This window comes from Eleutherodactylus coqui, chromosome 7 (assembly GCF_035609145.1).
Source record: "Eleutherodactylus coqui strain aEleCoq1 chromosome 7, aEleCoq1.hap1, whole genome shotgun sequence".
Classification (NCBI taxonomy): Eukaryota; Metazoa; Chordata; class Amphibia; order Anura; family Eleutherodactylidae; genus Eleutherodactylus; species Eleutherodactylus coqui.
The window spans coordinates 221171723-221315901 of record NC_089843.1 but is presented as its reverse complement, the minus strand read 5'-3'; the positions used below and the strand labels follow the sequence as shown (position 1 = coordinate 221315901).

General features: G+C 46.5%; 1 protein-coding gene across 1 annotated transcript; it reads left to right on the top strand.

Moving 5' to 3' along the window:
- Window positions 1-48209: 48209 nt before the first annotated feature.
- SEMA6B (semaphorin 6B) lies at window positions 48210-140048 on the top strand. The gene is made up of 16 exons (XM_066574944.1): window positions 48210-48333; window positions 50614-50734; window positions 54501-54558; window positions 60021-60083; window positions 68713-68811; window positions 78036-78126; window positions 79970-80089; window positions 82560-82648; window positions 107641-107858; window positions 109411-109542; window positions 110403-110552; window positions 124908-125096; window positions 125186-125323; window positions 134029-134109; window positions 135219-135277; window positions 138391-140048. The coding sequence occupies exons 1-16, from the start codon at window positions 48225-48227 to the stop codon at window positions 139479-139481; spliced, it is 2808 nt and encodes a 935-aa protein (XP_066431041.1). The 5' UTR covers window positions 48210-48224; the 3' UTR covers window positions 139482-140048.
- Window positions 140049-144179: the final 4131 nt, after the last annotated feature.

Below are 144179 nucleotides of genomic sequence, written 5' to 3'. Positions count from 1 at the left end.
TGTGGTAATCAAGCTGCTGTGTGTGTGATGTGCCACCAGAAATACTGGGACTATAATGTCCTAATAATTACTAGTCTTCCCATATCAGGGACTCAGATCACCTCTTAACAATAATTAAGAATTTTGAGTGGAAACCATTCTACTTATGGCCGCCTCTATACGTTATATACTTATTATATACATGAATAATCCACATGATGGAGGCCTACTCTCTGTCAGTAATTTCTTCACACTGACCCTTTTATGCGTGTTAGAGCTCAAACCCACTGGCAATAGATTTTTCTGCGATGCGAAAGTGAATGATTTTCAATCGTCTCATTCTCATTTGAGATGTCTTCCCTACGCCTCGCAGTGCTAAAAAAATCTGGGCTATTGCCCATTGTTATCAGCGCTAGCCCCATTGAAAACATAGGGAGTACATCACGCTCCCCTCACACAGCTGTGACTGCTGTGACAGCTATGGCAGGGGATTCCTTTATCCCTGTAGGGACCACGGGGATGAAGGAATGCCCTGTCACATCCGTGGCAGAGGTCTGCGATCCTATCCTATTGCTTTCAATGGGGCCAGTGATGCTATCCCATTGAAGTCAATGAATGGCTGAGCACTGCCTGTGATTCGCTGAGCGCTGTGACAAATCATAGGCAGCGCTTAGCTGTCATTTGATGACGGCTGGGCGCTGCCTCTAATTGGTTACAGTGCTCAGCCAATCAATCCCTGACCTCCAGAAGACAGAAGACAACTGCCGGAGGCCAGAGAGAAGAGCCGGACGGCTCTTCTAGGTGATTTAATTTTTTTTGCTTTACTTTTTTTACAGCTTGGGCCGATTTTCATGGAAGGGCTTCTATTTCAAGCCCTTCATTCCATTGCTTTCAATGGGGCTGCAGCAGCGCCAGCCTCATTGCAAGCAATAGGTTAGCAATAGCATCGCAGACCTCTGCCACAGCTGTGACCAGGAATCCCCTGCCATTGCTGTTACAGCGGTGTCAGGGTAGCGCAATGCACTCCCTATGTTTTCAATGGGGCTGCCGCTGCTGCCGCCAGGCCCATTGAATGCAATGGGCGATAGCGCTGATTTTTCTTAGCGCTGTGAGGCTTAGTGAAGACTTCGCAAATGAGAAAGAAACCATCGAAACTCATTGGTTTCATTATCATGTGATTTCACTTGCTCTCGCATCGCAGAAAAATCTATCACCAGTGGGTTTGCACCCTTAGTTTTATTCTTAATAACAATTATTTTAATTATGAATTTCCATTTTTATATCCAGTTCCAGTAAAAGATATGGCGATGGGCGCATTTCACACCCAGCTACGCTAACTTCTATATGGGAGACTTTGCAGAAAAATACATACTAGTCCCATATATTACATTTTATCGAAGCTTCAGTGGTTAGATTAACTTTATGAAGATAGTATTTTTGGATCTTCAGAACTTTGTGGAGTGAGAAAGGTTGTTTACAGAAATGTTTTGTAAAAAAGTGGAATCTAACAGCTGCCTCGGCTTTGGTAGTTGTCATCTTAAAGGCTGGAAGATTAATATTCCTTATGGTTAATTCAAAAGAATCCATACGAATTGCACAAGTGATACTAGCTTTAGGCTACAATCTGATATCCTGAAAGAGATTTTTAGAAAAAGGCTATAGAAAAAACTGATTAAATCCGCATATGAAATAGCTGGGGCTCTGAACCAGCCCGATCGTTTATCGAATAGCGAATAGCATCAAAAAAGGTTTATAGTTCTGACATTTATGTTTGATAAGTTTTTATTGAAAGTCTTGTTTTGCATAAATGAAGCAAATACAATAAAGTAAGAAATTGTACATTTTATCACATTGTCTCTTCATCTGTTTTATCAACTGTTCTTATAGCAACCACAAATAACATGGTCAGATGTCACCACCTTAAATGTTCATCTACGTCTAGATTGTATTCAAGGGAAATAACCAAATTAAACCAGGTGTTACATTTATATTGATGGAGGTGACACCTGTTCATAACACAAGAATCAAACCATTAGGAACCAAAAAACAAAGAACCATTGAGAATGAGTAGAGAGGGGAGGAGAGCAAGAAAGAAGACATATGGATAAAAATAGAAAAAGTGAAAGAAAAGAGACAGTGTGGTGTGCCCATTCGAGACAGACGGCGATCCTCACATAAAATCAGTCCTCGTTATGGTAAGGAACCATTTTATATCCAGTCAGAGAAAGAGGGTGAGCCCCTAAAATCTTTGCATACAGTCCAAGTAGATGAAAAAAAATGAAAAATACTCATGGAGTTTTGAACAGCTGAGTTCTTTGATATAGTTCAGATGATCTAAGGCCTTCACCTATGCTACTCACAACTTGACTATTCAATTCTAAGCACCAAATTAAATGACGCCCTATGTTATGTAACTAATAACACACATCTGTACTGCACAAATGTGAAATTTGGCATGACCATTCTTTAGGTCATAGATAAGAAAAGTAAGGGAGTGGCAACTTGATTATTCAATTCTCAGTGTGAAAAACTACAAAATTCCATGATACATGAGATCTAACTGAGCTCTATGTGTATATACGGAGGAGAATCTACCTCACCTCTATGTGTATATACGGAGGAGAATCTACCTCACCTCTATGTGTATATACGGAGGAGAATCTACCTCACCTCTATGTGTATATACTGAGGAGAATCTACCTCACCTCTGTGTGTATATACTGAGGAGAATCTACCTCACCTCTGTGTGTATATACTGAGGAGAATCTACCTCACCTCTGTGTGTATATACTGAGGAGAATCTACCTCACCTCTGTGTGTATATACTGAGGAGAATCTACCTCACCTCTGTGTGTATATACTGAGGAGAATCTACCTCACCTCTGTGTGTATATACTGAGGAGAATCTACCTCACCTCTGTGTGTATATACTGAGGAGAATCTACCTCACCTCTGTGTGTATATACTGAGGAGAATCTACCTCACCTCTGTGTGTATATACTGAGGAGAATCTACCTCACCTCTGTGTGTATATACTGAGGAGAATCTACCTCACCTCTGTGTGTATATACTGAGGAGAATCTACCTCACCTCTGTGTGTATATACTGAGGAGAATCTACCTCACCTCTATGTGTATATACTGAGGAGAATCTACCTAACCTCTATGTGTATATATACTGAGGAGAATCTACCTCCCCTCTATGTGTATATATACTGAGGAGAATCCACCTCACCTCTATGTGTATATACTGAGGAGAACCTACCTCACCTCTATGTGTATATACTGAGGGGAATCTACCTCACCTCTATGCTTATATACTGAGGGTAATCCACCTCACCTCTGTATGTATATACTGAGGAGAATCTACCTCACCTCTATGTGTATATACTGAGGAGAATCTACCTCACCTCTATGTGTATATACTCAGGAGAATCTACCACACCTCTATGTGTATATACTGAGGAGAATCTACCTCACCTCTGTGTATATACTGAGAAGAATCCACCTCACCTCTATGTGTATATACTGAGGAGAATCTACCTCACCTCTATGTGTATATACTAAGGAGAATCTACCTCACCTCTATGTGTATATATACTGAGGAGAATCTACCTCCCCTCTATGTGTATATATACTGAGGAGAATCTACCTCACCTCTATGTGTATATATACTGAGGAGAATCTACCTCACCTCTATGTGTATATACTCAGGAGAATCTACCACACCTCTATGTGTATATACTGAGGAGAATCTACCTCACCTCTGTGTATATACTAAGGAGAATCTACCTCACCTTAATGTGTATATACTGAGGAGAATCTACCTCACCACTATGTGTATATACTGAGGAGAATCTACCTCACCTCTATGTGTATATACTATGGAGAACCTACCTCACCTCTATGTGTATATACTGAGGAGAATCTACCTCACCTCTATGTGTATATACTAAGGAGAATCTACCTCACCTCTATGTGTATATATGCTGAGGAGAATCTACCTCCCCTCTATGTGTATATACTGAGGAGAATCTACCTTACCTCTATGTGTATATACTGAGGAGAATCTACCTCACCTCTATGTGTATATACTAAGGAGAATCTACCTCACCTTAATGTGTATATACTGAGGAGAATCTACCTCACCACTATGTGTATATACTGAGGAGAATCTACCTCACCTCTATGTGTATATACTATGGAGAACCTACCTCACCTCTATGTGTATATACTGAGGAGAATCTACCTCACCTCTATGTGTATATACTAAGGAGAATCTACCTCACCTCTCTGTGTATATACTGAGGAGAATCTACCTCACCTCTATGTTTATATACTGAGGAAAATCTACCTCCCCTCTGTGTGTATTTACGGAGGAGAATCTACCTCACCTCTATGTGTATATATTGAGGAGAATCTACCTCACCTCTATGTGTATATACTGAGGAAAATCTACCTCACCTCTGTGTGTATATAATGAGGGGAATCTACCTCACCTCTATACATATATACTGAGGAGAATATTTCCTGGGCCACTGCAAACTATTTCAGTTATATCGTTCTATGTCTGCAGTGCATTAGACAGAGGTCTCACCGCTAAACAGTACTCTAATATTTACTAGGCCACTGCAAAGTATTTCAGCTCTGCCGCTGTGCAGAGCGTCTCACAATACCCTTTCCTTGGTGGGGTTAAAGGGGTTGTCCCGCGCCGAAACGGGTTTTTTTTTTTTCAACAGCCCCCCCGTTCGGCGCGAGACAACCCCGATGCAGGGGTTAAACAAGAACACCGGACAGCGCTTACCTGAATCCCCGCGCTCCGGTGACTTCTTACTTACCTGCTGAAGATGGCCGCCGGGATCTTCTCCCTCGGTGGACCGCAGGGCTTCTGTGCGGTCCATTGCCGATTCCAGCCTCCTGATTGGCTGGAATCGGCACGTGACGGGGCGGAGCTACACGGAGCTACACGGAGCCCCATTGAGAAAAGAAGAAGACCCGGACTGCGCAAGCGCGTCTAATTTGGCCATTAGACGCTGAAAATTAGACGGCTCCATGGAAACGAGGACACTAGCAACGGAACAGGTAAGTGAAAAATTTCTGATAACTTCTGTATGGCTCATAATTAATGCACAATGTACATTACAAAGTGCATTAATATGGCCATACAGAAGTGCATAGACCCACTTTGTTTCGCGGGACAACCCCTTTAAGATCGCCGCAGTTACCAGCACTATCCACTGGCTTTAGAGTCTTCTGCTCCATACAGCCTCTCTTATCTACAAGTCTCTGTGAGCGGTAAATTACCCCTAGGTATCAGTGCAAGACAGCGGGTTAATGTTTTCAAGTCACAGCATAGAACCTCCGCTATCTACAAGTCTCTGTGTGCGGTGAATTAGCCACAGTTGTCAGCGGTGTATAGTGGGGTAATTTATTTGGGCCCTGCTCTATTCCTAATCCGCCATGATGAGGAGTAGGGGTAAGGGTCGAGGACGTGGACGTGGGCGTCCAAGTGAGGGTGTGGGCACAGGCCGAGTTCCTGGGCATGGTGAATCACAGCCGGCTGCTGAGGGATTAGGAGAGAGACAAGTTTCTGGGCTCCCCAGCTTCATATCACAATTTGCGGGTCCGCGTGGTAGACCCTTATTACGAACAGAGCAGTGCGAGCAGGTCCTGTCGTGGATGTCAGAAAACACGTCCAGCAATGTATCGACCACCCAGTCTTCTACACAGTCCACTACTCCCGGCCTTGGGACTACAACTCTGAATCCTCTGGCAGCTCCTCCTTCCTCCCAGCCTCCTCACTTCATTAAAATGACATATTCTGATGAGCAGGCAGACTCCCAGGAACTGTTCTCGGGTCCCCGCCATAAGTGGGAAAAAACGGTTCCTCTCCCACCTGAGTAGTTTGTCGTGACCGATGCCCAACCTTTGGAAAGTTCCCAGAGTCCGGGTGATGAGGCTGTGGACTTCCGGCAACTGTCTCAAGAGCTTTTTGTGGATGACGATGATGAGACACTGTTGTCTGTCAGTGAGGTAGTAGTAAGGGCAGTAAGTCCGAGGGAGGAGCGCACAGAGGATTCCGAGGAAGAGCTGCTGGACGATGAGGTGACTGACCCCCACCTGGTTTGCTAAGCTTACTGAGGACAGGGCTTCAGAGGGGGAGGCAAGTGCAGCAGCAGGACAGTTTGGAAGAGGCAGTGGGGTGGCCATGGGTAGAGGCAGGGGCACAGTGAAGAATCCCCTAACTTGCAGCAAGCCTCCGTGCAGAGGGCTAGTTGTTTAAAGGTGTGAATGTTTTTTAGTGAGAGCGCAGATGACCGACGAACAGTGGTGTGCAACCTGTATCACACCAAGATCAGCCGGGGAGCCACCACTACCAGCCTCACCACCACCAGCATGTGCAGGTATATGATGGCCAAGCACCCCACAAGGTGGGAGCAAGGCCATTCACCGCCTCCAGGTCACACCACTGCCTCTTACCCTGTGCCACAACCTGGCACAGAGATCCAATCCCCCTCCCAGGACACAGGCATGAGTACCTCCCGGCCTGCACCCACACCCTCACCCTAACCATCCGCCACTCCATCCAGCAATGTCTCTCAGCGCAGTGTTCAGCTGACGCTAACACAAGCGTTGGAGCGAAAGCAGAAATACGCCGCCACCCACCCCTATGCACAAGCTTTAAACGTGCACATTGCCAAATTAATCAGCCTGGAGATGCTGCCGTACAGGCTTGTGGAATTGGAGGCTGTCAAAAACATGATGGCAGTGGCGGTCCCGCGCTACTCGGTCCCCAGTCGCCACTATTTTTCCCGGTGTGCCATCCCCGCCTTACACCAGCACGTCTCCCGCAACATAAATCGTGCCCCAACGCGGTTACTGGGAAGGTCCACTTAACCACAGACACGTGGACAAGTACTGGTGGGCAGGGCCACTATATCTCCCTGACGGCACATTGGGTGAACTTGGTAGAGCCTAGGACCGCTCACGTCCTACCCACACCAAGAATAGCGGGTCCTACCTCGGTGCTAGTATCTGCGGCGATTTATGCCCCCTCCTCCAAACCCTCCTCCACCACATCTACCTCTCAATTAAGAAGTGTAAGCACGTCGCCAGCAGTCTGTAGCACGCGATGCGGCAGCACAGTGGTGGGCAAGCCGTGCTGAAACTAATCAGCTTAGGTGACAAGAGGCATATGGCCCACCGAGCTGTTGCAGGGTCCGACAAAGCAGACCGACCTCTGGCTTTCACCGCTGAGCCTCCAACCGGGCATGGTCGTGTGTGACAACGGCCGTAACCTTGTGGCAGCACTGCAGCTCAGCAGCCTCACACACATGCCATGCCTGGCCCACGTCTTCAATCTGGTGGTTCAGTGGTTTCTGAAAAACTACCCCCACTTGTCTGTACTTCTCGGCAAGGTGTGCCGAGTCTGCGCACATTTCCGCAAGTCCACCATGGACGCTGCCACCCTGCGGACCCTGCAACGTCGGTTTCAGTTGCCAGAGCACCGACTGCTGTGCGACGTGCCCACACGCTGGAATTCTATGCTGCACATGTTGGCCAGGCTGTATGAGCAGCGTAGAGCAATAGTGAAATACCAGCTGCAACATGGGCGGCAGAGTGGTAGTCAGCCTCCCCAATTCTTTACTGAGGAGTGTGCATGGATGGCAGATATCTGCCAGGTCCTCGGAAACTTTGAGGAGTCTACCCAGATGGCGATGTGGCCATCATTAGCGTTACCATCCCACTGCTTTGCCTGCTGAGAAGTTCGCTGCTAAGCATAAAAGCCTGACTCTTTGTGGTTGGAACAGGAGACGAGGGATGACAGCATGTCGCTTGATAGCCAGACCACCCACATGTCTATATCTCAGCGTGTTTTGAAAGACGAGGAGAGGGGGAGGGGGAGGAGGAGAAGGAGGGGGAAGAGGCAGCTGGCCACACTGCAGAAGGTACCCATGCTGCTTGCCTCTCATCTGTTCAGCGTGTATGGGCTGTGGAGGAGGATCCTGAAAGTCATCTTCCTAGTGAGGACAGCAATGTGTTGCGTACTGGGACCCTGGCACACATGGCTAACTTCATGTAAGGCTGCCTTTCCCATGACCCTCACATTAGACGCATTCTGGCCAACACGGAATACTGGGTGTACACCCATCTAGACCCACGGTATAAGGAGAACCTTTCCACTCTCATTCCCAAAGAGGAAAGGGGTACAAGAGTGATGCAATACCACAGGGCCCTGGTGGAAAAAGTGATGCTAAAGTTCCCCTCTGACAGCGCTAGTGGCAGAAGACGCAGTTCCGAGGGCCAAGTAGCAGGGGAGGCAAGGGGATCAGGCAGCATGTCCAGCGCAGGCAGGGGAACACTCTCCAAGGCCTTTGCCAGCTTTATGGCTCCCCAGTAAGACTGTGTCACCACTCCCCAGTCAAGGCTGAGTCGGAGGGAGCAGTGTAAAAAGATGGTGAGGGAGTGTGTAGCTGATCGTACCACTGTCCTCCGTGATGCCTCTGCTCCATACAACTATTGGGTGTCAAAGCTAGACACATGGCACGAACTTGCGCTGAACGCCCTGGAGGTGCTGGCCTGCCCTGCCGCTAGCGTCTTGTCAGAAAGGGTGTTTATTGCAGCTGGGGGAATCATCACGGATAAGCGTACCCACCTGTCAACTGCCAGTGCCGACATGCTTACACTCATAAAGATGAACAAAGGCTGGATTTCCCCAGACTTCTCTTCTCCACCGGCGGAAAGCAACGGAACCTAATGATTCTTTTTGCTGCAACAGGAGAAAAATGCATCTTCTATCACCACAAAAAAAAGGGTGAATTAGCTTTGTCAATCACTCTCCTCCAGGCTCCAGGCTCTGTTACAAATTAAGCAACAGCGAGCTGTATCTTTAAAAAATGTTTATGGGTTTCACGTGCCCTCGCAGTTGAGCAATTTTTCAGGGGTACACTTGTACTCTTGGTACACCAATTTTTCAGGCCCTTGCCTATACTGTTATCTAACTAATTTTTCCATCCTTCGCCTACACTCTTGGTAACCAAATTTTTTTCAGGTGTTCGTCTATACTCTTGGTACACCAATATTTCAGGGGTTCGCCTACACTCTTGCTACAGAAATGTTACAGGGGTCCGCCTATACACTTGGTACAGAAATGTTACAGGGGTCCGCCTGTACACTTGGTACAGAAATGTTACAGGGGTCCGCCTATACACTTGGTACAGAAATGTTACAGGGGTCCGCCTATACACTTGGTACTGAAAGGTTTGAGTGGTTCACCTATACTCTTGCTACAGAAATGTTACTGGGGTCCGCCTATACTCTTGCTACATAAATGTTACTGGGGTCCTCCTATACTCTTGCTACAGACATGTTACAGGGGTCTGCCTATACTCTTGCTACAGAGATGTTATTAGGGTCCGCCTATACTCTTGGTACAGAAATGTTACAAGGGTCCGCCTATACTCTTGGTACAGAAATGTTACTGGGGTCCACCTATACACTTGATACTGAAAGGTTTGAGGGGTTCACCTATACTCTTGCTACAGAAATGTTACTGGGGTCCGCCTATACACTTGCTACTAAAAAGGTTTGAGGGGTTCCCCTATACTCTTGCTACAGAAACGTTACTGGGGTCCGCCTATACTGGGTGCACAAAGGTTTCCCATTGCGATGTTCAGCTGCCTGACACATACACAGAATTAAGTGTGTGGGATTTATGCCTACGATTACTGAGGGTGTGAGCCGAGGCCGAGGTCCTTGGCGGGGTGAAACTGCCTTGTTTGGGGGCTCTGATTTCTTTATGTGTAATACCGTCTTTGAGTTTCATGGGCTTGCCTATGCTGTGGTTGCACAAAGACTTCCCATTGCGTTGTTTTACCTGTCTGGCAGAAATACACTGACTGACTTGGCTAGGGTGCAGACAGCTTTCCCATTGCGGTGTTTTACCTATCTGGCACAAATACACTAAATGACTAGGGCAGAAGTGTGGGCCGAGGTCCTGGGCAGGGTGAAACTCTGCCATGTTTAGGCACTCTCTTTTCTTCATGTTTAATACGGTCTTTGAATTTCATGGGCTCGCCTATGCTGTAGGTGCACAAAGGCTTTCCCATTGCATTGTTCAGCTATCTGACACATACAAAGAATGAATTGGGCAGAAATGTGGGCCGAGGCAAAGGTCCTTGGCGGGGTGAAACTCTGCCATGTTTGGGCACTCTGATTTCTTTGTGTAATACTTTCCTTGGGTCCCAGGGGCTCGCCTATGCTGTGGGTGCACAAAGACTTCCCATTGCGTTGTTTTACCTGTCTGGCACAAATACACTGACTGACTAGGGCAGAAATGTGGGCTGAGGCCCTTGGCGGGGTGAAACTCTGCTATGTTTGGGCACTCTGATTTCGTCATCTGTAATACCATGTTTGAATTCCTTGGGCTCGCCTATGCTGTGGGTGCACAAAGACTTCCCATTGCGGTGTTTTACCTGTCTGGCACAAATTTACTGACTGACTAGGGTAGAAATGTGGGCCAAGGCCCTTAACAGGGTGAAACTCTGCCATGTTTGGGCACTCTTTTTTCTTCATGTGTAATACCATGTTTATGTTCCTTGGCCTCGCCTATACTGTGGGTTCACAAAGACTTCCCATGGCGGTGTTTTACCTGTCTGGCACAAATACACTGACTGACTAGGGTAGAAATGTGGGCTGAGGCCCTTGGCGGGGTGAAACTGTGCCATTTTTGGGCACTCTGATTTCTTCCTGCGTAATACCATCTTTGTGCACCGACAGCTTAGGCGAGCCCAAGGAACTCAAAGACTTTCCATTGCAGTGTTGAACTATCTGACACCTACACAGAATGAATTGTGTAGGGACACGTGGATTTCCCATTACTATGTAACTCGCGGGAGCTTGGGTCACACAAGGTGGAGGCTGGGACCGAGCCTGACCTTGGGCCCGCTCACGTGCTTCCCACACAGAGTATTGCTGCATTGTGGAGATGTGTAGAAGTGCTGGCACCTGAGTCCCATTTGTGCCCACGTTTGTGGCTCCTGACAATTTGGTGACGGAGGTGGCACGGGATTGGAATGATGATTGTACGTCAATTTATCATCAATTCTCAACAGCATAGTGGGCTATCGCCCACACTTTCAAAGAGGGTCGCTGCCTGGCCATGCCAACCCTCTGCAGTGTGTGCCTCCAGTTCCTCCTCATCCAGTATGCATTTATAAATAGACATGAGGGTGGTGTGGCTATGAAGCGAGCGCGTGGCATGAGGCCAGCTGAACGCTGCGCAGGGAAAATTTTGTGTGCGCTGTGGACGCAGGGTCGTGCAGAGGGTTGGACAGCAATGCCTGCATGTAACCCAGGAAAAGAGGCAGCGGTGTCATCCACAGGCAGTGATTGTCCTTGGTTGCAGGTAGTGTGATGCTTAGCTAAGATGTGCCAGCGCGTGTGCCTTGCTGCTAATGAGGGTCTGTCCCAAGTAAATAGTTAGGGGGGGGTGACCGCCAGGCTCTTGCCCCCATTTTGGCTTAATCGTGGGACCTGGGAGCCTCAGATGCAGCCATGCATGCTGTCCCTGCCCTTCTCTATCCGTTTCTGTGGTGTTTCCATGACTTTCTGATGTTTTCTGGTGTTTCACAAGTCATCACCTATGCGGAGCATCGGTCCCATACAAAAATGCTCGAGTCCCCTATTGACTTCAATGGGGTTCACTACTCGAAACGAGCTCTCGAGCATTACGAAAAGTTTGACTCGAGTACCGAGCACCCGAGCATTTTGGTGCTCGCACATCTCTAACACCACAGGAAGGAATAACAAGTGAGTGTGTGTGTGTGTGTGTATGGGAGGGGGGGGGGGGCATGTGTGGTTATTAAATGGCCCTGTCCACTAATTCTCTTCAATATGTGCAGTCGGGTGAATAAAAGGACTGAGGCTTCAAATTTTTCCCAGTCAACCTTGTGAGGAATCCAGAAAGCTCCCTGAATTTGGAAGGGATTCGAAGCCTGTTCTATTTCTACCCAAAGTTTTGTTGAAAGTGCTAAGAGTGGGAGTGGCAGCACGTTCTGCAGAGGGACATCGGTACATGCAGTCTGAGGAGAATCTAACGCTCCTCTATGTGTATACATATTTTATTCCTCAGTTTCTCTGGAGTAACCACGACTTCATAAAAGTTTCTGTGAGAACAACAGGTAAACACCCGTACCAATTTTAATTCAGGCGAAGCCGGGTATAATAGCTAGTTCTAAATATGCACAATAAGGGTAATCTTTTAGAACCATGCACCCTCAAGTAAGTACAATTTGACCTTGAAAAGGGAGGGAAAAAAAATGTGTGTGTGGTGGTGGTGGGGAGTTCCAGGGAGGTGGATCACCTCAAAGTCCAACAAACTGTAATAAAAGAGAGAATAATAATCTGGAATTTACAGAACCAATGAAGATCCAACCAACGCTAAACCAAAAGACGACAAACAAACTTGCATAACAATAGAAATGTGATATATCCAAAGATATTCAAAGTTAGGATTGACATAACAATTATCGCAGATTATGCAGACAGCTTTTAACTATGGCTATGGGAATAGTATCTTTGTTTAGGAAAAACAAGCCTAGAAAATATATATGTGAGCCGTCTCACTGGCATGGGCCAAAGGCTGTTAAGTGGACAGCGATGGAACTCTTTTAGTAATCCGCTGTGTAGTGGATCTTGTAAATTGCCATATCTCCCTAGATGGCATAGGAGGAGGAATAGATGGCTTTGGACATTCCAGGAGGGAGATCATGGGTAATTCATATGTAGCTAGGAACCTAAGAAGACCTCCCAAGACCTTAACCCCTTAACGACCAGCCCATAGTGTTTTTACGTCCTCCCGAAGTGGGCTTTATTCTCTGAGGACGTAAAAACATGTGTCCTGCAGAGAATAAAGCCCCTCGGGCTCTGGACGTGACAGCTCCATGCTGTCAGTGTCCGCAGGTAGCCGACAGCATGGAGCTGTCATCCCGGGCTGTTCGCCCCCCACCCCCCCCCCGACATTGCGTTCGGCGCTATCCAATGGATATCGCCGATCACAAAAAAGTAAATAAAACTGCAAAAAAAGTTAAAGATTCAGCTGCCCTGATGGATCGGATCCATCAGGGTAGCTGAAATTACTCACCGAGGTCCGCCGCACGACTCCCCGCTGTCCCGATGCTCCGGGCCCCGTAGCCGTCCTTCTGCGCATGCGCGCCAGGCGGCATTACGTCAGCTGCATGCGCAGAAGGCCCGGCGGCGCGGGAGACTTAAAATCTCCTGGCTCCCGGCTCCTGTAGGTAGCGCGATCGTCGTTATCCAATGGATAACGACGATCGCGGAAAAGTGAAAAAAAGTGTAAAAAAGAAAAGTTTCACCTCCCCTCATGGATCGGATCCATGAGGGAAGGTGAAAATACTCACCTCAGGTCCGCTGATGTCCTCCGGCCGGTGTCGGGACCCCCGTTGGCTTCTGCGTATGCGCCAATGTGGCGCGCATGCGCAGAAGGCTGGCGAGCCCGGCAAATTCAAAATCTCCCTGCACCCGGCTGTCACAGATAGCCGAGTGCAGGGAGATATGACTGGGGGTTTCCAGTCATATGATCACCGTTATCCATCGGATAACGGTGATCATATAAAGTAAAAAAAAAAAAAAGTTAAAAAAAAGTTGAAAAAGTTAAAGTTTCATCTCCCCTTACGGATTGTATCCATAAGGGGGGATGAAATTATGTACCCAAGGTCCTGGATTTGTTCCCTGATGGGATGTTGATCTGCGGACCTTACCCCAGCTTCGGCGCATGCGCCCGTCAGCATGATGGCGGACGCATGCGCAAAAGTGAAATATTGCCCAAGAAATGTAAAATCTCCCTGCTGCTGGCTACCAAAGGTAGCCAAGAGCCTGGAGATGTCACGGGGAGCCGCGGTATGCGGTTACTGGTCACGTGATCGCCGTTATTCAATGCATAATGGCGATCACGTAAAAGTTCTTTAAAAAGTGGCAGTTTCATCTCCCCTCACCGATGCGATCGGTGGGGGGAGATGAAACATCTTCTCGGAGGCTTCCGCATTTGAATCCAGATGCGATTATCCTCCATGGACCCTTCCGGCTGCTGCGCATGCGCCCGCCGGCAAAACTCCGGACACATTCGCAGGAGCCGGGGAGCCCAGGAAATTTTAAATGTCCTTGCTCCCAGCGACCAACGGTCGCTGAGTGCTTGGAGCAGTGACCGGAGACCTCGCTGAGCGGTCCCCAGTCACGTGATAAAGTAGCGATCTAACATTAGGCCAGTCACGCATGACCGGAGAGGAATTACAGGTTCTGCATGCGCTTGATCAGCGGTAATCCATGGATCAATCACATGCATTGGATTACACAATTCCCCCCAATTAGTGGGTCGGAATTACGTAATCCACTCACAGAAACAGAACACAGCATGCTATATTTTACCGCGAATATCTGCGACCTAGAGCCCATTGTGCTCTATGACCGCGGATATACTCGCAGCCCAAATGCAAATACATTGTGTACGGGCTGCGGGTACCCGGGTCATCTCTAAGCGACGGCGCGGGAAATGCAAACAAAAAAAAAAAGTACTGCGCATGACCGCCTGTGTGAATAGGCAGTTATGCGCAGTACATTACGCGGCCGTACGCAGGGTCACAGCCGGGCTCACAGATGAGATCCGCTGCGGGCCTCCGCAAGCGGATTCTGCATACGGTCGTGTAAGCCCGGCGTTATTCAGACCGCTACCTGTGATACGTAATTTACAAGAAGCCCCGGGAACGCTTGCCTTCATGCAGTTCCAGGAGCAGCTTGTTGAGCGCCTTCTGTGTGAGACCGCTGCAAGATTACAAAGCTTCACAGAGCGCCACTTTTTACACCCCATCCCCGCCGCTGAGGTCACGAAATACCCCCCAAAATACATGAGAGGAGGGGGGATACCCAGTTTTCTGCCCCATGTGCCCATCCCAAGCAGCCTCCGTAATTACCCCTGTCTTCGGACATAAAACGCAGTTTATATTATTACCTTTATCTAATATTTAGGGAATGCCAAAAAATGGGGATGGCGGGGGGTGGGGATTATTTTTAGGAAGTCAAATTTTTTCCGTATTAGTGGGCAATGGGGCCTGGAATTTATTCAGTTCTGCCCTGAAATCCAGCGGGCATTCCCTCCATTATGTGCCAAGCCATGTGTCCTGTAAGTAGATTAGGGCCACGAGGCGTATATTTCTGAACACGGGACAAACGGGGGTATCCATTTTGGGGTGAAAGTCTTCATTCCTATGTACACTGTACAAAAAAAACAGTTTTTAAATTGACAAAATTGCCAAAAAAATGAAAAGCGTAATTTTTTCTTTTTGCTTTGCTTAGATTTATTCAAATACTGTGGGGTCAAAATATGCAGTACACCCCTAGATGAATTTTTTAAGGGGTCTAGTTTTCAAAATGGGGTCATTTGTGGGGGTTCTCTATCGTTTTGTCTGCTCAATGGCTCTACAAGTGGGCAATGGGGACTGGAATTTATTCTGTTGTACCCTGAAATCCAACGGGTGCTCCTTCCATTATAAGCCTAGCCATGTCTCCTGTAAATAGATTAGGGCCACAATAAGTATGTTTCTGAACACGGGACAAATGGGGGTATCCATTTTGAGGTGAATGTCTTCATTCCTATGTACACTGTACAAAAAAACCTGTTTTTAAATTGACACAATTGCCAAAAAAATGAAAATCATAATTTTTTCCTTCTGCTTGGCTTAGATTCATTCAAAAACTGTGAAGTCAAAAAGTCATCGTACCCCTAGATAAATTCGTTAAGGGGTCTACTTCTCAAAATGGGGTCACTTGTGGGGGTTCTCCATCGTTTTGGTCACTCAATGGCTCTACAAGTAGGCAATGGGGACTAAATCACCTTCAGGCAAAATTTCTGTTCCGAAAGCCACCGGTTGCTCCTTTCATTTTGGGCCACATTGTGCATACAGACGTAATACTAGGGCCACAATGGGTATGTTTCTGAGCACAGGACAAACAGGGGTACCCATTTTGGGGTGCAAGTCTTCATTCATATATGTGCGGTACAAAAAAAAACTGCTTTTGAAATGACAGAATTACCAAAAAAATGAAAATCGTAATTTTTTTCCTCGGGCTTGGCTTATATTCATTCAAAAACTGTAAAGTCAAAAAAGTTATCGCACCCCTAGATAAATTCGTTAGGGGGTCTACTTTTCAAAATGGGGTCACTTGTGGGCGTTCTCCATCGTTTTGGTCACTCAATGGCTCTACAAGTGTGCAATAGGGCCTAAGCAAAATTTCTGTTCCGAAAGCCACCGGTTGCTTATTTCATTTTGGGCCCCATTGTGCATCCAGATGTAAGATTAGGGCCACAATGGGTATGTTTCTGAGCACGGGACAAACAGGGGTATCCATTCTGGGGTGCAAATCCTAATTTTTATGTGTACTATAGAAAAAAGTCCTGTCTTTAAAATGACATATTTGCAAAAATATAAAATATAAAATTTTAGTTTTTCTCTTCCAAATTGCATTGACTCCTAAAAAAAAACTGTGGGGTTAAAATCCTCCTGACCCACCTCAGTGAATACCTTAAAGGGTGTAGTTTTTAAAATTGGCTCACTTGTGGGGGTATCTATCATTTTGACTCCTATGAGCCTTTCCAATCTTGGTTTGGTGTAGGAAAACAAAGTGTTCCTCAAAATGCTGAAAAGTAATGTTAAATTTGTACGTCTCCTAAATGGTTAAAAAAAAACGAAAGTTTTTCCAATGTGCGCCAAAAATAAAGTAAACGGATGGAAATATATATCTTAGCAAAAATTTCTATATTATGTTTGCACATTTTTGAGATATTGCAGTTGGAAATGTGAAAAAATGACGATTTTTTCAAAATTTTCCCAATTTTGGCGCTTTTAATAAATATACACAAATTCCATCGGTCTTTTTTTTTCCGCCTAGATAAAGTACAACATGTGGCGAAAAAACAATGCCAGAATCGCTTGGATATGCAAAACCTTTCTGGTGTTTTTCCATGCTAAAGTGACACGTGTCAGATTTGCAAAATTTGGCCTGGTCATTAAGGCGCAAACAGGCTTGGTCACTAAGGGGTTAAAAGTAGTCGATTTTCCATCTCATCTGGCGATCAGTTGAAAGGGTACCCCCACTGACATGGAATCTCCTTTTCCTTTAGAGCAGTAAGTAATGGTCGAAGGGCCCTGCATAACTGAGGAGTCCTTCTAGCTAGATCAGGAAGGACGGCAAGTGTAGCACCTTTAAATTTAATAGGGACTTTTTCCTTAATCATTCTCAGTATCACTTCTTTTTCCTTATAAAAATGGATTTTAAAGATCACATCTCGGGGCCAGGCAGCTTTCCCAAATCTAGGACCTAGAGATCTGCGAATCCTGTCTATCTCCACTGGTTTATCCAAGGGGCACTGTAAAAGTTCACTAAAACAGTTTTGTGCCCAATCCTCTAGATGTGTAGATTCCATCTCCTTGTTCAGCCCCCTAATGCAAATTTTCAATTTTCAGTGTCGTCCAGATGTGTTAGTATATTAGAGATCTGGTTTGAATGCTGTCATAGGATAGTATGATGGACATTAATATGTTCAAAAATCTGGTCTTTAACATCCTCAGCCTCTGCCATACAATGCCCTATGGGTTGGATCTCCTTTTGTAAGGATGGCATTGCTGGTTTATGAGATGTTTCAAAAGTAGTGAATAAGCTGTTTAATTCTACTTTAGTAGGGATGGCTTTTAAATGAGCTTTCCAGTTCCAATCCTCCATATCCACTTGAGCTGAGTATATATAAGATTCCCTTTTACTGGGAAAAGTGTTGGTAAGTGGCTAGCTGAGGAGGAGTAAGGCAATGGGGACCACTGTAATGATGATGAGATTGGCTAGCATGTGAGTGTGTAGAGCATGTCTGGCTCCTGCTTACCTGATGTTGAAGTTCCCTGGTCTTCATGCCACCTCGAAGGAGAGGTCGAAGTGGCTGTAGCGGTCAGCTTCCTAATTACACCCAGGGGAGAATGGTGGGCATCTGATGGGATTATCCCCTGGTCCTCATGTTGCCCTGAAGGAGAAGCTGAAGGAGAGGCACCATCCAGCACAACCGTGAGCTCCCGCAGCGCACCAGAAATAGACAGGGGAGTGCTTAGTCTTGCGGGTTTTACACCACAAGACTAAGCACTCCCTTAGATCAAAGGAGAGGCCACGGTCTCTACAGCAGTCGGCTCGCGTGTCTCTCCAAGAGGAGATCTGGGGGTGCCCACCAAGCTTCTCTCCTGATCCGCATGCCACCCTGGAGGAGATCTTCAACCACTGTAGCCGCTGGGGCAGAGTGTCTCTTCCAACATCCCATCCACCAAGGTAGGGGATAAAATACCTGCTGCAGTATTTGTTAGCTGGTGTGTTCAGAAGAGCAAGGAGACTGCAACTTATCCCATCATTGGCCAAACCATGCCTATCTATAGCCTTGACATTTAATTCATTACATGATACAATATGCAACACAGGGAGATAAAGGGTGTTTTAGGAAACATTGGAATATACCAGAAAATGATTTTATCCTCAAGAAAACTTTGCTGAATAGATCCAAAACCAATTTCCATAAAAGTAGGTCTTTGAAAAATATTTGAACCCATTACTGCCCGAAGAGAAAGAGGATTAATCGAGGACAGGGGTGGCTTTTTTACTGTTAATGGGGATGGTGCCTTTAAATGTGGCAAGTCCAAATGTAAGTGCTGCATGGAAATTATGTAGAAAAGGAGAACTGTAGAAATCGGAGTGGATGAGGCCCCTTACGAAATTAAACGTTTGGACTGTGGTTCTCTTTATGTGATCTATATGCTTGACTTACATGCCACCTTAAATATATATGCTGCACTATAAACACATGAAGAGAAAGAATTAATAAACATAAGTTGAACAATGTTAGTAATTGTGAAAACGTAGAAGGAGTTGCTATTTTGCTGCAAACTTGGCAAGCAGTTACATCTCAGGCAGATATACAAATGAATTAAGTTGTCGGGTGATTAGATGAACGGTCTTGCCACTTGAGGCCCTAAAAGTGGTATTTTCCCCATGGCCTATGTGGCAACCTGAGCGAGTGGCCTGTCGTGACGGGGGAGACCACAGGGAAAGAAGATGGATGTCACGGGTGGCTCTGCGATTCCTCCCGCCAGCAGCGCCAGCTTGGTTTAGCTCAGTCGCTCCCAGTGAACAGAAAAGTAGCATTACAGAATATGAATGTCACGTGACGCCAGCACCTCTTCCAGGCCGCTATTCTCACAGCGCAAAATAAAGAGTCCACAGTCCAATAATGAGTTTTCCAGAAAAATAACCGGAGGTGCGCGGTTGTGCTTTACTCACAACTTTCCAGTTTTGATTCTTCAACAAGTAGTAAATTGTGCAGAAATAACAATCTTCTTTACAGATTGTCTCTTCTCTTCCACATTTTCAATATTACACGCTTACTAGGAGACACTCTTCCCTCTGAACCCCAGACGTCTTCAGTCTCAGTTATCTGATAGACCGTCCGTGGGGTCTGCACTCCCGACTCAGTAACAGCATTCACTCAAGTATCCTATTTGGTTCTCAGGCTTCTTAAGTTGCTTCCCTTTTTCTTTGTCATGGCAGAAGACCCGTTTCTCTAGAGATTTCTCTCTCCCCCCCCCCCCCCCGCCCCCCCTGAGCACACTCGGACAAGAATGCAGTTACTTGAGAAGAGCGAGGCTCACTCGAGTAACTGACTTATCAGAGCGTGCTCGCTCATCTCTAATGCTGAGTTATCCTCGTGATGCATTGGAACTAGTTCCGATTGTTGGAACACAAACCAGTTGCACACGGCTCAAGCTTCTGGTCTCCCCACCACTCCCGGTCTCGGTGCACGCCGTTTCATGGCTGTGGCACGTCCTTCAGCGTTCAATACCGTTGTCACCAATGAAGGTGAAGTTTCATTTTTATTTGGTATATATACTTGCAAGATTGCTGACATATTACCGGCTTGAGAAAATGGGTATTCTGGTCATTGTTGGCACTCTCAAAACGCATTGCAATACTGTTATGTATGGAATTACTATCATTTTCATTAACCTGGCAGTAAATCCCCTGGATGCCGGTTCTAGTGGATGTAATGTTTGTGTTCCTAATACTGGCCATTGAAGCAAACCTGGAATACAGGGGGTAGTGGGGATTCTTTGGGCTTCCATTTACCTTCCTGGTAAAGTAAGTGAATTTCACTAATTTCTCGCCATATGATAAATATGAGGTATTAGTTAATACTTTGGCCAAAATATATAACTTTGCAAGCCCACGACATGGGCCCTCATTATCTTGCGAGTCTCTTCACTAATATTTAGCAATATATCACTGCAAAAGAAAAAACTTACTAAAGTATCACTGCCGGCAGCTGTATTTACCTATATACTAATAAAAAGATATATATACTGTATATATACACACACACACGGGCAGGTATACAGCACTTCCCAACAGAATGCAGAGGCAGATAGCTACATAGGCAAACACTACATGAGTGCAAGACACTGACCAACAACCGCGCATACGCCTCCCACATATTGAGACGGAAGGGCTGCTTAGTATGATACTTACACATAGATAAGGCATACAAAGGGTGCAGATTCATTGATTGTTCAAAATTTTTTTGGAACCGCTGTTTGGACGCTGACCGCGGATTCCACAATGCAAATCCGTCCGTGCGCAGGAGCCCTTAGTGTCCAACGTGGCTACAATGGGCACCTGAGTATCAGAACTGGACCATGGAGCAATGGAAGGAGGAGGCCTGGTCTGATAAATAATGCCTTGTTTTACAACATGTGGAGAGTTTGGTGTGTGTGCATTACTTACGTGGCAAAGATATGGCACAAGGGCTTTCTATGGGAAGAAGTTGGCAGAGGCAGTGTGATGCTCTGGGCAGTGTTCTGCTGGGAAATCTTGGGTCCTGTACTTCAAGGGATGTTATTTTACCAAGTACCAGCTATCTAAACATTGCTGCAGACCAAGTACGTCCCTTCTATCACGTTGTGCTCCTGGAACCTGAAGTACTATGTACTTCCCGGAGCACACTGCCTCAGGTGTCGTTGATTTGTGTTAGGTGCACTGTTCAGACACAATCTTCTGCTTCTGTGTCTGCAAATATGGGCGTCAGCCCATGCTTTCTGTTCCCTGAGCTTATATTCACTCTCTTCCAGCACTCCTAGGGTTAATAGCTTTTGGTCTCCTGTTCAGCTGATGCTCCTTTTCTAATTACTGTCCTATGTAGCTGCCCTGGGTCTTTCAGACCTTGCTGCAGTGTTGATGAGAGTTTGTTCCTGTTACTTCATGTCCAGCTGCTGCTTTGGCAGTTACCTTGCGTTCTGTGTTCGTGTACTCTGTAGTTCCCGTTGTCCGCTTCTATGTTTATCCTTGTCTGTGTGAGGGGTTAATTCTAGATTTTCTCCTTTAAAAATTAAATAGAAGAAATACATTTAATTTCTCTACTTTCAACTTTACTTTATCTGACTATATGACCCTGAAGCTTGTTTCCATATGTTTTATCTGTACCTTCCCATGTCGTCCTGTTTTGAGAAACTTATTTTCTGAGAAACGTATCCAAGGACACATTTTTGCTTTGATACAGTTGTTACAGAGTGTTGATATATTGTTCTTGTAGGAGATGTCTTTGAAAGAAGCATTATTAATTATAAAACTCCAGATGTCCAGCAGCTTCGGACATGTGCAGTGATTAGATCTTACGCAAGCATTTCTGTTTCTATAAAGTTCTGTACTTTGCAAATAAATCTATTTCTTCTTTGGTAACTGCATACCGTGTGGTCATCCATCTAAGTCGTCAATGAGTACTCATATCTAAGACTAATTCGGAAGCAGACAGCATCAGCTGAATGGTCTGTTTGACCCCCTACATTACTTGGCGCTCCAATGTGGGACAGAAGCTAACTCCTTACCTGCAGCCCATACCTGACGACCCTACCTGCCGACCAGCCGGACCAGAGGCCACGGGACCCCAGATCTACAAAACACCGGTGTAAGGTAAGCCCTTGACTTACCACTCCAGCTCTGGGTTCCCCTGACCTCAGTCACATGTCGACAGGAGGTTAGTCGCTGCATGTTTATAGGACACTTCTGCCTGTTATTTATGGTGTTCTTAGTAACCGTGCTAGACGGAAGAACCCTTATGTGTATATTGCCATGCTGTCTGCTGTGTGCTGTAGAAATTATTGCTTTTTGCCGGACTCATAATGTTAGCTGTAATTTGTAATAAGATTACTAAAAGCCGCCCAGCAAGGCAAGCCGTGGTCCTTCCTCTATCCCCGTAAGAAGTAATATATTCGTAATATATTGCGAATAAATATCCTGCCCGTTGTGGACGTGGCAGAAGGGACTGAAAAGTCCATAAGTATTTCTGCCAGTTGCGGACTCGCAGAAGAGAAGTATCCTGCCAATACTTGGCAGGAGGGCCCTAAATAAATATCCTGCCCGTTGCGGACGTGGCAGAAGGAACTGAAAAGTCCATAAGTATCCTGCCAGTTGCGGACTCGGCAGTAGGGACAATAGTGGTAAATGGAGAGGTAAGTCCATAGTCAGAATGGGGTCCGACCAGTCTCAGACTTTCCTGACACCCATTGAAATAATAAGATTGGGGGAAGGGAAGAACATTTGTAGGCAAGCCTATAAAATATATAAACAGATAGGACTTAAAAAGGCGGGAACCTTTAACTATGAGTTCTGGCAACAGTACGAGGAAAAGCACATGCAGGATATCAAAGACGCCGGTTTAGATAAAGGGATAGAAGCCATAATAAGATATAGCAAAAAGGTAAATGTAGAACCATGGGATTGCGCAGCGAGGGATGACGGCATACTTGTGTACTCACCCCCGGTGCCAAACACGGCTAGGATGTACCCGGTCCTACCAACCGCGGACAGCTCCGACATTCTTCCTGACTATCAGAGTTGTATCGCCACAGTCCCACCAAAGAAGTCCCAAAAAGGGAAACCTTACTGGGATTGTCCCAGGTGCGGACAACAAAACCCTTTACGAAGACAAATGGCTTTAACTATGTGTAGACGGGAAAAGAATGAAACCATTGAATGTTATTTTGGTAGGCTGGAAACGAAGGCTAGGGACGCGTTCATGCAAGGCATTGGCCCATCATTGGCAGATAAAATAAAAGCATGTACCCCCGACTGGCGACAAGCCGAGCCCAGAGACTTGTATAAAAAGGCAGTAGGGTTTGCTATGGATGAGAAGCGCCCTGCAGTGGCGGTTAAATACTATAGCAACCAGGAAGGGAAGGTGCAGCTCCAGGACAGACCCAACAGAGGAACACGCAAGTGTTATAATTGCGGCAAGGTAGGCCACCTGGCCAAGAATTGCCGTTATCCCAAAGGATCCCGTGACCAGGAGACGGATCAGGGCGCCACTCCCAGTGACAACGCCGCGTCGCCCAAATCCGTCCCAATGAAGTCCTGGCAATCCCGCCCCAGTATCCCTACCGTGGAAGCAAAGGACAGAGGCACTCAGACCTTTGAGCCTGCTTCCATATGAGGTGGGGAAGTGCCCTTCCTTATAGACACTGGGGCTACAAAATCCTGTCTCAAAATTCACGGGAAATATGAGATTTTAATATCTATGTTTCCACAAATAACCATTATTGTTTGTCTTGTATGTCTTGACGTTATGTAATCTAATCTTTGTTGTACGTTTTAGTCCCCGTCATACAAGTGTAAGAAAGTTATACCCCACTCACGTTGGTGGGGGCTTTTAAGAATACAAGGGTTAAAAATGTTGCACTGTTAGAAGCGCTTAGCATGTTGTCTTTTCTATTTGTTTAACTATTCCCCTGCCGTCTGTGTTTGATAGTCTGTGCAGAGAAATATACCTCTTATAATTACTAATGATTAATGTTGTTAAAGTCTGAATGTTCTGGCCCGTTTCCAAAAATCTATTTCATAGAGAGATAAAATTCAAGGTCATAGAAGAAAGACAGACGTTGATAAAATAAGAAACTTGTAATGAATTACGTGAATTATACGGTTTTAAAACTAGAAAACATATAGGGATTTTAAGATATGTTTTTGCTTTTTGCGTAAATGTCAGTTCTGTGATTGGTTGGACGTCTGTATCACTGCTAAATGCTGTTAGTATTGTACTGTCTTTGAGAGAATGTTCTGTAGGAGAAACACGCAAACGGCCATACCTGTACTTACACCTGCTGCCAAACTCCGCACCTTTCTGGGCCTTGTTTCATACTGCCGCCCATGGATCCACTCTGTTTCCTCTCTTATGCAACTACTCTATGACTGTCTTTCAATCATTCTTTTCTCTCTCTCACCCCTGAAGCTCATTTCTCACCCTTTTACACTTTATCATTTACTCTTTTCTGTACTGAATTTTCTGGCCATATGACGACAGTATTGACACAAAAGCACAGGGAACAACCACGGCCACTTGGATACTACTCCATGAGGCTGGATCCAGTGGCTCGAGGAGCTCCCTCATGAGTTTGTGCGGTGGCAGCAGTACAGGCAATGGTTGTCAAATCTTCGGAGTTGGTATTGAACTACCCCTAGTGGTCCTCACCCCTCATGACATCCGGAGCATATACACGCAAGTGCAACCCAAGCACTTATTTCTGGCCCGTCAAATCCAGCTACAATGTGCTCTTGTCATTCTTTTCAATGTTACTACTACCTTGAACCCGGCTACTCTTCTTCCAATTAAGTATCCTAGTTCAAAGGGGGGGGGGGGAGAAGACATAGGTGATCTAGGTATTGCAGGTCAGCTATTTTAAAAAATTTTCTTTCTCTCTTTTTGCAACAAGGTTATGATCTATTTGAAATAGAATACCAGCCTGATTGTCTAGCGGTAATCGGTGCAAGGGGTTTCAGGAGTGCCAATTCAGCTGGCAGAAACTGAACCGCTTGAGGTAATGTTTAAAGGGTCACGATGCCTCACGCGCTTCCTTGTGCTGGAAGGTCCTGAAAGCATATTGGGAATTAACGTGATGGGACCCTTGGGATGTTGTATCAAACTTCACCCGTCCGGTGAGGCTCGTATACACCCCGGGTCTGAAAGTCACCCGACCTTCTGTCGGATGGCAGCAGACCAAGCGACACCTCTCCCTGTCCTCACTCTTACGCACACAGAGGAACAAGCTCTTAGCCCCTTGGTCCGTCAGTACCCCCTGGTACATGTCCAGGAAGATGCAATTGCAGACACTGTCTCTTCTTTATGTTAACTGAAAGCCCTTGTTAACAATGCATATTTTGAGTTGTTTTTTTATAGATGGTACCAGGGGTGATTGACGACTCCACACTGGATATGCAGTGGTCACACAACAAGATGTCCTAAAAGCAGAAGCTCTGCCTCCGCATGTCTCAGGACAAGAAGCGGAACTGAAGGCTCTCACTGAGGCATGTAGAGTGGTAGAAGGTAAGACGGCAAACATTTACACTGACTCCCGGTATGCATTTGGCATAGCTCATGATTACGGCCCAACATGGAAGGCCAGACCGTTTTTTACCTGAACAGGACAGCCAATTAAGAATGGTGCAGTGGTGCAGAGTCTTACGGAGGCCCTACTTCTACCTGACAAAGTGGAAAGCTCACACCAATTCCTACACCAGAGAAACAAGAGGCAATGCCATCACAGTCTATACAGCAAAGGCAGCGGCCCTCAAGCCGTGGAAGAAAAGAAGAATTTAACAATAACTTTGGACTTTGACTAAACTTTGGACTTTAATAAAAACTTTGGACTTTGATATAAACTTGGACTTTGATATATTAAAGACTTTACAGTTACAAGCCAGCAAGGAAGAAAAAGACAAATGGACTAAATATGGGAACAGCAGAAACGGGACGGCGTATGGCGAGCAGTCAACAGCACTTGCCTACCACAGTCCCTGTGCCCCATGATGGCCCAGCTGATGCACGGAAAGACGCACCTCTCAAAGCAGCAATGATGTTGACGCTTGAACAAGATGGGTGACACCTGGGTTCTCTGTAGCTGCTGCATCATTTGTCCAATTTTGCATGATCTTTGCCGTAAGCAACAGGGCAGAAGTAAATTTGCCACATAACACTTGCCTAGACCACTCTACCCATTTCAGGGATTGCAAATTGGCTACACTCAGCTCCCACTTGTTGGGAAGTATGAATATGTGCTTGTTGTTGTTGATTTCTTTTCAGGTCGGAGACCTACCCTGTTACCAAAGTAAATAAGCAGGTAATCGCACAGGAGCTGATGAATGAGGTAATCCGCAGATATGGGGCACCGGAAGTGATTGACTCAAACAAAGGTACACACTTTACAGTTGAAGTGATGCGAGAGGTGATGTCAGCCCTTGGGGTGGAACAAGCGTTTCACACCCCATACCACCCGCAGAGTTCTAACAAAGTTAAAAGACTAAAATGGTACGCTTACGTTAAAAGAAGTGTTGTTTGGCTCTATGCCAAGATTGGGGCTGTATCATCCACAGGCCCTACAGCAGGGCTATGACACAGTAGCCGGATATGTAGAACACCTGTGTGACCAACTAACAATAACACAGAATCTAGGCTTTTTCTTCCATTCCAGACCCAGACAACTTAAAGGGATCTCACTCCCTACAACCTGGAGACTGGGTGGTCGTAAAGAGGCGTGTCCGGAAATCCCTAGGGCCCAGATTCAAGGGGCCCTATCAAGTCCTGCTGATCACACCTACTTCGGTGAAAGTTGAAGGAACTGTTGCTTGTCTTGGGACTAATGGGACTTTTTATGCTCTGCTTCGCCCCCTATGAGAAGGAAAAATGAAGAACATTTTGTTTATTGATGGACTTTTTGGACTCCTCACTCCATGCTTCGCCCTTATGAGAGGGTGCAAAATGACAATGCCCAGAACCACTTTGTTAGACACCACCAAATACTGGTAGATGGACTGAACACCTCACAGGTGAAAGACTGTTGGACTTGTACACACACCTGGTGCCACTAGTTTTCCTTTCCTGGCTGTTCCTGTTCCGTCGAAAGAACTGCTTGCATGGACAAATGAAAACTCAGAAACCAGAGGTAGCCGGTGGGGTAACACATTTAGTTCTTTGAACCCTGCCAATTGGTTCTCTGGTTTAGGAGGGTGGTTCACGGGAATTTTACAAAGTATGCTTCAAGTAGTGATGATTTTGCTCGTCATATATACTGCTTTAAAGTTAATCATGTCTTGTATCACACGTTGTAGTGAAAAGGCTTTTGCTAAACTTTAACCCAGATGGACTTTGGGACCACCACATGACTCTAGGGAATCTGGCAGGAGCTGGCACCACTCGGGTGAAGTACCTAGCATGATGGTGGACCCTATGTCCAAATGGGGGAATGTGAGGGGTTAATTCTAGATTTTCTCCTTTAAAAATTAAATAGAAGAAATACATTTAATTTCTCTACTTTCAACTTTACTTTATCTGACTATATGACCATGAAGCTTGTTTCCATATGTCTTATCTGTACCTTCCCATGTCGTCCTGTTTTGAGAAACTTATTTTCCGAGAAACGTATCCAAGGACACATTTTTGCTTTGATACAGTTGTTACAGAGTGTTGATATATTGTTCTTGTAGGAGATGTCTTTGAAAGAAGCATTATTAATTATAAAACTCCAGATGTCCAGCAGCTTCGGACATGCGCAGTGATTAGATCTTACGCAAGCATTTCTGTTTCTATAAAGTTCTGTACTTTGCAAATAAATCTACTTCTTCTTTGGCTAACCGCATACCGTGTGGTCATCCATCTAAGTCGTCAATGAGTACTCATATCTAAGACTAATTCGGAAGCAGACAGCATCAGCTGAATGGTCTGTTTGACCCCCTACATCCGCTTCTTTCTCCTGTGTTTCTTTACTCCCCGATGTTCTGGACGCCCAGGGTAAGTCAGCGCCTAGAGGAAGACCGTGGAGTCGTTCTTATCGAGACGAGATCTCCGCTTGTAGACAAAGGTCTCCCTCTTCTGGTTATCAGTTCAGGGCAAGATACCTTCCCTAGTTTCCATCTATATATGGGGCTGTTCATCTGGTATCTTACCTCCCACGCTGGGGTCTGCTGTCAGCCATACTGCATCGGATCTTCACCTTCCCAGTAGGTTGACACAGTGGTTCCACATCCACAGTCCTTACAATTTGGCTGGCTGATGGTGTGGAGTTCTCCAACCAGCCAATCACCATGCATCTGTAGATATAAGTACCAGCCTCTCTTGCTAGAGCGGGCTGGTCATTATTCATTCTTTGTTTTCTCCTTGCAGAATCCAGGTGTGTGTGTAACCCCAGCTGTCCTTAGGTGAGGGCCTGTGTTTAAATGTGCACAATGACTTGTTCAGTGTCTGTCTGTAGGTGTGCCGACACCTGGTGGGAACAGTGACCTGTTCGGTGTCTGTAGGCGTGCCGACACCTGGTGGGAACAGTGACCTGTTCGGTGTCTGTAGGCGTGCCGACACCTGGTGGGAACAGTGACCTGTTCGGTGTCTGTAGGCGTGCCGACACCTGGTGGGAACAGTGACCTGTTCGGTGTCTGTAGGCGTGCCGACACCTGGTGGGAACAGTGACCTGTTCGGTGTCTGTAGGCGTGCCGACACCTGGTGGGAACAGTGACCTGTTCGGTGTCTGTAGGCGTGCCGACACCTGGTGGGAACAGTGACCTGTTCGGTGTCTGTAGGCGTGCCGACACCTGGTGGGAACAGTGACCTGTTCGGTGTCTGTCTGTAGGTAGGGTTCACTTTGGCGGTTTAGTTACTGTATCTTGTTAGTGTAGGGACTCACAGGATAACAAGGACCCTTGACGTGGGCTGGCGGAGTTTAGGTATTTGGCCAAAATACTAATATCTCGTACTTCTTTATATTCCCTTGTGCTTGTTGTATTAGTACATTTGGTAAATACTTTGCTGCACGGTGGGTGTTGAGGTGACCGCCTGTTGGGGTCATCTGTGTTATTGCTGGTTGCACGTTCGTTTCCACATTTGGTGTGTATGGAATCCATCCTTGAGTTACTTTCCCTATATCCCTCCCTTCCAGCCCTGAATATATTGCGTTCATGTAGGCTGCTGTTCATACGACCTGCACGAATGTAACGCATTCATAGCCAAAGTGCTCAGCAATGGCGGAGGCATCTTTCAGCAGCACACTGCACCTCGCCACACTGCAACAAAATTGTTCAGGAATGGTTTGAAGAACATGAAAAAAAAAAGTATTGACTTCCGGCTTCCGAATTCCAGGAGATCTTAATCTGATTGTTCACTCGTAAGGAGTGCTGGAGATACAGGACCCGTTCGCAGCGGCCGCACCTCGCAACTTTAGGACGCAAAGTATTTGTAGCTACCATCTTGATGTCCACTACTGTACCTTCAGAGGCCTACTAGGGACCAAGCCTGATCACGAGGGGCAGCTAGGTGCTAGACAGGGCCTTCTAGTGTCAGGGCTGATTGGTCTGTATTGTTTCGTTCTTTCCAATACACAGTACAATTAAAAGGTTGTCCAGGATTAGAAAAATTTGGTGCACCTGTCCATGTGATATCGCAGAGCAGTCGCATTCATGGTGGTGGAGCGGACAAGCGTGGCGCCGTTTCTGGAGGAAAGCAGCCATGATTTTTTGTACTCATGAATAACTGTTTTTTATAGACCTCCACTTAACGAGGGGTCATGGGTTTCGCCTGGTGGTTTGCTTCAAGGCGTCCGCCAACAGCTGGTGGTTACCACAGACCAAGCCTGTAATAATCCCCAGGGACGCCATGACTAGAGGTCCTATTGTGGTCCATCTGGGGCTGTGGGGCTACTGACTACACAGGGGCCGCTGGAGGATCGTGGGGCTGTCCTCCCCCCATAGACACATCTGCTCGTCTGGCTACTGACTACACAGGGGACACTGGAGGGTCATCAGGCTGTGCTACCCCCATAGATAAATTTGCTCGTGGGGCAACTGACTACACAGGGGCCACTGGAGTGTCGTCGGGCTGTCCTCCCCCCCCATACACACATCTGCTGGTGGAGTACTGACTACACAGGTACCACTGCAAGGTCGTCGTGCTGTCCTCCCCCATAGACACAAATGCTCGTGGGGCGACTGACTACACAGGGACCACTGGAGGGTCGTCGGGCTGTCCTCCCCCCCCCCATACACACATCTGCTGGTGGCGCTGACTACACAGGTACCACTGGAGGGTCGTTGGGCTGTCCTCTCCCTATAGACACATTTGCTTGTGAGACTACAGACTACACAGAGGCCACTGGAGGGTCGTCGGGCTGTCCTCCCCCCATACACACATCTGCTGGTGGGGCTACTAACTAAAAGAGGGCCACTGGAGGTTCGTCGGGCTAACCTCTCCCATAGACAAATCTACTCAGGGGGCTACTGACTACACAGGTACCACTGGAGGGTCGTCGGGCTGTCCTCTCCCCATAGACACATTTGCTCGTGGAGCTACTGACTACACAGAGGCTACTGGAGGGTCGTTGGGCTGTCCTCCCCCGTATACACATCTGCTGGTGGGGCTACTGATTACACAGAGGCCACTGGAGGGTCGTCGGTCTGTCCTCCCCCCATAGATACATCTGCTGGTGGGCCTACTGACTACCCAGGTACCACTGGAGGGTCGTCGGGCTGACCTCCCCCCATACACACATCTGCTGGTGGGGCTACTGATTACACAGAGGCCACTGGAGGGTCGTCGGTCTGTCCTCCCCCCATAGATACATCTGCTCGGGGGGATACTGACTACACAGGGACCACTGGAGGGTCGTCGGGCTGTCCTCCCTCCATAGACACATCTGCTCATGGGGCCACTTTCTACGCAGGGGCCACTGAAGGGTCATCGGGCTGTCTTCCCCCCACCATAGACACATCTGCTCGTGGGGCCACTGACTACATAGGGGCCACTGGAGGGCCATCGGGCTGTGCTACCCCCATAGATACATTTGCTCGTGGGGCGACTGACTACATGGGGGCCACTGGAGGGTCGTCGGGCTGTCCTCCCACCATAGACACATCTGCTCGGGGGGCTACTGACTACACCAGGACTACTGGAGGGTCGTCTGGCTGTCCTCCGCCCATAGACACATCTGCTCATGGGGCACTGACTACACAGAGGCCAGTGGAGGGTCATCGGGCTGTCCTTCCCCCATAGACACATCTGCTCGGGGGGCTACTGACTACACAGGGGCCAGTGGAGGGTCGTTGGGCTGTCCTTCCCCCATAGACACATTTGCTCGGGGGGCTACTGACTACACAGCGGCCAGTGGAGGGTCGTCGGGCTGTCCTCTCCCCATAGATACATCTGCTCGGGGGGTTACTGACTACACAGGGGCCAGTGGAGGGTCGTCGGGCTGTCCTCTCCCCCATAGACACATCTGCTCGGGGGGCTACTGACTACACAGCGGCCAGTGGAGGGTCGTCGGGCTGTCCTCTCCCCATAGATACATCTGCTCGGGGGGTTACTGACTACACAGAGGCCAGTGGAGGGTCGTCGGGCTGTCCTCTCCCCCATAGACACATCTGCTCGGGGGGCTACTGACTACACAGCGGCCAGTGGAGGGTCGTTGGGCTGTCCTCCCCCATAGATACATCTGCTCGGGGGACTACTGACTACACAGCGGCCAGTGGAGGGTCGTCGGGCTGTCCTCCCTCATCTCTCTGCCTGCAGGTGTCTGCTGGGCGGGAAGGTCAGTCAGCCCCATGATGGGCACTTACGGGGGCCACACATCACAGCGCCGCTGGAGGTGAGGGAGCCGGGGAATGGGAGGAGACAGCTCGGGATAGACAGTCCATGGCAGGAGTGAGGGGAGACGAGGGGCCGTGAGGAGACTGCAGGGCGCGGGTGTGAGGAGCAGGCAGCCGGGCTGCAGCATCACAGCACACGGGCGGCTCCGTGAGGGACAATGGGGCTGCGAGGCTGACGCCCACCGACATGCAGCAGCCGCGGCGGCGCGGTGTGACGGGAGGAGAGCCGGCGACATTGTGCGGCACCGCGGACATGGGGACCCGCAGAGTGTGACGAGGACACAAGGTGAGGCCGGGAGGTGACTCCATTGTTAGCGGCGCCGCCGACGCATGCGGTGTGTCAGGACTGTGTGATGTATGTGCGGGCATGGCGGGGCTGTGTACCGGCGGCTGCGGGGATGGGCTGACAGACCACAGGCATGTCCCCCTGCTGCAGGCTGGGCTCATGTATGACCACCCAGCTGCTGCACATGTATGACCACCCAGCTGCTGCACATGTATGATCACCCAGCTGCTGCCCATGTATGATCACCCAGCTGCTGCCCATGTATGATCACCCAGCTGCTGCCCATGTATGATCACCCTGCTGCTGCACATGTATGATCACCCAGCTGCTGCACATGTATGATCACCCAGCTGCTGCACATGTATGATCACCCTGCTGCTGCACATGTATGACCACCCTGCTGCTGCTCATGTATGACCACCCTGCTGCTGCACATGTATGATCACCCTGCTGCTGCACATGTATGGCCACCCTGCTGCTGCTCATGTATGACCACCCTGCTGCTGCACATGTATGATCACCCTGCTGCTGCACATGTATGACCACCCTGCTGCTGAACATGTATGACCACCCTGCTGCTGCACATGTATGACCACCCTGCTGCTGCTCATGTATGACCACCCTGCTGCTGCTCATGTATGACCACCCTGCTGCTGCTCATGTATGACCACCCTGCTGCTGCTCATGTATGATCACCCTGCTGCTGCTGCACATGTATGATCACCCTGCTGCTGCTGCACATGTATGATCACCCTGCTGCTGCTGCACATGTATGATCACCCTGCTGCTGCTGCACATGTATGATCACCCTGCTGCTGCTGCACATGTATGATCACCCTGCTGCTGCTGCACATGTATGATCACCCTGCTGCTGCTGCACATGTATGACCACCCTGCTGCTGCTGCACATGTATGACCACCCTGCTGCTGCTCATGTATGACCACCCTGCTGCTGCTCATGTATGACCACCCTGCTGCTGCTGCACATGTATGACCACCCTGCTGCTGCTGCACATGTATGACCACCCTGCTGCTGCTGCACATGTATGACCACCCTGCTGCTGCTGCACATGTATGACCACCCTGCTGTATGATTGCACTGCTGCACATGTATGACCACCCTGCTGCTGCACATGTATGACCACCGTGCTGTATGATCACCCTGCTGCTGCACATGTACGATCCCTCTGCTTCTCCATCCATCCCCAGGTCTCAGCCCCTGTATGTCAGGAATCCCCGCAGCTCTTTGTGGTTATTATCTCTGCAGACGAGGGGCGGTCGTCATACGTGACGGATTGGGGTGATTTGCTCTGATTTTACTATTTGATCCTGTAATAATACAAGTTTATACAGAGAAGCTTCCAGATAAAAAGCCTTTTGTGTAAAACGTGTCGGCGCCCCGGACAGCCCGCCGTGCTCCTGTTATACCGGCTGCAGTACCTAGAATGTGCGGAGACCCCCTGCCCAATCCGGGGGCTTCATCTCCCTCTTACCAGGCAGAATAAGAGAGGAGGATGAATCGGAGCGGCTGCCATGGAGTACCAGCCCCGCAGCTCCACTACAGCTAGCTACAAAGAGTCTGCAGCAGATCAACACAAACTGCAGCCGGGGAGAGGAGCAGGGTCGCCCGTAGCAACCAATCATTATTGAAAGGGTTTAGATAAGGAGAGCTGCAATCTGATTGGCAGATAAAACCAAATATCCGAACTGATTGACTAAATTGCAATAAGTGAATGCAGCCGCACCATGTGGTTATAGTTGCTTCCCGTCCTTTCAAGGCCACCGAATCTGGAGCCGCGCACTGGACACAAGACGGTAACGGCAGGCCTCTGGGGGATAGGATTGGCAAGCATCGGATGGGGGCATCTACATAGGGGCACATGTGGCAAGCACTCTAAGGGGGACCAACGCTTTGGGAGACATGTGAGACAGAACAGACACTTATGGCCCTCTTAGACAGAACAGGAATCTCACAATTCTCGTCCGCCCGTGCCGGTGACATCATCAGACGCCCGTCCGCACCCGGGTAGCCTGTTTAGACTGCATGACTCTTGTTGACAGTAGTGCAGATCTCAGGGACTAATCATTTGGTGTTTCGCATCATGCATGGCCTTATAAGTCTCCTCACTCACCTTCTAGGTGGGTCCTTGAGGAGTGATGTTACCCCTCCCGACCCACAGCTATACACCTCTCACTAGCCAAGCCATGATCCTACTGATGAGGGGCAAACACCCTGAAACAGCTGTCTGTGTATGGCTTCTGGCTTACAAATCCCAATCATTGTTACATAGACCTGTATAAAGGGTCAGACACTGATTTGCAGGAATGCTGCCTTCCAATAGGTGACGCTGCAGAGGTATTACTCCATCTTCCTTATTTGCATATATTTCCCAAAGGAGCTTGCATGGCCTTATTAGTCTCCTCACTCACTTTCTAGGTGTCTCCTTAAGGAGAGGTTATACCCCCCTCCCAACCCACGTTCCTTTGTGACACTCTGGCGATCAGAATTAAACAGCCCGACAAACCAATGGTCGGCGCCTGAAACTGAACGACGAAGGAGAACCTCATGATTCTCATTAGTCGTTGGCCCCCGTTTAAACAGAACGATTATCATTCATGTTTGAATGATTTTGTGAATGATAATTATCATTCCGTCTAAGCGCGCCATTGTGAGTGCTTGTGAAGAGGGGACACTGTTAAGAGAACCTCGGGGGTAGGTGAGGTTAGAACAGGACTACTTGCTGCCGAAGTAAAACACAATGTCTGGTCAGCAACTCTCTTTACAGCCCTTCTCTGCAAGTAACTTCAAAACCGTTGGGAGCATTGGGAAATATTTTTATGGCTTCCAGTGACCAATGCTATGAATTGGGCGCACGGTGGTGTAATAGTCTGCAATCAAGTGTGCGCACGGTGGTGGAATGGTGTGCAATCAAGTGTGCGCACGGTGGTGGGCTATTATTGTATCTTGTCACCACCCGGAAGCTAGGAGTTTGACAGGGCTTCCATGGAGGAATGCCCCTGTCACACCCCTAGCTCCCGATTGTTAGACATTTTTCAGGTCCTGGAAGGTCCTAACAATGTGGTGATCCTAACCCCGTTGCTCCGTAGCTCACACTCACCCCTTTCTGCAATTGGCGATGTGCTGTCCTGGTCCGTGGGGCAGGCCATCGCTGATGTGTTGCACTGGACTGCCTCCACCCCTGCTGTAGCGGCTGCTTATCGCTCCTCCTTCTCCTAGGCCATCATCAATGTGCTGCGCTATTGCCTAGCAGTGAATGAACGCCTCTGCCAGCACTCTACCTTGCTCCATAGTTAGAAGGGAGGCGGCTGCTGCCGACTACTCCACTCCCCTTCCTCCTCTCCCTTCAGCACGTGTCAGCGGCGCCGCTGCGGAGAAGCAGCTAGGGAGTGGAGTAGCCTTCAGTACCCACATCTCAGCGCTACAGCACGGGGTACAACAACAGGGTCGGGGTGTATGTTACCCGGGCGAAAACCTGTGTTCCCGGGCGGCCGGCCGTGCAACATTCTCTGTGCTACACCATGGGGGAGCACACCGTCAGTAGTGATTGTACCGTGTCCTGGAGGGTTAGGATTAGTATTCCAGTTTGGCTTAGATGATAAGCTGTAAATGCTCCCATGGTACAGCTGTAACCCTCACCCTCCAGCGGAACATGGAAGCATTTACAGCAAATAATTAAGCCAAACTGGAACACTAATCCCTAACCCTCCAGGGCACGGTACAATCAATACCGACGGTGGTAGGACCTTCCAGACCTGAAATATGTCTACCAATCAGGAGCTAGGGGTGTGACAGGGGCGTTCCTCCATGCAAGCCCTATCAAGCCCCGAGCTTCTGGTGGTGACAAGATACAATAATACCCGTGGTGAAATGGTCTGCAATTAAGTGTGCACATGATGGTGGAATGGTCTGCAATGAAGTGTGCACACGGTGGTGGAATGGTCTGCAGTCAAGTGTGCACACGGTGGTGGAATGGTCTGCAGTCAAGTGTGCACACGGTGGTGGAATGGTCTGCAGTCAAGTGTGCACACGGTGGTGGAATGGTCTGCAGTGAAGTGTGCACACGGTGGTGGAATGGTCTGCAGTGAAGTGTGCACACGGTGGTGGAATGGTCTGCAGTGAAGTGTGCACACGGTGGTGGAATGGTCTGCAGTGAAGTGTGCACACGCTGGTGGAATGGTCTGCAGTGAAGTGTGCACACGCTGGTGGAATGGTCTGCAGTGAAGTGTGCACACGCTGGTGGAATGGTCTGCAGTGAAGTGTGCACACGCTGGTGGAATGGTCTGCAGTGAAGTGTGCACACGCTGGTGGAATGGTCTGCAGTGAAGTGTGCACACGCTGGTGGAATGGTCTGCAGTGAAGTGTGCACACGCTGGTGGAATGGTCTGCAGTGAAGTGTGCACACGCTGGTGGAATGGTCTGCAGTGAAGTGTGCACACGCTGGTGGAATGGTCTGCAGTGAAGTGTGCACACGCTGGTGGAATGGTCTGCAGTGAAGTGTGCACACGCTGGTGGAATGGTCTGCAGTGAAGTGTGCACACGCTGGTGGAATGGTCTGCAGTGAAGTGTGCACACGCTGGTGGAATGGTCTGCAGTGAAGTGTGCACACGCTGGTGGAATGGTCTGCAGTCAAGTGTGCACACGCTGGTGGAATGGTCTGCAGTCAAGTGTGCACACGCTGGTGGAATGGTCTGCAGTCAAGTGTGCACACGCTGGTGGAATGGTCTGCAGTCAAGTGTGCACACGCTGGTGGAATGGTCTGCAGTCAAGTGTGCACACGCTGGTGGAATGGTCTGCAGTCAAGTGTGCACACGCTGGTGGAATGGTCTGCAGTCAAGTGTGCACACGCTGGTGGAATGGTCTGCAGTCAAGTGTGCACACGCTGGTGGAATGGTCTGCAGTCAAGTGTGCACACGCTGGTGGAATGGTCTGCAGTCAAGTGTGCACACGCTGGTGGAATGGTCTGCAGTCAAGTGTGCACATACTAGATATTGCCCAGAGGTATCACAAACCACAAATCACTGCATCAAATAAACCCCTATAAACAGACAATTTATTAATTAAGTTTAAAACCCAACTTGTCACAATCCAATGATTGCAAACGCTTTGTGACAATGACAAGAGGACAACAGCAAAGAGCAGCAGGAGCCAAGATGAGCTGCACTCAGTAGGCAGCATAATGGAATGCAACCATCATGATATAGCAAAGTCCTAGGGGGCTAGACTCCTAGTTTGTTGAAGCAAACCTGATATCCCATTGTGGGCCACTTGGTGCGGAATGAATACGCACTTCACATTGGGTACCATGCAGGATGGATATCTAAGTGACCAATAGGGTCAGACTATAATTCCCATACAGGAAGTGCCCAATGCATATCAAAGATGGTGCCATTATAGTCGGCACCTTATCCTGATCATCCCATTCAGGTGGGGGTAATACATGATACGGGGATTCTGCCAAATACAAGGAAGATATTTCACTTAGGTGTCACTAGATATAATTACTACAAGAAGATGCAAACCAGAGCTTTATTGAGGCCTAGAGGGTTAACGGTCTTCAGTTGCTGAATCCACTGTGACTCCTTTTGTAAAATGGACTGATCCCAATTACCACCACGAGATTGACCTTAATAACCACAAATCTTAGTATTCCACAGTCCCCACCATGGTCATTCCCTACATGACGTACCGGGAAAGTATCCCTTTTATTTCTGATATCCCCCAAATGATCCCCCCATTCATCTACATATTTGTCTCCTGGTTTTGCCTACTTATTCCTTATTACAGGAGCATAAGTACAGGAACCAGTACTGTTGTATCTTGTTTCCACCAGAAGAAGGGGTGGACACAAGCTGCACACCCACAACTAATGCCCACAACTTCATTGGCTGGGCCAGAGAATCCACTGGTCTGTGCTCCTAGCTCTGCTGTCATAATTCCCCCGGCGACCTTCTTCTTTCTTTTGATGTAAGTCGTGTCCCCCCACCCCCTTCCTCCTCCTCATCCATTGCACTCCCCCACTGTCAATTTTCCCGGGCGACAACCCCTCAAGCCGGCACCCCTGTGAGCTCGTAGGTCCGCAGTGATACTTCTCCCGACGACCTTCCCTGCCAGCGTCAGCGCTGTAATTCCTCCCCGCCCCATCCCCCTTCTTCCCCGCTGTCACTGCCCCCGTCGCTCTGCCTTCTCCTGTCCCTGCTCCGGCGAAGTCGGTCACCTGCTGTCATTGTCCTCGCCGGCGTCGCATAATGCTTGCAATATGTGACAGCACCAAGAGGACTGACAGCGCAGGAGCCGGGGACAAGGGAGAGCGGCGCAGTGTCACTGCTCTGGCACGGTCTAGTGCAGTTTAGTGCAGAAGCCAGTAAGGGCACAAGTGAGAGCGGCCGTGGGGTCAGTAGTACGATGAGGCGCGAAGGGACTTAATAGAAACCCATTCTCCGGCCCAGCCAATCAATTTGTGGGCGTTGCTTGTGGGCATGCAGCTCATCTCCACCCCTTCTTCTGGTGGAGACAAGATACAACAGTACCCAGGACCCCTTTAGTGGCGCAGTTACAAAAGTGCTTAATAATAAACTCCTTACCAGTGACTTGACTAACAAATTTCTAAAGGTGCGTTTAGATGCAATGATTATCATTTACAAAAATTGTTCAAACGAGCGATAAGCGTTTGGTCTAAACACGAGCCAATGACTGAGCAACAAATGACAATTGTCCGCTTCTCGTTTGTCACTCAGTTTCAGCTGGCATGAAGGTCATCGTTGGCTCGTTGACGTGTCGTAGCGTGTAAACCATTCTCATTCAGTGTATACTCAGAAAAGTGAAACTGAACGATTCTCAACAATGACCCTGCCTGCCTGAACGGGCGGCGTCATTGAAGCGTCGATGATGTCACCAGCTCCTTCACTCCTGCAAATGCTTCTTGTTCAGAATTGTTCAGTTTAAAGGGAGCATTAGTTAGATTAATGCATAGACAAACTGTACATGGTCCACATTTAATCATCCTCCATGGTTTGTGGTCCCATCAAGAGCCACCAACTCTCGATCTTCCAAAGTGGCTGTCACCCAGGGACCTATCTCGCCTAAACGTAACCGTTGGTTGCACTCCGATAACATCCGCGATTTCTTCATCACATTTCAGAATGGGCCAATATGTTTGTAAGATATTTAAGACGGTCCTATTTCTTTCATCAAATGTTCCTATAATCCAAATAGCTTCCGCCTTCCCCTGATTTCGTTCGAGGGCCAAAAAGCCAGACCTGAGAAGACAAGGCCTATGGAAATGTAGAGCTCAAGCTTTCCTTGGGATAGCCCCTCTGCAAAAAACACTGTCTGAGATCCCGAGATTGTTCTCTAAAATCCAAAACGTTGGTACAGTTGCATCTAGCGTGCGAATATTGGCCCTTAGTATCATTTTTTGCAAACTATAAGGATGATGACTATTCCGTTGTAGGAGGGCATTGTCAGAGGTGTATTATGCTCCATCTTTGCCCGGTCCATGCTTTAGAATCTCTAGATCAAGGAAGGTAAAAGTGTTTCTGTGCCGATTTCAAATGTAAGGCCATCATCCTAATTAGTCACATGTGCGACAAATAACCCAAATAACCCAAGAGGATAGAGACGTCAGGTACTTATCACCCCCAGTAGAGGATCTGGGAGGTCCACTGCAGATCATCATCATTAAATACCAGTGTCCTTCTACCAGCCCAGGAATAAATTGGGTAAGTGGGGACACTAGGAGTCCCCATGGTCAGTTTTTTTTCATGGCTCCTTGGGTTCAGTGCAATCAAGTGTGCACATAGTGATGTAATAGTCTCGTCTGTTTGAGGCAGCCTCCTCACAACGCTACTCCTCTGGAAACCTAGCTCTATGAAGCCAGAATTGTCCTCACATCAAATCAAAATTTATATTTTCTGGTCTGGAAAAAATGAGGCCAATACCTTTTCCCCAGTAAAGCCACACCTCTTCTTTGCAAAGCCACACCTCTTCTTTGCAAAGCCACACCTCTTCTTTGCAATGCCACACCTTTTTTTTGGACTTGACAAAAAAAGTATCTAAAGTCTCTTCAACACATAAATGTGATGCAGAGTAAATCTGTTACCATCCCTTACATTCAGTGCCAGCTTTAGGATAGATGATATATATATATATATAAAACATTGGGTTTTTCCACCCTTCATGTGAGCATTCCAGCAGACGGTGATACGTTGGGTGTAAGGCACAACCCTTTAGACAAGCAGGACCACGTGAACGTATTGGCTCAACACCTCTGTTTTATTATTATTATCCAGCATACATAAATGTGTTTTGAGGCTAAACCGCCCCTTCCTCTGTACTTGCTGGGGACATACTTTACAAAGAATTGTGTCAATAGCACAAATGGGAGGGGTTTTTACAAATAGAAGAACATTAATGCGATTTTTCATGTATGAGGTGAACATTTAAAAAATAGGAATTTAACAGAAGGAATAAGAACAACAAATATATTCAACTGTTAATTAATGACAGAAGGAGGAAGAATTACAATTCTCCAACAAACCTCAAATGAGCACGGTGTAGGTGACACTGCTATATAGTCAGTAATGTAGGTGTGGCTTCATATGGCCGGAACTGGATGGCTAAAATAACCGTTAAAACGTTTCCTTATTCACTGTATTGTTAAAAACAAGTCCATGTAAATACATATAAAATAAAAGACTATATTGTAACTATAATAAAGGCCCTTTTACATGCAGCGATTATCGCTTAAATGGCCGAACGACTGAACAAATTGATGACTTTTTTTTGCATAAAACGACATGCACAGATATTGGCCTGAAATAATCTCTATTTACTTCATTAGCTAAAGTAAACTTTAGTAAAAGTAGAACTAGTTGTTTACTCAGGTTGACGTGTGTTTATGCGAGGGATTATCTGGCCAGCAGGATTCTATTGTCTTCCCCAGACAGGAGTAAACAATGTACTCATTATGTATGCAAGACACGCACAAGGGGCACATTGTTTACTGCCCTGAAGTCATCAAGACGCTCAAAATACTGAACAATTTCCATTCAAATGGAACAACTTTTGGACGGCCTGATGATGATTTATTTAGCTATTTATATATAATAAAGTAATAAATAACTCCAAATAAATGTATCAATGAGCAGAAAATAAAAATAGAGTAGTCAATTGTTTCTAATTCATTATTTAGGTAAAGGTGCCTATAAAGACCAGTGAACAAAGAGCTGAATGTCTCAGAGTAGTCCGCCCGGGGTATGGGGCAGCGCTTGGCAGAGAAGTCAAGCAATGAGGGTCTCATAGTGCCGCTGGGGATTTAAAGCTGAGAATGGGCGGGAAAGTGAACGTGGGCCATGCGCATTGACAGAACGCTACGATAACAGCGCAGCACTTAGGCAGACGCAGTGGCTGGACCTGAGAATGCTGGTGATCCCGCTGTGGAATGCTGGGTTTACACGCGACGACTGTGGGCTAAACGACTGCGCGAGCGATTACATCACTGCTAGCTGTTCGCGTTCGTGCAGAGCGTTTACACAGGCAGATCGCCGTTTACTTCTCGCTCAGCACTTCAAATCTATGTGAAGCGCGAGAACATTTACACGCAGCGAGACGTCCGCCATCCAGGGATGATTTTACTGCTAGTGGAAAGTGAGCAATAACCGAAAGTAAATGAACAGAAAACAATCGCACATTCTCCTTCTTGTGTGCGATAATCGTCCCGTGTAAATGGCCCTTAGGAGGAGAATAGCATGGAAGCGGATTGAAAAGCTGGATATGGACAGGAGAAGAGCAGGAAGTGTGACTATTACAACATAGCTGCTCACAGATCCAAGTATAAGCTAAGGAGATGCTGGAGTCATAGATTGGATTTAGATGGATTTGTAGGAATCTCTTTAAAGGCAACCAAATGGATGGATGGTCAAAAAACCCAAAAATGTTACCCATCATGTACGGGTCACATCTGCATCACCATATCTGGAAATATACATAAATACATATTGGCAAATAAGTCATTAGTTAAACAAAACACCTTGGACTTTTGTACTGATTGATTAATTAATTTGGGGTTTCATTTTTATGGAATTATCTAAAAAGTGGATAATTCCCCCTCGTTGTGCGGCTGCTAAGGATTTAAGGGTCTCATGTTTTAATTAAATAGGCAAAATTTTATTCTAAACCAAATGAATAACCAAAGTTGTGATAATAAAAATACTGCTACCAGATTGCTATGATAGTTATGGTCAATGTTATTGGCACCCCTGAATACCACGTATACCATGTAGGCTGGCTTCACAGGAGCGTGACGGGCTCCGCCGCGTAATATTCCGCGGTGAAGCCCGTCACGGCGCGCCCCAGAGACCCCATACTTACCAGCGGAAGCTAGCGTGAAGACGCTTCCCCGCCCACCGCCGTCGCGTCATGTGACGCACGGCGGTAGGCGGGGAAGCGTTTTTTCACGCTATCTTCCGCTGGTTGCAGCGGGAGATAGCGTGAACGGACGGCTTCCATTGACTGCAATGGAAGCCGTCAGCGCGTACACCCGCAGCAAATAGAACATGCTGCAGGTGAGGACGGGAGATTTCACGGTGCGTAATTCCGCGGTGGAATTACGCATCGTGTGCATTGTGCTATTAGGTTCAATAGAACCTAATAGCAGGGGGCAACGCAGCGGATTTTTGCCGCGGATTTACGCGGCGTAAATCCGTTCGTGGGAAGGAGGCCGTAATGTATGCTGGAATAGAAACTATTGAAACTACTTGGATATACTGTATATAAACTCATGCGTTTGATGCAGAAAAAAACTGTATCATTGGGGGACAGAGCTCTGACCTTGGGTATAGCTTCTGCCACTAGGAGGCGACACTAAGCATAAGTGTTAACTCCTCCCACTAGCTATGCCCCCCTGCAAGCACCTTGCTAGCTCAGTTTTTTGCTTAGTGTCGTAGGAGGCAGGACTGTTTCTCCTACAGAGACTATTTTTTTCATCTCTTGACCTAATGGCTAGCTCCCCTGGGATAACCGCCTGCAGCTCCCAGCAGGCAACTTTAGGGCGATCTCCGATTTCAGGAGAGCCGTAGGCTGGAGCGTTGTACTATGTGCGCTCCCACCACAGCCGAGAGCGATGTGCAGCCAGAGAGCATTTCATTTTCTGCACAGTCCGGACTTGTGGGCACCGAGTGTTTTTTGTGGGCACCGAGTCCCAATTCCGACATGGAGCTGGGGGGCTATAGATACGTCTATGGGGGCGCCTCTCCAGTCAGCTCTTTGCCATGCCAACCCACTGTGAGTCCCCTCCCTCCCGGGCGGTCTCAGAACTACAAGGCATCTTGCGTTTTTCTAGGAACCTGGTCTGCTAGTTCTATCAGCCGTGTCCGTATGGACGGGGGTAGCTCAGGCCGTGTGGACTACAGGCAGGATACCGTTTGAGATAGAGCCCCTGGCTGACCCTGATGGGTGCAGAACAGGCAACATTTTTCCTAAATTGTGGATGGTGAGACTGTGGCCGTAGAAGCACTCTGTAATTCAGAGCAGTCTCTAATTGCGGATCAGATGTAGGGCGCTGATCCTCAGCAAAACCAGTTCATCCGATTCCCTTGCGACACAAATTGTAGAGGGAAGTTAACATGTTCAAGGGAGTCAAGGCGGGCGGATCAAGAAGTTCGCGGCGATCCTCCTGCATTGTTCTCCATGCATTATTGCTTGCAGGAGACGACTTGTACTGTCGGTAAAATCTTAGGGTTCGTCCCTCTCTACTGCTGTTTCCCCAAAAGGACCAGCGAGCGTCCTGTACCGGGGTACCCTTGCGGCCTTGCTGTGCAGCTAACCCTTTTGTGCCTAGTGGATTCGGGCGGTTGCAATGAATCCCAGTACAGGGCCAGCCCTAGTTGACTATCCAGTCAGTCGCCATGCCAGGGGATAGACTTCTTCGGAAGCCCATGGTTTCATGCAGCAGAAGTGGAGTGGACATTGCCTCAGGATCACTGAGCGGAAGGATCTGTTCAGATCAAACAGCCGACGTCACGGATGGGGGTTGTCGGGATACGCAGCATCAGGGTCATGCTGCACTTCAGCTAAGCGGCCTGGGGGGTCTAGATCCCACCCACATTCTGGTGGTAGTCAGCTGCATATACGACTTCTCCAAGAAATTGAACTGGAAACGTCCCGCCGCAGGCCTTCCAGCCTTAGGCAACACAGGGAAGCGTTTGTGAATCGCAACAAGTGGTTTCTCCATTGGTGTCTGGAATCTACCCGCTTCCATCCTCACCCTTTGGTTTGGATGACGATTTTGTACCGAAGGTTGTCATCCGGAGACGGTCAGTATCGCCCTGTTGTATATTCTCCCGCTGCCGCGGTTATCGGGATCCCTTCAGTGAAGTATTCGATGAACACCATTCTCGGTAGTGCCTCGCCCCGAGGAACGCTCTGGTGGGCTCGGTCTGACGAGTATCTCTCTCGGGTAGCATTCTTCAGTTGTGCTGGCTCGCTGCTGGTAATCCAGGCAACTCTGAGTGGATTCCTGCTTTTCCAAGATTCCTTGCACCGGCTTGCTACAGTACAAGATAACAGTGCCAGGAAAGTTATATTCTCAGGCCGTGTTATGGCTCATATTACTCGGACGGCGGGTGCCTCTTCGGAAGCTCTTCATCAGGAGCCCCCTTTTTTCCTCCCAGAGGATGGATGGGATTGTTACTCGGACCCCTTTATGCTCCGTCTCTGAGCATGCTGGATGCCTAGGCATCCATTAATGCTAGTCGCAGTTAAAGCGCTGATTGCTTCTTTACACATGCGGCTTCTTATATCTTCCCGCCCCCTTGGGTACTGCTCTAGAACGTCCCAAGGTCAGAGCTGTGTCCCCCAATGATACAGACGAGAAAACTAGATTTGTAAGAACTTACCATAAAATCTCTTTCTCGTCTTGTTCATTGGGGGACACAGCACCCACCCAGTGTGGTATTAGGACTGTTACGTATACTCCTTAGTTGGAGGGTCCTCGGTGCAGTCGCACACAGTGTTGGAAGGAGTTACACTTCGTGAGTATGGTTATTTATTATCTATTATTGTCATATCCTACTGCCTGCATACAAACTGAGCTAGCAAGGTGCTTGCAGGGGGAGTATAGCTAGTGGGAGGAGTTAACACTTTTATGCTTAGTGTCGCCTCCTAGTGGCAGAAGCTATACCCCAAGCTCAGAGCTGTGTCCCCCAATGAACAGGACGAGAAAGAGATTTTACGGTAAGTTCTTACAAAATCTAGTTATTTTACAGGATAAAAGGATACCAAATTGAAAACCGTGCCAGGACATAAATAATAGCATAAAAGACAAAATCACACTAACTTGTGATTAATGGGAAATCCCACTTGTGTTGTCCTGTGCTCACATGACTTTAATTAGCTGTCTGAAGGGTCCAAAGACCTTGACATCCGGGCTGCAACACCTCAAAATGTTATCCAGAGGTTTGCTACTCATGGAAGTGTCTAAAAAAACGATGACAGAACCCGGTGAAAATTGGTTGAAGATGTGGCAAAGAAACTGTAAGAGGTTAACCCAATGCGATGCCTGCTTCTACATGGGTATAGTGTATATATGTCTGCAGGACCTTGCAGGGAGGTCACATGATTTAATTGAGCTTTGTTGTGGTGCAGTGAGCTGTCAGGACCTTAAGCTCTATGCTGATTGGCTGATTGCCCATAAAGGGAGTTCTCAGAACTTTCCAGGACCAGCTGAAAATTGTTTGTGTAAATAGTGACCTTTTTAGTGCAAGGCTTAGCCTAGGGGTTCAGGCGAGAAGCAAGCGGATTACATAGTGGTTAGCGTGATCTGTAACTGGTCTTCTGTTTAGTAATGTTGCAGCAAGGTACGGGGCGGGAATCCAAGGAGGGGTGAATAGCAAGCAACGGGATTCGGTGTAGAATCTAAGATTTAGCCAGGGATGTGCTGAACACCTCTAAGCTCGGAATACGAGAGAAATATAAAGTGTATATAGGGCTGGTAACGGTCGGCGACAAGGCTGTCCATTTAATCAGTGATGCAGCGCGTCAAAATTGTCTCTCTCGCCTCGTTGCAGTTGGCTGGTATGTTAAATTTATTCTGGGAAGTAAGGCTATGGCTTTTTTTCCCACAAGCGCATATCGGCCGCCGTTTTCACAGCTGGCCAATATACGCTACGTTGGGGGAGAAAAAACTGGTGAACGGCCGCACAAATCAAACGTTTGTGTGCCCTTTCATACGGCCTAGTAAGGCTGGCACATATGCGCCGAGCTCACCAGGCCATTGCCCATTTTCCCTCCCTCCCCATCGCAGGCTCACCTCTCGTCTCCTCCTTGCTCGTTCTTTGCAATGGGAGGGGGCAGGACTGGGGCGGAGCTAAGCGCTGGTCCACCCCACCTCCTTTCATTGATGGCTATAGCCAAGGGGTGAGGAGAGGGCGGACGCTTAGCTCCGCCCTTTGTCCATAGCCATGAATGGGAGGGGTCGGCATGGAGCGGCACGTTAGCTCCGCCCAAGACCCGCCCCTTCTTTTGTACAGAACAAGTGGGGAGGAGACGAGAGGTGAGCTGCTAAACTCCCTCCCACCTACGGCCGCTGCTATGGGCTACCATAGGAGCCCATGCAGCGGCCGATGTACTCCGGCCCAAAAGATAGTTCCAGGACCATCCTTTGGGCCCGACGTAAAAACGCCTGGCACTATATCGGCTTGGCCAGGTGTTTTTACATCATGGGAATCATTGGAATCCAGTGCATCAGATCACAGCGCATATCGGCCGATATACGCTTGCGGGAAAGAGCCCTATGTCTGTAGCCTCAGTATTGACACTTGTAGCGGTAGCTTGGTGAAAGGCTTCTGTGCATGGATCGAGAGACTCCTTCAAGTGAGATAGGGAATGTATAGAGCCCTGTGTGATAGTAGTTAGTAGAGATGAGCGAGCATACTCCCTAAGGCAAACTACTCAAGCGAGTAGTGCCTTATTCGAGTACCTGCCTGCTCGTCTCTAAAGATTCGGCTGCCGGCGTGGGTGACAGGTGAGCAGGGGGAGACGGGGGGGGGGGGGGGGGGGGGGGAGAGAGAGAGATCTCCCCGCCGGCAGCCGAATCTTTAGAGACGTGCGGGCAGGTACTCGCATAAGACACTACTCGCTCGAGTAGTTTGCCTTAGCGAGTATGCTCGCTCATTTCTAGCAGATAGTGAGCTGACGCGTTTTGTATAGACCGGCTACATATGGTGAAGCCAATGTTGCTGTCACTTTGTGCAAATTGTGACAGAATGGAAATTTGTGTTCCTTTAAGAAGGATGTTATTAATGTAACAGTGAAGTATACATCCCCTCCTACGGAGGGCCGTGTATTGTGCTGTATGATCTATTATTTATGTTTCTGTACTACTACAACAAGCTGCCTCCGCCTGTCAGCTGCTGCGCGCTACCTACCATCCGCCTGTGACAGCGCCGCCGACAACCTCCTACCAACGTCACGCTAAGCCTGGGACTTCAGCAACGCTTGATTCAACTCGAAGCATATGCCCATATTAAACAAAACCATGGAGGAGCCCACTGCCCACAGGCAGACCTAAAATAGGGGCACTAAACTCTGCAAAGGTTACATAGGGAGACCACAATGGGGAAACGTTCTCTGGGGAGATGAAGCCAAACTAGAGCTCTTCATGAACGTGTTTTATGCACATTGAAATCAGAGAATTATCAGAAGATTTTAGAGTAAAATGTAAGAAAACTAAGTTTATGGCAAACCAAAGGGGTCCTACAGCAGAATCATGGCCCAAAGCACATCCAAAAGTAGACACAAAGGGTTCAGAAGGCAACGGGCCATCTCTGGAGAGCTTGGAAGAACAGACGGCTGCAAGGAGCTCACCGATGGCTGGAGGGATACGTGGGGATGGTTTGGAGACGCGACCAAGTATTAGAGAAGGTGCCTGTGATCCTGCCCCCTCGTAGACCATGGGCGGACTCTATGTTATTTAGTAATGGCTGCATGTGTGCTAACGAGTAAACTGCTTTGTTGGATCTATTTGGATGTGATCTTCAATTATTCTAATGATACAAAGTTAGTATATATATATACCCACAGATGGTAGGTAGGTGGACGGGGTAATATCTCCAGATTACATATCTGTCTCTGACGATGAATGTTTTCTTTGTTTTTGCAGACGATATTTGTTTTATATACCATGCTCCTCCACGCTGGGCTTTTGTGCTTTTGTTTCGTGATAACAAGAAATCTGGGGGTTTCTTCATTTCCAGAAGAGGCGGGACCAATTATTACAGTTGGGGTTGAAGGTAAGTTCATTCCCAAGCATGTATTTTTTAATTTTATTTCCCTTTATCAGTACAATGCTATGTATTATTTAAGAACTTAACCCCTTAGTGACCGCCAATACATTTTTTTAACAAAGGTCACCAAGGAGCCTAATTCCAATACAAACGCCTTTTTACGGCGCTTCATCGAAAGCCTATAGTGTGAGCTCAGCTAGAAACCTTAGATCCCAGTCTTTAACCTTTTAGTATTTAACCCCATAACGACCGTCGATACACCTTTTCGGCAGTCTAGGTATAAAGAGAGAACATGGAGCAATCTCTCTTCATACAGCGCGGGCGTCAGCCGTGTATCACAGCTGACACCTGCGGGCAATAGCTGTAATCAGCCGCGTAGCTGATCAGTACTATTAACCCTTTAAATGCCGCTGTCAATTTTTGAGATGAGATCACAAGGAGCCGTGCAGGTGTCATGGCAGCCGGGAGCCTTCTTAAAGGCCCCAGGGCTGTCTTGGTAGTATGCCTATCAAGCCATCCCCATGGGGTGGCCTGATAGACTGCCTGTTAGATTGCAGTATGATGTAATGCTATGGCATTACACCATACTGCAGCAGCGATCAAAGCATTGCTGGTTGTTCTTCCCTCTGGGGACTAAAAGAAAAAGTAAAAACAAGATCAATAAAGTTTTTTACGAATTATTAAAAAAAATTTAAAAGTAATAAACGTTTTTAAAAAAAAACCCTTTTGCCATATTTATAATCAAATTATCTAAATAATCAAAGAAAAATACATATTTGGTGTGGACATTGCGGATCGGTCGCGAATTCCACACGAAAAGCAGGAGTTTAAAAAAACAATGTTTACTGTGCATGTCCAACGGCGAGCCATGCGGACTGTCTGCAGTACAGAGGAAGAAACAGAATGGCAGGTACACGCGGACACCGTGGCAACCTCTCTTCATACAGTGCGGGCGTCAGCTGTTTATAACAGCTGACACCCGCAGGCAATAGCCACAACCGGCCCTTCGGCCGATCGCGGCTATTAACCATTTAAATGGCGCCGTCAATTCTGAGATCGGGGGAGCCGTGCAGGTGTCATGGCAGCTGGGGGCCTAATGAAAGGGGTGGCTTGATAGACTGCCTGTTAAATTGCAGTATGACGTAATGCTATAGCATTACGTCATACTGCAGGAGCGATCAAAGCATCCCCCGGGGGGACTTCAAAGTGAAGTAAAAAAAAAAAAAATCAATAAAGTTTTTTTAATTGTAAAAAAAAAAAGTTATAAAAGTTTAAATCACCCCCCCCTTTTGCCATATCTATTATTAAAAAATCAAAATCATAAAATAAAAATATGTATTTGGTATCGACGCGTCCGTAAAAGTCCGATCTATCAAAGTAGTGCATTATTTTTCCCGCACGGTGAACGTTGTACGAAAAAAAAATTAAGAACGCCAGAAATGCACTTTTTTAGTTACCCTGTCTCCCAGAAAAAAACGCAATAAAAAGTGATCAAAAAGTTGTATGTATTCCAAATTACATCCAAGATACTAGCGGAAACTACAGGACATCCCGCAAAAAATGAGCCCTCGCTCAACTACGTCGACGGAAAAATAAAAAAGTTATCGCGCGCACAAAATGACCGCAGAAAATAATTGAAAATTAAATGTCTTTGAAAAAAAAGAGTAGTATAGTAAGAAAAAACCTATACAAGTTTGGTATCATAGTAATCGTACCGATCCATAGAATAAAGTTATCATGTCGCTTTTGTTGCCGTTTGTGCGCCGTAGAAGCAAGACGCACTAAAAGGTGGCGAAATGTCGTTTTTTTTTCATTTTACACCACTTTTTAAAATTTTGCAGTACATTATATGGTACTTTAAATAGCACCATTGAAAAATACAACTCGTCCCACAAAAAACAACAAGCCCTCATACAGCGACGTCGATGGATAAATAAAGGAGCTACGATTTTTTTGAAGGGGGAGGAAAAAACGAAAATGGAAAAAGAAAAAGGGTCTGCGTCATTAAGGGGTTAAACAAAACTCAGAAACTCATAGAAAGTTACTAAATAAGTTATATGTAGCCAAAAATGATGCCATCAAAAATCCAATGTCCTGTAAAGACCAAACCCTTTTGGGGCTATAACAATGGGAAAATAATGGTCTGGCTCTTGAACTGTCATAATTACAAAAGCAAAAAAAAATTACTTGTCTTTAGGATCCAAAGTACGTGTGGCATTAAGGGGTTAAACATCCTAAACTATGTCAGTACAAATTGTGATTCTACAGTATTTGCTTATCTTTTAGAACTTCACACATACCCTGTGTTTATCGGGAGCGGTCCCAACAGAACTCCTTCAAAGAAAGGCAACCAACTGAACATTCAAAAAATTCTAAAAGTCAACAGGACGCTGTACATTGGGGACAGGTAAGAGGACAGTGTCAATGGCTGGCTTTAGACTTTTCATTTTCATAGGTGATGAAAATCCTTCTATACTTTCACTGAGGACCAGAGGTGGGAGTCCTACTACCGGACATCCTTTCCCTGCATCGTCATTCCTTAGATTTATGGTTTACGGGTTTGTTTCCGTCTTCCAAGATGGCCACGATCTTCTAAGTACCTAATGCTAACAGAGAGTCAGCATATCAGCGAGCAGAGGCAGTGCATCAGTAGTCTTAAGGCCCATTTACACGGAGCGATGATCGCTGAAACGACAGTTTGAGTGACAGCTTTGAGCGATTATTTGCATAAACTATTAAGTAGCTACTCAGTTACTTCATAGCTTATTAGTGTGCAAATGCAGCCTTAGCTGAACGCAGTTAATAGCCCGAGGCTCTTATCTGCTTTCAGCTCCTTTGTTCTCCGACGGGAAACAATTCTATCAGTACTACCCGCATAGAACTACTGATAAGGCCAAACAACGATTTTTAGGTTGGCCTGAATTTAACGATCAGCTAGCAGAGCCTGAAAAGTGTACGATGGGCGCGCGCTTTTGGACGCAACGATTATCGCTCAGGCGACCACTTTCCAGCAATTTTTGATCGACCATTGATCCATGTAAATGGGCCTCAACTACACTATGAATGCACATTTTACATTAAAAAGTCAGAAAATTGCAGAAGCCATCTTGGAAGATTAAAATGGAGCCGAAGGATCTGAGGAACAATGGTACAAAGAAAGGAAGGCCATTTATATCATTCCTCCCTCTGGTTCCTTGACAACATTTTGTCCTGGACCAGAGAGTTGACTAAAGATATATGTTATTTTATAATGTCACTGTTCTCTTTAAAGGGGTGCTTCAGGACTTTTACTATCCTCAAGATATGTCATCAATAGTTGATCGTCAGGAGTCCTTCACACGGGATTGTAGACAATCGGCTTATCTCTGGTCTCGCTATCAATGTGGACAGTACTAGAATCAGATAGCACTGTCAACTTTGCAACAATTTGGTTTGGTACTGCAGGCACAGCCCCCATTGAATTCAGTGGGAGCTGTGCCTGCACTACCAAAGCAAGCCACTGCAATGCAAACAGCGCTTTCTGCTTCCTGCGTTGTCCAATTCCGTGAATCAGCTGATTGGTGGGGATCCTGAGTAAGGGACCCCTGACTATTAACTATTGATGACCTATCCTGTGGATAAGGTCATCAGTAATGAAAGTTCTGGAGAACCCCTTAACGAGCTTCAGAGCTTCCATAGATGAAAATGTCACCAGAACTGAAGATATTATTTTGTTGAGCACCGGGACATTTTCTTTACATCCTATCATTAGTCCTTTATACGGGACGGATGTGCTGCGGATCATTCTGTAATGGATGTGCGTATTACTATAGTGGTAAAGTGCATGAGAGTCTAACAAATCTTATCCACACGCTGCGGAATCAACAGGGAGATTGACATGCGGTGCGGATCGCAAATCTGCAGTATATTGGTTTATGTTGAGGATATTCAATGCGGATTTCATCCTTTTCAATAAGTGGGTGAAATCCTCAGCACAATGTACATATAATACATGTGGGTTTTTCTGAGACTCATTGGTACTTATTAGGAAATTATATAGCACCAGTGTTTCTGCAATGCACCACACAGCTCTGCTACATGCATGTCACACATACAGCTCTATTACATACATATTACACACACACAGCACTGCTACATGTAAGGCCTCAGTCACACGGGCGTTTTTTCGCGCGATTTGCGGATCGCATAATGGATGCGCATCCGCAAATCGCGTGACCGAAGCCGACAATTCGCCGAAAAAACTGCACTTAGCAGCGTTTTCAGCGAAACGTCCCGATCAGACGAACACTGCCCGCTATCCTCTGCCACAGTTGTGGCAGAGGAGAACAATGTTCGTCCGTTGAATTCAATGGAGCCGGCAATAGAGCCGGCAAGCGCTGTATGAATTTTCGGGGAAGGGCTTAAAATATAATCCCTTCCCTGAAAAGCATCCTGAAAATGTGTAAAAAAAAACACGTATACTCACCTTTTTGCTGCAGCCGGAGTTCAGCCGCGTCCGGCCAGCAGTTCTCCTGAACTGCTTTGTGTAGTATTCAGCAGGTGGGGATTTAAATCCCCGCCTGCTGAATGGGCTGCCTCTGATTGGCTGCCCTCAGCCAATCAGAGGCAGCTCTCACTCACCCATTTATGAATGGGTGAGTGAGTGCTGCTTCTAATTGGCTGAGCGCAGGGACCAATCAGAGGCAGCTCTCAGCTTTTGAATGACGCATATATAGAACACCGATTTGTGCAGAACACAGATAGGTGTGTTCTGCGAATCGTTGTGTTTTATAATTTATCGCACATCCGCTTAAAAAACGGACATGTGCCTGCTGCCATTGGAATGCATTGGGTCTATATATCTGCAGATCGCAAGCGCGTCTGCAAATCAGACCAAATAACGCCCGTGTGACTGAGGCCTAAATCACATACAGCTCTGCTACATACATTCTTCATACAACAGGGATGAAAAACAGCATAGCAGAGTCCTGCACACACTGATCCCTCCCTGGTCATGTGACCCCAGACTGCTCCCACACAGGTAACTAATTACGTGACGGTGACATCATGACAGTGCCTGTAAGCATATGGCTGCTGTAGGTGTTCGTTAGTGTTCCATCCCCTACAAACTCCAGCGGCCTCAGTTGGTATGGAATACTAACCAACACCTAGCCGGACAGCAGGCATGTGCTTACAGGACCTTTGATGACGTCACCATCATGGGATCAGGGGCGAAGCATGTAACTCACTCACTCTTGCTCCACCCCTGATCATCTAGCGTGAGTCCGTTACATGCTGTGCCCCTAATCCCATGACGGTGACATCATCACAGGTCCTTCATCCGTAGGTCATCCCAAGTGAGTGAGTTATGCATCCCCTACAAACCCCTGTGGCCTCAGTTCTATGGAATAGAACTTGTAATGACGTCACCATCATGGGATCAGGGGCGAAGCATGTAACTCACTCACTCTTGCTCCACCCCTGATCATCTGGAGTGAGGTACATACTGTGCCCCTAATCCCATGACGGTGACGTCATCACTGGTCCTTCATCCGTAGGTCATCCCAAGTGAGTGAGTTATGCATCCCCTACAAACCCCTGTGGCCTCAGTTCTATGAAATAGAACTTGTAATGACGTCACTGTCATGTCATCGGGGCGGAGCATGTTACTCACTCACGGATAGACAAGTGGTCGTTAGTAGTTTCCTGATTGCTGCACTGTCTAGAAAATCCTGGGACAGTGTGTACCTGCAATATGGTGGCCTTCATGACAGGTTATAGGAATACGAAAGAAATAGCTGTAACTTATAAACATATTTGTTTTCTACATACTGAGAAGTCAGTCAGTGACTACATGATCTACGTGATACATTGCCTCTAAGGAAAATAGATTGCATGCAACCGCCCAGTACAGAAGATATACTTTACTTTGGGTGCCTTCACTTTTTGCGGATTTTATTGCAAATGTTGGTGCCGATCTGCAGCAGATTTCACCCTTTTAATTGAATTCAAATTAAGGGATGAAGTCTGCAGATCAGCACCAAAATCTGCAGCAAATCGGTGACGTGAGAGCGCACCCTTTCAGTGTCCATTCTGTGTTCCAAGTGAAAGTTTCTACTATAGTAATATAGTATATGGATATAGTAGCCCCCCCTCAGTAAATACCTTGTTAATAGGATAACCTCTACTTGCAGGGATGCTCTCTATCAGATGTTGCTGGACTCCAACACTTTAGATTTGAAGTACCAAAAGGTAAGTAGAAAACGTCACAACTAGAATGACTACAGAGTAACCGTGTAAGAGGACGTTCACACAGGGCGGAAATACTGCCGAAAGAGTGAATTTTAGTCTGATTTTAGTAGTCCCATCAGTCCCCCTCACCTGGCATACATGGCGCTGCCATGACCACCGAGCTGCTGATCAAGGGATGTTCAAGTGAAGTCCCCTGACCAGCGGCTCGGTGCTCTCGCTAGTGGCTGCAGAGGGGCCGGAGTCGGGGTGCACTGACAGCGCCATGTACCCCGAGGTAAGGGGGAGCCATGTGACTACTAAAATCTGCTGTGAATACGCAGCTGATTCCGGGTCAGGATCCACATGAGGTGCAGATTTTGACTGTATTTTTGATCCACACTTACTAGAGGCTGCCGAGGGGCGCAAAAATACCAGAAGATAAATAGATGTATGCAGCACTTTATTTTCCGGCAGAGTGTCGGGCAGCTGAGAGGAAAGCGAACGGACCCCATTATAGTCAGTAGGGATCATTCAGCGCTGCTCAGTTCCGTTCTAAGATGGGCCCGTTTGGCCAGGGGATTACCCTTTTCTGCTCCCCAAACAGGAATCTGGAAGCCCTGAGTGCAGATCTGGAAGCACCTTGGGATGGGTTTCATTTCCGATCCGAGTACATCTGTGTCTTAGCACTTTGCCACAGTTACGACACTTGTGCTCCCTGGTTCTACGTTTGGTTCTCCACATGTACTGTATGGGGTGACTGAATGTTGCCGTTGTAATATGCAGTTGGGTCCACAAACATTTGGACAGTGACAGAGTTTTCGTAATTTGCTTTAATTAAATGACTTTTATTAAGATATTTATAATTTTTAAACCAAACCACAGTAAACAATACAACCCCCCCCCCCCCCTCCTCAATTTGCTCTCACTTTCCCCTGGACAGTCCATGCAGAGCTATGAGAAGACAAGACAATAGTCCATAGAAGCTTCGTCTCCTGAAGTTGTGTTCGTATGAAGGGAGTATACAGTCCCCACAGTCCTTAAAGACAATCTTCTTAATGTTTGTAGAGGTTTAGGTAAGTACGGGATCATACCACACCTCGCTCATCACCAATACGTAGCTAGCAGTTGTACAATCTGAGTGCAATGCAGAGTAATTAGGGGAAATTCATAAATTACTGTCACACGGCCGGCTTCTCACGGGGGAGAAAATCACACAAAATGTTTGCATTCTTTTGAATGGGGTCATACACACAAGAATTGGTTCCTGCATCGCACAACAAAGGGAAGCGAGAAACAAATCGCAGCACGCTGTATCTTTGGGCGCACTCTCGCATCTCCCATTGTTCGCAATTGGGCCAGCTGCAGCATCGCACCACGTGGTAGGTGTATACGGTGTGATGCGAGGTCTCCCATTGAAAACAATGGCTGTCAGCCACGTCAGAGGATCGCTACTTCCCTGAAGTCATGCAAGGCAGTTTTAAGATGATCGCCTCACATTTGCAGTGAAATCGTATGTTGGCGAGCTTGAAATCGGGCCATGATTCACAGCCCAATATTGTACTAGCCGATGTGAAGTTAGCCTAGCAGAGTATAATTAATTAAGCATAGTATAGCCCATCTCACTGTTTTATTCACCTCTGGGGTAAGGTATGTTCTCTGCACCCATCATGACCCTCAACTCTAAATCCCCAATTCCCATATAACTGCACAAAAATCAACCAAGTGGAATATTGCTAAGTTCAGTGGTGCCGGACCAGCAGTACTCGAGCATTTCATCCATACCTTGCTGTACTTATATCATACAATCATAAAATGGTAGAGTTGGAAGGGACCTCCAGGATCATCTGGTCCGACCCCCTGCTCAGTGCAGGATCACTAAATCATCCCAGACAGATGTCTGTCCAGTCTTTGTTTGAAGACTTCCATTGAAGGAGAACTCCCCACCTCCTGTGGCAACCTGTTCCACTCATTGATCACCCTTACTGTCTAATATCTACTCTGTGTCTCCTCCCTTTCAGTTTCATCCCACTGCTTCTGGTCTTTCCTTGTGCAGATGAGAATAGGGCTGATCCCTCTGTACTGTAACAGCCCTTCAGATATTTGTAGACAGCTATTAAGTCTCCGCTCGGCCTTCTCTTCTGCAAGCTAAACATTCCCAGATCCTTTAACCGTTCCTCATAGGACATGATTTGCAGACCGCTCATCATCTTGGTGACTCTTCTCTGAACTTGCTCCCGTTTGTCTGTCTTTTTTAAAGTGAGGTGCCCAGAACTGGACCCAGTATTCCAGATAAGGTCTGACTAAGCAAGAGTAGAGGGGGTAATGACCTCACGTGATCTAGACTCTATGCTTTTCTTAATACATCCCAGAACTGTGTTTGCCTTTTTGGCTGCTGCATCACATTGTTGACTCATGTTCAGTCTATGATCTATTAGTACAGTTAGTCCCCGACTTGCGAACAGGTTCCGTTCCGGGAGCCCGTTCGCAAGTCCGTTTTGTTCGCAAGTCGAACAAATGGTTGTATGGAGGGGATCGCGGGTGGATCCCGCTCCATACAACATCGGGTGCCGGCTGTTTCTTACAGCGGGCACCCAGCGGCAGCAGTTCCGACGAGCCGTGGCGCTTGTCGGAACTGTTAACACTTTAAATACCCCTCTGACAGCGGTATTTAAAGTGTTAACAGCTCTGACGAGCGGCGCGGCTCGTCGGAACTGCAGCCGCCGGGTGCCCGCTGTAAGAAACAGCCTGCACCCGGCGTTCAGGGGGCCCGTACAGCGTCCCACGATGAGATCGCGGGACGCTGTGTGGTTGCTAGGCAGCCGGGGACCTCCTGAAAGGCCCCAGGGCTGCCTATGCAGAGTGCCCATCCAGCGCACGGTTTGATAGGCGCTCTGCATAGACAGCCCTGGGGCCTTTCAGAAGGCCCCCGGCTGCCCAGCAACCGCGATGTGACCGGACAGGCTTCTATCAGGCTTGATAGAAGCCTCTCCGGTCCCTGCACAGCATGATGTAATGCCATAGCATTACATCCTACTGTGCAGGACAGATAGTTCGTATCTAGCGAAATTCGTAAGTCGAATGTTCGCAAGTCGGGGACTATCTGTATACCCAAGTCTTTTTCACATGTGCTGCTGCTTAGCCCCATTCCTCCTATTCTGTATGTGCTTTTTTCATTTTTTCTTGCCCAGGTGTAGGACTTTGCATTTCTCCTTGTTAAATACTATTCTGTTATTTAATATCCCACTTTATGTTCAAGGTATGTCCGTTTTCTCAAAGTAGGAGTCAATTGACCTTTTTTTGAATTCTCCTGGTGTAGGGGGTCTCCTCTAACCAATGTTAAGTTATCAACTTCCTCGTGATCTATAGGAGCCTTGCTACTGCTACTTGTTCCTGCTCCTCCACTGGTAAATCACTTACATACCCAAGGAGTAGAGTGGCATCCAGGCTAACCTTATATACAGCATTAACCAAAGAATGTATCTGTCCAGTATCTGTCTCACTTTGGACCACGCCACATCATATATCTTAGCCCCGCAGTTTGGGTTTTACAGCGTCAACCGTGAGAATTATTTCTCACCCCTATATCATGTAAAACCGCAGGAGTGCGATATACTCTGTGTAATAATATAGTTGTGATAATCTGTGCCACTCGCTCAAGGATATTTGAGGAGTCTTCTGCAAAATTTCATCCCACTGTGAGTCCTCTATAGACCAGTGTTCCCCACTCCAGTCCTCAGGGATCCAACAGGTCGTGTTGTCAGGATGTCCCCAGTATCGCACAGGTGATGTAATCATTGTCGCTCCTCAGACATTGCCACAGGGGTTCTAACTATAGGATATCCTGAAGACATGACCTGTTGGGGTCCCTGAGGACTGGAGTTGGAGACCCCTGCTCTATAGGACCAATATCTGCCCCCATTTACTCTTAGTCATAACTGGGTTTCGCCTGTTTAAATGCCTTTGTAGATGAGCATATACCAGCGATATGTTCCCTGCTGTAGAGGCGGATGTACCTATAATATCAGCCAATGCAAAACTGTGAATTTTCATTTCCATAGAGATGAATTCTGTCTGGTAGGCGTGACGCAAGTGCAAGTATTTATAGCAGCGTGTATGCGCTAAATAATCAGCTTGTAATTGATAGAATGGTTTTATTTCCGTTCCTGACAATATCTGAGAGTCCTGCTTTATACCTCTGTCCCTCCAATCTCAAAGTCCTTTCATTTATTTAGCTCCGGTAGCCAGGGGATATCCCAAATAGGAGTATAATGTGTACATCCCTCAATCCCCACAATGTCTCTAGAGTTACCAGATTTTACGCATAAGAGAAAGTGTGGAAAATTGTTGGGCTTAAATCTAGGGATCTCTAAAGCCTCGACCATCAGCCGAGTACCCCTACCGAAGCTGACGGCATCCTGCGTTTCTACCGACTCCCATCCTCCAAAATGTGAGGTACTATGTCAAGGGATACGGTGAAGCCGCTCCAGCCTCCTCTTTACAGTTACAGTGAGTCTCCAGTCTGATACTTCTTGCACCATGTGAGATCTCTGAAGAGGCGACTGACTTTGTAACAATCCATTGTGGTGATTATGCAACAATTGAAGTAGCTGCGGCATCCAGATCGTCTTCATTCGGTGTACTCCGCCTATTACCGACACAGGACTACACTGTTGGATGGCGTTAACAACGTTTTTATTAGTTTTTTTAAAAAGGTCAAAATACATTAAACATGACTTATAATATGACATTCATTTAAATAATCAGGGGGTTACAGAGTTGGGAAAAATGCCCAGAATTCCATCTCAGGTATTACTTCTGTTGGATCGGACAGCAGCAGCTCCAGGCTGAGTATAATCAGAAAGAGTTCCTGATGTATTCACTCCCCAGTATTGATGACAGCTTCCAGAGTATAATGGTTCAGCGTCTCCTGGGTCTCCTTCCAGTCAGCTAATGTTTCAGGTGTGCTATTACTTACAAGTATAGATTCTGTGTCTGCCAGCCGTTTCTGAAGTTCTTGGCGCTTCATTTTTGTTTAACCTGAGTGATTTTTTTTGAATGAGGAGACCTCTGAGCCTTCATGGATTCCCATTCTGTAAATATATTTGTCTTCCGACAATTCAGTATAAAATATTCATGTATTGACCCCCTCTTGAATTAAGGTTCAATGTCTTCCCTTTTGTCACATATGGAAGGTGTTGTTGCATTGGGATCCTGTGTAGAGGCTGAACTTGCATCACTGTTCCAATATTTCTGGAGCCAACTGTAGGTGTTGAAGTGTCTGCATGACGGCCTGATAACCTCCTGAAGCCGGCGGTCCCTTTATATAACGATCCTCTGCTGACGAGAGTGCGCGGCGCACCGCAGGATCTCCGGGCACGGAAGGCTGGCTACAAGTCTTCTGTCTCGGACTTTCTGGGTTGTTTGCTGTTTTCTGTTGTCTATTTTTTCATGTTTCTAATCGTTTCTCTTTGATCTATACACAGAAATTCATATGGAAATCCAACCATCAAGACATGCATGTGTGCCGGATGAAAGGAAAGCAGGAGGTAGGAGAACCTACTGGGGGCTCACTTACTAAACAGATTGTTACAAGACTGTCTTATATGGTTTGCAACACATTTACCTTGTGGTTTTAGATACATCTGCACACTTTGACAACTTGTCTGACAAATGGGCTTGGCTTTGTTGAAAAGGGGCGTGGCCTAGATGTGCCACGTTTTGATGAATTTTTGTTGTAACCGGAGTCAACTAATAGGTGGTATAAAGTTAGACCAGAGATACATCCGATTTACCATCCACATCTGACACATTAAAGACCGTAGTTTAAGTTTGCACTGTCTATTTATTAGACAAACTGCCCCATTCCATTGATGTGGTATATAAACGCCAAGTACCTACACGAGACTGCGGTCTAGTATTTGGAGAGCTTTGAACCAGTTTTGAATCCCTTCCCTGCGTTCCCAGGACTCGCATCCATCTTCTGTAATTGCTTTATTGGTATTGTTGCCACATCCCCATCACAGTACCTACAGCAACAACAAAAACTAAACTAGACTTTATGGCCACTGAAACCAGAAGTGATGTCATTTGATTGAAAGGATGACATCATTCGGAGCAAAGGAGGCATCACACAAATCCTGTTCTGTGGTCTGTTGTGCCTGCCACGGAGGTCAGATGTATCCTGTCACTCATCCATCCTCTCCCCCATGGCGGGATTATCATTGCAGCTCTAGGCTTCACATGCTTCTTTATTCAGGAGGGCCCCCAACTGCCCACTCGGGCTCAGGGGGCCCCTGACATACAACTAAGCAAGCTAGTAATGGTCGGCACAGTGCAGTGCTGTGATGCACACAAACGCAACCAATCCACGTTTCCCTTCCACTCGGACACCTAATGTGACACCCCAGCCACACCGCGCCTCCCCTGCATCACTTAGCGGTTGTCACGGGCCGCTGCTCTACGATTCTCCACCTTAGCTGACGTGACACTTGCCCTAGGACATGCAGCATCACACAGGCAGGTAGAACATGACCTTAATGTAGATGGATATTATTTACATATTACACGGACAGGCCCCGCCTCCGTTGTGGCTCAAGCTTTGACAACTGTTCCACGTACCACTTACCTCTGTCAGCCCACCCCCTCTGCCTAAAGGGCTTGTCCAAGTTAAGTAAAACACCTGTCCCGTTTGTCCTCCGCTGCCGGCTCTGATCTCCCTGTGATGTCACTTTCCATGCCGAGCCTGTCTACAAACAAGCTGCAGCAGCCAATGGCTGAACGCTGTCATTGGCTGCTGCAGCAGGTTTATGGGACGTCGCAGCTGCGTGTAAACAGACAGCGGACAGCGGAGCCGGAGGACAAATGTGGGGACAGACAGAGGTGAGTAACTGCTCATTTGTTATTTCCATGCATCGGGACCAGTTGACGGGGGTTTACCTTAGCTCAGACGACCCGTTTAACTGTTGTCATGCTGACGCCACCATCTTCTATTACTCAGTCCATAGACACTATAGAACATACTCAGAAGCCATCTTCTTTTGACACAAAATGCCAGAACGAAATGTGAGAGAGCAGAGCAGTCTGGGAATGTCTGCCTGCACTCGGGGTGGGGGTTTAAAGGGTTGTCTTAAGACAGCTGATATCTAGGATGCAGCCTTGACCTGTCCTGGAGTTTCCTAAGTGTGGACCAGAAGACTCAGCGGTCCCATTGTAGTGAATTGAGCAGAGATGCACATGCATGGACTCCGCTGCCTCACACTTTGGGAACCCCTTTAAATTTGAAACAAAATCCTCCGACGCACCGATAGGCTCCCATTCACCAGATGGAGGCACTGCATGGATGTGGTGTCTATACCTGCCATTGTGTTTTGTATCAATATACCAGCAAGTATGGCCACCTTCTGTAATTTTTGAATTACTGCAGGCATAGCTCCCATGCCGCCACCTACTGGACATTAAATTCCATGGAGGCTGTGCCTGAAGTACCAAGCCGGGCCACTGCAATATTGACAATGCTATCTGCTACCAGCAGTGACCACAGTGATAGCAGTGCCAGGAATCAGCTGATCAAGGAAACTACGTCCAGTCCTACACAAAGCGGACCATCTAAAGTCAATATGTTATGTTTCTACCCCCATCTGTGTTTTAGAGAGATCCCTGATCTGAGGAAAATAGTGTCCTCTAAAAGATAACAATTCATAGTGTCGAAGAAAACTCAAAAACTCTCCATGTGCAGTACAATACACAGACAGAGTAAGCATTCTTGGCACAGCACGTTCCATGCTCCGCCACCATCACCACTCCAAATATCGCCTGCCTAACTTATTCATAAAGTTTTATTGCAGTTTTATCCAAGCATACAATAAATAACAAAGATGGGGAACCATCAGCGATCACAGGAGAACAGCTGCTGGGAAGACCCCAGAGATCTACAAGGATAGGACAGAGTCCTTCAGATGTAACGCAGCAGTACATAAAACAAGAGAAACGTATCTCCCATCTGCTCCCTCCTACTCTATTCAGAATATGCCAGGACCGATATCATCTAGAACACTAAATATTATATATAAGTAGTAAGACGTCTCGTCTAGAACAAAGACTTGTAGAGAAGGAGAAAAAGCAGAAAATGGGAGAGTGAGAAAGAGAAAGTGCTGTGGGGGGCACGCCTAAAGGAGGGAGACAGAGTCATTGCCTTGCATATATGCTTATATAGGTACACAGATGTGTATATGCGCCAAGAAAGAAAGGAGAGATCAGCAAGATCTCCATAGTTGACAGGTTATGCCAGGGATCGAACCCACGACCCTGTATGTGCAAAGCGCTCAAAAATCCATCATTTTTTTCTACATCTCTTGCACCCTGGTTCGTTAGTAATATAGCGACACCTTTGCTGTCAGTACATTCCATCCACCAAAACGAGGTCCGCCTAAATTCATCATATTGTCCATTGTCGCAGTCATCATATTCTCCACGCTCATCAGCTGATTGGCTTTCAGTCCCCATTCATTAAGTGATGGGATATTTGTAGGATTCCACTGTCTTAGTATGACCATTCTGACTGCTGATACAAAATGTCTAAGTACCCCTTTTCTGTTTTGGAGAATTGGTCCAGGAACAATGTCCAGTAGATGTATGGAAGGCGTTGCGGGGAGGTGTGCCAGTACGATTGTAAGCTTAGACCAGAGAAGATGTATGGGAAGCTACTCCCACCAGATATGCAACATTGTCCCAAGAGCACCTCCAGCAAAGGTCCGGCACGAGAAGAAGCACTCTATGTAGCAGAGCAGGAGGCTGATGCCACCTTCAGAGGATTTAGTAGTTTTTTCCTATGAAGCAGGCCGTTGTTAGTTTTTGAGCAACTATAAGTGCTTTTTGCCATTCGTTATCAAAGAATTGGGTGCTTAATTTGTCTTTTCATGCACAAGTGAAGGCTAATTGCGAAGGAGAGAAAGAATCACTTAACAGACTTCGTACTGATGATAACAAATGGAAGAAATCACTGCAATAAAACACATTCTCAAAGGGAGTTTTATCCCCAAGGAGCCCGGAGCGTTCAGCTAATGATGAGGTTATATAGGATTTACAAGGCAGATATGAGAAGCAGCACAAGATCCTCCCCAGACAAGAGCTCTCAAGTAATGTCAAAGAAGGAACCTCTCCCGAAGCCACAAGCATCTGGGCCAGGAAGGTACCATCCTGCCTATTCCAGCTTAATAAGGAGTGAACTCCACCTGCAGGACTGTCAGAGAGTGGTGTAAGTCGGCCCAAAGTTCACGATGGCCGGTTCACATGTATAATTCTGCCCCAAAGGCTAAGGAAATGTGTGAGGACCAGGAGACCGTGGGTGATGCTTTGGGACTCATTGTTCTAAGGCATTGACCTGAGTGCTCTGTGGGATAAATCAACCTCCAGTCATACCTACCTACTGAGAATGACCAAAACCGATCCGCCACTCTCATAAGGACTACCACTTGGTGATGCTGCTTAAAGTTGGGTAAACCTGTACCTCCTTCTGTTTTGGGGCAGTAGAAATGTTTCTCGGCCGATACGAGGCTTGCTAGCACTTCAGACCGATTTTCAGATTGGTACCGAAATAGGCAACTTCTGAAAGATCTATAGAAATCTTGGTAGGATGTTCATTTTAATGACCTTAATATTGGCAAACCATGACAACGTCCGGGAGTTACAATCCAGCAGGTCTTTCAGCGTACGCTGGAGTATAGAAATAAAGATCAAAAAAGTCAGTAGTGAGATGTCTGCCGAGAAGATTCCTGCCGTCTGAAGGGCAAGATGGTCCGTCGGAGGTATTCAGATATTCATAGCCCCTGCTTTCGAGTGTATTCGTAAAAAACTGGCCAAAGCGCTCCATGTTCCTCATGGCAGATGGCAGACACACCAAGGGGTCTGTAATATAAACCAGTCGATCATCCTGCAGATTGTACAAGTATTGATTGGGACCTGCAGTGATCCTTCTGATACCGCAGCTTCTCCGTCAATAGAAATGGTTTCACTATCTGGTCTGAATTAGTAAGAGGATACAGCTGACGCGTTTCCTGTAACATTTACATGTTTGCGTCTCTTGGTACGTTATCGCTGAGCCCTTTATATATGGGACTATTATTAACATTTCTGCGTGCCGCTTCCTCTGTATTCACAATGCAATCACTTACTGTATTCTCACCCTTTTTATTGCAGGAGGCTTGTTTTTCCATTGGATAGAATATTGCAGTATATTCCCTGTATGTCCGAGTTCACTGATGGCCTACCATCACCCTAGAATGACTAGCTTGCTTTTGAGGCTCGATTAATAATGTTTTTATAGACAAAAGTATTGGGACGCATAGAAGGTGATGACATTGGATTTTGTTCCCATTTTTCAGTATGGTGTTGGGGCACCTTTGGTCTCAATGACTGCAGTAACCATATTAGACTGTTTTCCACCTAATTCTCATAGAGCTCAGGATTGATTTGCCTCCATTCCTCGAGCAGAGCTTCAGATAGTGATGCAGGGGAGGATGGGTGCGTTGGGTGGGCACGGATTTAGTGTTCTAGTTTGTTCCAAAGATGCTCGATGGGATTGAGATCCCGACTGGCCAGTGAAGTTTACAGACCTTCTGCTCCTCAAACCGAGCCTCAACACTGCATGCTGCATGACATGGTGTTCAGTCATGTTGGTAGAGTCACTGAGCTGTCCCAAAGTATTGTCACAGGGCAGGTAATGCCGCATTGTCCAGAATGCCTCTGTTGCCATTGGCCTTGAGTGTGGACTTCAGTGTAACCAATGGTCCCAGTCCTTCCCAGCAGAAACACCCCCACAGCATAACGTCCCACCTGAAGATGGTGTGCTGTGATTCATCTATCCACAACACTTTCTATCATTTACAGTCCAAGAACGTCTCTCCAAGCACTCACTGCTGTGATGTTGTGTGCAGCCGCTCGTTCATGGTAACCCTTCACATGCCGTTCCCTACGGATAGTTCTAGTGCTAATGGATGTTCCAATGGCCTGTGAGACCTCCTGAGCAAGGACAGACAATGTGCGTGATGCCTTCACAGCTCCTACAAGGCCTTTTTGTCCACGTTCTGTCAGTTTACAAGGCCTTTCCGAAGGTGGCGGCACAGCACACACCGGATGGCTTCCATCCCCCAATAACCTGGCCAACCGTGGACTCTGGAAGGTCCAGAAGCTGTGATGTCCATACTGATTGGTTGGTGACGTCCCACCACCAGACCCCATTGTCAGCTCTACACCTGGTGATACCCCACCACCAGACCCAATTGTCAGCTCTACACCTGGTGACATCCCCCCTACCAGACCCTGTTGTCAGCTCTACACCTGATGACATCACCCCACAAGACCCATTGTCAGCTCTACACCTGGTGACATCCCCCCGCTAGACCCCGTTTGTCAGCTCTACACCTGGTGACATGCCCCCACCAGACCCCGTTTGTCAGCTGTACACCTGGTGACATGCCCCCACCAGACCCCGTTGTCAGCTCTACACCTGGTGACATGCCCCCACCAGACCCCGTTTGTCAGCTCTACACCTGGTGACATGCCCCCACCAGACCTCGTTGTCAGCTCTACACCTGGTGACCTGCCCCCACCAGACCTTGTTGTCAGCTCTACACCTGGTGACATGCCCCCACCAGACCCTGTTGTCAGCTCTACACCTGGTGACCTGCCCCCACCAGACCTTGTTGTCAGCTCTACACCTGGTGACATGCCCCCACCAGACCCCGTTGTCAGCTCTACACCTAATAACATCCCCCCCACCAGACTCCGTTTTCAGCTCTACACCTGGTGACATCCCCCCCTACTTGACCCTGCTGTCAGCTATACACTTGGTGACATCCCCCTGACAGATGCTGTTGTCAGCTCTACACCTAGTGACATCCCCCCACAAGACCCCGTTGTCAGCTCTACACCCGGTGACATGACCCCACAAGACCCCGTTGTCAGCTCTTCACCTGGTGACATCCCCTACCAGGCCCTGCTGTCAGCTCTACACTTGATGACATCCCCCAACAAGACCCCGTTGTCAGCTCTACACCTGGTAACATCCCACCGCCAGACCCCGTTGTCAGCTCTACACCTGGTGATATCCCCCCAACAGACCCTGTTGTTAGTTCTACACCTGGTGACATCCCCCCGCCAGACTCCGTTGTCAGCTCTACACTTGGTAGCATCCCACCGCCAGACCCCGTTGTCAGCTCTACACCTGGTGACATCCCCCACTAGACCCCATTGTCAGCTCTACACCTGGTGACATCCCCCCGCCAGACCCTGTTGTCAGCTCTACACTTGGTGACATCCCCTACTAGACCCCGTTGTCAGCTCTACACCTGGTGACATCCCCCCACAAGACCCCATTGTCAGCTGTACACCTCGTGACATCCCCCCACCAGACCCTGTTGTCAGCTCTACACCCGGTGACATCCCACCGCTAGACCCCGTTATTAGCTCTACACTTGGTGACATCCCCCCGCCAGACCCCATTGTCAGCTCTACGCCTAGTGACATCCCCCCGCCAGACCCCGTTGTCAGCTCTACACCTAGAGACATCCCCCCGCCAGACCCCATTGTCAGCTCTACACCTGGTGACATCCTCTCCGCCAGCCCCCGTTGTCAGCTCTACACCTGGTGACATCCCCCATCAGATCCCGTTGTCAGCTCTACATCTGGTAACATCCCACCGCCAGACCCCGTTGTCAGCTCTACGCCTGGTGACATCCCCCATCAGATCCCGTTGTCAGCTCTACATCTGGTAACATTCCCCTGCCAGACCCCTTGTTAGCTCTACACCTGGTGACATCCCACCCCCTGACCCCGTTGTCAGCTCTACGCCTGGTGACATCCCCCCACCAGACCCCGTTGTCAGCTCTACACCTGGTGACATCCCACCAGCAGACCCCGTTGTCAGCTCTACACCTGGTGACATCCCACCAGCAGACCCCGTTGTCAGCTCTACACCTGGTGACATTCCCCCGCCAGACCCCGTTGTCAGCTCTACACCTGGTGACATCCCCCCGCCAGACCCCGTTGTCAGCTCTACACCTGGTGACATTCCCCCGCCAGACCCCGTTGTCAGCTCTACACCTGGTGACATCCCCCTGCCAGACCCCGTTGTCAGCTCTACATCTGGTGACATCCCACCACCAGACCCCGTTGTCAGCTCTACACCTGGTGACAGCCCCCCGCCAGACCCCGTTGTCAGCTCTACTCCTGGGGGGCATCTGATGGTTTCTGTACTGGGATCTCCTGTGTGATCCTTTCCTTTTATACCTAATGCTTACATACTGGATTTACATTTCTCCTTCGCCTGACAGCACTGGAGTGGTAGGGGTCCCAATACTTATATTAATGTAGTGTATATTTACTTTATGGCAGCCTCTTTGTGATTTTTCCTTGCTCTCAGTATGATGGCCGTCTAGTCAGTTGGTGATTTGTTGACAGTGTTCTGTCGTATTTTTCTTCATGCAGCCTTAAAGGGGTTGTCTCGCGGCAGCAAGTGGGGTTCAGCACTTCTCTATGGCCATATTAATGCACTTTGTAATATACATCGTGCATTAAATATGAGCCATACAGAAGTTATTCACTTACCTGCTCCGTTGCTGGCGTCCCCGTCTCCATGGCTCCGTCTAATTTCGCTGTCTTCTGGCGTTTTTAGACGCGCTTGCGCAGAAGGGTCTTCTGCCTGGTGAATGGGGCCGCGTGCGCCGGAGAGCTGGTCTGCGCGTCGTCATCAAAGCTCCGCCTCCGTCACGTGGTGCCGATCAGCCAATGAGGTGGCTGTATCGGCAGTGGAACGCGGAAGACAGAAGAAGAAACTCCACGGTGCACCATGGGAAGACCCGCGGTGCACCGTGGGAGAAGACCAGCGGCGCCATCTTTAAAAGAAGAAATGAAGAAGCTGCAGAACGCTGATGCAGGTAAGTGCAATGGGCTTGTTAAAAACTAACACATGCTTTCTTTTTCACAGGGCAGAATGCAGGGGTCCATTTAAAAAAAAAAAATTTCGCTTTCGCCACGAGACAACCCCTTTAATATTGGTATTTTGATACAAAAGCATTACATTGTAGAATATGTTTTATGTTTGCACAGGGTTTCTTTGCGGTGTCTCTTATTTTTGTTATTATGGGATTTTGCCTAACTGTAACCCTTTGCTGTCTATAGGAGGAGTGCAGAAACTTTGTGAAAGTTCTACTTTTGCATGGAGAAAACCTGTTTGCTTGTGGAACAAATGCATTCAATCCCATATGTGCCGACTTCAGTGTAAGTAATTGTATAGCGAGAATAACGTTTATTCGCTGACACTGGAATACAATAATAATATATAGTAGATGACACTCAGTACGTCTGTAACTGCCACTGCATAATGTTTGCATTTATAGCTGTAAGGCTGAATTGAGGCGGCATACGCACGTTGCTCCTGAGAGTATGGGGTGCAGCACGCGGTGGAGCGCACACGGACACGCGCTGTCTGATCAGTGGACATTGCATGTCCTGTTCTCAGCCGTGATATGTGGACCATTGGTCTGTGCATAGCCTCATATGGAACCGTGTGCTGTCCATGAACTACACGGACGGCACATCGATGGAAAGTACGGCCGTCTGAATAAAGTCTTACTAAGATTCTTCATTTTCTTAAACAATGTTTTTACTGAGTTTTCGCAATGACATATATATGTATATTTGAATGGATCAATAATGTGTCGGCATCTTCAGGGCTGTGCAGATCACGTTTATGATGCCATTTAGTGTATAGATGAAACGTACACGGAACACTTATACACGTACAATGTTAGTGACAGGAAGGGGTTTCTTAGCGAATACATTTAAAATCAAATGTTTGTGTCCTTTTTTACATTAAAAAACTATACATTTCCTAAAGTTAAGTTTTTTAAGTAAAGTTTTGTGGTTGAACACTTTAAGGCATTCAGGACCAAAAATGTATACATTAAACATATGGAACTGTCAGCTTAAGGGCTCCCACCCACTGGCGTTTTTTTCTCCACTGCGATGCAATTCTAAAGTTAAACTCTCGCATCGCAGTGCGAGAAAAATGCAGGCAGATATCCTAAAATCGCTGGCATATCGCTACGACATCGCCAGCCTTTTCAATGTGGCAGCAGCGCTAGCCCCATTGAAAAGATATGGAGAATGCCGCGGACGTCTGCCACAGCTGTCACAGCTGTGGCAGAAGTCCGCGGCATGCTATCCCATTGCTTTCAATGGGATTGGCACTGCTGCCGATTCCATTGAAAGCAGTGGTTTCTGACAAACCCTGCAGAATGATTATCGGAGAAGGGCTTGAAATATAAGCCCTTCCCCGATAATCATAAAAAAGTGGTTAAAAAAATAAGAAAAAAGTTACTCACCTCTCCTGCTGTCAGCCGCGTCCTCCGGCTGGCTCCCCGGCACTGCTACTGAGCTCTTTCAGCAGACGGGGATTTAAAAATCCCCGCCTACTGAAAGGGCTGTGCAGATTGGCTGATGGCTCAGCCAATAGCAGCTACTGCTTAGCTATTGGCTGAGCGCTCAGCCAATGACAGATAGCTCTTAGCTATTCATTCAATAAAGAGACACTCTGAGAAGAGCTGAGCTTGAGTTCTAATTTCTAATGACTCCAATTTCTTAAGTGATGGATTCTCCTGCTGGGATTACATAGACTGTCTGGGGGTGCCATGTTTACTGTAAGGGGCATAGCATACCTCACGGCACTACAGTTAACTTCTCAATAGTCATGTAGTAGATTATCCATGGGCTAAAAAAAAAGAGGGTTCATGTTTCCAGGAGCCCGCAATACTTTACTATACAGCAGAAATAATCCTCTTCTTACCGCGAGGCTTCCCATGGACACCTAGTTAAATTAAAGCCCCATATAATGTTGATAAAGTGTTAGGCTTTACTTCTCTAGTAGAAAGGTAACCTCTGATGCGCGTAGGAGGATAGCCTGGTACAAGAGGTTTCAAGCATTAATGTATAACAAGTTAACAATGTATAACATGTTGGGAGAATTACCAATATGCATCAAATAATATGTAGAATATTTGAACATTTGTAAAAATTCCAATAATAGAAATGGGTAAAATGTATAAAATTACTACAATATAGAAAGAAAAGATCCACCATTAGCTCCATCAATGATGCATTTTTAGATTTTACCAATCAATTAACTCTATCAACAGAAATCATTGTAAAACAGTCATAACGAGATGAAATTATTATATCGTTAAAACCTTTTCCCTTTAAACATTGCTCTCTGGATCTTCATTTAGTCCTAAAAGTGAAAAACAATTTAACTTGAATATCAAAAACATTTCCTTCTTTCTTAATATTTCGAACCTATTTAAAACATCTCCTGGTATCTGGTCAATAGATAAAACACAAAGGGTTAGACTTGCCTTCATATACAGATAAAGCATGTCAAGACCCGTTCTATTTAGTATAATCTTGGGACACTTTCCATCTGTGCTTGTTTATACCTTCTCTCAGAGCGTGAGTGGTCCATCATAGAGTAATAGAATGGTAGAGTTGGAAGGTCCTCCGGGGTCATCGGGTCCGACCCCCTGCTCAGTGCAGGATCACTAAATCATCCCAGACAGATGTCCGTCCGGCCTTTGTTTGAAGACTTCCATTGAAGGAGAACTCCCCTCCTCCAGTAGGCTGAAGTGACAAAGGAGATGGAGCGACCCTGTGGTGGTGTATGTAGACTGGATATTGTTATTGGAGGCCCATGCGGGGTCTGAGTGAGGGTCTATATCCAGAGGCTCATGTGGAGATACTGCCTACCAGAGTTGTGCCTGTATGGACAAGGCGTGAAACTGTTAGAAAGACGTAGCTAGAACAGCTGGATTAGTGCGTAACCCTCCAAAAAACGAACTTCAGTAACAGATAGAAGGAACTGTTTATTGGATGAAATTATAAGCCAGAAAAAACCACGTTTCTAGGACAAAGCTTCTAGTATATATAAAATATGGATGGGTATAAAGCAAAAATATATCACACAATGGGTACAAGGGATACATAACATGTTACTTTGATGGATCAGACTTTTATGGATATAGTGATACCAAATGTTTTGCATTTTTTATTTAGATTTTTTTTTTAGGTGATTTTAATTTTTTTTTCTCCACAGGGGACATGAACTTGCGATTGGTCTCATCGCTCGTGCAGTACGATGTTATTCCATAGTATTACATCATACCGCAATCTGACAGGCAGTCTTATCAAGCCATGACAAAGGCATGGCTTGATGGGCAATCTGCAATCATAGAATCCTAGAATGGTCGAGTTGGAAGGGACCTCCAGGGTCATCGGGTTCAACCCCCTGCTCAGTGCAGGATTCACTAAATCATCCCAGATATTTGTCCAGCCTTTGTTTGAACACTTCCATTGAAGGAGAACTCCCCACCTCCCGTGGTAACCTGTTCCACTCATTGATCCCCTCACTGTCAAAGTTTTTTTTAATATCTAATTTTCTGACAATGGCAACCCTGGGGGCAGGCTTTCAGAAAGCCCACGACTCCCATGGCAACTGAATGGCACCCCGCGATCTTTACGATCGGGGCATTTAAAGGGCTAATTGCAGGAGGGCTGATCACAGCTGTTGTAGGCGTGTTGCAGCTGTAGGAAACAGCCGGCACCCACATTGTATGAAGCCAGATCAACCCCCAATCCACCTCCGTACAAACCCCAAACCTCCATGACATAACTGTATGTTAAAGCGTTATAGGGTTAAATACCATTCTATTAGTTGCCACCCACTGTTCAAGGTTGTCAAAATCTTTTTAAATTCTCTCTCACTCTTCTCTGGTGTTAGAGAAACCCTCTTAGCTTTGTTTCGTCTGAAAATTTGATGAATTTCCCTCAATTCCCTCCTCCAGATCATTTATATAAATGTTGACCAACACTGGGCCCAGGACAGAGCCTTGTGGTCCCCACTTTATACATTCTTTCACTTGGATGTGCAGCCATTTATGACCACTCTTTGAATACAGTCACTAAACCAGTTGTGAATCCACCTAACAGTTGCCTTGTGGATCCCAGATTTGGTCGTTTTTTTTTTTTATAAGGATGGTATTGGAGTGGTTCAGCAATGACCTCCGCTGCTTCCTTCAGTATCCTAGGATGTAATTCATTTGAACCTGAAGAATTGAATTCATGTAAGTTAGTTAAGTGTTCCCTCACCATCTCTGCTTAGATAGCCTAGATTCTTATATTCCTCCTATAGCACAGGGAAGATCAGCTGATGTTACATCTATTTCCTGAGAGAAAACAGATACAAAATAGGAATTTAAAAGTTCGGCCTTCTCAAAATCCTTTTGAACCAATTCACCATTTTCATCTTGTAAACATCCTATATCATCTTTGACCTTTCTTTTGATTTTGACCCCCAAAATCTTTTTTTATTCCTTTTGGTCTTTCTTGCAAGCTTCAATTCATTATCAGCTTTAGCTTTTCTGACACTTGCCCTACAGTTTCTGCAGACCCCATTATATTCTTCTTTAGATGTTCCCTCCTCTTTCCATTTGATAAACATATTTTTCTTGTTATTAAAAATTCAAGGATATCATGATCGCTGCCTCCTAAGGACCCAGCCACCGTTACTTCCTCAACTATTCCCTCCCTGTTGGTAAGAATTAGGTCCAAGATGGCAGATCCCCTTGTTTTCTGTTCTAGCTTCTGGAAGATAAAGTTGTCAGCAAGAGCGGATAAGAATGTGTTGGATCCATCAGAGAGATTCCCAACAAATGTCTGGATGGGTAAAATCTCCCATGATCACTATGTTGGGCTTCTTTGTGAGCTTAGCCATCTGATGTAGAAAGAGTTCCTCCATATCTTCTGCTTGTCCAGGTGGCCTATAGTAAATGCCTACAATGGTGTCCTTTCTGTTGTTCTCTCCTTGTATTCTTACCCAAACAGTTTCTACAGAACTCCCAGCTCTGAAGCTTGAATCTCTGTGGGGATGAATGTTCTCCTAACATACAACACAACACCTCCTCCCCTTTTATTAGGTCTGTTTCTTCTAAATAAGTTGTATCCTTCAAGCCTTTTTATTCCAATCTTGTGTATTATCCCACCAAGTTTCCGTGATGTCTATGACATCATATTTCTCTTCCTGTGTTTGGAGCTCCAATTCTCCTTGTTTGTTTCCCAGCTCTGGGCATTTGTGTAGAAACATGTTAGTTTGTGATCGGTGTCTCTTGTTCCTCTACTTGCCTTCTGAATTTTTTCCACTTCTAATAACAAGATTCTCAAATGTATTAATTAGCTGTATATTTTTGCCTTTTACTTCCCTTCCCATATTGTTCTAGTTTAAAGCTCTTCTGATAAACGTAGCAAGGCGCCTGCCAAATATATGCTTACCTGTCTTTGTAAAATGCAGCTTGTCTCTAGTGGTCCATCTAGCAGTTCATCGTGTAGGTAATTCACTCCATAGTCTAGAAATCCAACGACTACTCTCCTCCTCTTCCTCACAACAACACTACTTCTCCATACAAAAGGGTTCTGAGTTTTTACTAGACTGTTCTTTGTGGGTAGAGTCATTTCTTGATGTACCTCTTCGTTGTTCTCCTGCGTGAGAGCCTGGTACCGGTTCCCGATCAGTATGGGTGCTGACGGACTCCTGATCCTCCGGCTTCTTTGGGTCACATGCTTCCATTCCTCGGCTTCTGCAGATACACTGGGCATTTATTTTCCTTCAACATTCTGAAGAGTTACTTTTACTTTGTCAAAGAAATTCTCATCTTCCTAATGAGTTACATTGTATCTGTTCTCTCCTGAAGACTTCACACCTTTTCCTCCAGTAGAGACACAAGCTTACATTTCTGGCCGGTGAAGTTTGGCTTTTCCTCTGTTAGGTCTGTAAACATATAGCATACGTTGCAGCTCCCCATATGGCTCCTCTCCCCTTCCATGTTGTACATAGTCAGTTGATGTCCACTTTTAACCCTTTCCAATCCACTGTCTGACGTCTGAAGACATTCTGATTGAAGGCTGTACAGCTTCGATGGCGGAAGACGTCCAGCAGGATATTCTTACTGTATATCACTGGACGCTCTGTTGTCGGGGGCCTCCCCAGCATGTCCCATATCGCAGTACTGGCTCTAGCCACTAGATGGTGCCGTTGTATAATGGCAGAATGAGAAAGCCCTCAAGGAAACCCTGAATCCAAAATTGGATTGCAAAGGGTTAAACTTCTAATAGTTAAACACTTTAAGTAAGGATATTTTACCTATAAGGTGTTAATAAGTCTCTGGTGATGTCCTGCGAGTAGCTAAACCCGGCTAAACCCAGTGATCATCCAACTCAGAGCAACTCTTCCCAGAATGCATCGAGAATATGTAAATTATCTTCCTTGAGCTCCAATCCCTGGTCCCACATATTGGAGACAACATTTGCACTCCAAGAGATACGGGTGCACTTCATAACTAGAGAAACAATTAAAAAAACAGATTTATATAAATTGGTTTTCCTGTTGTATTACTCTTAAAAGTTTTTTCTGTTTTTGATATTTTCGCAACACTTGAAAACTTTATGGTTGCACCGAAAACTTCCCTTTAACTCATGAAACAGTGATGGTTACCTCAAAAAGGTATTATTTTTATTTTTTTGCAATGTACTAAATGCAAGAATGTTTCTGGGTGTTAGCGGTCTACTATAGATGACCCTTGGGTTTTTAGGAACAACTTCCCTAAATAGTGGAGCATCAATTAGTATACTGCGGAATATGATAGTGCTATACAAATAAAGATTATTATTACACCGTTTACTCTCTTGATGATTACTGTTGTAAGTTGTAATAAGACTTCTTTCTTCTCCGTAGACACTGTTGTTGCCTTAAATTACTGACCACCTCATAGGAAACCCTTCTACCCTTCACCGTTCCTTAAATAAATTTCTTTAAGGCTTGAAGGGGTACATTTCTAAATGGTTTTACGCCTATTTCTGGCATAAAGTCACAAATGTTTGTGCAAATGAGTATTTGCGCAAAAATTAATTACTTCCCTTTTTTTGGCGCTGGCTCCACTACTTTTCCCAAAAGTGGGTGGGGCCTTTAGTAGGGGACCCATAGTGGAAGATTTATGTATAGCTTATGCCAGAAGCTGGCATTAATTATACCAGAAATATACGCGAGGTCGGACCTGGCATACATTCCTGAGAAGGCAGACGGAGGAGTCTGGATGCGCTCAATGTGCCAGGGTAATCCTACTGCGATGAGTAGACTATGTGGGCTCCCAGTACCTTCGTTTTCCTACCTAGGTCTTCAGAGTCACCCATTACGTGTACTGCCTTTGACACCGACTCACCATCACTTCTGTTTGCAGTGGTGCCATGAGCGTTGAAACTGCACTGCTATGAAGTGGGATTAGATTGTGTTCAGCGATGAATCTAGGTTTAGTTTAGGCACTGTCAACGGCTTTGTTCATGTCTGGAGACCTAGGAGTGAGTGACTCAATCCAGCCTTTGCTGAACAACACACTGCCCCCACTGCTGGTGTGATGGTCCAGGGGGGCCATTGCATACGACGGTTAATCACTCCTAGTAGTATGAGGGACAATGACAGCATTAGGTTGTGCTCCTGGGACCTGTAGTACTATAGGTTTCCATGAGCACATTTCCACAGATGTGGGATACTTGTGCTGGCTGGGAGTGGAGTTTCTCCTGCCAGCGAATCCCCATCGGTCTGCTGCACATATATATGGGCCCCTCTGGCTAGAGGATGCTGGTTTCCCAACAACTTGGTGTTTGCTTCCATGCATGGTGTTCTGTATGGTGTGAACAGTGACGTGTTCTGTGGGTCTGAGCAGGTGGCCGGACATGTCGTATGAACAGTCCTGTTCTGCGTGGTGTGCATTCCCTGGTGAATTGGTGTGAACTGTGTCCTGTCTGCTTCAAACGTTTATCATCTAGGGCTAGTTAGGTCCTTGGGTTCCAGCGCTGGGTCATCCCTGTTGGGATGATCGCCCCGCTTGCAGCCGGGACTCCTGGGGTAGTTGTCTTGTGAGAGTAGGAACCCATAGGACAGCGAGGATTGTTGTCATGGGCTCTGGGGCTGAAGTGTCTTGGCCAAAATACGAAGCAATTCCTCGTTCCGTTCCTCTATTACATCTGGTTATGTTAGGTGTTTGTCTGTTTTATGTCTGTATTCCATTCTATGTCTGTTCCAACCTTCTGTTTGTTATTGGACGCTCGGTTCTTATTAGTTTGTTCTACCCATCTGTTGGTGGGCGGACGCCCAAGCTTTATCCTGTCCTCTTCGTCCGTTGGTAGGCAGACGCTGGTTCGTCTTGTTTATGTCTGCTCCTGCGTCTTGCCACCTGTATACCAAGCTCACAGGTCCATACTGGCTGCTGTAGTACCTAGTGATCTAAGTGTCCACATGGCAGTCCAGGACGAACATAACAGACAGCTCAGCGATATGTTCAGGACATCCTGCAGCCATATGTGTTCCTCTCATGGCGGCTTCCAGCAGGATAATGCTCGGCCGCACACACAAGGGGGTCACAGGAGCCCCCACAACATTGTCACACTTCTGTGGCTGCCCGGTCACCAGATTTATCACCAATAGAACATGAATGGGACCATTTGGGACGCCAACTTCGACAGCCTACGAGTTTGCACAATTTAGGTTCAGTTACAGCAAATGTGGAGCGATATGCCGCAGCATACCATACAGAACCTGTCTGCATCGTTGCCCACCTGTATCACATATTGTATCCAAGGAAGAGTTAGCCCGTCCGTATCACATCTTGTATCTAAGCTAGAGGTGGTACAACAAGGTACTAGAGCCTGCATGCCCACCCCTATCACATCTTGCATCCAAGCTAGAGGCGGTACCACAGGATACTAGAGCGTCTGTGCCTGCCCATATCACATCTAGTATCCAAGCTAAAGCAGTACAACAGGGTACTAGAGCCTCCATGCCTGCCTGTATCACATCTAGTATCCAAGCTAAAGCAGTACAACAGGGTACTAGAGCCTCCATGCCCGCCCGTATTACATCTTGTATCCAAGCTAGAGGCAGTACAACAGGGTATTAGAGCCTCCATGCCCGCCCGTATCACATCTTGTATCCAAGCTAGAGGCGGTACAACAGGGTATTAGAGCCTCCATGCCCTCCTGTATTACATCTTGTATCCAAGCTAGAGGCAGTACAACAGGGTACTAGAGCCTCCATGCCTGCCCGTATCACATCTTGTATCCAAGCTAGAGGTGGTACAACAGGGTACTAGAGTCTCCCTACAAGGCTTCAGTTTTTCACAATAAGTGATGTTTTCGCTCTGATAGTGTAATCACTTTCTTATATCACCATTACAATCAAACAGAGAAAGTTTCATTTGATTTTGACAATTTCTTGTAGTTGCTTGATGTTTTTGACTATAAGTGTGTATACATATATATGCGCATACTGGTGATACAGTCCCTCTGCATAGTGATCTGCAGCAGTAACTAAAGGATCAATAATAATAATGTCTCCTATTTTTTTTTAGTTTGATTTGTTGGAACAAGTTGGGGAAATAATAAATGGAATGGCACGATGTCCTTATGATCCAAAACACGGAAATGTGGCTTTGTTTGCAGGTAAAGTAGTGACAAAGGACGGTTTACAGAGGTAGAAAATATTAATTACATATTTGATGTATGTTTATGAAAACTATATAATTATCTGTAGATTTGGTTACTAAATGATTCATTTAAGGTGGATTCTTGTCGTAGTGAATGAGCTGCTATACCAGACACTGCCTCTACAACATGTACAGCGCTGTGCCTGGAATGTTAGTGGCTGCGGCGCTCACTATTTAGTTATTTTACTGGTTCTAGCATGTAGCTATTTCCCAGTGCTGTACACATAATGTCATGCTTTACATGCAACCTGTAGAGGAAACTGGAACACTGGGAGAAAATATAAACTTGGCTCGATTTGAACCCAAGACCCCAGAACTACAGGGCAACAGTGCTAATCACTGAGCCACCATGATTCTGTCAGCTCACAAAAGGATAGGTCATCATTATCTTAGTCCTGGAAAACCCCTTTAATCCAGAACGCATTGTCCTCAAGCAGCACAAATAGAGCGTTCAGTCTGGTCAGCGGGTTCTTCATGAAGACAAGGCTTCACTGATCTTGGCCCCTTCATGCATGAAGAGAATTTAAGGGGCCGCCACCGTAAACCCTCCCTGTCCGGGCCAGGTACTCTGCCCCACCCAGAACATTCTAGTTATGGCCTTGGGAGGTAATGTTATACCGCCTCTATTTAAATGTTACCATACAGTGCTACTATTAGACAACTAGGAGACCATAATGTATTCATGTAGTCCTTGTCCAGTGCAGCGCACAGTGTGTCAGTATATTACACGTAACCCATTACTGCGTCCCCTCGTAGGGTTAGGCACAGCACAGGGCGCTATCTATTATAGGTACCTGCAGCCCCCACTACTTCCCATAGAACTCAATGGTCAACCCAATTTAACTATAAGGCCTCATGTCCACGGGGAAAATCAGATCCGCTGCAGATTCTCCATTGAGAATCTGCAGCGGGTCCCTCCTGCCCCGCGGACATGAGCGCTGAAAATAGGAATAAATAAGAATTAACTTACCTCTCACACGCTCCGGATACTTCCTTCGCTGCGGCGTCATCTTCTCTCGTCGCGGCCGGATCTTCTTTCTTCGGCTCGGCGGATGTGCATGATGACGTCGGTGACGTGCCCCGCGCATGCGCCGGGCCGAAGCAAAATGATCCGGCCGCGACTGAGAGAAGATGGCGCCGCGGCGAAGAGAAGAACCGGAGCGTGAGTAAAATCTGATTTTTGTGTCCCGCGGATCCGGACGGCTTCCATAGGCTTCAATAGAAGCCCGCGGGAGACCCGCATGAAAATGGAGCTTTGCCAGATTTTTTCATGCTCCATTTTTTTTAAAATCACTTTTATTGACGATCCGCGGGTATTTATCTACCCGCGGGTGGTCAATGCATCCCTATGGGGCGCGGATCCGCGGGCAGGAGAAGAGTTAAAATCCGCTGCGGATTTTAATTCTTATTTTGCCCGTGGACATGAGGCCTAAGAGTCTAGAGCTAACCGGCTGTTGGAGCTGCAACCCAGTTGTCATCAGACAGCCGAGGCTCATCTCCTCCGGCTTCCAATACAGCATTTTAAAGGGCCCTTGCATCAGAAGAAAGCCCTTTAGTGGCCGCTGTATAAAGGTGTTTGGGCGGTGACTAACGGGTTGGGTGTGAAGTCAGACCAACATCTGCTCCTATCTTGGCCACATTGAACCGCGGCTCTTTGCATGTCTGCTTATTCGTGTGATGAGGTTTTGCATCCCCACAAATGGGGAGATTTAACAAAACTAGTACAAAGCTGATATGAGGGAGTCGGATTGTGGCCCTCGTTATGGTTATGAAGCCAATGCATTGTGTTTATCCCACAGATGGAATGCTCTTCACTGGGACCGTTACCGATTTTCTTGCAATTGATGCCGTCGTTTATCGCAGTCTTGGTCATTTTCCAACCCTACGAAGTGTTAAACATGACTCAAAATGGTTTAAAGGTTAGTAAGAGTTTAGTTTTCTCAATCACTTAACTTGTAATATGTATATTGTTGTTAGCTGTTCACAACCCTCGGCGACCCTAACGGCGAGCTCCCTCCGTGTTTTTCGGTTTTGCACTGCTGCTTTCAGTTGTGTGATCTCCATGCCAGGATCCGCTCTGACAGTATCAGCCATCGTGTTCTTTGGCGCCGAGTCTTTCTTTGTCACTGATCTGTCCAAGCATTATGGATTTTTCTACTGATTCTGCTCACATTACATGGCCAAAATCCGTGATCCTGAGCCGGGCCATCTTGTCCTCCATAAGCCTGAGCCCGGCCATCTTGTCCTCCATAAGCCTGAGCCCGGCCATCTTGTCCTCCATAAGCCTGAGCCCGGCCATCTTGTCCTCCATAAGCCTGAGCCCGGCCATCTTGTCCTCTAGTGATATAGCGGGTCTTATCTGATTCAGGACTTCTCTGTTTGTTCCTCTCGCTGTCCAGGGCATATGCAGCAGCTTTCTCCGGCACCACAGCTCCAACGCATCAATCTTCCTATCAGCTTCACTCGCAGTCCAGCTTTAATATCTGTACATGGCTATGGGGAATACGATGGTTTGCACTATCCTGCGTTTTGTTGCTATGCCAATAACCCTACTTATCCAGATTTTGTCCATGGCATAGATTTTCCAGCCTGGTCAATTTTCGAACCAAGGAAGATAAAGTCTTGCACGCATCTTATGGCCTTGCTGTCAGTTTTGATTTGAATGTGGCAATTTTTTTGTGTATGTATATGTGTGTGTGTATGTATGTATGTATGTATGTATGTATGTATGTATATATATAATATATATACATACATACATACATACATACATACATACATACATACATACATACATACATACTTTTTAAAGGGGTTGTCCCGCGATAGCAAGTGGGGTTATACACTTCTGTATGGCCATATTAATGCACTTTGTAATGTACATTGTGCATTAAATATGAGCCATACAGAAGTTATTCACTTACCTGCTCCGTTGCTGGCGTCCCCGTCTCCATGGCTCCGTCTATTTTCAGCGTCTAATCGCCCGATTAGACGCGCTTGCGCAGATGGGTCTTTTCCCCTCGGCTCGGCAGCAGCTGTGTTCTGGCTCCGCCCCCTTGTACGCGTCATCGCGTAGCTCCGCCCCATGACGTGTGCCGATTCCAGCCTCCTGATTGGCTGGAATCGGCGCATGTGACTAGGCGGAGCTACGCGATGACGCGTAGAAGGGGGCGGAGCCAAAACGCAGCTGCTGCCGAGCCGAAGGGAAAAGACCCATCTGCGCAAGCGCGTCTAATCGGGCGATTAGACGCTGAAATTAGACGGCACCATGGCGACGGGGACGCCAGCAACGGAGCAGGTAAGTGAATAACTTCTGTATGGCTCATAATTAATGCACGATGTATATTACAAAGTGCATTAATATGGCCATACAGAAGTGCTTACCCCCACTTGCTGCCGCGGGACAACCCCTTTAAACAAAAACATATAAATAGCTCAAATGTAGAATATTCTGATGTTAGTTAATAAACTTTTGAACAATGCATACACAGCTATACACTTACATTCCTTACTAACACTTTTGGTAGTTGTACAAATAAGACCCAAAAGATCGAAATCTGGCAAATGCTTCATTTTACATTTTTTGCATGTTATTTTGAAGTGGTGGTCTGGTTGTAAACTCTTGATTACCTGCTTCTGATCAGCTCTTGCCAAACCAGCATGCTCGTGCACTGAACTGATTTCTGCAGGAAGCAGATAGCTCTGTTCTTTCTGCAATGGCCAGGTTTGGTATTGTAGGTAGAGTTGCCATTTATTTGAATGGGAGCATAGTCTGCAATACCAAGCCTGGCCACTACAGTAAGAACAGAGGCGTGTGCTTCCTGCAGAAATCAGTTGAGCACACAAATGCACCAGCCTAGTGAACAACTAATTGGCAGGGGTTCTGTGCAACGGGCTCCCACCAATCTACTATTGATGGCCTGCGGCTAGGCCGTCAGTAGTTTACAGCCAAACAACCCCGTTACGTATCTTTCAGGTAAAGTCACGAAAAACGCTTTTCATTTTGGCATCTCTCTTGTGTTGGGAGAAGCACATGAGGGTCACACCATGTTCTTTTAGCATCCAATGGGCAAGTATATGTCAGTATACCTTTAGTAATCTTATACGAAGGCGCAGTTGCAGGGAATTACATGCCGGCAAATTCCTGCAGCTTTTGTTCTCGTCTTCCTGTTCTACAGAGATTGGTGCCAAATAAGAAGCACAACGTAATAGTGATTAATCATGTTACTGCTCAATCAGTACAACGGGCTGGGGAAGTGAATTAATTGATTCCATCCCCACAAGTAGCATGCGTCATGTATGGTACCTTTCCACCCCTCGTCTTGGACTGATGAAGTATCTGACGATGAATAATTAACCGACGTCTTGTCTTACCTCTTTGTTGCCTAGATCCATACTTTGTCAATGCCGTGGAGTGGAAGGATCATGTGTATTTTTTCTTCAGGGAGATCGCAATGGAGTTCAACTACTTTGAGAAGGTATATATGTCTACATTGTCTACTCCTCCTGCCCATCTTATGCCGACCTTTGTAATGCTTTGCTGTGTTCTAACTGCAGTTTAATAATCAAGCCGCTGCAAATTCTGTATTACACTCCAGGATGTCCTCTAATGATGTCTCCCTGCACTACCTGCTGATATTAGGGTGCTGACATCTTGGAGGTCTTGTTATGTCCTGCTAATTCACTATTCCACCTCCAATCTTGGTCCATTAGGATCCGCCATATTTATGTCTGCTGTGGGGGCCACACAGACTGCATTGATTAACTATCAGACACTTTTTCTATTCTCTGCGGTGGCTACAATGACTCTATATGCCTGGACATCGTTACTGCCAACAGATTATATTAGTCCACCTGTCATTGCTTTCTAAGCTTCCCAGTACCTTCATTCTTATCATAATTTGTATTATTTCTACTTGCATCCACTCTCCATTGTGATTTATTTCTTGTTTGGATCTTCTTCTTCATTTCTTCATATCTTGATATGTACTGGCCAGTAGAACATCTTGTGACATGGCTTCTAGCTTTACATAAATCCCCCTTCCTGCAGTCTACTTGTGGCTTCTATACATTCTATACATGTATTATTGGCTTTCTGTCTGTTGTGTTTGACTCTTTATCCCAATTTTTTGTCAGTTTGGTCAAATAATAATCCTACCTAAATATGGATATGAAGGGTTATAATGCCATGTTCTTGCCCCGGAGGCCCGATGTTGGCTCTCTGGTCAGGCATCCTGCCATCATCAGATGGAAGCAGAGTTTGGGTACACAAGGATTGGAGATCAGCTGTAGCCAGATGTACACAGGGACGGGGGACGGAAATAATGGGGAGCACAATGAACTGAACAGGAAGTCCAAGGCTGGGATTGGCCACATGGGGTGGAGCCAAAACAAATCAAGAGATTCATCCCAGAATGCACAAGGCACATAGCTAAAGCACGCTAGGAACAACAGCGCTTAGGATAACATGATTGTTCAGACTGCACGCTATAATGGAAAAGATCAGGGTCCAAGTTCAGTTCCTGACACGCTGTCTGTATTATGACAGCCTTTAACCCTTTCCAATCTACTGTCTGACGTCTTCAGACATTCTGATTGAAGGCTGTACATCTCCGATGTCGGAAGACGTCCGGCAGGGTATTCTTACTGTATATTACTGGCCGCTCTGTTGTTGGGGGCCTCTCCAGCATGTCCCATACCGCAGTACTGGCTTTAGCCAGCAGACGGCGCCATTGTATAATGGCAGAAAGAGAATACCCCCTAGAAAACTCTGAATCCAAAATTGGATTGCAAAGGGTTAATATGCAGTCCAGCAAGAGATATGAATTCTGGTAGATTTCTCATATTTTATAGCATTGTGCAGAGTTTGCCACAACTCAGCCGGTCTTTCAGCCCTATTTTCCATATGTCAGACACTCACATGCACACTAGGGCCAATTTCAGCGGCTTAGCTATATGGTTGGCAGCAGTAGCAATTGTGAATGGGTCTCCGAGCCCGGGCGGCCCTCGGGCACAAGCAGCATGAAGGAGTTACCCTCTCCACCAGTCAGGGCCTTCTACAAAGCTAGATGGACCCTGCAGGCTTGGAACGGCTCCCTCTCCGTCTTTGTCCCTCTTCCCACTCTTTTCCTTACCCCGCAGGGTATGTTAACATTGGGTTTGTTTTTATCACAGTTTTTACTGCAATATTCAGAATTACAAAAATTGAAGAAAAAAAAAAGCATCAAAATGTCAAAAAGAAAAGCAGTCTGATTTTATTTCCATTGTGCAGTCATATTTCTGTGTTTTTGCCTTATTTATGTATATTGTGGATCTGTCATTTGTCTATATGGTGCCATTATTTGTGTCCACAGTAATGTAATTTATGTGTGCACTATGTGGCGGCATTCATTACATGCATAGTAAATGGCAGTAATATTTGTATCTACATTATGTGGATTTACTATACAGACAGTATGGAGGGACATTATTTTATATACAATATTTTGGTCCGTTTATGGGGTTATACAATATTTGGTGATATTATATGTATTGTACAGTTTTTTGCAGTTACTATGATGCTCAGTATAGGGTGGTATTATGTATGTCTTATATGGCCTCGTGAATGTACAGTTGTATACAAGAAGAGATTTTGGTGTTACCATAGGTGGTAGTAGGGGCCTGAGGTGAACGCTTCAAACCGGACCCATGAGCCTTTAGCTACGCCTCTGTGAATTTCACAGATAAGCAGTATTATCCGATCAGTCTGTTTTTAGATTATGGGAGGAAACTAGAATAACCAGAGAAAATCCCATACGAAAGCCTTTCAGATGTCGGTCTTGATAACTTTGTTTTAAAAATAATTTGATATATTCTTTTCATTGTGTTTTCAACAGAGTTCAGGAAGGAAGAACAGTCTTAGAGTACAATAAGACCCTTAGACACAGCGATTATCGCTCAAACTTCACTCAAAAGCCGTCTTTTGAACGATAATTGTTGTGTGTAGCTGCACAGTTTTCAATAAGCCGTCGCTCATCATTGTCTGTCAGCGGGCTGACGATGAGTCTTATTAGGGATTCACAGTGGGATACAGCTGATACTATTGTTTTAGATCTATCCTGCTTCCTAATGACAGGCTGGGTATGAAGAACAGAGCGGTCCAGCCGGGTGCTCCATGCGGGGGACAGCTGGATGCAAAAGACAAGCGGGACCATCCCACTTGTCTTATACAGCTGAGTGCTCTGAGCGGAGGATGCAGAACAGCCAGGACTCCGAGCGGGGAACAGCTGGATGCAGAAGACAAGCGAGGTGTCGCCACTTGTCTTCTGCATCCTCCGCTCGGAGTGCCCGGCTTTTATACAGCATTTTAACAGCTGGGCGCTCCAAGCAGGGAACAGCTGGATGCAGAAGACAAGCAGCCCCGCTTGTCTTCTGCATCCCCCGCTCAGAGCGCAAGGTGATCGCTCAGTGTTTGAGCGATCACCTTCAGCTGTAAATAGACACAACGATTATCGCTCAAAAGTTGCTCAAAAGACATCTTTTGAGCGATAATCGTTGTCTAAATGGGTCTTCAGAGTCATTTGATATATCTTGAATAAGAGACATAGAGTAGCGGTAAAATGGCCAAATAGTGCTGGTAATTTATAGGATTATCATTGGTTGTTGTAATTGAGGATTTAGTAAGATAAACAGTTAGCTAGTCAGTCAAACAACCAATGAGTGAAGTACAAAAAGGGAGTGAAGAAGGGGTAGTTGGAGGAAAAGATGGGTGCGATGCTGCGTTTAGACGGGATGATTGTCGTTCAGAAAATCATTCAACCAAGCGAAACCGAACGATAATCATTCAGTGTAAAGCAGCCAACGATTGGCCGATGAACAAGAATTGTGCGCTTCTCATTCGCCAGTCAGCGTCATCCGGGATAAACATCAGCGCCGGCTCGTCCACTTGGCGGGCAGTTTAAACACTGATTGTTCAGTATTAGAGATGAGCGAACCTACTCGTTTAGAGTAATTACTCGATCGAGCACCGCGATTTTCGAGTACTTCCGTACTCGGGTGAAAAGATTCGGGGGGCGGGGGGAGGCGTGGCGGAGCGGGGGGTAACAGAGGGGAGCCCTCTCTCTCTCCCTCTCCCACCCACTCCCCGCTGCAACCCCCCACTCACCCACGGCGCCCACCCGAATCTTTTCGCCCGAGTACGGAAGTACTCGAAAATCGCGGTGCTTGGGCGAAAAAGGGGCGTGGCCGAGTAGGCTCGCTCATCTCTATTCAGTATTTTACATAGGAACGACAAGTTAGGAAGAACTGCATGATAAACGACGAGAATCCTGCAGTGTAAACACGCGAACGAACCGTTGATGACATCACCAGCTTGTTCGCTCGGGCAAATGAGAATGGTCCCGTGTAGAAGGGGCAGACGGTCGTATGGTTGAGATGTTCATGTTTATTCACAAGCAGAGCCGTACGCTTATAATCCTTATATGATTTGTATCCATCCTTGGTGTTTGTGGCCTCATGTCTTTTGTCTTCATATATTTTAATAATAATATTAAACAGTATATTTAACGTTGTCATTTTCCAGTGATAAAAGGGAGGTGACCCAGGGCTGCGCATGCATCTCAGCGGCACCTTATACCATGTATCTAGCATAAGGGGATTCATGTTTAAACACATCAAGCCCCTAGAAGGAGGTGTCGTTTCGCTGCAAAACTCGGCAAGTAGTTACACCTCAGGATGATATGTAAATGATGAGAGTTGTGATTAGATGAACGTTCTTGCCACCTGATGCCCTTAAACCGGCTTCCAACACCCCCCCCCCATCCCTCTTTGGCCTGTAAGAGGCTCTCGGAGGCTCCTTGTGTGTAGTGACCTCTTCTTCTGCTGCTGTAGAGCTTGTTGACCACTAGACGCCTCTACGATGCAATCAAAATGATTTTGCCCAATTACCAGAATCTGAGAGGGGCACATTATCTGAATGTGAGAAGCTGGATGGTCGTATCGACAAATTACCAGCCATCTGGGCCATCCTGACCAGACTGCCAGGAGGTGTTGGGTCCAATGGATATGTGAGGACACACAAGGCAACCGACCTCAGGACGTTCTCGACAGACCACCAGTAGAGAGGATCATGAGAAATTGTAGCAGATTCTGCTGGGGCATCAGCGGAGATCGTATGCAGGTTCATTAAGGTCCATGTTCGTTTATTTTAGGAGAGGTTACTTCATCCTTGAGAAGTTCATATTTACCTTATTCCACAAAATAGTTTTGATGGCAAACATTTACAGGTTATGAAACCTTCACCTTTCGCAACATTGTATCTCTGGTAGCCGGAAAAAATGGTCAAACAGAACCTGAACGATTGTAAAATGACTGCATTCTGATTTTAAAGTTAGTATTATTCTAATAAAATGATATATATATACCTTGTCCGAGCCGCCCACAGACCTTTATACTCCAACTGATTTCATGTCATTTTGCATCAAAGAATTTTTTGTAAAATGAACATGAAAGTTTATGTTTGTGGCTAAAAGTCTAACAACAAAATAGACAACAGAGAAACTAAAACATTTACTAAAAGATTTACATAAAGTCCATACTTGCCATTTTTGCCAGGCTCTATTTACATGCATAAAATTATCAAAACGGAAGAAAAATAAAATAGTTTGTTCACATGGCTGTATCATGACTCTCTCTGTTCTATGCAGAATTGCAATAGGGCTGCTAGAAAGGTCCTTTAACCCCTTGAGTGTCACGCCCGGAAAATCTCCGGGGCTTGCTGCACTGACCATGCAGTTAAACCCCGGAAGGCTTCCGTGGACAGCTCCAGTGCTGAAATGTACTGAGTACTGAGATGTCAGCTGAATTTCTGAGGTTTTTACTGCATGGGGAGTAAAAGGGACTCCCTGCAGGAAGTAAAGAATCCCCTCGCACAGCTGTCACAGTTGTGACAGCTGTGGGAGGGGACCGCATAGCACTCCTATTGATTTCAATGGAGCCGCCGCTGCCGGCGGCCTCATTGAAGGCAATAGGAAGCTGGCTCACCCACAGTGATTTTATGGGAAGGGCTTAAAATATAAGCCCTTCCCATAAAATCATTTCTATCAAGTGTAAAGAATAAAATAAAATATATACTTCTCTGCGCTGCCGGGGCTCAGGCGCGTGTCTCCGCTCGGGTCCCTGTACTGTCATCATGCTCTTTCAGTGCTCTTTCTAGAATTCTATGAATAGACCGAGCGCTGCGTGTGATTGACTGAGCGCTCAGCTAATCACAGGCAGTCCTTTCAGCAGGCGGGGATTTTAAATCCCCGCCAGCTGAAAGACCATGATGACAGTACCGGGACCTGAGCGGAGACACGCGTCTGAGCCCCGGCAGTGCAGAGAGGTAAGTCTGTATTTTATTTTATTTTCCAAAATTGTTATAATCTATTCTTTCTTTACAAAAAAATATTCCAAAGCGATTGTTCTGTTCCTTAATAAATACTTGCGTGAGAAAATTGCATTGTTGACTCATTTAAAAAACCTGCCCTCTGAGACACGACATGTTAACAGTAAACCTGCCACTCAAGGGGTTAAAGGGGTTTTGTCATTAAAAAAAAAAATTCTATGCTCCCCTAATTCTTCCCCATTAGTCTCCTTACCACATCATCTCCTGGCTGAGCTTCTGCTGTGCCCCGGGGTCAGCTCCCCGCACACTGGGCTGCTTGTTATGAAGGCTGCATTCCCCACATTCCTTCCGGCCGAGACAGTAAAGGTCAGGTCCCTGTGCTATAGCGTTCACTGGCTAGAAAGGAATGCTAATCTATTTCAGAGACCGCTGGCATGAGCAATCAATAAAGTAGATAGGCACTCTCCCTGCTGGCCTGTGAGCTGTGATATAACATACATTGGGTGGCAAGAAGAAGACTGGCTCTGAGTGTACATAACGTCACAGTAAGCAGAAGAATCAGCCAGCTGGAGGTGAGGTGACCCCCACTGGACTGCAGAAGACAGGAGACGTGGGGGAGGTGCAGATCTGGTAAGTAGACTGACAGGGGAGGAGGAATAGGTAAGTATAGAAATGTTTTCTTTGTAATGACAGAACCTCTTTAAGGCCACTACTGTATTTCATACCATGGAGCATGCAGAGAGCACGTCATAATTTTGGAGCGATAAGGAATCCAGTGAAAGGAACATCATATATTCTAGAAAACAGCAGCACTACTTTAGCAGGTTTAGGGAATCCTGTCAGAATTCGGATTACGAAGGTTCCACCATAGATCTACCTGCCACATGTAACAGACCTTGAACGCATATTTGTATTAATGAGAAGAATATTCCTTTCAGCGGAAAATTGCTTTTATATTCTCTTGTGCTGTACGATAATTGAGCCGCCTTGAGTCATGGAGGCGGGCCGCATGAGCCCCGAGTCTCGGCTTCCAGTAATTATGCAGCTTCGCTGCACACCTCTACTTCAGTGGCGCATGTCTGATTCTGGCTGGAAAAAGTAGATAATTTGTGTCTGCGCTCCAAGGAGGATCAATGTAAGTAAATAACAAGAAGATAGAGTTCATGTAACAGTGGACTCACCGGTGTGTGGAACCTGTCTAGTGGACAGGTCTTCACACTTACAGTCCAAGTTTGCCTTTAGAGATGGCCACATGCAATGAGTCCTGCCAGGTATCTATTAAGCAGGGAGAGCGACAACGGAGAAGCCCAGTGTTACACGACCTCGGTCACAAAAAGGGAAGAATTCTGAAGATAGAAAAAACTCCTGCGCTACTGGGTATGCTTGGTGAGCTAACAATAACAAGTATTCCTTATTCCGCAGAAGAGACTTGGGTGCCGCCTGGTCCCACAGTACAATTTGACACAGGGAGATGTAGACGGATTTCAGTAATTTATTCCACAAAGTGGTATAGTATAAATATTGTCAAGATAACAGTAACAAAAAAGGGTAAGGAGTATAGCCAGGCCACGCGTTTCGAAGGTTTCAAATCGCCTTCTTTTTCAAGCAACTATTCAGTTAGTTTTATTGCAAATTATAGCGATTTGTAAATGAAGATGTAATGCCTTTTAGATTTTTTTTGGGCTTACCAATGAGGGTGGGTCAGCTTGATGAGCAGCCTCCACATCATGTTTCCTAATTAATTCCACCTGGTAAATTGTTCTTTAGTAGGTTATTATATGTTTAGGCAGTCTTTTGAAGTATAAGCTGTCAGTGTGTCAGCTCCCACCGGGAGCCACCATTAGAAGATTGGCCCAGCGGCTCACCGGAAGAAGTTGGTTGCTGCTAGATAGTCATGCGGTGGACCGCTTATGCGCCCCATCACAAAAGTGGAAATAGCAGACTTGCGCAAGAGCCGCCGTCATCACTTCATAAAAAAATGTGTCTTGGAATGCATATGCGCTCAAGAATGAATAAAGTGAACTTGTTTGTATATGCTGCTAAGCGCAATATATTCCAAAATGGCATTCATCAGGTCAATTAGCATACAGCCCAGGAGAATACAAAAGGAAGCTTTCTGCTGAAACAAATCTTTTGCTCTTTATTACAAACATCTGTCCAGGTTCTGTCCTATGTGCCATGTAGTGCTATGGTGGCACCTTAATTCTGATGACAAAATCCCTTTTAATAGCAAAGGGTGCACAGCAGTTGACATGCCAGTTTGTGTAGGACTTAAAACCATGTATAAAGAATAAAACTGCAGCACTCCAAATCTGATCAATTTGTAGGAGGTTTATTCACCAAAACATGTGCTGCATTTCAACCATTAACTATGTCTATATCAAGCAAACCCATAAGGCAAATGTCAACCTTGTCAAATGTCAGAATAGGCTACTGATTCAATCAATTATTGTAAGGAGAATTCATGCGTTTATCAAGGAGAAGACAATTCCAGATCTCGTGTAGACGTCTGGGCCCCTAGGAGAAATACAAATCACACCAGCCTGTGTGGTATCAAAGGATTTCTAATGTATTCAAAGTTGCATGTGGTTTATATACCATAAATGACATCACAGGAAAAGTACATACCTCCAAGAGTAATAAGAATACATGATAGGGTACAACTAAAATGTTTAACATAAGTTACACCTTTAAGGTGTAACTATAACATACCTAGAAACCATTAGCATTTCAGTGACAAGGTATGCAAGGGGGGAGTCTGGGAGACTGTGTTATCTTCTGTCTGTCTTTATCCTGTACCATTCACTGGTATATAGAAAGGGTTTCATTTAACCCCTTCACTACTTATACTAGCATCATGCTATATCTTTCTAGTCTACAATCTAATAGCAAAAACAATTAACTGATACATTGATCTACAATTTTCTTAACAATTATGTATAATGCAAACATATAACTATTGGAAATGTGCCAGTTTTCTGGTGTAAATTGAGCCAGAAAACTGCTATACATTGTTTGCATCACATCTATCATGTGTTTTAGACACTTTTGTACACATTTTACAACTTGTCTGACAGAGGAGATGTGGCTTCGTGAAGAGGAGACATAACCTAAATGCTGCATTATGAACCATAAATTGTGCCAGTACAGGGCAATTCTGGATGAGATTAGGGCACTGACTCTAAACTTAATGTTAAAGCTACACGGCAGGGTCTAAGGGGGAAGCATGAAAAAGTCTTGAAATAGTCTAGTCAAAGCCCAGACCCCAGTCTAATTAAGAATCTGTGACATAACTTGAAGACTGTTGTACACCAATGTAACCCATCTAGACATGAAGAAGTTGGAGCCACTTCAAGGGGCGTTTTGTGAGAGACTTACAGGCAGAATAAAAGATGGATTGGTGGGCAGACAACTTTACCATTTTTACCTGAAGGGCCTGATCACTTTAGTCTCCAGAATTGATGTTCATTTTAGAGAGCACCAACATAAAGAATCCCATGAAAGAAGAAGGGTTTGCTTGGCTCCCACCTTCTCCAAACCACTTCATCTTCCTTCTGCTGCCTCCACTGCAGAATCCGTGGAGGCTGAGAAAACTGAGCTTACGTCCAAGAAGCATTTAAGGAGAAAAATGCAAAACTTGAGCATGTACTGTGGTTGAAATGTACATTTCTTCAGATCTTACCCAGTGAAGCCAGGAAACCCGATCCCCTAGGGCCAGTAGGAGAGGCTGCCCTAGGTGACACTGAGTCCTCTCCAATGTTTCTACTTCGTGTATCTCTGACCGGTGGTGACTCCCAGTTTCCATGGAGGCTTACCTGGACTTCAGCACTGCTGAAAACTTCATCCACAAGGCCTTGGTAGTCAAGCACCGGATATCTATGTTACTTGTGAAGAAGCTCTTGTTAGTTACTTCTGTTGATGGGGAACTCCTGTCAGATCTCATCAGGTTCTCTATCGTCTCCCTAGATTTGCAAATTGGAGTCCTGCAAGGAGAAAGGATTTCCTTTCTTGTTTTTCCTAAATGCATAAACTCACTGCTGTTTAGACAGCCTTGGTTACGCCTGCATTCTCCAGTCATCAGCTTGCAAACTTGGAGTACCCATTGCTATGTCTGTTGCTCCAGTTCAGAAACCATCACTTTCTCTTGAGCTTCCTGGTCTTCTTCCTCAATATGTTATACCCCATTTACACTGACAGATGATCACTCAAAAGTCACTCAAACAACAGTTTGACACTTTTGAGCGATCATCCCTGCATACTTTATGGTAGCTAATTAGCTGCTATATAGCTATGCAGGCGCAGCGGGACAGCGCTGCTATCTCTCGCCTAACACTACAGCTGTTCTGCATGAGCAAACAACTGTAGTTTTCTCTGTGCTTACAGCCCGAGTCCTCCTGTGAATTCACAGCAGGACACAGGCACAGAGAATCTTATCAGTGCAGCCAGCTGCTAGCAGCTGATCGCTCAATTCTAGCAAGCTAGAATTCAGCGATCAGCGACTCGTGCACGAAAACTGCACCATGTCCCTGCATTTAGACAGAATGAGAATCGCTCAAAAGATTCTTTTGAGCAATTCTTGTTGTGTCTAAATCAGCCTTTATGCTTGCTGACATGTTCAGTGTGGGTAAATTAACTTTGGCTTGCCCAGGACACTCATCGCAGGAGACACCCTCACTCCAAGTGACGTTTATTTTTCTTTAACTTGATGCAGCTTTACAGACATCTGCCCCTTCAAACAGTGATATTAAAATAAAATCTGCTTGTCTGGCTCTAACTTTACCTAAATTGGCCAACTCCCGAATGGTGGCCTGTACCCATGCAGTGAGTCTCCATTTTTTATCCATTAGTCTCTAGAAGGATGGGGCCCCCGGCATTCCAAAAGGCATATTTTTGTACTGAAAAAGTTAATCTAGTGTGGAAAAGGCCGTCTTTTCCTTTGCGGTACCAGTCGTAGGGAACGGCCAGTAACCTTTTGTCGGAAAGTAATGGGCATTACCAAGTTTCTCTAACTTCGTCTACCTGGTGCATAGGATATGCGTCAAACTTAGATACTGCATCCACACCACAACATGATCAGGAAGAGGGACAGCCAAAGGAGAACCCAGGAGACTGATGGCGTTCTTCTTCTCCCCGGATGAAATTGAAGCATTAAAAGGAGGACCGCAACGGACGAAACAACGTAACGTTTAGAGGTATCCCTGAAAATTGTCCCCACATATGAATTAACACAGTATCCACAAAATGTCATAAAAGCTGTTCTCCCAACCTACCAACCTCCAGACTTACTGATAGACAAAGCATACAGACTCCCCAAACCCAAAGCTATTTCTGAAGATCTTCCCAGAGAAGTCATCGCTAGATAGCACTACTACCATGTTAAAGAAGCCCTGATACAATTCACAAGAAAGTTACCAAATCTCCAAGACCTCTCCCAAATCACAATCCAATTGCGAAGAAAATTATCTGCCATTACATCCACTCTAAAACAGCATAAAATAGATTACTGCGTGGACGTTTGTCTTATATACTATGTTACTATGTCAATTACGTTTACTTCATTTAATACTAATGATCTGAATAGTTTTTTAAAAAGAGCCTTGGTATGGAGGACATCCGTTCTCGGTCTTCAGGAGACACATTTTCTCTTAAACCACCTTGGGCAATGGTGGGAACCCTCACTATCAACAAGTTGGCCCACTATTGAACAAAGCTTGGTGGGTGGAAATCCCCCTATGCACTCTCCTTATATCCTATACCTCCACAAGAGGTGTAGGTGTAAAGACCACCAACCTGCTTTAACTAAACTCCCAATAGAGGTCCTTGAGTTGTTTATTTCTGACATAAATATTAAAAGGGATACAACCTCGAACTCTGATCTGATCCACCAAGGTAAAATCAAAGCCTTTCAAACTCTAAAGCAAGAATTTCAACTTTCCCAGAGGGCCCTTTTTTCAGATGTCAGGGTTAAACACTACTTGGATTCACATCCACAAACTACGCCAAGGCTTCTACACCAAATCTTTGATTTCTTGTTTGATGCTCCTCAACATGAACTTATTTCCACCAGACCGATTATATATCTATGTAAACGGGGAGGCAGAGATTTTATTTTTTAATTGCATATGATTAATTGGGAAAGAGACCTTGGCAAACCCTTCCCTGTCTCCCAATGGTTCTGTGCCGTAAAATCAACTTTCAGAGCTTTAATGTGTGCCAATGTTCAAGAAATATATTACGAGCTACTCCTAGGATGGTACTATTACCCCTCCAAACTGACCCATACATTTCCAAGTAGACTGTGGATAAGCTGGCACTCTCCTTCATATCTTTTAGGAATGCCCTGTTATTACCCATTGTCACTGTCCCATGCTTAAACTTCTCTCTCAGACTTTTCAGATTGACATTCCACCTGACCCATCTATGGCTCTATTGCCCTCATGAATTGGAACCCTCCCTCCAGGTACTAGAAGGCTACCATGCCATGTTTTCACATCCGCTCTGCTTATGATAGTGAGGAACTGTAGATCTGCTGCCTCTTTATCTATTAAATCCTTGATAGAAATTATATCTGAACGCTGCCTGTACGAACGTATTTTCTTAGTTAGACAGGGTAGACCCTCCGCCTTTCATGCTTGGTGGGACCCCTGGCTGCAGCTCTTCCCTACGTAAGAGTTATGTTCTGTGCGTCCTATACACACAAGTCCATAGGGCAAAATAAATTTCAAATGTATCTAAATGTAATTGAATTAAATGTGGCTGTTTTGGAAACCTTCCTCCTCTAAAAACACTCTTTATAAGGTCTTTTGGGCTGGGTTCCCAGATGGCGTATACCCGTCGGAAATCTCGCGGTTTGGCCGCAGAGAAAAGCCATGAGATTTCCACCGGGAAAGCGCTGCTTCAAAACCTGCAGCACTTAGCTGCGGGTTTTGGAATAGCTTGGCCGCGTGCTGCGGCCGGTGAATCCGCACCAACTTCTGCTGTCTTTGCCACAACACATTCGCCGTCCCGTGTGGACGAGATTTCTGAGAAAGCTCATCCACATGGCTGGCTAATCCCAGGATTAGCGGATGCAGGCGGTTTTGCCACAGCGAAATTCCGGACTGAATTTCCGCGGCAAATCCGCCCCGTGTGAACACAGCCTTAGTATTCTTGCATAAATGTACTCGAAGTTTATCTTTATGTTTAACCTTTTGTATACTTGCTTGATGACACAGTTCTAATCATATGTATCAGTTGAAGCTATGCTGTCAGAGGATAGTCGGGCACCAGCTCTTACACAGCAGAGAATGGAGAAAACCTCCGATCTCTGCTGTGTTAACCCTTTACATGCCGCGGTCTATGCGACCGCAGCATGTGAAGAGCTGACACCATCGGACCCCCGCAATGTGATCAGGGGGTCCTGATGGATCTCTGTGAAAGTCCCCTAAACAGACAAAAATGTTAAAAAAGTGTAAACAAATTATAAAAAAATAAAAACGCCCATCTCCCTTTACTTTGTAAAAAATTAAAAGCAAAATGACACACGTGGGATCCCTGCGTTGTAACGACGCAGAGAAGGAAGTTACTACATTATTTAACTCCTTTAATGATGCGGCTCCTTTTTTTTTCACTTTTCGTTTTTTCCTCCCCCCTTTTAAAAAATTATAACTCCTTTATTTATCCATCGACGTCGCTGTATGAGGGCTTGTTGTTTTTTGCGGAACGAGTTGTAGTTTTCAATGGTCCTATTTAAAGTACCATATAATGGACTGAAAAACATTTTTTTTTTAAAAAAGTAAGTGCAGTAAAGTGAAAAAAAATGACATTTCACCATCGTTCGGTGCGTCTTGTTTCAAACTGCAACAAAAATGACCTGATGACTTTATTCTACGGGTCAGTGCGATTACTAGAATACAAAACGTGTCTAGTTTTTTGGGTTTTTTTGCTGTAGTATTGGTATTTTTTTCAGACATTTAATTTTTGAAATTATTTTCTTCTGCATCTTCTGCGCACAATACCCTTTTTTTTTTACATAGACATAGTTGAGTGATCGTCTAATTTTTTGTGGGATGTTCTGATAGTTTCCGATAGTACCAATTTGGAATACATAAAACTTTTGATCACTTTTTATTGCATTTTTTCTGGGAGACAGGGTGACTGAAAAAGTGCATTTCTGGTGTTCTTTCTTTTTTTTTTGGACTATGTTCACTGTGTGGGGTAAATAATGCACTACTTTGATAGATCGGACATTTACGGACGCGGCGATACCAAATATGTATTTTTCTTTTATGATTTAGATTTTTTTAATATAGATATGACAAAAGGGGGTGATTTAAACTTTTGTTACTTTTTTTTTTTTAATTGTGAAAAAGTCACGAAAAAGAAAAAAACTCTTACAGTTTGGTATCGGCATAATCGCAGCGGCCTGTAGAATTACTTTAATACATAATTTATTCTGCTCAGAGAATGCAGTGAAAAAAACAATAAAAAAACGTGCCAGAATCACAGATTTTGTTAATCTTGCCTCTAGAAAAAGTGGAATAAAAAGCGATCAAAAGTTTACATGTTCCTAAAACATTAGATAACTGAAGCCTGGAGTTCATCCCGCAATAAACACGGCCGTCGAGAGCGCTGGCAATGGGAAATAAGATTATTACGGCTCTCGGAATGTGGCGACACAAAAGCAAACCTTTAAGGAAAAAAAATGTTTTAAATGTACAAAAATAGCAAAACATAATAAACTGTATAAACTCGTTATCGCCGGAATCGTGCGACTCAGAGAATAACGTTATCGCACTATTTATTCTGCACGCTGAACGCCGTAAACATGGAATCCAAAAGACAAATGGCAGAATTTATTTTTTTTCCCCCAATCTCCTGACAATTTTTTAAAAAAAAAATTATGCAATACATTATATAGACCCAAAAATGATGCCTTCAAAAAGTACAACTTGTCCCGCAAAAAACAAGCCCTCATACGGCCGTGTCAGTGGGGAAATGAAAAAGTTATGGGGCTTGGAACGCGACTGGGAAATTAGCTGAAATTAAATAATTAGACCATTTAAAAAACCTGACAGGGTGGTAAGAAACCCGCCACTCAAGGGGTTAATGTTTAAAGTAACTGCAAAAAACAATGGCAGAATTAAGGTGTTATTGCTGCCTCCCCTAGAAAGAAAATGTAATAAAAGTTATACAATGCACTATATGCATCCAATAAAAATTACAGTTTGTCATATAACAAACAAGCCCTCACAGGGCCATGTCAACAGAAAAATAAAAAAGTCACTGATTTTGAAAAGGGGAGATGAAGATGCCCCAAAATAGCTGCATTCTTAAAAGTCCAAAATAGGCCATGTCCTTAAGGGGTTAACGCCACAGGACGTACAGTTCCGTCCTGCAGCCTCAGGGTATGCATGAAGGTCTCCATACAATGCGGGTGTTGGCTGTGTCTTGGCTGGCACTCAGCCGCAACAGCTCTGATAAGCTGCACAGCTCATTGGAGCTGTTAACCCTTCAAATGCCACAGCCAATTCTCACAGCGGCATTTAAATGCCCCGAATGATGTTCTGCAATCCCGTATGGCCCCCCACAATGAGATCGCAGGTTGCCTTCTGAAAGGCTCTATCGCTGCCATTGCAGAGTGCATATCAAGGCAGCCTGTGCGGCGGCCAAGCGGTGCCTAGCCGTTGCAGAAGAGGCCTCGGGGAGTAAGATGGTGTTGTCAACGGCGGTCCCATAGGTCCCTCCCTCTGCATTGGCTGAACAGGGCCTAACTCGGCTGCACACAGTGGTTATAGCAGATAATGATGTTAGGGTATGTGGGCGTCGTGTCACGTGACACTAGTACCTTTGAGGGGGAATTCATGTTGTCTAAGAATGAAATAATCTAACGAGTCTACGCATCTTTTGTGGTAAACCGAAGGTACACAGTTTACTCAACGCTTGTAACGAAGTACATTACACAGTTCACACTTTGCAGACTTTAGTTAAGCGATAACTTTCACAGTAGCTTCGAGGGTAAGAATATCCCACAAAATTCCTTTAGCTCTCACTCTGGTAGCAAGGATGAACACGCCAGTCTCAGTTATCTGGGGGTTATCTGGGAGTTATTTGTAGAAGTATGGGGGTGACTAAACCAGGCCAACTGAATTGAACTTACTCTTACTCTTGATATTCTTGTCTCACTGTGCCTTGTTCCTGGTGTTTCTCTCCTTTTAACCTCTGTTAGGATAAGGGTCTTCTGCAGCTTTGCAGACTACCTCCTCTCCCGATCACCTCCATACTACCACTCACTGACTCTTCCTTCACTTCCTGTCATTTTTCTTGTACTTCTCGCCCTTTTTCTGACACCAAACCTCAGCACGGACACATGGTGGTGTTCACACAAATGCCAGAAGCACACACAATGCACACTGAACACCGAAGGTAGGACTGCGTACTGAACTCATGGGCAGACATAACATATCCCTACTCTAACGGGACAACCACCACGTGAAAACCTGCCTGCAAGCAGGGCGATCGTCTCAATAAGGACGACCCTGCGCTGGAACATGGGGACCTACCTATCCCTGGATGGCAAATGATCCACAGTAGGACAGGATGCAGCTCACACCAACTTGCACAACAGGGCTGTTCACACCTGGTGTCTGGAAACCTACACAGGCACTGAACATGTCACTGTTCACATCAACACCCTAGGGTCTTGCACGCAAGATAGAACAGGACTGTTCATACACCTTGTCTGACACCTGCACAGACCCAATGAACACAGCACTGTTCACACACGTCTGGCCACCTGCACAGACATGCACCACACATCATGGAGAAACGCAAAACCCTAGGATGACAGAAAAACCCATCGCAGAAACCCCACTCAGAGCTCACATGCATACAGTTTAACCATAGCTACTGCAAGTGTGCTCACACCAAGTGGAAAGAGTCAGACACCATATTGACATGCAGGGAACAGTGTCAGGCATCACCCATTTGACACATATAAGATATCAGACGTCTGGAAACTGTGTCTGTCAAAGGAAAGGGGAGAGAGGGATCTGCGTAAGATGCAGACAAGGACTACAGGTGTCCAGACCATCCTCAAGGAAGGTGAGAAACACACTACAGACTAGACATACAGAAAACCAAGTGCAGAGTGAATGCATAAACATGATAAAATGACCAGCATTCTCTGGCAAGAGAAGCTGGTATTTATGTGCAGCAGACCAGGGGGATTGGCTGGCTGGAGAATACCACACCCAGCCAGCTCGATTAACCCCCACCTGTGAAGGTGTGCTCATGTAAACCTGTAGAACCACAGGTCCCAGCTGCACAACCTAACACACCCTCATGAATTCCAGAAGCACCAGCATCACACTGTCTCCACCAGCTTGCCTTCTTCCTGGCACCTTCTCTTCCCCGTGTGCCAGGCCATCCTAGTGATATATAACAAAATGGGATTCATCCCACTGGGCCACCTTCTTCCGTTGCTCCATGGTCTACAGGTGATGCACATTTACCAATTAGGGTGCCATTTAAATGACATTTTTTGAAAAACCAATGTCCCGCCCTCTAATTCTGTTCATTTTAATAATAAAATATTAAATACAAAGCGTGAAGAGAAATTGGTTACATTTTAGAGGCGCCTCAAATCAACCAAACGTATCATCATGACGGAACTAAACACTAATATTACAGGGCGCAAGAAGTAATGTGAGTTTTATTGCATCCCCTCTGCAATTGTCCGTTTATTTGGATTTGGGGTATTGTTCTTGCTGCTTTTCTGCTACTTGTAGAAGGTCCTGCTTCTGTTTTCTTGGTTAAAGGGGTTGTCCCGAGAAAGCAAGTGGGGTTATACACTTCTGTATGGCCATATTAATGCACTTTGTAATATACATTGTGCATTAAATATGAGCCATACAGAAGTTATTCACTTACCTGCTCCGTTGCTGGCGTCCCCGTCTCCATGGTGCCGTCTAATTTCAGCGTATAATCTCCCGATTTAGACGTGCTTGCGCAGAAGGGTCTTCTCCCTTCTCTTGGGTCTCGGCACGAGCGGCTTTCTGGCTCCGCCCCCTTCTACGCATCATCGTGTAGCTCCGCCCCGTCACGTGTGCCGATTCCAGCCAATCAGGAGGCTGGAATCGGCAATGGACCTCACAGAGCCCACGGTGCATCGTGGGTGAAGATCCCGGCGGCCATCTTGGTAAGGTAAGTAAGAAGTCGCCGCAGAGCGGGGATTCGGGTAAGTACTAAACTTTTTTTTTTTTTAAACCCATCCCTTGTGTTTGTCTCGCGCCGAACGGGGGGGCCTATTGAAAAAAAAAAAAGCCGTTTCGGCGCGGGACAACCCCTTTAACACAGCATTGAGCGTTATATGCACGAAGTGCCACGTTCTGCTGCCTCGCTGACTACCTGGAGGTGCTGACCCTCTGTTATGGCTGAACCCATAGCTTATCTCCCTGGTATTAGGATCAGCTTCATAAATTTATGGGAAACATTCAAAGCCACAAACAACTTCTTGGAATTCTTTGATGATTTCATTAGTTTAATTATTTTCTTCACTGATATTAACTCTTTGCTGAATGGCATCCTCCCCTGGTTTGTCTGAAGATGCGGCCATGGCTACTTTCATCTCTGCAGGCACAGTTGCAGCAAGAACTGCAAGACCAAATACATGTTTTTCTATGGAAGCTTTTGATTGTAGCTTTTGCAACGGATTCATTAGTTGTTTTATGCATTACAAGGTTCTCCATCCTTGGAGCAAGAGCAGCTGGTGCGGTAAACCATGGATTTACATAGAACTCTATCACAAACAGGCTGAATTCATCAAGGCAGGATAGTTCTCGAATGGATCCAACCAAGTAGATCTTCAAGCAGTATATGAGTTCTGCCATCCACTTGGCTTTGTGTGTGATACATGATATGTTTCAGACAGGAGGCTGCACAGCATGCAAGTCCAATGTACATAACAGTGCTCCAGAGGGTGATAGACAATCAGATCAGGCGTGCGGCAGTGGAAAAATATGTTTTCGCTGTGGTGGACCTTTAACAATATTTGGGCAAATACAAAATACAAGAGCCTTGAAGCACCAGTAAGTTTTAAGCAAGAGCAAGGAAACTTTAGGGTAATCACTTTTGCCAAAAATGAAGAACTTTAAGTGGGGGGACCAATAAAAACACCAAAACAAATTCGACCTATGTATCTGACTGGCACTCCAGTGCCGATTGGAAGTGGGCAAGGGCTCAGCTTGGGCACTCTGACTGATCTGCAGCTACTCAGCCAGCTGCGGTGGAGCGGTTTTATCATAGCAAGCATTCATTTGTTTTCTGCATGTCGTGCTAAAGTAGCTTTCACTCCACACACACATGAATGAGCCTTGGGCACTCATGACCCTTTCACCAGTTTACTAGTTGTCCTTCTTTAAACCTTCTTGGTACCATCGCACACCATACCGTCAGTGAAATGATGTATACCCTCAGTGAGATGATGTATACCCTCAGTGAGATGATGTATACCGTCAGTGAGATGATGTATACCGTCAGTGAGATGATGTATACCCTCAGTGAGATGATGCATACCGTCAGTGAGATGATGTATACCGTCAGTGAGATGATGTATACCCTCAGTGAGATGATGTATACCCTCAGTGAGATGATGTATACCCTCAGTGAGATGATGTATACCCTCAGTGAGATGATGTATACCCTCAGTGAGATGATGTATACCGTCAGTGAGATGATGTATACCGTCAGTGAGATGATGTATACCCTCAGTGAGATGATGTATACCCTCAGTGAGATGATGTATACCGTCAGTGAGATGATGTATACCCTCAGTGAGATGATGTATACCCTCAGTGAGATGATGTATACCGTCAGTGAGATGATGTATACCGTCAGTGAGATGATGTATACCCTCAGTGAGATGATGTATACCGTCAGTGAGATGATGTATACCCTCAGTGAGATGATGTATACCGTCAGTGAGATGATGTATACCCTCAGTGAGATGATGTATACCGTCAGTGAGATGATGCATACCCTCAGTGAGATGATGTATACCCTCAGTGAGATGATGCATACCGTCAGTGAGATGATGTATACCGTCAGTGAGATGATGTATACCGTCAGTGAGATGATGTATACCGTCAGTGAGATGATGTATACCGTCAGTGAGATGATGTATACCGTCAGTGAGATGATGTATACCCTCAGTGAGATGATGTATACCGTCAGTGAGATGATGTATACAGTCAGTGAGATGATGTATACAGTCAGTGAGATGATGTATACAGTCAGTGAGATGATGTATACCGTCAGTGAGATGATGTATACAGTCAGTGAGATGATGTATACCGTCAGTGAGATGATGTATACAGTCAGTGAGATGATGTATACCCTCAGTGAGATGATGTATACCCTCAGTGAGATGATGTATACCGTCAGTGAGATGATGTATACAGTCAGTGAGATGATGTATACAGTCAGTGAGATGATGTATACAGTCAGTGAGATGATGTATACCGTCAGTGAGATGATGTATACAGTCAGTGAGATGATGTATACCGTCAGTGAGATGATGTATACAGTCAGTGAGATGATGTATACCCTCAGTGAGATGATGTATACCGTCAGTGAGATGATGTATACCGTCAGTGAGATGATGTATACCGTCAGTGAGATGATGTATACCGTCAGTGAGATGATGTATACCGTCAGTGAGATGATGTATACAGTCAGTGAGATGATGTATACCGTCAGTGAGATGATGTATACCCTCAGTGAGATGATGTATACCCTCAGTGAGATGATGTATACCCTCAGTAAGATGATGTATACCCTCAGTGAGATGATGTATACCCTCAGTGAGATGATGTATACCGTCAATGAGATGATGTATACCGTCAGTGAGATGATGTATACCGTCAATGAGATGATGTATACCGTCAGTGAGATGATGTATACCGTCAGTGAGATGATGTATACCCTCAGTGAGATGATGTATACCGTCAGTGAGATGATGTATACTGTCAGTGAGATGATGTATACCGTCAGTGAGATGATGTATACCCTCAGTGAGATGATGTATACCGTCAGTTAGATGATGCATACCCTCAGGGAGATGATGCATACCGTCAGTGAGATGATGCATACCGTCAGTGAGATGATGCATACCGTCAGTGAGATGATGTATACCGTCAGTGAGATGATATATACCGTCAGTGAGATGATGTATACCGTCAGTGAGATGATGTATACCGTCAGTGAGATGATGTATACCGTCAGTGAGATGATGCATACCGTCAGTGAGATGATGCATACCGTCAGTGAGATGATGTATACCGTCAGTGAGATGATGCATACCCTCAGTGAGATGATGTATACCGTCAGTGAGATGATGTATACCGTCAGTGAGATGATGTATACCGTCAGTGAGATGATGCATACCCTCAGTGAGATGATGCATACCGTCAGTGAGATGATGCATACCCTCAGTGAGATGATGTATACCGTCAGTGAGATGATGTATACCGTCAGTGAGATGATGTATACCGTCAGTGAGATGATGTATACCGTCAGTGAGATGATGTATACCGTCAGTGAGATGATGTATACCCTCAGTGAGATGATGTATACCCTCAGTGAGATGATGTATACCCTCAGTGAGATGATGTGTCAATGAGATGATGTATACCGTCAGTGAGATGATGTATACCCTCAGTGAGATGATGCATACCGTCAGTGAGATGATGTATACCGTCAGTGAGATGATGTATACCCTCAGTGAGATGATGTATACCGTCAGTGAGATGATGTATACCGTCAGTGAGATGATGTATACCGTCAGTGAGATGATGTATACCGTCAGTGAGATGATGCATACCCTCAGTTAGATGATGTATACCGTCAATGAGATGATGTATACCGTCAGTGAGATGATGTATACCCTCAGTGAGATGATGTATACCCTCAGTGAGATGATGTATACCCTCAGTGAGATGATGTATACCCTCAGTGAGATGATGTATACCCTCAGTGAGATGATGTATACCCTCAGTGAGATGATGTATACCGTCAGTGAGATGATGCATACCGTCAGTGAGATGATGTATACCGTCAGTGAGATGATGTATACCGTCAGTGAGATGATGCATACTGTCAGTGAGATGATGCATACCCTCAGTGAGATGATGCATACCCTCAGTGAGATGATGTATACCGTCAGTGAGATGATGTATACCGTCAGTGAGATGATGTATACCCTCAGTGAGATGATGTATACCGTCAGTGAGATGATGCATACCGTCAGTGAGATGATGTATACCCTCAGTGAGATGATGTATACCCTCAGTGAGATGATGTATACCCTCAGTGAGATGATGCATACCGTCAGTGAGATGATGTATACCCTCAGTGAGATGATGTATACCCTCAGTGAGATGATGTATACCGTCAGTGAGATGATGTATACCGTCAGTGAGATGATGTATACCGTCAGTGAGATGATGTATACCCTCAGTGAGATGATGTATACCCTCAGTGAGATGATGTATACCCTCAGTGAGATGATGTATACCCTCAGTGAGATGATGTATACCCTCAGTGAGATGATGTATACCCTCAGTGAGATGATGTATACCCTCAGTGAGATGATGTATACCCTCAGTGAGATGATGTATACCGTCAGTGAGATGATGTATACCGTCAGTGAGATGATGTATACCGTCAGTGAGATGATGTATACCGTCAATGAGATGATGTATACCGTCAGTGAGATGATGTATACCGTCAGTGAGATGATGTATACCCTCAGTGAGATGATGTATACCGTCAGTGAGATGATGTATACCGTCAGTGAGATGATGCATACCGTCAGTGAGATGATGCATACCGTCAGTGAGATGATGCATACCGTCAGTGAGATGATGCATACCCTCAGTGAGATGATGTATACCCTCAGTGAGATGATGTATACCCTCAGTGAGATGATGCATACCGTCAGTGAGATGATGTATACCGTCAGTGAGATGATGCATACCGTCAGTGAGATGATGCATACCCTCAGTGAGATGATGTATACCGTCAGTGAGATGATGTATACCCTCAGTGAGATGATGTATACCGTCAGTGAGATGATGCATACCGTCAGTGAGATGATGTATACCCTCAGTGAGATGATGTATACCGTCAGTGAGATGATGTATACCGTCAGTGAGATGATGTATACCGTCAGTGAGATGATGTATACCGTCAGTGAGATGATGTATACCCTCAGTGAGATGATGTATACCGTCAGTGAGATGATGCATACCGTCAGTGAGATGATGTATACCCTCAGTGAGATGATGTATACCGTCAGTGAGATGATGTATACCGTCAGTGAGATGATGTATACCGTCAGTGAGATGATGTATACCGTCAGTGAGATGATGTATACCGTCAGTGAGGTGATGTATACCGTCAGTGAGGTGATGTATAGCGTCAGTGAGGTGATGTATACCCTCAGTGAGGTGATGCATACCCTCAGTGAGATGATGTATACCGTCAGTGAGATGATGTATACCGTCAGTGAGATGATGTATACCCTCAGTGAGATGATGCATACCCTCAGTGAGATGATGCATACCGTCAGTGAGATGATGCATACCGTCAGTGAGATGATGTATACCCTCAGTGAGATGATGTATACCCTCAGTGAGATGATGTATACCGTCAGTGAGATGATGTATATCCTCAGTGAGATGATGTATACCGTCAGTGAGATGATGTATACCGTCAGTGAGATGATGCATACCGTCAGTGAGATGATGCATACCCTCAGTGAGATGATGCATACCGTCAGTGAGATGATGTATACCGTCAGTGAGATGATGTATACCGTCAGTGAGATGATGCATACCGTCAGTGAGATGATGTATACCGTCAGTGAGATGATGTATACCGTCAGTGAGATGATGCATACCCTCAGTGAGATGATGTATACCGTCAGTGAGATGATGCATACCCTCAGTGAGATGATGCATACCGTCAGTGAGATGATGTATACCGTCAGTGAGATGATGTATACCGTCAGTGAGATGATGTATACCGTCAGTGAGATGATGTATACCGTCAGTGAGATGATGTATACCGTCAGTGAGATGATGCATACCCTCAGTGAGATGATGCATACCGTCAGTGAGATGATGTATACCGTCAGTGAGATGATGTATACCGTCAGTGAGATGATGTATACCGTCAGTGAGATGATGCATACCCTCAGTGAGATGATGCATACCGTCAGTGAGATGATGCATACCCTCAGTGAGATGATGTATACCGTCAGTGAGATGATGTATACCCTCAGTGAGATGATGTATACCGTCAATGAGATGATGTATACCCTCAGTGAGATGATGTATACCGTCAATGAGATGATGCATACCGTCAGTGAGATGATGCATACCCTCAGTGAGATGATGCATACCGTCAGTGAGATGATGTATACCCTCAGTGAGATGATGTATACCGTCAGTGAGATGATGTATACCCTCAGTGAGATGATGTATACCCTCAGTGAGATGATGTATACCCTCAGTGAGATGATGTATACCCTCAGTGAGATGATGTATACCGTCAGTGAGATGATGCATACCGTCAGTGAGATGATGCATACCCTCAGTGAGATGATGCATACCCTCAGTGAGATGATGCATACCCTCAGTGAGATGATGTATACCCTCAGTGAGATGATGTATACCCTCAGTGAGATGATGTATACCCTCAGTGAGATGATGTATACCCTCAGTGAGATGATGTATACCCTCAGTGAGATGATGTATACCCTCAGTGAGATGATGTATACCGTCAATGAGATGATGTATACCGTCAGTGAGATGATGTATACCCTCAGTGAGATGATGTATACCATAGCACTTCAGCTGTCAGTGGTTTAATGTTACGGTACAACAGGAAATACATCTGTCTATGTATACATTTATATATGTGTGTGAATACTTATTGTTGGCCTAGAGTAGACCTATTTATTAGCACCAACCCCCTTGGAGGAACACTACTTCTATTCCCGATGTACTGCATGTATACTGTATGATTTCTGCACATTTACCATGATTGTATTTCTGACCACTGCAGGTGATTGTGTCGCGTGTTGCTCGTGTATGTAAAAACGACATGGGGGGATCTCAGCGTGTTTTGGAGAAGCAGTTCACTTCCTTTCTGAAAGCCCGCCTCAACTGCTCCATCCCCGGAGACTCTCACTTTTACTTCAACGTAATACAATCATCCAGTGAAATTGTAACATTAGAAGGAAAGCCGGTTGTCTTTGCGCTCTTCTCCACCCCGGCTAACAGGTAAGAACACTTGGAAGATATGTCTGCTTTTAAGTATATTAATTTGGGGAAATATTTAACAATAAGGGAGTTTCCCGGCACAGAACTACACTCTTTGTCAGCACCTAGAAGGAGCCGTCGGTTTGCAGAACTCCGCATGCAGTTACTCCGTTTTTATAGTTAGCTAGAGATGAGCGACCGTACTCGGTTCGGGTGTTTTTGGACTCGAGCACCGCTTTTTCCGAGTAACTGACTACTCGGACGAAAAGATTCGCGGGGAAGCCGGGGGTGCGCGGGGGGTTGCAGAGGGGAGTGGGGGGGGGGGGGAGAGAGAGCGACCCCCTGTTCTTCACTGCTACCCCCCGGCGCCCCCCAAATCTTTTCGCCCGAGTAGTCAGTTACTCGGAAAAAGCGGTACTCGAGTCCAAAAACACCTGAACCGAGTACGCTCGCTCATCTCTATACTTAGCACATTGTTTAGTCATGCTTTTTTTGTAAATTTGGTGATGTGTACAAGAAAATACATTCATATATACAATAAGTTAATTATTTCCCAACTGATGCACTTTAAAAGCAACATTGATTATAATATGACTAGCTATAACCCCCCGCGCAGGTAACACCATCGTCTCCTTATAACGGTCGTCAGGCATTTCGTTCATTTTCCATGGAATATTAAAATCCAAAAAGTGGAAGCATTTGAAGCATAATAATCCTCCCAGTGCCGGAGACATGGACTCCCTTCCACATGTTGCCCCACAGTTTGTTTTTAAATGTTTTTATGTCTTTTAATTATTTTTTTTTGATAAACCCTCGCCCAGGCGTTTAACTCCTTAGATGCTGCAGTCAATAGCGACCGCAGCATTTAAGCAGTTAGATAGAGGAAGAGAACTCCACTGCCCCCTTCACTGTGATGCAGACAACATGTAGGTATCAGAATTCTTCCTGACAGTACAACAACTCTTGTAATAACAGCACAGTTCATCCAACAGTACCGTGTACTCAGCTGATATTATAGTAGAGAGGGCTGCCGGCTCCAGGGAAATTCCCCACTAACTAAGGGAATCTCTTTAGATCTCACGGGGACACTAAAGTCTTGATTCTCTCTTGATTCCCCACATGGAATACTGTGTACAGTTCTGGTCACCGGGGCTCAGGAAAGATGTTACAGTGCTGGAGGGGTTCAAAGAAGGGCGACTAAACTAATACATGGAATGACGGGACTGGAATACCCAAATAATTGGGATAATTCACCCTGTAAAAAAGACGGCTAAGGGGCGACCAAATAACTGTATAAATCCATGAGGGGACAATACAAGGATCTCTGCCATGATCTGTTTATACCCAGGACTGCGACGGTAACAAGAGGGCATCCGCTACGTCTAGAGGAAAGCAGGTTTCATCACCAACACAGAAGGGGGTTCTTTACTGTAAGAGCAGTGAGACTGTGGAACTCTGCTCAAAAGCCATCTTTTGAGCGCTCATCTTTGTGGTGTAAATGCACCGTTAGAGCATGCGCCCGTCTGTTTACGCCCTCCCACTGATTCTACACTATGACATTGTCATTTTCCAGTATACAGGGCTCTGCTGTCTGTATATTCGACATGGAACAAGTGGCCTTGATATTTTCTGGGCGGTTTAAAGAGCAGCGCACTGCGGATTCTGTATGGACGCCTATTGCAGAGGAGCTCGTCCCAAAGCCGCGGTGAGTGGAGTGTCTCCAAAGACAATGTTGTCTTGTGTAGTTTTGATAGTGCTGATCTAATCCTTCAGGTAGGGGATGGTCTTAGCATCTTTGGATTCCAAATAAAATTAGCATTGTCTAATTTGGAGTTGACTTTTTGTTGTTCTGATCCCTAGATCGTTCTTCAAACCGCTTCCCAACATAATATCTTCCAAAAATAATCCTGTTACCTCCATGATCGTTGTCTAAAAGGAGATTTTACGATTATGTCAAATCTAAACAATTGTCAAATTAGAAGAGTTTAATGTACCTTTATAAAGCCCCCTAATTAGTGGCCACATTCCCCTTTTTCCCAGATGTTTCTCCACACTGGGCTCGCTGGGGTTCCGCCGCCTTCAGTCCTTCTGCCATTGTTCTGTTTTTGAAGCAGGGAGACAGAATGAAATGGTTCCTTTTTTTCCCTGTTGATTTCAATGGGGTTTTTAACAAAACTTACAGCAAACAGAAACGTTTCAATTTGCTGCTTTTTCCTTACGTTTTCAGGTTTTTTAAGGTTTTCTGCAGGCGGAAGCCCAACGGGACAGAAGGTAACGACCAGCATTGCATCCGCTTCCTGTTTAAAATAAAAATCCATGGAAATCAATGGGGAAAAAACGTTTCATTTTACTTTAATTCCAACTTTCTGCTCCAAAGACAGGAGAGAGCCTGAAGGCCTGAAGGCCGGGACAACCTGTTTAATCACTTCCCATCTGGGTTCTAGAAGGAAGCATGGGGCTGCAGTGTACCAAATATTAGTTATTACATTCAGGCTGTTCATTTGTATCAGTTTGTATATTTAGTTGCAGCGTGAATGTATCTCCATTCCAATGTTTTCTTTGCAGCCCAGGTTGCTGTGTTCGTCCTTCCATGCCCTATAATTCTTCTCGTAGTCTCCCGGATGACGTGCTCAATTTTGTAAAGTCCCATCCGTTGATGGAGGATTCGGTTCCCTCTGTTAGAGGTGTTCCGTGGATCACGCGAACGCTGTCACGGTAAGAGGAATATGTCAGGTATTACGCTGAAGAAATGAAAAGGATTATTTCCACTACTTACAGAATTGAGGACGGGCTGTACTCTCACATGTTGCTAAATGGTACATTTAACATTGCAGCCCATCACCATACAGTACAGTGTGGCAGATGAAGGTGCGGTATTATGTATTTGCAGTATGCATGGATTTAAGACTCAGGAGTCACAATAATTAAAATGGTGCAGATGATAGAAGAACCATTGTGCAGCTTGCAGGGTACGTCAGACACACTCTGCATATGGCTCATTTTACTACATCTTCCCCATTACTTGCATTGTTCCTACTATCTGTTTGGTGTCCTATTACATCATACTTGGATTATTTCATTTGCTGGTAAGTCCATGATGGACATTATTGGATATGTAGCTCAGTTGCAAATTTATTGTTTTGAAATCATGGCAATCCAGATATAATGATCTTGTACAAAAATAACAGTTCGCAGGGTGACTGTGACACTTCATGCCGTATTGTTGTAAGACCCCCAGATCCCCAGACAGGAAGACATGGAGAAAATGTATGAACACCAACCCTCATTTATCAGAGCTGTCTAACGGGAAATCAACAGTAAAAAACTGTTTTTAGTGCCCATAGCAACCAATCACAGCGCAGCTTTCATGTTACCTCAGTATAATATATAACAACCAATCACAGCGCAGCTTTCATGTTACCTCAGTATGATATAGAGCAACCAATCACAGCACAGCTTTCATGTTACCTCAGCAGTATAATATATAACAACCAATCACAGCACAGCTTTCATGTTACCTCAGTATAATATATAACAGCCAATCACAGCAAAGCTTTCATATTACCTCAGCGGTATATTATATAACAACCAATCACAGCACAGCTTTCATGTTACCTCAGCAGTATAATATATAACAGCCAATCACAGCAAAGCTTTCATGTTACCTCAGTATAATATATAACAGCCAATCACAGCAAAGCTTTCATATTACCTCAGCGGTATATTATATAACAACCAATCACAGCACAGCTTTCATGTTACCTCAGTATAATATATAACAACCAATCACAGCACAGCTTTCATGTTACCTCAGTATAATATAGAGCAACCAATCACAGCACAGCTTTCATGTTACCTCAGCAGTATAATATATAACAACCAATCACAGCACAGCTTTCATGTTACCTCAGTATAATATATAACAACCAATCACAGCGCAGCTTTCATGTTACCTCAGCAGTATAATATATAACAACCAATCACAGCGCAGCTTTCATGTTACCTCAGTATAATATATAACAACCAATCACAGCGCAGCTTTCATGTTACCTCAGCAGTATAATATATAACAACCAATCACAGCACAGCTTTCATGTTACCTCAGTATAATATATAACAACCAATCACAGTGCAGCTTTCATGTTACCTCAGCAGTATAATATATAACAACCAATCACGGCGCAGCTTTCATGTTACCTCAGTATAATATATAACAGCCAATCACAGCAAAGCTTTCATATTACCTCAGCGGTATATTATATAACAACCAATCACAGCGCAGCTTTCATGTTACCTCAGTATAATATATAACAACCAATCACAGCGCAGCTTTCATGTTACCTCAGTATAATATATAACAACCAATCACAGCGCAGCTTTCATGTTACCTCAGTATAATATATAACAACCAATCACAGCGCAGCTTTCATGTTACCTCAGCAGTATAATATATAACAACCAATCACAGCACAGCTTTCATGTTACCTCAGTATAATATATAACAACCAATCACAGTGCAGCTTTCATGTTACCTCAGTATAATATAGTACAACCAATCACAGCGCAGCTTTTATGTTACCTCAGCAGTATAATATATAACAACCAATCACAGCGCAGCTTTCATGTTACCTCAGTATAATATATAACAACCAATCACAGCGCAGCTTTCATGTTACCTCAGCAGTATAATATATAACAACCAATCACAGCGCAGCTTTCATGTTACCTCAGCAGTATAATATATAACAACCAATCACAGCGCAGCTTTCATGTTACCTCAGCAGTATAATATATAACAACCAATCACAGCGCAGCTTTCATGTTACCTCAGCAGTATAATATATAACAACCAATCACAGCACAGCTTTCATGTTACCTCAGCAGTATAATATATAACAACCAATCACAGTGCAGCTTTCATGTTACCTCAGTATGATATATAACAGCCAATCACCGCAAATCTTTCATGTTACCTCAGCAGTATAATATATAACAACCAATCACAGCGCAGCTTTCATGTTACCTCAGTATAATATATAACAACCAATCACAGCACAGCTTTCATGTTACCTCAGTATAATATATAACAACCAATCACAGCACAGCTTTCATGTTACCTCAGTATAATATATAACAACCAATCACAGCACAGCTTTCATGTTACCTCAGTATAATATATAACAACCAATCACAGCGCAGCTTTCATGTTACCTCAGTATAATATATAACAACCAATCACAGCGCAGCTTTCATGTTACCTCAGCAGTATAATATATAACAACCAATCACAGCACAGCTTTCATGTTACCTCAGTATAATATATAACAACCAATCACAGCGCAGCTTTCATGTTACTTCAGTATAATATATAACAACCAATCACAGCGCAGCTTTCATGTTACCTCAGTATAATATATAACAACCAATCACAGCGCAGCTTTCATGTTACCTCAGTATAATATATAACAACCAATCACAGCGCAGCTTTCATGTTACCTCAGCAGTATAATATATAACAACCAATCACAGCACAGCTTTCATGTTACCTCAGTATAATATATAACAACCAATCACAGCGCAGCTTTCATGTTACTTCAGTATAATATATAACAACCAATCACAGCGCAGCTTTCATGTTACCTCAGTATAATATATAACAACCAATCACAGCGCAGCTTTCATGTTACCTCAGTATAATATATAACAACCAATCACAGCGCAGCTTTCATGTTACCTCAGTATAATATATAACAACCAATCACAGCGCAGCTTTCATGTTACCTCAGTATAATATATAACAATATCATAACAATTGTCGTGGAAGATGAGTATCAGATTGTTGCCGTTGCCCCTTATGCGCTGCTGGTACGGGGGTGGTATCCCGGGTATCCCGGTGCTGCCGTCACTTGTCCGGTGATTCTCACCTGGAACCACCCTGCTGTGGTGCCGCTGTAGAAGGGGGAGAGGAGGTTGTAATGAAGGTAGACGTAGGTCTCTCGCCGCCCCTTCAGGGTCATGATATGGCAGGAGCCGTCTTGGTTGCTCACCTTCAAAGTTGCGGGATATAGGAGTGCAGATGTTATTTGCTTGCTGTAAAGAGCCGAGCAGATGGGGGAGAAGGCCTTCCTCTTATGTTGGGGAGAAGGCCTTCCTCTTATGTTGGGGAGAAGGCCTTCCTCTTATGTTGGGGAGAAGGCCTTCCTCTTATGTTGGGGAGAAGGCCTTCCTGTTATGTTGGGGAGAAGGCCTTCCTGTTATGTTGGGGAGAAGGCCTTCCTGTTATGTTGGGGAGAAGGCCTTCCTGTTATGTTGGGGAGAAGGCCTTCCTGTTATGTTGGGGAGAAGGCCTTCCTGTTATGTTGGGGAGAAGGCCTTCCTCTTATGTTGGGGAGAAGGCCTTCCTCTTATGTTGGGGAGAAGGCCTTCCTGTTATGTTGGGGAGAAGGCCTTCCTGTTATGTTGGGGAGATGGCCTTCCTGTTATGTTGGGGAGAAGGCCTTCCTGTTATGTTGGGGAGAAGGCCTTCCTGTTATGTTGGGGAGAAGGCCTTCCTGTTATGTTGGGGAGAAGGCCTTCCTGTTATGTTGGGGAGAAGGCCTTCCTGTTATGTTGGGGAGAAGGCCTTCCTCTTATGTTGGGGAGAAGGCCTTCCTGTTATGTTGGGGAGAAGGTCTTCCTGTTATGTTGGGGAGAAGGCCTTCCTCTTATGTTGGGGAGAAGGTCTTCCTCTTATGTTGGGGAGAAGGCCTTCCAGTTATGTTGGGGAGAAGGCCTTCCTCTTATGTTGGGGAGAAGGCCTTCCTCTTATGTTGGGGAGAAGGCCTTCCTGTTATGTTGGGGAGAAGGCCTTCCTGTTATGTTGGGGAGAAGGCCTTCCTCTTATGTTGGGGAGAAGGCCTTCCAGTTATGTTGGGGAGAAGGCCTTCCTGTTATGTTGGGGAGAAGGCCTTCCTGTTATGTTGGGGAGAAGGCCTTCCTGTTATGTTGGGGAGAAGGCCTTCCTGTTATGTTGGGGAGAAGGCCTTCCTCTCATGTTGGGGAGAAGGCCTTCCTCTTATGTTGGGGAGAAGGTCTTCCTGTTATGTTGGGGAGAAGGCCTTCCTCTTATGTTGGGGAGAAGGCCTTCCAGTTATGTTGGGGAGAAGGCCTTCCTGTTATGTTGGGGAGAAGGCCTTCCTGTTATGTTGGGGAGAAGGCCTTCCTGTTATGTTGGGGAGAAGGCCTTCCTGTTATGTTGGGGAGAAGGTCTTCCTGTTATGTTGGGGAGAAGGCCTTCCTCTTATGTTGGGGAGAAGGTCTTCCTGTTATGTTGGGGAGAAGGCCTTCCTCTTATGTTGGGGAGAAGGCCTTCCAGTTATGTTGGGGAGAAGGCCTTCCTCTTATGTTGGGGAGAAGGCCTTCCTCTTATGTTGGGGAGAAGGCCTTCCTCTTATGTTGGGGAGAAGGCCTTCCTCTTATGTTGGGGAGAAGGCCTTCCTCTTATGTTGGGGAGAAGGCCTTCCTGTTATGTTGGGGAGAAGGCCTTCCTGTTATGTTGGGGAGAAGGCCTTCCTCTTATGTTGGGGAGAAGGCCTTCCTGTTATGTTGGGGAGAAGGCCTTCCTGTTATGTTAGGGAGAAGGCCTTCCTGTTATGTTGGGGAGAAGGCCTTCCTGTTATGTTGGGGAGAAGGCCTTCCTGTTATGTTGGGGAGAAGGCCTTCCTGTTATGTTGGGGAGAAGGCCTTCCTGTTATGTTGGGGAGAAGGCCTTCCTGTTATGTTGGGGAGAAGGCCTTCCTGTTATGTTGGGGAGAAGGCCTTCCTCTTATGTTGGGGAGAAGGCCTTCCTCTTATGTTGGGGAGAAGGCCTTCCTCTTATGTTGGGGAGAAGGCCTTCCTGTTATGTTGGGGAGAAGGCCTTCCTGTTATGTTGGGGAGAAGGCCTTCCTGTTATGTTGGGGAGAAGGCCTTCCTGTTATGTTGGGGAGAAGGCCTTCCTGTTATGTTGGGGAGAAGGCCTTCCTGTTATGTTGGGGAGAAGGCCTTCCTCTTATGTTGGGGAGAAGGCCTTCCTCTTATGTTGGGGAGAAGGCCTTCCTGTTATGTTGGGGAGAAGGCCTTCCTGTTATGTTGGGGAGATGGCCTTCCTGTTATGTTGGGGAGAAGGCCTTCCTGTTATGTTGGGGAGAAGGCCTTCCTGTTATGTTGGGGAGAAGGCCTTCCTGTTATGTTGGGGAGAAGGCCTTCCTGTTATGTTGGGGAGAAGGCCTTCCTCTTATGTTGGGGAGAAGGCCTTCCTGTTATGTTGGGGAGAAGGCCTTCCTGTTATGTTGGGGAGAAGGCCTTCCTCTTATGTTGGGGAGAAGGTCTTCCTCTTATGTTGGGGAGAAGGCCTTCCAGTTATGTTGGGGAGAAGGCCTTCCTCTTATGTTGGGGAGAAGGCCTTCCTCTTATGTTGGGGAGAAGGCCTTCCTGTTATGTTGGGGAGAAGGCCTTCCTGTTATGTTGGGGAGAAGGCCTTCCTCTTATGTTGGGGAGAAGGCCTTCCAGTTATGTTGGGGAGAAGGCCTTCCTGTTATGTTGGGGAGAAGGCCTTCCTGTTATGTTGGGGAGAAGGCCTTCCTGTTATGTTGGGGAGAAGGCCTTCCTCTTATGTTGGGGAGAAGGCCTTCCTCTTATGTTGGGGAGAAGGTCTTCCTGTTATGTTGGGGAGAAGGCCTTCCTCTTATGTTGGGGAGAAGGCCTTCCAGTTATGTTGGGGAGAAGGCCTTCCTGTTATGTTGGGGAGAAGGCCTTCCTGTTATGTTGGGGAGAAGGCCTTCCTGTTATGTTGGGGAGAAGGCCTTCCTGTTATGTTGGGGAGAAGGTCTTCCTGTTATGTTGGGGAGAAGGCCTTCCTCTTATGTTGGGGAGAAGGTCTTCCTGTTATGTTGGGGAGAAGGCCTTCCTCTTATGTTGGGGAGAAGGCCTTCCAGTTATGTTGGGGAGAAGGCCTTCCTCTTATGTTGGGGAGAAGGCCTTCCTCTTATGTTGGGGAGAAGGCCTTCCTCTTATGTTGGGGAGAAGGCCTTCCTCTTATGTTGGGGAGAAGGCCTTCCTGTTATGTTGGGGAGAAGGCCTTCCTCTTATGTTGGGGAGAAGGCCTTCCTGTTATGTTGGGGAGAAGGCCTTCCTGTTATGTTGGGGAGAAGGCCTTCCTGTTATGTTGGGGAGAAGGCCTTCCTGTTATGTTGGGGAGAAGGCCTTCCTGTTATGTTGGGGAGAAGGCCTTCCTGTTATGTTGGGGAGAAGGCCTTCCTGTTATGTTGGGGAGAAGGCCTTCCTGTTATGTTGGGGAGAAGGCCTTCCTGTTATGTTGGGGAGAAGGCCTTCCTGTTATGTTGGGGAGAAGGCCTTCCTGTTATGTTGGGGAGAAGGCCTTCCTGTTATGTGGGGGAGAAGGCCTTCCTGTTATGTGGGACTGACGCCGATGAGAGACACTCTAGGCACTGTAATATACAGACGTGTTGTACACACTTACATTGGGTTTTCAGGTGCCGACCAGTTGTGGCCCCTGGGGACAGGCGTGTCTAATAAGTAGGTGTGGTTTGTATCAGTGGTGTCACATGATTGGTGCAGGGTGGATATACATGTATGTGTTTGCATATGCCTGTATATGCTTGGCACAGACTGGAGCGCCCAGTGGAGACGTTGCAGGTGATGTCTAGAATAAAGCTTCTATCATGAAGGGCTGGGTGTGGGTATCGTCAGCCCCTTTTTCTTGCCCCCCGGTTGCTGCTCTGCACCACGGATGTATTTGGGACTGTATCTCTTGGATCTCGCTTTAGAGCGTGCAGCATTACTTTTCTTTGCTCTCCCAGGAGGGATTGGTCTGTCGTGCCGCTGTTATAACTTAGCTTTTTGTGGTGTCAGCTGAATGCGGAGCTAAGCTTCAGAGGCTGCAGTCAAAGCCCAGAGCTGTCAGAGGCGGTTTTGAAGCGGGCCGGCTGCTTGCTCTTCCGCTGCGGATGGCGTTCCCATAGAGGAGAGCGCGGCCACAGTGGGGGGAAAAAAATGAACATGTTGCGGTCGGCAAATCCGCGCTGCAGCGGCAGCTTCTGCCGCCTTAGCTGCAGCGGATTTGCCGTCCCGTGTGGATGAGATTTCTGAGAAATCTCGTCCACATGGCTGGCTAATCCCGGGATTGGCGGCCGCAGGCGGATTTGCCACGGCGAAATTCTGCACGGAATTTCCGCGGCAAATCCGCCCCGTGTGAACCCAGCCTAAGAGTTCGTTATTCCCTCTTACACGTACAGTTTTTTTTAATATATGTCTTTAAAGAGTAGCTGGACTTTTATAAACTTTAGACGTGTCAGAGCAACATTACGAAAGCTTTGCCCAATGCTGAGACCCCTGCTGATCACGTAAATGAGGGGTCCACAGCGCTTCACTCCAGTGCTGCGCCCATGCGGCTGTCGTCGCTGCCTGTTGACTTCTCTTTGCAGCTGAAGACATTATAGATGCTTATAGAAGTCTATCCTTCCATATTCAGCTGCCAAGAGGAGCCGACAGGCAGGGAAGACCGATAAATGGGCACGGCGCTCCGGTGAGCACTGCAGCCCCCTTCATGTCAGCGATCAGCAGGGGTCCCAACACCTGGACTCCCCACTGATCAAAACTTTTGACGCGCCAATCTGACATGTTAAAAACTACAGATGCACTTTAAAGGGAAGCGGTCATCAACCACAAGCACCAAAAACTTAGTAATAGTTTAAACAACCGGGAGTTTGTTGAGCTGTGTTTGTTATTCACTCCATTCCCCCCTTCCAGGGGTCTCCAGGGGTCTCCCGGCAGAGTCAGCCTGTGTGACTTTTCAGAAGACTGTGCACTCCCATAGAGATTGAAGGGGGATGCATGCACACAGCCTTCTGTAAGGGGCAAGCTGCTGATCCTGTGCGGACTTTGCCAGGGGCCATTACAGGAAGGGCACTGGGTGAGTACAAGACCCAGCTCCCTGGACCCCCCGTCATCTCCACTATAAGCACCATAACTTAGGGCGCTATTACAACTTGTGGTACCGTGTCCTCTCATCCTTGTGCAGAATAGCAGTATTCATCTGACCATCTGAATCTGAAAAATTGGGCTATTTGGTCAAAAATAGAAGCCCTGTAAAGTTTCAGGATTTCTTTTTCGTTCAGAGATTCTGTCACAGCGCTGTTTTCTGCAGCGGTCACGGAATCACACAACATATTAAATAATGCTATTTGAATGATCGCTTACCTGGGGAGGGGGTCAGAGGCACAGAGAGATGACCGTTACTTGGGGAGGGGGTCAGAGGCACAGAGAGATGACCGTTACTTGGGGAGGGGGTCAGAGGCACAGAGAGATGACCGTTACTTGGGGAGGGGGTCAGGGGCACAAAGAGATGACTGTTACCTGGGGAGGGGGTCAGAGGCACAGAGAGATGACCGTTACTTGGGGAGGGGGTCAGAGGCACAGAGAGATGACCGTTACTTGGGGAGGGGTAAGGGGCACAGAGAGATGACCGTTACCTGGGGAGGAGCTCAGAGGCACAGAGAGATGACCCTTACCTGGGGAGGGGGTAAGGGGCACAGAGAGATGACCGTTACCTGGGGAGGGGGTAAGGGGCACAGAGAGATGACCGTTACCTGGGGAGGGGGTAAGGGGCACAGAGAGATGACCGTTACCTGGGGAGGCGGTAAGGGGCACAAAGAGATGACCGTTACCTGGGGAGGGGGTCAGAGGCACAGAGAGATGACCGTTAGCTGGGGAGGGGGTCAGAGGCACAGAGAGATGACCGTTACTTGGGGAGGGGGTCAGAGGCACAGAGGGATGACCGTTACTTGCGGAGGGGGTCAGAGGCACAGAGAGATGACCGTTACTTGGGGAGGGGGTCAGAGGCACAGAGAGATGACCGTTACTTGGGGAGGGGGTCAGAGGCACAGAGAGATGACCGTTACTTGGGGAGGGAGTCAGAGGCACAGAGAGATGACCGTTACTTGGGGAGGGGGTCAGAGGCACAGAGAGATGACCGTTACTTGGGGAGGGGTAAGGGGCACAGAGAGATGACCGTTACCTGGGGAGGAGCTCAGAGGCACAGAGAGATGACCCTTACCTGGGGAGGGGGTAAGGGGCACAGAGAGATGACCGTTACCTGGGGAGGGGGTAAGGGGCACAGAGAGATGACCGTTACCTGGGGAGGGGGTAAGGGGCACAGAGAGATGACCGTTACCTGGGGAGGCGGTAAGAGGCACAGAGAGATGACCGTTACCTGGGGAGGCGGTAAGGGGCACAAAGAGATGACCGTTACCTGGGGAGGGGGTCAGAGGCACAGAGAGATGACCGTTACTTGGGGAGGGGGTCAGAGGCACAGAGAGATGACCGTTACTTGGGGAGGGAGTCAGAGGCACAGAGAGATGACCGTTACTTGGGGAGGGGGTCAGAGGCACAGAGAGATGACCGTTACTTGGGGAGGGGTAAGGGGCACAGAGAGATGACCGTTACCTGGGGAGGAGCTCAGAGGCACAGAGAGATGACCCTTACCTGGGGAGGGGGTAAGGGGCACAGAGAGATGACCGTTACCTGGGGAGGGGGTAAGGGGCACAGAGAGATGACCGTTACCTGGGGAGGGGGTAAGGGGCACAGAGAGATGACCGTTACCTGGGGAGGGGGTAAGGGGCACAGAGAGATGACCGTTACCTGGGGAGGCGGTAAGGGGCACAAAGAGATGACCGTTACCTGGGGAGGGGGTCAGAGGCACAGAGAGATGACCGTTACTTGGGGAGGGGGTCAGAGGCACAGAGGGATGACCGTTACTTGCGGAGGGGGTCAGAGGCACAGAGAGATGACCGTTACTTGGGGAGGGGGTCAGAGGCACAGAGAGATGACCGTTACTTGGGGAGGGGTAAGGGGCACAGAGAGATGACCGTTACCTGGGGAGGAGCTCAGAGGCACAGAGAGATGACCCTTACCTGGGGAGGGGGTAAGGGGCACAGAGAGATGACCGTTACCTGGGGAGGGGGTAAGGGGCACAGAGAGATGACCGTTACCTGGGGAGGGGGTAAGGGGCACAGAGAGATGACCGTTACCTGGGGAGGCGGTAAGGGGCACAAAGAGATGACCGTTACCTGGGGAGGGGGTCAGAGGCACAGAGAGATGACCGTTACCTGGGGAGGGGGTCAGAGGCACAGAGAGATGACCGTTACTTGGGGAGGGGGTCAGAGGCACAGAGGGATGACCGTTACTTGGGGAGGGGGTCAGAGGCACAGAGAGATGACCGTTACTTGGGGAGGGGGTCAGAGGCACAGAGAGATGACCGTTACTTGGGGAGGGGGTCAGAGGCACAGAGAGATGACCGTTACTTGGGGAGGGGGTCAGAGGCACAGAGGGATGACCGTTACTTGGGGAGGGGGTCAGAGGCACAGAGAGATGACCGTTACTTGGGGAGGGGGTCAGAGGCACAGAGAGATGACCGTTACTTGGGGAGGGGGTCAGAGGCACAGAGAGATGACCGTTACTTGGGGAGGGGGTCAGAGGCACAGAGAGATGACCGTTACTTGGGGAGGGGGTAAGGGGCACAGAGAGATGACCGTTACCTGGGGAGGGGCTCAAAGGCACAGAAAGATGGCCCTTACCTGGGGAGGGGGTAAGGGCCACAGAGAGATGACCCTTACCTGGGGAGGGGGTAAGGGGCACAGAGAGATGACCGTTACCTGGGGAGGGGGTAAAGGGCACAGAGAGATGACCGTTACCTGGGGAGGGGGTAAGGGGCACAAAGAGATGACTGTTACCTGGGGAGGGGGTCAGGGGCACAAAGAGATGACTGTTACCTGGGGAGGGGGTCAGAGGCACAGAGAGATGACCATTACCTGGGGAGGGGGTCAGAGGCACAGAGAGATGACCGTTACCTGGGGAGGGGGTCAGAGGCACAGAGAGATGACCGTTACTTGGGGAGGGGTAAGGGGCGCAGAGAGATGACCCTTACCTGGGGAGGGGTAAGGGGCACAGAGAGATGACCGTTACCTGGGGAGGGGGTAAGGGGCACAGAGAGATGACCGTTACCTGGGGAGGGGGTAAGGGGCACAGAGAGATGACCGTTACCTGGGGAGGGGGTAAGGGGCACAGAGAGATGACCGTTACCTGGGGAGGGGGTAAAGGGCACAGAGAGATGACCGTTACCTGGGGAGGGGGTAAGGGGCACAAAGAGATGACTGTTACCTGGGGAGGGGGTCAGGGGCACAAAGAGATGACTGTTACCTGGGGAGGGGGTCAGAGGCACAGAGAGATGACCCTTACCTGGGGAGGGGGTAAGGGCCACAGAGAGATGACCCTTACCTGGGGAGGGGGTAAGGGCCACAGAGAGATGACCGTTACCTGGGGAGGGGGTAAAGGGCACAGAGAGATGACCGTTACCTGGGGAGGGGGTAAGGGGCACAAAGAGATGACTGTTACCTGGGGAGGGGGTCAGGGGCACAAAGAGATGACTGTTACCTGGGGAGGGGGTCAGAGGCACAGAGAGATGACCGTTACCTGGGGAGGGGGTCAGAGGCACAGAGAGATGACCGTTACCTGGGGAGGGGGTCAGAGGCACAGAGAGATGACCGTTACTTGGGGAGGGGTAAGGGGCACAGAGAGATGACCCTTACCTGGGGAGGGGTAAGGGGCACAGAGAGATGACCGTTACCTGGGGAGGGGGTAAGGGGCACAGAGAGATGACCGTTACCTGGGGAGGGGGTAAGGGGCACAGAGAGATGACCGTTACCTGGGGAGGGGGTAAGGGGCACAGAGAGATGACCGTTACCTGGGGAGGGGGTAAAGGGCACAGAGAGATGACCGTTACCTGGGGAGGGGGTAAGGGGCACAAAGAGATGACTGTTACCTGGGGAGGGGGTCAGGGGCACAAAGAGATGACCGTTACCTGGGGAGGGGGTCAGAGGCACAGAGAGATGACCATTACCTGGGGAGGGGGTCAGAGGCACAGAGAGATGACCGTTACCTGGGGAGGGGGTCAGAGGCACAGAGAGATGACCCTTACCTGGGGAGGGGGTAAGGGGCACAGAGAGATGACCCTTACCTGGGGAGGGGGTAAGGGGCACAGAGAGATGACCCTTACCTGGGGAGGGGGTAAGGGGCACAGAGAGATGACCCTTACCTGGGGAGGGGGTAAGGGGCACAGAGAGATGACTGTTACCTGGGGAGGGGGTAAAGGGTACAGAGAGATGACCGTTACCTGGGGAGGGGGTAAGGGGCACAGAGAGATGACCGTTACCTGGGGAGGGGGTAAAGGGTACAGAGAGATGACCGTTACCTGGGGAGGTGCTAAGGGGCACAGAGAGATGACCGTTACTTGGGAAGGGGGGAAGTGGCACAGAGAGATGGCCGTTACCTGGGGAGGGGGTAAGGGGCACAGAGAGATGACCAACACTTGGAAAGGGGGTAAGTGGCACAGAAGAACCACTGTTACTTGAGAAGGAGGGGTCAAGGATACAGGGAACCACTGTTACTTGGGGAGGAAGGGTCAAGGATACAGGGAACCACTGTTACTTAAGGAGGAGGGGTCAAGGATACAGGAAACCACCGTTACTTAAGGAGGAGGGGTCAAGGATACAGGAAACCACTGTTACTTGGGGACAAGCTCAGCAGCATAGAAGGCCTTCTGTTACTTGTCACTGGTCATGGGCACACAAGGGTCAACTGTTAGGCTCTGTTCACACTAGCGTTCGGGGCTTCCGTCACTCTGTTCCATTTTTTGAGCAAAGAAATGGAAATAAATCTGAAATAAACATTTCTGGGGTTTTTTGCATTGATTTCAATAAGTTTAAAAATACAGAAAGGTTTCTGTTTCCTTTTGTCCATTTTTTCCGTTTTAGTCACTGTATAGGAATGTTCTCCAGTATGGTGGTATTACATTATTATATAGAATGGTGTGGTGGTGTTATCGAATATCAGCCTTCAGGCTTAGTGTCCGGGGCAGCATGAGCTGCAAACATGGCTCCGAGCACAAAACTCCTACTTTTTTTTGGAATAAAGCACCTTAGCAGAGTAGCATACATCGCCTACCTACCTACCTACCTACCTACTGTAGTTGGGCATAGGACGCAGCGGCTAGGCGGAGCCTACTGGTAAGACAGCTCGGTTACATAGTCTGTATTATTGATTTGGGTTTTGTTTTTTCCACAATAACATTTTTTTACAACAAAAAGAACCAGTCTTGTCATTTATTTTTTCTTAATTTTTTTTATACTTCTTAACACTATTTTTAATTAGGTGTTTTATGACATTTATTAATTCCACAGGGAGAACATGCAGTATTTATGTGCAGTGTATTATAGGGGGCCATAGCAGCATATAAGCACCCCACAATCCATTCCAGCTTGGGTTCTGCCTTGTGAATTTGCCCTGAGGGTGTAAACTAAGAATAAATGATCGGCGTTCTAATAGTTTTTTAATTATTATTGTAATATGTGAATTCTACAGCTAGAGCTCAGAAACGTCAGTAAACTAATCCTATTGTGAGCTCTTAGGCCTCATGTACACAGATTCCGTGCTGAATCCGTGCATGCCCGCAGACATGGGCATTAAAAGACAGGTACTTACCTCTCCGGATCCAGCGTGGGTCTCATCCATCACAGCCGGATCTTCTTTCTTCAACGCGGCAAATGCGTCCAGGCATGCATAGTGCCTTTTTTTTATATCTCCCGCTTTTCCGCGGATCCACGGCACGTCTGCCGTGACAGCTGCGTTAACTGCATTAACTTTATTGGAAGCCGCCCCTGCGGGATCCGCAGGAAGATAGAGCATGCTGCGATTTATTTCAGCACGGAGCTGCCCCAAATGAAACCCGCTGGTGTGCGTGGAGAGAGGAGCCTGCACACACATCAATGGGCACATTGAGCAGCGGATCGCCCACACCTGCTGACTAGCGCGGAATCCGCTGCTCAGTTTGCCTCGTGTGCCTGAGGCCTTCGTGTTTGACCGTCTTCTGACAAACCTCAACAAAGGTGGACCAGTGATTGGAGTTTTGTGATTGTCTACAAAGTTGTGGTGATGAGAACTTCATCAGAAGTGCATGTCTTTTGTGTACCTTCACAGGGACCAGCTGTCGCACATCGCTCTGGATACATCCTGCGGCGTATTTGGGAACGAGACGGTTATCTTTCTTGGTTCTAACTCTGGCATTGTCCTGAAGTATCTTCTCACTCCCAAACTGGATGTTTTTGAAACAGATGTCTACAAGCACAGCATCTTGCTTGAAGAGATCCAGACATTCCCTGCAGACAGGTATGTCCACCGCTGTAGGTTTCCGAACTCACTTTGCCTGTTCTCAGTATTGCTGCTGTACTTTTACAACTTTTTCTGCTTGTTTGTAGATGTGATGAGAAGGAAGAAGAACAGAGAATCGTCGGTCTGGAAGTGGACAAAGGGTCCGGGTCTCTCTTGGTGGTGTATTCCAGATGTGTGGTGAAAGTGCCGCTTGCTCGCTGCGAAAGACATAACGGCTGCGTCAAGTAAGAGTTTTAAAACATAAAGTATCCTTTTCTTTTATGTTTCATATTTTTCATACTTAACCCTTTCCAATCCACTGTCTAACCTCTGAAGACATTATGATTTAAGGCTGTACAGCTCCGATGTTGGAAGACGTCCGTCGGGGTTCTCTTACTGTATATTGCCAGCCTCTCTGCTGTCGGAGCCTCTCCAATGTGTCCCCTTATGCAGTACTGGCTTTAGCCAGCAGATAGCGCCATTGTATAATGGCAGAAAAAGAGTAAGCCCCCTAGGAAAACCAGGATACAAATTGGATTCGAAAGGGTTAAAGTGTGAAGTGAGTTCATATTAGACACATCAGGAATTAGAAACAGACTAGCAACCATTTTTTCCCAATGATTTCTCTGCGTTATTCCTCCTAAACACGTCTTATACCATACAGAGCTCGTCTTGTATTGGCCAACTGCTCTCGCTGACCAGTTCTACTTCTTCTCACTCACCTTATGAATCACCTGACTAAATCTTACGAAGTGTCTGGCGTCTTCATCTAATTTTCATGTACTGTATATTGCAGCAGAGGACAGAGGAAGAAACCTCTTCTGTCAATATAATGCCTTAGAGTGAGGCTATATTCACACGGGCGAGCGTGATAATGGGCCGAAAAACACTGAAAAAATAGGACTTGCCTTACTTCTCTTGCACATAGTTTTTCTACGTGCGAGAAAGATGGGGCAGGACCGATCTTCCTGCTTTTTTTAAACTTGCGAGCAATAGTACAGAGTTTGAATAGTCCAAAAAAAATCCCAGGTTCATGGTTTTTTCACCCACATGAAAAAAACCGCAGCATATGCTATTTTGGTGCTTATTACGCGTGTGATACAACCATTATAGGCTATGGGGGTTAGATTATACAGTAGATACACGTGTTACATGCATATTTAACTGTGTACTGCATAATATAAGCAGTCCCTATCCGTCCGTGTAAGTGAGCCCTGACGTCCGGGAACCGCAGATCATGTACTCTCTGCAGCATTGGTTCTTTCTCTTGAAGCAGCAGCTCTGGTCTCAGTGATGTTTTTTTTTCTCATGAAGGATCTGGGAATGTTTAGCAGAAGAGAAGGCTGAGAGGAGACTTAATAGCTGTCTACAAATATCTGAAGGGCTGTCACAGTGCAGAGGGATCAGCTCTATTCTCATCTGCACAAGGAAAGACTAGAAGCAATGGGATGAAACTGAATGGGAGGAGATTAGATATTAGACAGTGAGGGGGATCAATGATTGGAACAGGTTGTCACAGTGCAGAGGGATCAGCCCTATTCTCATCTGTACAAGGAAAGACTAGAAGCCATGGGATGAAACTGAAAGGGAGGAGACGCAGATTGGATAGTGAGGGGGATCAATGAGTGGAACAGGCTGCCAGAGGAGGTGGGGAGTTCTCCTTCGATGGAAGTCTTCAGAGGCCGGACAGACATCTGTCTGGGATGATTTAGTGATCCTGCATTGAGCAGGGGGTCGGACCCGATGACCCCGGAGGTCCCTTCTTACTCTACCATTCTAGGGTTCTGTGAAGTGCCGTACATAGAGTGAAAGGAATGGTGACAAACAGAAAGGCACTTGTCATCCAAAGTAGAAATGTAACGTGATTTAGGCAGAGGCTTCAGCAGAATTGAAAGTGCCAGTCACAAAGTTAGTGCGTTGGGTAGGCAGCTGAACATAAACAGTAATTCCTGCCTGTCAGGAGTTGGAGTTCTCACCTCGGGAAGATCTGATTACTAAGAATCGGTGGAGACGTTTCCCATCTTAATGTTCCTTTACATGAGGCGATCATCTTCTGAATATTCACTGGCAACAGCCGCTGTAGCCGTCCAATAACAGTTGTTTGAAGCCGTTACATTGAGGAATTGTTGTTCAGTCATTTCTGAAGTCATCGAGTGAATTGGGAGCATCTACACAGGGCGAACTGTCCTTCATCCATTTGATAGGGATGTTTACTTTTTTTTAACCCCTTAATGACTGCCCATATGCGGTCATTATGTATGACACCCGCAGGCAATAGCTGCAATCAGCCGCGTGGCTGATCAGCGCTATTAACCCTTTAAATGCCCCAAACGATGTGATCGCAGGCAGCAGTGCGGGTGTCATGGCAGCCGGGGGCCTTCTGAAAGGCCCCAGGGCTGCGTTAGCAGCCTGCCTGTCAGATTGCAGTATGATGTAATGCTACAGCATTACATCATACTGCAGGAGCGATCGAAGCATCGCTAGTTGTAGTCCCTTAGGGGGGGGCTAAAAAAAAAAGTAAAAATCAGTAAAAGATCAATAAAGTTTTTACTAATTTTATAAAAAATAAAAATGTTTAAATCACCTCCTTTTTGCCATATCTATAAAAAAATCTAAATCGTAAAACAAAAATACATATTTGGCATTGACCCATCCGTAAAAGTCTGATCTATCAGCGTAGCGCCTTGTTTACCCCGCACGGTGAACATCGTCCGGAAAAAAAATAACGCCAGAAATGCACTTTTTCGGTCACCCTGTCTCCCAGAAAAATGCAATAAAAAGCGATCAAAAAGCCTTATGTATTCCGAAATGGTACCAACGTAAACTACAGGCTGTCTCGCCAAAAATGAGCCCTCGCACAATTACGTCGAGGGAAACATTAAGAAGTTATTGTGCGCAGAAGATGGAGGCAGAAAATAATTGTAAAAAATTAAATGTCTTTGAAAAAAAATACAAGTAGTACAGCAAAAAAAAAAACTAAACTATACAGGTTTGGTATGGTAGTAATCGTACTGACCCAAAGAATAAAGTTCCTGTGTCATTTTGGTTGCAGTTTGTGCGCCGTAGAAACAAGACGCACCGAAAGATGGAGGAATGTCGTTTTTTGGGTTTTTTTTCGTTTTTCTCCATTTAGAATAGTTTTAAAGTTTTTCAGTACATTATATGGTACAGTAAATAGCACCATTGAAAAATACAACTCGTCCCGCAAAAAACAACAAGCCCTCATACAGCGACGGCGATGGAGAAATAAAGGAGTTAAGATTTTTTAAAAGGGGGAAGGAAAAACGAAAATGGGAAAAAAAGGGCCGATTCCTTAAGGGGTTAAAGGGCATGTATGAGATATTCTGCACTTCCCCCACACCTGAACAATAGTAAAAGTCACTATTTTGCTTGCATTCCAATATGGCCGCATGCAATACAGGAAGTGCAACAGCAAAGGTTCGCCCATCACCACATGGTGACCAAGCATCTCCAGCTTTCAAACTTGCGCCTACAACCTGGTACAAGAGCCGAAAGTTTAGTAGCCGGACCAGAAAATAGTCGCTGCATGGCTCGCTTTCTAATATGGCCGCATGCAGTACGGGAAGCAAGCGGAACAGCGAAGGTTTGCCCGTTGCAACCACGTGGTAACTGAGCACTTCGTCACCCACCTGGTACCGGAGTCTAAGGTTTTAAAGCCAGATGGAAAAAGAGTTGCTGCGTCTCTCATGTTCCAATACGGGAAGCGGAGCAGTAGAGGCTCGCCTGCTGTAACCCCGTGGTGACTGGGCACCGCCAGAAGCTTCAAATATCAGCTACAGCAAAAAACAAAAACCGAAAGTTCACATTCAAAAATAATTCTGCTGACCTCAGAGAAATGGTGATGCGAATGTCCAAGTGGGCGACGAAGTGATGCGCTGAGAGGAGGCGAGCGAGACAACGAAGGCAGCAGCGAGGATAAACGTGAGTGTTGTGGGCAGCGCAGGCTGACACTGAACGCCTCCCACCAAGTTGGGGCTTTGTCGCCCGTTTGTCACCCGTTTGCCTTTGCACAAGGCAAGAATACATCAATCAATGATAATTTATCTAAACTGAACACGAACTACCCGTGAGTGACTGATGGCCCGGTGCCCTGTCGGCGGCCATGTGTACACGGGACGACTAGCGCCCGGATTCCGTTTCTAGCGATTATTCGGACAGTACTCCTCCTATGTGAAGGTACTTTGCTCAGACAGCTGTGGGCACAATGTTCTCCAGCAGCGCAGTGTAAGCAGATAGTGATGCCATGCGTGAGACAGCTTTATGTTCCGCTTGTAGGGTTCCCCGGAGGGTGCCGGTGTAGCTGAGTGCCGCGGCCTCTGAAACCAGTCTGGCGGAGAACACTTCCCTATACGTTTTTCAGAGCCTTTCTTGAAAGTGGATATGAACCCTGATAGCTGATAAGATGCGATTGGACGGGGCGCGCTTTAACGCCGCGCGTTCATCTGTATTTTGGCAGGATAGGCCCTTTCACAAGGCTGTGTAGTTGTGCCATATAAACAGGGGCAGCCCTGCTGCCATCGGCGGGCACACAGGTCACTACCACTTTAAAACAGCTTCTAGGAGTAGGAAAGCATATATTGTGCACTGCATGCAATAAGGCTATGTTCACATCTGCGTTGGACTTGGGCGCAGCTAAAGGCTCACGGGCCCGGGTGCAAATGTTTATCTTGGGGCCCCCCAACTATAATGCTTTATTCCTAGTACTCGGCTCCCTATATGGAGAAGAGGCCTTATGGGCTCCTGGGCCTGGGTGCAACCGCATCCCCTGCATCCCCTATATTTATGCCAGTGGCGTTGGCACAAGAACAGTCTGCATGGCTACGTTCACACACACTAGGTCACAAACGGCATCAGTAGATTGTGCCGCTGGGTTTGGTGTGGAGGTGCAGGTGATTTCACGCTGTCAGTAGAAGGTGTAAAGTCTGTTCCATATTCGAACCATAATCTACATCCCTATCCGTCCCATAGGTGTCCACTGTGACGCAATAATAATGCAGATTTTGGTGTGGATTTCCAACTGCGATAAATCTGCGCCATTTCCGTTCTGTGTAAATGTACCGCATGAAGGACTCCTTTCATCCCATAAAATGCAGTACAAGTGAAAGGAAACTAAACGGACCCCATTACAGTCAGTGGGGACCATTCGGTTGCATCACAAGACAGGTGATTTGTATGTTATGCTTGATGCTGAAACACGTCGCATCCGTGTTACTATCTTGTTGGACTGGAGTCGCACACCATCGTCTGTGGACTCTACTTGAAAAATTGTGCTTCACCCATGGAAATAGGGGGGGTGGGGGGGGGGGGCGTAATTCCTTCCTGGTTTTATATACCCCTTCCTCCATCCTCCATCCTTCTCTCTACATATTTTGTGCCGGCCCTTATGAGCGCTCTATTCTCTTGTTCTTTACTATTTTATCCTATAAACATGAGCAGCGTTACGTTTACGGGACGTCACAGCCCGTGTCTCCCGAAAAATGCCAGCGAGCACAGAAAGAGCACATTAATGGATGGTATTTAAGGCTGTGGGATGATGGGATGCATCAGGCCCCCAAAAATGTAACTCGGACAACCCTTTTAGAGAAAATAAATGACCTTTTGAGTTTAGAGGGTCCGTGCCGCTCGCACTGAAGGTGTGATCTGTAGTTCGCCTCCGAGGTGATCCCCAGCTAATTACCTCTATATATTATGTATGTATATACAGTTCTACATTTTTTTTTCTTGGAAATGCAGAAAAGCATCAATTCTGCCACCGTTTTATTTATATTTTTTACTTCTGTTGGCTGTTCTTTAATTTATTATTTATTTATTGTAATACGCAATTATAGACCAAGTAACTAAACTAATAACACGAACATTTGTGCTCTTCCTTTCTTTTACGTCTCATGCCATGCGCGGTACACTTTTTTATATTTCCCATGCCGTCGCTTAGTGAGGACCCAGATAGCAGCAGCCCAGATGCAATGTAATTGTGTTTGGGCTGCGGGTATATATGCAACTTTTTTCCGCGAGTGGATTATGCAATTCCAACCCGCTAATGTGAGCGGAACTGCGTAATCCAATGCATTTGATTGAACAGCGGATAATCCAATTACGGAATCTGCATTTTAATCTGGTCATGTGAGACCAGCCGTAGGCACACTGAAAAATATATCCACAGTACAGAAACATTAAGTGAACTCTTGAATTTAATAACCAATAGATCCGTTAGCAGCAATCACCTTCACCTGCTGTGACTGATAACATCTGCACAATGTTGGGATGGACGAATCCTCCCTGCAAATATGTTTCAGTTCATCAATATTTCTAGAATGCCTTGTGTGCACAGCCCTCTTCAGATCATGCTATAGCATCTCAATAGGGTTAAGCTCAGGACTCTAAAGGCCCATTTACACACACCGATATCTTTCAAAAGATTAAAAGATCAGCGATCTGTTTGCTTAAAAGTACTAATAGGCACTAATTGTTATTAGTACTTATCAGCTTCATTGGCATGCAAATGAGCTTCTGGGAGCTGTTACAGAACTCAGCAGGGGGTCTGAGCTCTGTAATTAGCTGTATTGTTCAGCCATGGGCTCCTTATGCAGCATTCAGCACCATGGACAGCAGACACAGCATGCAGTCCTGCTTATCAACTGTTCTGCTGGCCAGGGTGAGAACTGAGAAGAGCTGTAACAATGTTATCAGCTGGTATCAGATCTCCACTGGCAGAACACAGCATGTGTGCTGCTTATCAGCTGTTCTGGTGAAGGATGGTTTTCAAGCAGAACTGAAAACCATCATTTGGCAGAAAACTGAAAGATGGGCATATTTAGACACAAAGATTATTGCTCAAAAGACGGCTTTTGAGCAATAATCGTTGTGTCTAAATTGGGCTTAAGTTGACAAGTTTAGTCGTCACTCCATTCATTTTAATGGGGATATATCAGTATATCTCTATACATATAAATGGCAGTGGGAAACTGTAAGGGGATGAAGGAAAGAGATAGGCTTTGGGAGTTGTGGAAGTAAGGCTGTAACAAGGGGTATACAGGGTTCCAGGGGCTGTATGGTATATGGCGATCAGCAGGACCATATTTAGAGTTCATGCCGCCTTAGGCACTTTTAGTACTCCTGCCCCCTCCACAGTAGAATGGCTCTGAGCCCTCGTATGGTCGTAGTGCCCTCTGTGACCCCACAAGGTTCCCCCGTAGTGCTCCACAAGTCCCTTCTAAACACAATTATTTGAGTCCACAATGGAATGCTCTTCTGATGTCCTCGGCATGGCATACAATATCTTCTTGTGTATCTTCTCTAATCCTCCTATCCGGGGGTGTCTCCACCCCTGTGATGATTTGAGTGATGGAGGCCAAGACAAAAGGAGACATGGCATAGAGGAGGATTGGTTAAGATACACATGAAGATGCAGCGCAGAGTCAGTCAGCTGGTCATTCCATTCTGCACCGGCTGGACAGACGATCGCCCCTCATAAATCCACCAAAGCTTGTGGCACAGAAAGGCACCCCCTGCACCCCCGGCTGCGCGGTCTGTATCATCAGACCGATAGTTTTCATCCAGGAAACTCCTTCAATTGCTGTAAATGTCTTTGGACACTTTTTTCACAGGACACGCAAACAGATGTTTCTTCAGTGTATATGGCTGGGTTCACACGGAATGTCCCGGAATGTCTGCAGCGGACCGCATGGAAATTCCGCAAGATTTCCACTGTGGAAGTTTGTCGCTGGATTTGAAGCGGCTTTATTCTGTTGCAGCAATCTCTCCATAGAAAGAAGCGAGACGGCAGAGGAAACGGCGCTAAAATTGACATGCCGTGGATTTGAATTCCGTGCCGCATCTCGGTTTCTGCGCGGCTTGTTGGCAGCGTGGGAACGAGATTTTGGCAAAATTTTGGCCACTTTGCTGGTTAGTCTCAGTTTTAAAATTGCACCCCGTGTGAACCCAGCCTTAGTCTATTGCTGTTATCTGTTGCTTCTTTATCACCCCTGTCAGTGCGCTGTGATCCTAACATGACACTACTTCCTAGGGAGAGTTGCAGTACTGAATTTTCTACATTTGTAGATAGTTTGTGTAAACATAGATTGATGTTCACCCGACTCTCCGCTTTTGTAGCCTTCTCCAGCTTTGTGTCTTCTGAGCCTTGTTTCACACTAACCAAACTCTCTAGAGACCAGATTTGTCAGTAACCAGACTTTGTGTCTTTATTTAATGAACAAAGCACTTGTGAAACCCACAGTTCCGCTCTCATTTCCTAAATTCCAGTCGATTGGCTGGAGTCCGTCACTCGGGACCCCGACCGATCAGCTGAGCTGACAGCGCCACAAAGGTCAGAGCAGAAGCCACAGAAGTCTCCGCACCAACCTCTGTGAAGTGGTCAGCGCATGTAACTGCAGGACCAGCTTGCGTTGATTTAAATGAGAGCCATGCCTGCAATTACAAGTGGCGGCCACTACACAGAGGTCGGCATGGATGCATCCGCTCTGACATACCTCTGTGTATTTGCAGCACTGACAGCATGCGCCTGCTCAACTGATCGGTCAGGGTCCCGAGCAGCGGACCCCAGCCGATCAACTATTGATGACCAATCCCGAGGATCGGTCATCTATAGTATTTTCCACAGAAAACCCCTTTAAGTTTTCTCTCTGCACTTTGGGTGTTTACTCAATCAGCTCAGTAAGAGACATGATTGGCACAGGGGTTGTGTGCTGTTAGTTTACTTGACAAAGACCACCAGGTCGAAACGTTGCTGTCTACTACATGTTATGGGGGAATAAAGGACGTCTTTTATACGGTCAACTTGGATGTTGCCGTTGCTACTTTATTTGTACAGTATTTGTAAGGGTTGATGGTCATAACAAGAAATGAAGTCTGATCTATACATATTATTCGTTCTACCCCATTTTAATGACATTTGTACTGACTCTTCTTACAGAAGTTGCCTGGAGACACGTGACCCGTATTGCGCATGGGATCCAGAGAACAGCCTCTGTGTATTTATCCCGCACAGATCCAGGTATGAATACAACAAATACATATATTTATGGTAAAGGTCTACATAGCACGCCCGGCATGTCATAGTCTGTTCATACAGATTAAGTGTGACCGTGCTACTACAATAAAGCGATGTGATGGGCGCTCGCCGCGGGAGCCTCCATTCAGGGGTCTCTTCTCTCCACATAATAGTTCCAGGAATCTCCACTTTGTACCTGAATCTATTTAGTTATGAAGAACAATGTACAAGTCCCAATGGTGTGTATGAGTGTATACCGCAGCACTAATGACTACAAAGGGTTAATTCTGGCTATGATAATTTACGTCATATGGGCTGCGTAGCCGCAGAGCAGTTATAGTCCCGCCTTGAGTCCACCACTGAATGCCCTTACTATGGGTCCATAATTATCAAAACTGGAGCAATGGAAGACGGCGGTCTGGTCCGAGGAATCCTGTTTTCTTTTACATCATGTGGATGCCCTATAGGAAGAAGCCGAGCCGGTGGAGCCATGTGATGCCACCTAGATAAATACTTTAGCAGACCCAGTACACCCCTTCATGTCCGCGGTGCTCCCCAGTGGCAGTAGCCTCAGCAGGATAATGCATCTACCACACTACGGGAATTGTTCCGGAATGATTTAAGGAGCTGCCAGTGATCAGGGTGTTGACAGATTTGGGGTAAAATCCTAAGTTTAGACTATTGTTGCGTTACAGGTTACAATTTCATAATATTTTCATGTTTTTTTACTTACTTTTGAACCTTTAAACAATTTCACGTTATTTGCTGGACTTGAACTGTGTTAATGTCTAAAACAACTGGAAAGGTTGAGGCGTTCCAAAACTTTTGACCAGTAGTGTAATTTTTTTATTTATTTTTTAATGAAAAATTACACTTTCCTCAAATTGCCACTCATCACTTTGTATACACAGGCACCTTCATGCAAATTTGCAGGTTGTCGACTTTCACAAAATCTATGGGGAATCGGTATAGTTTTGTAATTTAGATTTTATTTGTGTATTTTTTTATATATCAGACTGTCCTGCTTTACAGAAGTGCAAAATCTTCAAAAACCCGTGACAACAAAAGGGATTGTGGGTGTCCGTGTTGTAACTAACATGAATGTTTTTCAGGGCTCCTTATGAGCAAGACCTTGGTGGAGAACAGACATCTCAGCTTGGAAACTGTGATGGTGAGTGGAATTGACCCCTTAAGCCTTAAAGGGACAGTGAAGCCAGAAATGAATGATACAAGTCAATATGTTACAGGCTATGGGTGACATAAATCATTATCTATATAATGCCAGAGCTGCACCATCAAAGTGTGATATGATGACTATTCACACATTTCCTGGTTGTTCTATGCAATGCTAAAAGGCGAGCCGGCAAAGTATAAAATACTCCAGCCAGCAGTGGACAGCGGCCCCCTTCAACCCAGGTACACCAAAAAATAGGATTCCACTCTTCGCACCATCAACCCCCATCATCTTCTAGTGTCCCACAGTCCAAACCTGCTCGTCCTCCAAGGTGCTTTCCCACAGTCGGTTACCACTGACAGAGCCAGCCTGGGCCCTCTGCTGACTCGTTGCTCCGCTGCACTCACGCTAGCAGATAGTCCAGAGACCACAGAGCCTGCAGGCTGGACAGCTCTGGCTGCCCGTCTGTCAGCATGACGCTGCCATTTGCGTGGTGCTGGGATGCAGATCCTCTTCCAATCCCCCAACTCGGTGCCCTATGCGCTGCTGCCCGCTCTGACAACGGCATGCCACATCTGCTGTTGGAGCTCAGTATGGCAGGAGTCAGGACTCATCCAGCTCCTTATCCACCCCGGCCTCCACCGCTTCAATATCTGACTTAGAGAGACAGAGGAGGGCCTGGAGGACGCTGGCATCGTGTGCCACCGGGTCAATACTGTTTTTTCTTGTTCACATTTTGATGTTTCTTTGTCATAATTGTAATTTGAGCCAAAATAGGATAAAATGAGAGGACATTAAAGGGGATAGAAAATCATGGCAGCTTTCTGGCAAGCACAGCTGCACCCTTGTTGTGGCTTGTGTCTGGTATTGCTACTCTATTCCCATTCACTTCAATGGTGCTCAGCTGCAATACCACACACAACCTATGGACAGGAGTGGTGCTGTTTTTGGGAGAGAGCAGCCATGTTTTTCTAATCCTGTATAACCCCTTAGTGAGGAAGTGCTGGGATCTTTTTTACATTTTTTTGTTTATTCTCTGTATTTGGAATTCCTTTAATAAATAACTCTTTATTTTTGCTGAAGCTGCTTTATGACTCTTAGTTTTAGCGGCATGGGCTACAGTTTGCCATGGTACCATTAGTCCATAAAGAGTGCTGAATAACTTTTTTTGGAGCAGAATATGAATAAAAACACTGATAGTTTTTCCGGCTTTCTTACATGGTGTTCACCTTGCAGGTTAAAAAAACATCATTTTTAAAGTGGCAGTAACAATTATTCTGGACCATTTAGGGTGCGTTCACACGGCGCTCTCAGAGCATTGCAAGGGATAAGTCTGTGGCTCCTCCGTAACAAACAGCACATCCTTACGCTGCTGCAGATGTTTTCAGTTGTAAGTGAAGAGTTAAAAGCCCATTTACTTACATTGTACTCAATATTGACACGGCATTTCGGTATGACATCCGCAACCGAATTTCTGCAGCAATTTCATGATGTCTGAACTTACCTTAAGGAAAGAGGTTTGTTTGTTTTTTCTCTGGACTTTTTTAAGAACCATTTGTTAATCTTTTTTTAACGTTTTTTAGTCCCACAAGGGGATTTGAATTTGCAGTCATTTGATCACTTACCTAATACATTGCAATAATTTGGTAATGCAGTGTATCATGCCTGTGAGCATTATATTGGAAGGCAGTCTATTAAAGGGGTTGTCCCGAGGCAGCAAGTGGGTCTATACACTTCTGCATGGCCATAATAATGCACTTTGTAATGTACATTGTGCATTAAATATGAGCCATACAGAAGTTTTATACTTACCTGCTCCGTTGCTGGCGTCCTCGTCTCCATGGTGCCGACTAATTTTCGCCCTCCGATGGCCAAATTAGCCGCGCTTGCGCAGTCCGGGTCTTCTTCTTTTCTGAATGGGGCTCCGTGTAGCTCCGCCCCGTCACGTGCCGATTCCAGCCAATCAGGAGGCTGGAATCGGCAATGGACCGCACAGAAGCCCTGCGGTCCATGGAGACAGAGGATCCCGGCGGCCATCTTCAGCAGGTGAGTATGAAGACGCCGGACCGCCGGGATTCAGGTAAGTGCTGTGCGGGTTGTTTTTTTAACCCCTGCATCGGGGTTGTCTCGCGCCGAACGGGGGGGGGGGAGGGGGTTAAAAAAAAAAAACCCGTTTCGGCGCGGGACAACCCCTTTAAGCCTTGGCCAGGAGATGGCGGAGTAGATAAAGGTTTCTGTTATGGGGCTCTACCATTTCCTCCACTGGGGGTAGCTCGGGACCCATCCAAGTTACTGCTGGGGGGGTTAAAGGGAAAGGGTTACTAGCGGTTACCTTACAGTTCTTTGTCAGTCATGACGCCACCGTTCCTTCCTCTGCGGTGAACCTTGAGACGGAAATAAAATAGTCCACACACAGGGATAACTTTTTGAGCAAACCGGGAACGGTCAGTAATGCCCATTTACTTAAGTTCAACAAGGTTCCAACAAAACAGTAACAGCCCAGAAGAAGAACACTTTACACTCTCAGAAGGTGGTGTGACAGGGAGGACCCTCGGTGTAATCTGGACCACACAGACCAGGCGGTGTCTGTGTGGCCCTCTTGCTTTCGTCTCACTTGCAAACTCCAACCTGAACTCTGTCCTATATCCTCACCAACATATATCTAAAACAGTCACATAACATACAACATGATACATTTCTCAGACATATCCCAGACGTTAAGCCATCAAGTGCTGCAGAGATACAACACACATCAAATGCACGCGCATAGAAGACGCTGACAATACGATTGCACAGGACAAGCACATTGAAACTTATGGAGGGGCCCCGTTAACTCTGGGCCACAGCTGTTGTGGGAATGTATAGTCAGCACCCCACAATTACATTTCAGGGGCGCTGATTGACTTACAGAAGAATCCCCCTACACCTGTAAAGCAACTTGGACGCTGCAGTCATTATTACCAGTGGCATCTAATGGGTTAAACAAATGTGTTCTAGCTGACGCCGGCGCTTTATACGTATGTGCAGCAAGTGGGTTAATGATACGAATGAATGATTTCCAAACTCCTGCTTGTTGTCCTTAGTAATATTTAACCCTTGCTTTTCAACAGGTCTATTCACACAGAGCTTCACAGAACAGAGAGGTGTTGAAGTGTCCGTCAACATGCTGGTGGTTTCCACTGTGGCAGCGTTTGTGGTGGGCGCAGTGTTGTCAGGTCTGGGGGTCTGCTTGCTGAGCTCTCAACAAAGCAGAAAGCTGAAGTGCCGACAGAAAGAGAAGGACAATGGCCTCGTACTGGACAACTCTGTGAAAAGTGTGAGTAGGAGCAGAGACGCGGGCCACCAAGATCGGGACCCGGTCTTCACGTCCTTAAAACAACATGGCTGGAACCCTGGGCACAGTAAAGAGCACAGTGGCATCCCGCCGACCCCCGAGCAGACTCCGGAGCAACACAAGAGAATCATCGATTCCCAAGAATATATTAATTACTCGCTGCAGGATTCATCCGCCTGCTTACTGCACCAAGACATGCATCTGTCCTCCTCCAATCTGCCCTCCGACAGTCAATATGAAGCCCAGGACCCACACTTCTTCTGCGCCAATAAGGAGGACTCCCACTATGCACCCTTAAATAAGGAAGATTCCCACTATTTACCCCTGAAAGAAGACGAGTCTCAATACTTATCCCAACACGAAGAAACGGTTAGAATATTAAACCCCCACGGAGAAGACAATTGTTGTTACCTTCCGCCTCATGTGAAAGAGTCTTGCAGTCTATCAGTACCAACCGATGAGGATCAATACTTACCTCAAAACAGAAGCAGCCCAAACTTCCTGTCCAAATGCATACAAGAATATTTAACTCCTTACGGGGAGAAAATGCATCATCATCACTCCTCGCTGGGACCTGAGCCCCATTACATGCATGCAGAATTACCCTGCCTGTGCGGCGGCAGAAAACACAGACGTGTGATCTCTGCGTCTACGAGCGAGAACTTCTGTCAGAGACCTTACCGAGGCAGTACTCCCCAGTTAGCCTCACATCTGAGGAGAGAGCTGACTTATAACTGTGAGGAGAACTGGCGGAGGCCCACCGATACAATGTACATTTATCCCCGAACATCTCAGAGCTTAACTCCTGGCTCAGACTTCAAGCTAATGTTGCAATTTGGAATGCCACATACATCCAAATCCCATTAATAGAAGGTGGACTTCTATGATACAATGGCTATTATCATTTGCTTTTGAATACAGAAATGCCACAACAAGTGCTGGCTCTATTAGTGCTGGGCTTAAGGAACAAAAAGGAAAAACTGGCGTTAAAGACTTTCTGTGAACCCAAAGTCTCCTTGAGTGATTGAAGTCTCCAGTGCCTGACCCCTGGAAGCTTCGGAAACACATACTCAAGCTGCTCCGGGGAAATATTGCACTTCGGCCTTGTATTGAATTGAGTACTAGCTTATTGAGTTTTTCGGAAGGTGCTGGTCATGGAGCATCTGTATGAACGGGACCCTTGTGTTCCCCCATCAGCCAAGCACAATATGTACAGATCAATATTTTATTAACAAGTTTTTTTTTAAGTATTCTGTTAATAAGTCCAGAGTAGTAAACAACCAATTTATGCATGGATGTGTTTGAATTAGGTCAGGACAATGTAACAGGACAGCCTGGAGGATAGGGGAAGCTTTTAGCATATTTTTTTATTGCATTGCATCAATAAAGTAGTAAAAAAAAGTGATAATTTAAGCTGAATTCTGATTAAGTCACAGTCGATCAATATTGATTTGAGTATCATTCCACTTATATCATTGCTTAGGAGAAGACAGGGGGCTGGAGACCGAGCGTCGGAGAACCCTTGACTGCGCATGGCATTCTGCAGCTTACTGGGAAATACATGCAAGTTGCAGAAGCCAAATGTTGCAAATAAGGGGGAAAAAATGCAAAAAATGTGTTTATTACATAATTGATACAATGCAATAAAAACGTGATGAAGGGTGTCCAAGGACTTTATTAAGGATTCTTCTACATAACTATCAGGTGATTCATTTCCTGATCCGTACAGTTAAAAAACCTAAAACCCTGGTACACTAGTGATAATGTGACCGAGGCTTCCGTATGCTGCGGTGAAGAGCATCCCGGATATGTGTTATATTGATTAGAACCTCGAAGTAATGCGGACCGTATACATCAGACAAGAGTTATTTAGCCCCCTTGGCTTTGTAAGGATCAGCCAAGGATTTTGTGTATCAGGGCCTCCTGTCTCTCACCATTGGCATATGTTGGGGGTGTTAGATTACAACATGCCTGATTCTTTGTGTCTGCGGGATACACGGCTAATTCAGGTGACCGTAATGTGGTTGTATTTATGGCTGCAATTCCCACCTCAAGTCTCATGACCTGAACTTAGAGCATCATGTATTGCTATGACGACGTGGGTTCACATCATTAGTAGGGATGAGCGAGTATACTCACTAAGGCACTACTCGTCCGAGTAATGTGCCTTAGCCGAGTATCTCCCCGCTCGTCCCGAAAGATTCGGGGGGCGGCGCGGAGCTGCGGGGGAGAGCAGGGAGGAACGGAGGGGAGATCTCTCTCTGCCTCTCTCCCGCCCGCTCTCCCCTGCTCCCCGCCGCAACTCACCTGTCAGCCGCGGCAGCTCCCGAATCTTCAGGGACGAGCGGGGAGATACTCGGCTAAGGCACATTACTCGAGCGAGTAGTGCATGAGCGAGTATACTCGCTCATCCTTAATCATTACACAACCTGCTAGAATGTGGCCAAGTCATGGCCATCTAAATTAGCCTTTACAGATGAGGCATTCAGTGTCAGAGGTGCCTGAAGCGGCTTATTCCCTCACCCATTGAAGTAACTGACTGCAAGTTTGTGGGGGAGTTTAAATGGAGAACTTGCGTTGATGTCAGTCCCAAGTGAAGCAGAAGTCTTTGAGACGTTTATCGAGTTGCTTCTGGGGCAGTTGGTTCAGCCCTTAAATACCTTCAGTGAGAATTTCCCATTGTGGGAGCGCAGTTGTTTTTTTCCATTTTTATGTAAAGTTTTTTAGCAAATATTATCTGTATAAAAGTTGTACAATTTTCCAATATGGTTTCTGTGTCGGTTGCTCGCGGTTTGCAAGACCTCAGCTTGCTGTCAGTCAGTATGGTCATTCATAATTTGCTTCTAGTGGGTACAAATCCGTCCTGGTCATGTGATGGACACACAGGCGCACAACTGATTATCGTTAGCAAAACTAATAAAATAATGAGTCCCGCCCCTAGATGCATCACATGACCAGGACAGAACTTTACACCCACTGGAAGGAGGCAGTGAGCGGAGTCATGCAGAAATCTGGAAAACTGTGAGAAATTGATAAAGTATATTGGAAAATGTAATAATTTTACATTATACAATAATTAGCATTTATTTCCTGAAAACTGAGTAGCCGTTTAAAGGGGTTTCTCATCTGGACAACCTGGCCGCATTCATGTCTGTGTTTAGGCTTCCAAGCAGAATTCCGTCTTCCTGCTCTGTTATGCGAACTGAAAAGTGTAATCCTTGTAAGCCGAACTGATCCATCTGATGATGAAGCCAAGGGACTGTGATGGGGCCATCCGAGACTGTGATGGGGCCATCCGAGACTGTGATGGGGCCATCCGAGACTGTGATGGGGCCATCCGAGACTGTGATGGGGCCATCCGAGACTGTGATGGGGGCCGTCTGGGACTGTGATGGGGGCCGTCTGGGACTGTGATGGGGGCCATCTGGGACTGTGATGGGGGCCATCTGGGACTGTGATGGGGCCGTCTGGGACTGTGATGGGGGCCATCTGGGACTGTGATGGGGCCATCCGAGACTGTGATGGGGCCATCCGAGACTGTGATGGGGCCATCCGAGACTGTGATGGGGCCATCCGAGACTGTGATGGGGGCCGTCTGGGACTGTGATGGGGGCCGTCTGGGACTGTGATGGGGGCCATCTGGGACTGTGATGGGGGCCATCTGGGACTGTGATGGGGGCCATCGGAGACTGTGATGGGGGCCATCGGAGACTGTGATGGGGGCCATCGGAGACTGTGATGGGGGCCATCGGAGACTGTGATGGGGGCCATCTGGGACTGTGATGGGGGCCGTCTGGGACTGTGATGGGGCCGTCTGGGACTGTGATGGGGCCATCCGAGACTGTGATGGGGCCATCCGAGACTGTGATGGGGCCATCCGAGACTGTGATGGGGCCATCCGAGACTGTGATGGGGGCCATCGGAGACTGTGATGGGGGCCATCGGAGACTGTGATGGGGGCCATCGGAGACTGTGATGGGGGCCATCTGGGACTGTGATGGGGGCCATCTGGGACTGTGATGGGGGCCATCGGAGACTGTGATGGGGGCCATCGGAGACTGATGGGGGCCATCGGGGACTGTGATGGGGGCCATCGGGGACTGTGATGGGTGCCATCGGGGACTGTGATGGGGGCCATCGGGGACTGTGATGGGGGCCATCGGGGACTGTGATGGGGGCCATCGGGGACTCTGATGGGGGCCATCCGAGACTGTGATGGGGGCCATCTGAGACTGTGATGGGGGCCATCTGAGACTGTGATGGGGGCCCTCTGATTTCGTTATGCCCGTTGTGCAGAAAGCCAAAGTATTCCATTTGGGATCTCATGCCGGATCTCTCTGCCAGAGGCTTCAAATGGAGCTTCCAATACAGATGTAATCTGACCTAAACAAGAACCCGCAGATGATCAGATGGTGGCAGCAGGTTCCGGCAGCTGAGAGATGCTGCAAGTGAATCCGGGAAGAGAACTCCTCTGAATGGAATATTCCAGAGCACTTTGCTCATAGCTTAGAACCCTCCATCCCTAATGGGGCTTATGAACAGGGGTCGTCCTAATGAGACAGCATAATTAATCACTGCATATCAAAAAGTCATGGAACAACTTAGTATAATTCTTGAAATCTCTGTAATATGTGAATGGGAAGAGTGAAGGGGTTTTCCGAGAGTAAACTCCCATCCAGCGCTGTAATAAACATGTGAATGTAAGGTACTTTGTAATATACTTGCACTTAGCAAAGTGTCTCAATGAGTTAAAATCATAGGTCATGTAAACTGCAGGTAAAGGGGTTGTCGGAGTTATGTAAACTGCAGGTAAAGGGGTCTCTCGTGGGGAAAATTAAAAGGCAGCACATACTCCTCTCTCCCCGCTCATCTGACTCCGGGTCTTCCTGCCGACATATGGTGTTACAGGCTGCAGTCAACCTGTGACGTCCTCTAAACCTGCTGCTGCAGCCAATGGCAGTGATGATTGCTGAGCGCTACCATTGGCTGCAGCAGCCCGTTCACGAGACTGCTTTGTTACTTTTCACCATGAGTGACCCTTTACATGCAGTCTACTTAACCAGGACAACCCGTTTAATGTTTATTCTGAGTACCACTGATGCCCCATAATGCCTTTCTACAAATTCAGTTTCAGAATGTGTGGGACGTCATCCATGATAATCCACCAGCAAAGTAGAAATCCCTTTCCAAGTTCCATGCATGCTCATTCCCTTGCTCACCATGTGCTGACGTCTGAATGTAATACTGGGTGTACGTCGTATGGACTTAATTCTGTGGCAAATGTGATGGTGTATTGTGAGGGGATTGGGCAAAAAACTGAACAGAACGGAACAAGGATGAAATCGGAACCATTTTTTGAGTGTTTTTGCTGGATAGAAAAATTGCGAGGATGTGAGGATGGTGCTCCAAAGACTGACAGGGACAGAAACTACGTAACACTGAGGCCGTCTCGCATACTGAAGCCAATGATTCCGTTCCTCTGCCAAGCAGATGCTGAATAGAAGCGGGTAGTGCGGGCCATAGAGGTGTAGGGGCAGGTCTGCTGTGAACTATGAGGAGTAGCGG

What these genes read in the sequence shown, in the direction of transcription:
- SEMA6B (XM_066574944.1), top strand. Translation starts at nt 48,225, where the DNA reads ATGCTCCTCCACGCTGGGCTTTTGTGCTTTTGTTTCGTGATAACAAGA. An exon ending in TATTACAGTTGGGGTTGAAG is followed by an intron (nt 48,334 to 50,613) that starts GTAAGTTCATTC and finishes CTTATCTTTTAG; the next exon opens with AACTTCACACATACCCTGTG. An exon ending in AGACATAACGGCTGCGTCAA is followed by an intron (nt 125,324 to 134,028) that starts GTAAGAGTTTTA and finishes CTCTTCTTACAG; the next exon opens with AAGTTGCCTGGAGACACGTG.